Raw genomic sequence first — 144,179 nt, forward strand, 5'->3', positions numbered from 1 at the left:
CTGATATCCAATCACAGAGAAATAGCTGCATACTAGGAGAGTTTCTAAAGAAGGCCTCACTTCACAGTTGGTCACATACACTGCAGAGGACCATGTGAAGTCATAATAATGAGCATGTGTGTTAAATTGAGCAGTAGAGAGGGAGGGCAGGGAGTGTGCAGGATCCTTTCCAAAATTATTTTTAAAGACAGAAAAGAGAAGTTTTTCTACTATTTTGATCCAATCCTTTAAAAAAAAAAAAAGATTTAGTACTTGGACTAATGGCTGTAATGTCTTACTGAGACACTGGAAAATCAGTACCACACAACAAAGGCTGAATATTTTCACTTGATTGTGCCCAACAGCTGTGCAGGAAAAGAGCACATGTAGTTTGAGGAAGAGAGGGGATTTACTTGAGGCTATTTGGAACCCTATTATGGACTTTTTAGGTAACACAGTTGTTGATCCTGAGACATGTTTTTGTTTATTGCCACCACGTTCTTGGCTATAAATTGGCACTAACCTCATGCTGTTTTACACATGAGGGCTCATGCAGGGTTGATTGTGACTTGATACCACAATTGTAGAAGTGTTAAACCTCAATTATGCTTGGTTCTAAGTGGCATTTAAAATTGTTAGCTAGTGCTGTTTAATAAAAATAACCATACCTTTTTTCCAAATCTAGACTGGTTATGCAGAGGGATTTTCTACTCTCTGACATTTAGGGCCACTATTAATCACTGCTCCCATAATTAAAGGTTTGCACACCGAATTAAAAAAACATTTAATTTTCTGTGGCTAGCATATTTATGCGGTTTGGTAGGCTTTTTTAATTCTTCTTCCAATCTTTATTAACATCTTGCTGGGATAGTTGTAACTACAGAACATCTACATTAGTGACCATAACAGGTCTACTGTGGGAGATTATAGGTTTACTGCAGATGGAGGTGGCAATGGATTGCACAGGTCATGGTCACGTTTCAAACGGCAAGCCATTTCCCTGCTATATCAACCAATTTCAAAGATTAATAAAGATGTGTAGCAAGTTACAAAGTAAATAAAACCCACCAGCTTTTGGAAATATATTTATTTTAAAGTTTGAGGCAAACCAGGTAGGACTTCTGGAAGAGAACAGTTTGTAGGGGTTGCATAAATCACAGGCAACTGAATGCTACAAAAAATAAAAATGTCCACATACTTTATAAATCCAAGCCTATATATATATAAAATAAAAGTTTGATAGCATAGAATAGCCGCAGTTCAGAAAAGCAATATTTTAACTAAAACCGTATGAAAGACCCAGCTAAACTTAAGCCACTTTTTGAGTCTAGTTGACTTAGTGTTATGAGTTAAGGAACTTCCACTTATTGTACCTTTTTTCTGCTTTAGTCCCTTCCACTATGACATGAAATAACACCTCCACAGGGCTTCAGATCTTTTGCCTTCATGCAGCCCTATATCATAAAATTCCTTTATTGGAAGGTGTTTTAAGGTACTTCTTGTGGTGTAGTGGTGAAGTGCAGCTTGATTTAGCTACAGTCTTCTATACATTTTGGTACTGAAGTGTTCGTATTTACTAAACTGCTATTAAATTTTGGGTAGGCTGTGTGTATGTACACAATTTTAAATTCAGTTAAACCACGGCCCTTATGAATCTAAAGAGAAGCGCTGTATTTAAAATGTCAGCTTGCATCTCCTGTTCTCCTGGAGTGGTTGCTAACTTTTTCTAAAAGCAAGAATCGCTTCCAAGTCTATTCAGTGGCGATCAGGGCAAAGCCATACTGTTTGAATACATTAATCTAAAACTAGCCAACCACTGGCCATTCGCTCCATTTACATTCTTCTTCCACATTTAATGCTGCTCTCAAATTTAAAAAAAGCAGTGGCCAACAGGAAAGAGTGATGGCTCTACTTCTTATAAATTATCTAAGAAAAAGGCCCCCAGGCCATGCTTTCAGTTCTAAATGCAACAGTATAATGTGTAGGTTGGCACATTCATAATATGGCGGGGGGGAGCGTAGGAGGAGTCAAGGTCTAGCAGCATTACCCATTTATTTATTTATTTATTTTTTAAACCACAATCACAGCTGAACTTCTAGCAGCTTATTGGTGCAATCTGTAATACTTTTTAGTAGCCTGGAAGTCACAGCAGCAGCAGACACCCTTAACTATTAATGGTTAAGAACATGACTATTCTTGTGTACTAATGCAAGATACATAGAAGACAAATAACAGTGGAGCTTAGCTTAGCATCAGAAATGTATGGCCATTGTATCAGTGTATTTTATGGTCACTTGAATATTAATACTCAGCACTTTCCATAATACACTTCAAACACTAATTAGTCCTCACAACATCCCTGTGAGGTAGGCAGACATTATTGTTGCACTTTTACAGATGGGGGAGCTGAGGCAAGGTGGATAAGTGACTTGCCCAAGAGGGGAATCCATGTCAGGTGCGATATTGATTCAGGAGCATGTGGCTCCCAGTTGTGTGCTCACTTCCCTAGTTGAAGCATAGCCAAGCAGAATTTTTAGTAACACTTCAGTCACATTTTTGGTATGAAACACAAAAGAAAAAAGTTACCGGTAGTTCTCTGAAGAATTCCAATAGGTAAAACAAGTCTTAACAAGGAAAGCTGTCTGTGTACGGAGAAGACGGATTACGTCAAGTAGCAAGGACAAAAAGTGTTATAAAATTTCAACATTTAACAATTAAGAGCAGTCACAAGGGAAACACACACATGTAACCTTATCTAGGTTTATGGTTTCTGTGCATGTTAGTTCCCAAGGGCATCTATTCAGAGAGCCTGACATGTTAGTCAGCAGGACACTTCCACTGAATCCATGCCAGTTTTAAAGTGCAGCTTCATGGCAGCGTCAGGCCCTACATCATTTCCAGCCGTTTTGGTTTTGGCTAACCACCCACTTAGCCAGCTTAATTCTTTCTGATCACTTCTAATTTCCTGCTACCTTCCCTCTGGATTTGCCCTCCTCAGCAACTTCTTCCTTTGGCTGCCCAATTACCCAGGAGAACACAATATTGAGCATTGATAGGCTGGAGAGTGAAGCTTTAATACAGTGGTTCTCAAACTTTTGTACTGGTGAACCCTTTCAAATAGCAAGCCTCCGAATGCAACTCCCCTTATAAATTAAAACACTTGTTTATATATTTAACACCTTTATAAATGCTGGAGGCAAAGCAGGGTTTGGGGTGGAGGCTGACAGCTTGCAACCCCCTGAGGGGTCCGACCTCAGTTTGAGGACCCCTGCTTTAATACTAGATTGGCAGCTTCTTCCCCACATGAGGCCTCCTCAACCCTGCTGCACACACGTGCATGCTTTTTTATCCCCCCCTTAATAGTAGTATTTACACTAACCCCAATTCCTGACCACTGTGGAGCTGGTTCTGTCCCTGCAGCAGAATTGCTCTCTTGCATCTGCTACACCCTACATGGCATGCATAAAATAGAATCCCTTACTTGAAGCGTGGGAGACCAGCAGGGATTGCAGATGCCATGAGGGGAACCTACCCTATCTCCAGCCATGTGAGCATCCCCTGAGTGACGTTTCCAAAACGGAGGAGTGAAGTACTGAGGCTGAACCCTGAGTGACACAACACTGACACTGTAGCACGTGCTAATTTTTGGAAAGTAAACAAAAGCCATATAAACAGGAGTTCTTGTTTTTGTACTCGTCATACTAACCACCTGGATCACAGATCTGTAGCTGTGGGTTCAGACTAGCCAGTAATTTCTAATCTTAAATTATTTACATTAAGTGAGTCCCTGGGATATTCAATAGTAGGTATTTTACGCCAGTGCAGAAAGGCACAACACACTTTTTGGTCAAATCTTTACCTTTGTGTAAATTTTTTTGCATCTCTGACATGGTTTTGCCATAAATTATTTCTAACAATGCACCGCACTCATATTAATCCTAATAACTCATGCAATAATGGTACAAGCACTGTAGCACTGAAGCCAACAGAAGAATATGTTATAAATTTGTAGGGCACTTCTATTTCCAGTCGTCGTCTGGCTTCTAGATCGTTGACAGAAACCTGGTACCTAGAACACAACACATGGAGGGCCATGCCTTTGATGAAATAACGTGTAATCAAAAGAATAAAAATCCCTACTAAGAACTTTGCCAGCACCACCACCATCATCTCACTGATTGGAGGAAAGCTGAGGAGAAGACTTTTGTTGGGATAGTTTGGTGCTGCATATAGGTTATTTAACCAGAATCCTATGGTTGCTCCAGCTCCTGCTCCAAGGACAGTAGTTGTGTCTGCTCGGGTAGGGCTGTAATCCTCTAGTTTGGGATAGTTGTAACATAGGAGAAGGGGCACAATTATAGAAAGTATAGGGCAGAATGGACTAGTTAACATCAAGTGGTCTATGATATCCCATGCAGGATATGTGAGTGCAATTAACGCAGCTGAAATCAGAGCTCCACCAATCACATCCTGTAAACATGGGAATTTAAAAAAAAAACAAAAAAAAAAACTTGTTAAAACATGGAAGTATAAACAGGTTATCAGACTATAAAGCCAATTTTTCAGTTCAAAAGTGGGGAGTAAATTAGGAAGATGCAGTCTTTTTACATTTAAATTTCTTTTTTTATTTTTTCAATGTATACTCTAAGATTGAACACGCTATGGTTTTTTTCCCCAAAAATACAGTTAACTACGAAGTAAAGCATTAATATAGTGAGAAACAGGAACATTAATAGCATCAAGTATCTTATTTTTTCAAATGAACACGTATCCTGTCCTTCCTCCTCCTTCCCCTCCCTCCCACCAGTCCAGTGCACTAATAATGAATTACTTGCCAAAAAGAGAGGTAACAGAGTGTTCAGCTAAAAATGTGATTCAACTGGCTGCAATTCCCTCAGTGCTTCATAAGATGTTATACAGCAAAACAGACCTTTTATCTTGGCCACATAAAGATTCTATCTACCCAAATTCCCTCTGCAGTGTCAGTTGGCTAGTGTTTTTCATTTATTGCCCAAAGATAAACTGCAGCCTTTCAGTACTGGCTGAAGTCAAAACTGCTGACTTCCAAATTCATACCCTAAGTACTGAGCTAACCTGCCATCCTATATGTTTTTAATAGACATTTCTGGTCTCCACTGTGTAACAGGCCATCATCTTAACTTCTGACAGTCATCAGCAATTATTTTCTGAGTTTACTTTCTGTTAATTACAATTTTTCAGTTACTCCATGATTTAACAACACTGCATTTAACTTTGTTATTCTGGACTCTTTTAGCACACTTCAGACATTGACACAACCCTGCAAAAGCCTGTTGGTTTGCACACTGCTTTTTAAACAAGGGAGGTAGGAGAAGCGCTGTACAGGGCCAATGTACTCAGTGGGCAGAGCTTTGCAGGTCCTACATTCTAGAACACTGCTACAGGTGATCAGGATGAACCAGGTTGGCCACATTCAATGCACATTTGAAGCCCCATTTCTTTAGATACGAAAGAAACCTTTCCCTGAGCAAAGGAATATATTAGCTAAACAAGTGTCCCTCTTTCAGGCTTAATTCATTGTTAAATGTAGTGTTTTGTAGCCAGAGTCAAGATCCTATCCTGAAGAGTGGATGTATAAACACAGATTAGATACACAGATTTATGAGAGACAAAACAAAGTATACATTGGCCCTGATCCTTCTTGTCTCACACATGTGAGTATTCCTCTTGACTTCAGAGAGGATTTTTTCCTCCTGAGTAGGATAAGCAAGATTTTACCCATTGTCAGGGTGGATAAAAATCAATGATTTTTAAAAAATAAAAAATAAAAAAAAATCAGGTTTTTTTATTGCTTTTTTTTCCCTCAAAAAGCATTTTATCTAAAGATAGTTTTAATTAAGATATAGCTCAAAGATATCTCATCAGGGAATTAATTATAGATTTTATATTATAGTTATAATTATAGTTTTAATTATAGATTATAGCTCAAAGATATCTCATCAGGGAATAGGGATCATAAATTCTAATTCTATAGTATAAGACAATATATTCATGTAATGTTTAAGAAAAGTTTTGTAAATGAGTTCCAATAGTTCATGGATTAGGGGACCCAATCTTATGGGGTTCCACAGGCTTCTGTATAGATTATTTAGGTTAATCTTTCTATCTACCCAATGGGATTCAGTGCTCAGTCTAGAAGATACCGTCAGAAATGCTTAGTTTTGCAGTTCTCAAACTATGGATTTGTGTCTCCAGAGGTAACATGCTTGTTAACAGCAAAAATGTTTCTAAATAAATAAATAATATAGAGAGGTGAGAAATAATAGACCTATTGCCCCTCTGCAAATTTGTGTACGCAGAGTCAATCCCTTACCTCTTTCTAAAAGTGCAAAGTTTCAAAAAGTCCAATGAAGAGAAGATTGTTGGGGCGGAATAGATCTGGACAAGGAGAAGTCTGGATATAGAGGTGAGAAGCAAGGGACGTATGCTTGTTTTGTTAAAATATTATATGTTTGCCATTGAAGGAAAAAATTCAGAATACTTAACGTTATTTTAGTTAAATAAAACAATTTAAATATCCGTTTCATGATGTTTTCCTCCTAATATAGCATGGCAAGAAAATCCTCCAAATATTAATGATTAACCTGTTGTAGAAAACCATGATTAAATCGAGTCTTCCTGATTAGTGATTTAAACCATGATTTAAATCAATTTGATCTAAATCAAATCCATCCTGCCCCTTGTAGACTGTTTTTTTGAGAGCCAGTTAACTTCTGATAATTAATTAAATGGGAGAAACTATTTGCATGACTTAGTTTCAGGATCTCTATTAAAACAAGTTTAAACAGCAGATTTCTATTAATTCAAACCTTTCCCCACCCATAATCCCAAAGCTAATTTCATTCCATGGCAACAGGATTATGATTTCTTCTTTTGCACAAGCAGGAGAAAGGTTATATGGTTCCTTTAACAAAAGAAACTTTATATTAAATTTGAAGGGGGAAACAACTGCAGAGATATGAGACAATGTAAAATATTTAAATGATGCATTTCTCTAGTTTGGCTGGGCACAGGCTCCTTTAGGCAATAACAATGCATAAGAACTCTTCTTATAGCAGTAATTGAAGTCTGGATTGTTAGTTAATTGCCTGAGGCAAGACCATGGAGGTTAAAACCTAATTTATTAACTGAAATAAATAAGCTGCTTTGAGGACTTTTATAAAACTGTTGTCAACAGTGATACTGGGAAAGGAGACACATGCTACCCTGTGACAAACACTCTTACTTTTGCAGCCCGCTGCAGGTAGGAAGGTCAAAAGCAATACAGAGATTATTTTCCTCATAAATACTGTTCTATTATCATTATCTAGCTGAAGAACCTGCATAAATAGCAGACTCAGTGTAATACTGCAAAAGTGCGAGTCAAGTAAATACTAAAAATTCCCTGGTTTCACAAGATCATAACTTTCTGAAAAGTTCTTTACAATCGAAAATTTCTATGCTTGGTCATAGCCCATAGGTGAATTGTTTTTGAGCAAACTCCATTTAGAATCATCAAGGCTGGATTTTTTTTTTCCAGAAATATTTTGTGACAAGCACATAACTCAAACATGGGTGAATGTTAGAGGCTGAGAATTTTCACGTGCTAGGTTCCAAGCAAATTTGAAATTAAAAAAAAATTTATTCAAAGAATCATTTTTGCATATGCTCAGTACCAGTTTCCATTAAGTTTAGTATTACAATTACAAGAAAATTATGTAAATACATAATATTGATGTTGCTTACCAAGATGCAACTTGGTATTGCTATTTTACTATCAAGGATCCACAGTAACTGTAAACTGTTATCAATAAAGGGATTATTAACACTTAATATGCTAACGCTCTACTTGATCTAGCATAGAAGGTCCTGGCCTGAGAATCAGGAGGCCTGGGTTATATACCCAAGCTAGACTTACTGGGTGATTTTCCTCAAGATCACTTCACCTCTTCATGCCTCTTTCCCCTCCAATCCTTTGTCTGTCTTATGTATGTAGGATGTAAGCTGTTTGGGGCAGGGACTCTCTCTCATGTTTGTAAAGTACCCAGCACAACGTGGCCCCAATTTCTGTTGCTCAAAATATAGAATCTGATCCTGAAATCGCAGCATTGTCTACTCTTGCAATTTTAGTCATCAGTTGTGCGACATTTAATGCTTTTCTAAAAACTCCAGCTCCTGGAGTCTTGGGATTGTTTTAGAATCTCAGCTTTCATTTAAAAAAAAATGTTTAGGAAAACAAAGCTTGGAAAAACCAGAAAGCAAATAAAAAGAATCCAACATTTGCTTTTAAAAAAAAAACAAAACAAACAAAAAAAACTACTCATGACTTTTAAACCAATCATGATTTTTGGGGCATGACTCTTTTTTTTTTTTTTAATACTTGGGGTTGGCAATACCGAAGCAACCAGAAAGTCACCAAAACCTCTCAGTAAATTCAGTGTTGTTGTTTTTAAATAGTTGTAGTTTAATGAATAGCCAAAAAGAGAATCAAGCATCAAAAGCAAACCCAAATTCCACTTCACTTCAGTGGCATGCATCTCACTCCCTGTCCTCAAGTGAATTACATAAAGCTCATGTTTCAGAGTAACAGCCGTGTTAGTCTGTATTCGTAAAAAGAAAAAAGAAAAGGAGTACTTGTGGCACCTTAGAGACTAACCAGTTTATTTGAGCATGAGCTTTCGTGAGCTACAGCTCACTTCATCGGATGCATACCACGATATGCTATGCATCCGATGAAGTGAGCTGTAGCTCACGAAAGCTCATGCTCAAATAAACTGGTTAGTCTCTAAGGTGCCACAAGTACTCCTTTTCTTTTTTCTTTTTATAAAGCTCATGATGATGATCACTTATTGCTGTCAAAGCTCCAAAACTGAATGTACACAAATCCAAGTAAGTGGAGAGAAAATCACCAGAGGACCCCTTACAAACAGATCTTTTTATTAAACAACAATAACAAGTTAGACTTAAAGGTCTGAGTGAATCTAGCTTGCCCAGGCTTAGAGAGTCTCAGTCGTGTCTGCACAGGGAATGATTAGTCACAGTACTTGTCTGGTAAACATGCAATGACTTTCGGCATGGTAATAAACACACCTCTTTCTGAGCCATTCAATCACATTAGGGGTGCAAGTCTCTGCTCTAAAGCTGGTGCTTTGGACTGCTAGTAGAAGGTGGTTGATAAACTCAGAAATATTGGCTGATGTTGCATTGTCTAATTAATCAAACTCATAAACCTAACCAAGAGAATATTATTTACTCATTTGGAACACGGGGTTATTTCAGACAGAGCTTTCCTATTCAGATAACTATGTATGCACCAACCGCAACCTACAGTGGTGCAAGCCTAATCTGAACAATAGATGCATGGGAAGTGGGGAAGGGCCTAATGTGGTATTGACTTTGGTAGCATTCATACCATACAAAAATCTGTAAAACATTTGCAGTGACTAAACTTCACTTCCCTCCATCCCCCACCAAAAAGAGAGGCTATGATGTGGCTTTAAAGGATGGCTATAGAAATCTTAATTCTCCTTCACCTTTTCCTCCTACATTCATTTTACTTGTAGTTTTTCTTTTATGAGTAAATGCAATTTATTTTTGTCTCTATTTGTCAACAGTTAACACTTCATAGAAAGAAGAGGAGTACTTGTGGCACCTTAGAGACTAACCAATTTATCTGAGCATAAGCTTTCGTGAGCTACAGCTCACTTCATCTGATGGGAGCTGTAGCTCACGAAAGCTTATGCTCAAATAAATTGGTTCGTCTCTAAGGTGCCACAAGTACTCCTTTTCTTTTTGCGAATACAGACTAACATGGCTGCTACTCTGAAACTACATAGCAAGCGATCCCAGATACTAGATTTCAGGGGCTGAGAGGAAGGAAAGGAAGGTGCTGATGAAAAAGGGTTTAATTGGTTGCTTTAAAAAAACTGAGGAAATACTGAATTCAATTTCTGCATTCAGGTGCTGGTCATTCTGTTCAGAGCACTCTTTTATTTAGAAATGTGCCTATACCAATGCCATATTTGATCAGCATCAAGCTGGGTGAAACACCATGGAAAAGAAATCTAAGTTTAAAGATCAATGAGATGCAAGGAGAAAAGTTATGCACCTGTTTATGGCTCTTCATTAACCCAGACTGCCTTTAATTAGCTACCTAAACTGCAAATATTAAGCCTTATTAGCACACTTAAATCCAAAAAGCTTCTTATACTTTCCAAGGTACATTTCTCCCCCAAATCCTTAGTGGTGACTTCAAGGAATACCTTTGTAAATCTGAATGTGGATTTCATTGCTGCTATGTGAAGTCAGAGATTCATTAATTCTTAAAGAATACAATGTAAAAAGGAAGGACTCAGCCTTAGTGGAAATAAGCATATGGTAAAATTCATCCATTTTGCATATGAATAGCTTCTCTTTCCAGTTAATACCTATTTTGCTACCTACACTATATGATCACTAAAGACTACTTACATTTGGATAATAACTCCTGAACAGAGAACCTCTATTTACTGTGTTGATTAGTTAAAGTTTTCCTTTGTGCACACTTTTATTCTGTCAGTCATTTCATAATGGAATAAAAGTTTTGTTTTGTATGGGAAACTGGATTAAAAAAATTTGGACTGAAATAATTTGATATGCTGTACGATAGTGCATATACCAGATGTATTTTCTTCCAGTATACTTTTTTGGTGGGTTTAATTTTGTATGACTAACCTGAGATTTACCTACGCGCGCGCACACACACACACACACACACACAATTACGGCATGACAGACAAGACTGAACTCCCTCTACAATGATTATAGAGATCTTAACTTGTACATGATTTTTCTGGTTAACAGAGACAGTTTTAAATCTTGATCCCAAAGGCTAATAATACTGAGTAAAAAAAATTTTAAGCACCTGAGTAACTTAGAAGCCCAAGACTCATTGAAAGGTTCCTGAGTCCTTAAGTCATTTTTGAAAATGGACCTTATGCTCCTAAATCATGTAGGTGCTTTTGAAAATATTACCTACAGTCAACAGGAATTTCTTCTAAATATGAGCAATAAACAAGTGAAGCTTATCATTCAAATACATTCTCTAAAAGCTCAACATTGTATATAAAAAGATGTTTATTACTATTTAGATTTTTTTTATTGGGCCAACTTCTATTGGGGGGGAGCGAGACTAGCTGTTGAGCTTACACAGAGCTCTTTTTCAGGTCTATCTTGGGGGGAGACCCATGTCTCAAGAAAGCTAATCCTATTTCATCTTGGGTATTCTTTTGCTTACTTTAATTCCTCTGATTGTTTTGTTTGGATATGATATTCTACCACACTGCTTGTCCCAAACTGTTGAATAATATTTGCTACATACAAATATTGGACTGCCTTTCCACGGTGGGTGAAATGACCCATAGTTTGTATGTCAGTTTGTAAACCATTGAAAATCCCTTCAGGACTAATGGTGCTATTGGGGGGGAAAAAACCAAGATGTAACAGAGAATATAGGTGCATATTGTGGGATGCGTATTACAGAACATAATCTGCTTCTTTTCTATGTCTTTGTAATTGTATAATCAGCAATAAATGCATCAATCTTAGATCTATATTTCTTACACAAATTATTTACTTTGTTTTCAGAGGAAACTTTTTCAGAATTAAATAACAAATTACCTTTAGACTTTTCCTTATATACTGGCCAATATTTAGAATAGTATAAGATATTATTGCTTTTTAAATCATGACTGTATACATTGTGAACTGCAGTACCTGATAACCTGTTGCAAGATTAAATGTGGCTCTCAAGTGACTGTCTGCTTCTACCATCTCATGTAGCTCCAGTGGCGCAACTGGTTAGCGCACAGTACTTATAAAGCAGTACTTGACTGAGCAATGCTGAGGTTGTGAGTTTGAGCCTCACCTGGAGCAGGTGTTTTATGGGTATGGAATTCTCTGGCCTGTTTTGAGGAAGTCCAATGAATCCAAACAGGCAAGAGGGTCCCTCTGGCCTCAAAAATCAATGGACACTCACAAGGGGTGTGTGAGCTTTAAGCAATTAATGACTGTAAAAAGCTTCCCTAGTGGGGTGTTTTGGGGGGGAGGGATAACTCAGTGGTTTGAGCATTAGCCTGCTAAACCCAGGGTTGTGAGTTCAATCCCTGAGGGGGCCATTTGGGATCTGGGGCAAAAATTGGGGATTGGTCCTGCTTTGAGCAGGGGGTTGGACTAGATAACCTCCTGCGGTCCCTTCCAACCCTGATATTCTATGATTCTTGGAGACAGGAATGTATGCATTATGGTCAAGGGGAAACTGGGCTCTGCTGTGATCACTAATGCAAAATGGGTTAGTTTGATGCATTAGAAAATTCCCAATGCTGGCATTGAAGGGTTAAAAGGATGAAAGTCTTCCCACTGTGTATGTTTAGTGTTGTCTGTGATGTGATTCCTTTTGCCTCTGTGTTATACTGTCCCACAAATGAAAGTCAGCATGCATAGTTTTCAAATCCTAGTAAATGTAGATGAATTTTGTCCCCTCCCCCACACCCATTCTACTGATCTTTAGACAGTGCACCAAGTCCTATTTGCCTCACTCCCAAGTAAGTGATCAAGGATATCAGGAGTTGGCTCAGTTTTCAGGCACAGAATCTGGGGGAGATTTTCATAGATACCATTGGAGGTAGGCCCCAGACTCCCATTGACTCTTGATTGGAGCACCTAATTGCCCTTTATGCCTTTTAAAACTTCCTCCTAATTACGGAATCTCTGCAGAAAAGTTAATCAAGAGTTTGGTTGTGCCTTTGAGTGACAGTTTCTCTGATTTACATACAGAACATCACTAATTCCCACTTTGCTAGTTCTTCACACCCTATAATTTGCAATCCCCCAAAAGAGTGGCATCTCCCCACTTCTCAACCAAGGTTCATTATTAGCAGATGTTGTAGAAGGTTCTCATAATAGTAGGGGCGCTGGAACAATTTGTATAGTGAGGGTGCTGAGGGCCATTGAACCAAACTTAAACCCTGTATATGATGGAAACCACTTCAAGCCAGGAGGTGCAGCAGCACCTCCAGCACCCCTAATTCCAGCACCTATGCATATTAGTTAGGGCTTCTCTACACTAACAAGCTACTCTAGTTACCTATACTAGTTAAAGCAGTACAACCCCCTAGAGTGTAAATTCAGTTATTAGTAAAAAGATGCTTTTACACCAGTATAGCTATTCCCATCCTGTATGGGGAATAACTATAATGGCGTAAGTCACCATCATGGAATCCACATTAGTCCTTTTACAGGTATAACTATTTCAATAAAATAAACACACACACAAACCACCATGCTCCTAACCAAAATAGTTCTACCAGAAAAACTGCAAGTATACATCAGACTTTAGATTTCCTTACTTTTACAGCCTATAGTCCAATGCACTTATTACATTGTGTGCTATTATTAAAACTCAAAGAAACCAAGTAAATCTCAGTGGTTTGAGCATTAGCCTGCTAAACCCAGGGTTGTGAGTTCAATCCTTGAGGGGGCCATTTAGGGATCTGGGGCAAAAATTGGGGATTGGTCCTGCTTTGAGCAGGGGGTTGGACTAGATGACCTCTTGAGGTCCCTTCCAACCCTGATATTCTATGATTCTATGAAATGCTGTGTTGCAATATTCTTGCTAATTTTTGTAAATTACATGTGTTCATTCACTTGCTAAATTTGAGAAATTCAGTAAACCTCAGTGAATCAGCATGTTTTGTATGAATATTTGCTTGAAGAAAATATTCATTTCCCTACAGATCTGTTCATGTACCTTCAGTGTTAGTTTTCCATCAATAGTCTAGTGAGAAATTTAGGTGGACAAAACCTTTGAGGGGAGTAAACTGAGCTCAAATGTGATCATTTGTACCAGAAACCCGATTCTAAGAATTATTGTTTCTGCTTCCTGATGAACATAAAATGAGACCTGTGTCCAAACTTGGATGTCGAATACTGAATAATTGCACTGAGCCACTTGAGGAGCAGTTTTCAGACAAAGTTATTCATAGAAATTTGACAAATTGTTCTCAATATTTTACTCATTATCCCAGAAGAATCTTAAATTGCACATGGCCAGTTTGTGAACAGAAAGAGGTTATATTTATGAAATAATTATTCTATGTGAATTATTTCCTCAACTCCACTCACTACCATGCCATTTTTTAAGACGAAGACTCTACGGAAATATGTTTCTCGCTGTTAAACTAAGGAGTTGGGGGTTAGAGGCAATCTGAGATAGGCACAAAGGGCTTTTTCTTCTTTACCCCAATTTAGAAAAGTCTCTTTCATTATCATGGAACACCAACGGAAATATGCTAAGAATTTTTACTGATTGACTTAGGGTCATCAGTTAAATCTAGACTGGAGACATCCTCTCTTTTTTTAAGACATTGTTTTGACCCAGTAAGGTTGGAAGGAAAGGTCAGGCCATATCTCATGGACAACCACCATTTTATTAGGAATTTTATTTATTTATTTATTTACAATGTATCAAATTTATGTCTTCATTACAACTAATATAACTACTTTATTCATAATTCAGAATATACTTCATTACTACTAATACAATATTTCTTCATATACTACGAATGATGTATTATGTAAGTTGAAAATGTTTTTCATTCACTGAATTTCATATTTAGGAAAGTGCTGCACATCTCTGCTAACTACATACCAATTATCATAAAGCTTCCTGTTATTAAGGAGGCCACTAGTGACTCCCTAATTAAGGTTTACATTGAGATGTGTACTTAACAGAAAAGTGCTATTCCCCATATATCATAAGCTAACTTAGCTCCACATACACAAACAGATTTAACTGAGTTCGGCCTGCACTGGAGGAACAGAAGTAAGTGTCCAGCATGCCTCACTGATTTGGCACTTCAGCACATTACATTTACCTCCTGACTAAATCAATCCCTACTTAGTAGTTCTGGAATGCAATAGTGAAACTACCACACACACAATACTGTTACCTTGCTTAAGTACATTTCCGATCAATGCAATCACTGAATGGCCAGGACATCAACAATTAAATGGAGATTCACATTCACACCAACCTCCTCTCACCTGCCTTTTTACCCAAACACTGTAATACCCAACGCTCCACCAGGCTCCTCAGCTGCATGACACATTCTTTTTCAGTTACATATTTATCAGCCAACGTGCAAACATCCAGTTTCTCAAATGAACTCAAATACACAAGTTTAACCCCAAATTCAGCTACATTCAGATATCTCCCTGGAAGAAAATGTATAATGAGTCATTTGTACATGAAAAAGCATGTGGTCAGAATTCAGGTTGTGCATTTGTGTGTGGTTATGAGAAACTGGATGTGTGTATTATGGTTGGTTAGGTATTGGAATTCAAAGGGAGTTTCTTGTGGTGCTGGAGAGTGTGTTTTGGGGGAAGGTATGCACAGTGAGGTTGGTTTGGGTGGAAATATTGCTTAACTAACAATTTCCTGGATTTTTAATGATTGTGTTTGAGAAATGCATTTAGGAAAGTTTTTAAGTTGAAGTTCACAATGCTTTGTGCATGGGATAACCACAGTGACTAGCGCTGGCACTCCTCCAGAAGTACTAGCTATTGGCCTAGCCTACAGCCACCTTCTACTTAGTCAAACTGTTAATCAACAGAAAGTAGCTTATGGCCATGGGAGACAGAGCTTCATGGGAGCAGGACCAACAATATGGAAATCGCTAGCAGTTAAAATACCACTTGCCTTTCCACATTCAGAGAGAAATGCCAATCCACCTTTTTGTCCTACTGTTCCTAGAAGTATCATTTATGCACTGTCACTGCAATACTATTTCACACACCTAGATCTGTGTGTATGTAAAACATACCTTTTAAAATATATTTTTACATAAAAAATTCCAACTTTCCCTCTAGTTGGTAGGGAAGGAAGCCAGAAATTGGCTTTTTTTTACTCATAAGATGGGCTTAGATACTAAGGGGATGGCTGCCAGTAAAATGACACAGACAGAAGGACAGTATATCTTTATCCTTACCAGTACAGTGTGCATTCCAGTGTAAAGTCTGCTGAGACACACCAGAGTAGAAAATACAAATGCTGCCATTAGTCCTAGCACAAGTGAGTACTGTAGAAAGAAAGAGAAATGTTACCAGCATTCAGATTAAGTACATATATTGTCTGTCAGTACCTCAAATAAATTATCCAATGGCCATCACCCACATGGTAATCTAGAATCAGCTCTCGAGTTCTAACGTTCCAGAGAGCTAATGTGTGTCAGAGTTATGCATTCAGGTACTCTCAGGCTGAATGTTGGCAGCACTGTATCATGCTGAAAGCTACTTTATTACCTGTAGCCTGTGGAAGGTCTTAAGAGTCCATTTTCCCCCACTGGAAGCTAGGCCTAATGATGGCATGAATGATAAGGCACCTGTAGTTTTTTTTTTTTTTTTCCTTAAGGGGGGGGGGGGGATGGCTAGCCTAAAACTGTAATCCAGTTATTATAGCAGTCTAACCGTAATATCAAACTTTCTTTTGTCATCTAGGGTTTATATAAGGTTTATTCATTTTATTCTTTCTCAGAATGGCCTTACCAACATGGAATCAACTATTTTAAATGATTTGGTAACGTATTTTCAGATTACAGAGCGGGGAGAAATGCTTGGTAGAGAACTAGGTTAATGTATTAGCCTTTCACGCCTTCATTCAAATCCTGGCTTAGGTCATCCATGAAAATGAGTCTGATGGCCTCATCTTAGCTCCAAGGGGACATTTGTCTGTATAACAAAAATCATCACTCGATTGGCACAATTGACTCAGGAGAGTGCCATGACTGGATGGATGGTATGGGGGATTGTAGGTCAGGTCAGAAATGCTTTTGCAGAGCTGTACGTTTGACAATCTATTTATGTGGCCCCATAGTAAATGTAGTATCCAAGACCCTCCTCTGGAAAGCTTGATCTGCACACACTGATCTGACTCCCTTTAATGCTGTTTTCCCTTCACTTTCCTGAGCCTCGGATTTATCTCCTAAATAGAGTATTCCCAATTTATTCTCTCTTCCTCACACAGTTTAGGGGCTGGTACAGATAAATAATCTATTATTGATGAAGGATTACTAATGATCAATTGCAGCTCTAGATGACATCAAAGGAATGTACCAGCAGATATTTTCTAATAGAAACCATTTAAAAAGTTGCTTTATGGGTGGTCTGTATTTTACAGCAAGTACAATACAGCTCTTCAGAAAAATGTAGGTTGCAATATTAGTGCACAAATTTATATATGGGTGAAAATAAAGTACTGTAATGAATAAGGTAGTATGGATGTGTACTGCTGTCCTCTGCTAGGCAGGGTCAGAACTACCTAACTGGGTGCCTTGGCCTGGTACTGCTAACAGATAAAGAAGTTTTTCTTTAGTTCCAGAAGTAGGGCTTAGCACAAGGGTGGGCAAAATACGGCCCCTGGGCTGGATCCAGCCCGTCTAACATTTCTGTCCGGCCTGCCATGACTAACATTTCTGTTCAGCCTCTTCTGCCTCCTCGCGATCTCAGAGTCCAGGCCACTAAAAGTCCCACGGCGCAGCGGGGCGCTCAGGCAGGCTGCCTGCCTGCCACGGCCCCACGCCGCTCCTGGAAGTGGCCAGCTGCTGCTGGCACAACTCTGCGTGCCCCTGACAGGGTGGGAGGCAACTCTGCACGCTGCCCCCGCCCCCAGCACTGTCCTCACAGCTCCCATTGCCCAGAAACTGGCCAATGGGAGCTGCGGGGGTGGTGCTTGCGGGCATGGGCAGTGCACGGAGACCCGCTGCCCCCTCCCCTCCAAGGGGTGCACAGAGACATTTGAGCAGCAGCCGGCCGCAGCCGCTTCTGGGAGTGGCATGAGGCCATAGCATGCAGGCAGCCAGCCTGAGCCCTGCTGTGCCGCCAGCCAGGAGCCGCATGTGGTAAGTGCCACCTGGTTAGAACCTGCACCTTGCACCCCCTCCTGCCCCCCCTCCCCTGCCCCAGGTCAGAACCCCCTCCTGCACCCGAACTCCCTCCCAGACCCTGCACCCCAATCCCCTGCCCCAGCTCGGTGCCCCTTCCTGCACCAAACTCCCTCCCAGAGCCCATACCCCGCACCCTCCACCCTCTCCTGCACCCCAACACTCTGTAGCAGCCCGGAGCTCCCTCCTGCACCCAGACTCCACACCCTCTCCATTAATATAGTAGAAATGTGCGGCCCGTGACGACTTACCACAATTCATAGAGTGGCCCCCCTGTGAAAATTATTGCCCAACCCTGGTTTAGCAGGAGTAAGACCAAAGCTCTAGGCATGCTGTCATTATGAACTCCTTATAGCCATGTGGTATACTATAGTGGCAAATGTGAAGTTCTAAGTGGTCCTAAATTTGTGACAGTTTCTTCATTTTTAAAGAACAGTAGCACATGGTCTGCTTTTCTAAGGTGCTGAGCTCGCACACCCCCTGGAAATTAATGGAATCTGCAGGTGTTCTGCAGCTTTGCCAATTGGGTCACTATATTAAGATTATGTCCTCAATAGAGCAAGAAGAAAGACATGTTGTGCCTCACGCTCACATTGATTGTACACCCTCACTAGGCACTATTCAAGTGAGTTTCTCTAGTTCTTGTCAATACATGGTAACAAGGAGAGGAAAATCTACACACAGCCTGACTCTTCAAACCTGAATTTCCCAATGAGTCTTTTTGATGAGGATTCTCTGAGTAGCCCACAATAATAGTGAGTGTGCAGTGAACTGGACAGTGTGACTTGCCCATCAGGTCTTGGTAATATTTTCCAATAGTACATTATAAAATATTTTAATATCTATTAATGTGAAAAGTGCAACAGGACTATTAAAGAGATTAAATTTTTAGAGGACTTTCACAAAAATATTTCTTCTGCATCCGCCATTATCATTGTCAATGGCAGTAGAGAGCCCCTCTGCTGTCCATGGGACTTTGCAGTTCCTCATGTGCAATGTTGAGCTCTCTTAAAACACTGCTCTGCAACTGCTCCAGTGTAACTATTTCACTGTAACTGTACAATACAAGGCATACTTCATACTATGACTGTTGTGAAGAGTTCCTTCTGTTTGATGCAGTGGTCAGTACCTAGTGAAAACACAGAACATTTCCCTGCAGCTTAACACAGTAACAAAATCCAACAATGACACTGAACTAGTGCCATCCCAGATGAGCTGGGAAATTTTCTACAATAGTTCTTGTCATATCTAGTATTAACCCACTACAACAATGGAAGGTAGGAGTGAGTGATGATGGAAGTACTGGTGGGTAAAAGCATTGGACCTTTTCATGCTTGCTGCAGTTCAGTGGGATCAGACACATGCTTGTTCCTCCCTACCTTGTTCTGGTTTATTGTTGCAATACAAAATGTGAAGGAAATGGATGTAGCTGCCATGGCATGGGTGGATGGCATTCCATATTCTGCTCTCATTTCCAGCTTCACAACAGGAGGTGAATGAGGACGAGGCCACTTCAGGACGTCCTTAGTGACTTGGCCTGTGTACATAGCAATCTGGGGGAAAACAGAGCACACAATTAGCTAAACCTGTTAAGGCGTGGGGATTCTCACTCCACTCACCCAAAGGCCTAATTTCAGTCTCAGCTATGTGGACAATTATTACAGCATATAGTGTAAAATCCATTAGTTTGAGATCAGAATTTATCCCCTGAATAACTAAAGAGTACTTCATTATACTGGCACGTGAGAGGAGCAGCAGTTTTACTGCACAGCGTTGTCACTGGATCAGATCTGGGATCAGAAGGATGTTACTCAGAAGAGGTACAGCATGGATAAGCAAATCACAGTTTGAGACAAGTGGTTCCCATCCTCCGGCATTTGTTTCCTCACCACTAACACATTATTAAACATTTATTGTAAATGTAAAGGTTTCTCCTCCTCCATTCACAACTACTCGACTCTGAGCAAACAGGCAGATTAGAGACTTCCTTATTACTTATTTTTCAGGCCCATGAAATTATCAGGTTTCATCTTTGAAATGTACACTGTAAAAAAAAAAAAAATTAAACACTGGTTCTCCGCAAGGATTAATTCCACCCTGATGTTTGGCATTTCTCAATTCTGCCAGCCCCACAACGTGGCATTTGAGGCACCCATAGGCATTGGTGGATATACTGTTTTAACATCCTTGGGTGGACGCAGTGGAGACAGCAGGATAGGCAGCACCATGTTTTCAAAGTTCCTCCTCCTGCCAGACTTCCCGGTAACAAACTGCTTTCATGCACTGCTTGGACAATTCCAAGTAACTGAGCCACTTTCTAATACCAGAAGGAGTTAGGTCAGGGAACTATTAATATGTTATTAACCACTGAAACACAGATGTTGTTTGAAAGATTTTTATTTATCAAAGGGAAGAAAAAAGTTATCCTCTCAAGCAGTTATTGCTTGTAAGCAGGTAGAGAGACTAAAAGAAAAGACATAGCTGTTGTCAGTGAAGTCCCCCATCTCCCCAGATGGATAGTATTTGTGATCAGAAAATAAAATAAGTTAACCTAGCAGAAGACAAACATAGACTCCAACTTTGGGCTTCCACTCAGCCCATGGTCCTGGGTGCAATATGTGCCCTTCCCAAAAACAGGATTATAAGCTGCCACTCTTCAAGCCACCTGAGCATTTGTGTAAGAGGGAGAAGCTAAGCAGAAGTTAGTTCTTTATTCATTAAGGATCAGGTAGTGCTGCAACACCCTTTCCCAATTACAGTGAGGGAAACCTGAAGGCCCTGTGCTCTCTGCACCTCTGACTATGAGGTTACTATATAAAACATTGCTTTTGAAACAAGTCTGCTTAGAATGTTGGTATGTCCTTTGCTGCCAAGTGTCAGCATTTTTAAAGAATGGAAAACAAGCTTTCTTTAGCCTTTTGCCATGAGGATGGTGCAGCTAGAGATATGCAAAGTAAGTCTCATAAAACAAAATAAAAACTCTCTACATAAAAATTAGATTCAGCTGTGACTGTCTATCATGGAAACTATTCAATTACCGTCTAAGATGATTCTTTGTTCTGCTCTAGCACTGTGTGATGAGAAGTTTTCTTAAAAGCATAATTTTTTAAAACTGGCCTTGGTCATGAAATATTTATAATAGTGCTAAGGTTGTTTTTATTTCATTTTCTATTTCAGAAGTGATTTCTCCTTATAAGGAGAGGCCTTGAGACTCAGGAATCTGCACTCAATCTACTTTTGAAAACAAAATCTGGCCTATACAAGGTAGCAATGAGACCAGACCATTATGTGACCAAAATGTCATAACCAAACATCCCCTGAACTTCGGGGAAACAAAGGTCTGGGTCCTATCTCTGTTGGAGGGGACAGACCCTAGTAAAAATGATTCCCTTGAGGTTTTATATCATTTAACCCCTTTGTTGTCTCATGAATTTGTATATGTGGCCAATTTAACACCAGCAATATGGCCCTACTGATCTTTTCCATTTCTCAGTAGCATTCTGGGAGTGGGTTTTAAACTGCAGTGTCCCAGACTGTTCACAGCATACTGTGGGTCAAAGGGAGAAAAAATCCTAGTGGATTTCTGTGGTTTAAAATTCTGTACCATTTCCAAGCAGAGATGCATTTCCATAAACCAATTAAATTCCAGAACTAAAAGCAAAAATTATCTCTGATGGGTCGAGAAATATATTCCACTATTATTATGAAGCCTACTGTTTTTGGCATTAGCCTAGAGATAAGGCAGGGCAAGCCAGGCTGAGCTGGATTATTGTTGACATGAAAGTGGAGGTTGGAAGTCCCATGCAAATGCTATATAATGAATGGAAGTAATTAAGTTTCATCGCTAATGTTTTTTAAATGGCAGCGTAGACTAGAAAACAAGTCATGTTAAAATTTAAAAGCTCATGCTGCTACCACTATATATTAGGCAGTGGAAGGCTCACACTGAGCCTTTGGGTTTGTGCCCAAGAAGTCAATGTGCCTGTACTTCCTAGAAAAGTGTAATGAGGACAACACTGTATTGAGGGCAAAGATACTGCAAGTCTCCTTTAATCCAAGCTTTCTTTAGGAAGGTTGAGGGTGATGTGGGTAAATCAAGATGGGGCAGAAGGGAACCTGGAGGCATGGGAGTGGTAGTACCAAGATAAAGATCTAGACAGTAGGGCACTTCATCTTCAATCCTTGACTTGAATCACTCGTTTTCAAAGTGTCTCAGAACCTGTGATGGCTGTGGAACAAGTTTAGCATAGCTAGAGATGGCCACGACCATAGACCAAGTAATTCTGAGACTGGTTATGGTTACAAGGTCACAGGAAAGTTAAACAGGTTCCTTTGTGATTGGCTCACATCTAGAGAAGGCTGGGAATTGGTATTTCTGTGGCGGCTCTACAGTTGTTGATCTTTTTTCACTCTAAATAGAACATGTTTGCTCACACTTCCAGAGGCATCTCAGACTCCACACAAGGACAACTCTTGTAAGAACTGTAGGTCAGGTTCTGTTCTTGGTTATACTGATATACGTCAGCAAAAGAACTTGACCAAGAGACAGTCAAATCTGAAAAATATTCTACAGCAATGACCAGCAAATATAGATGAATGCAGCAAGATAGACACGTACAGTTGGTTTTACAGTTAGAAAGTATACATCATAAGAGTAAGCTCTTTATATATTTTCTTAGGGCCTTCTTATGAATTTTCAACATCTCCCAGTTGTCTTCACAGGAGTGTAGACAAAATTAGGATGTTAGTGGGGCTGACTATAAAACGTTCCTACTGTTCCTGATCTTGCCTATGGCAAAACTTTGCCAATCTCACAAGAATCTTTAGAATTTCTGTAAGTAAAATTCATTCCAGCAGACCCCACATGCCTGCAAAACTTTCCATCCAACAATCTCTCACGGAAAATCTGCCTACAGGCCCACACCTAAAAGTTTAGAAAGGAAAAAGGAGCAGGCTTTGAAAAGTTGGGTGAGAAGACAGAATTTGTCGTCATACAAATATACAGGAAAAGCATTAGCCAGAGCCACACAGAAAGAAACCTTTCCCCAAGCGAAGTATCGTTTCCCTGCTTTGGTGCTCAATTTTCATAGAATCATGGAATATCAGGGTTGGAAGGGACCTCAAGAGGTTATCTAGTCCAACCCCCTGCTCAAAGCAGGACCAATCCCCAATTTTTGCCCCATATCCCTAAATGGCCCCCTCAAGGATTGAACTCACAACACTGGGTTTAGCAGGCCAAAGCTCAAACCACTGAGCTATCCCTCCCCCCAAACTGTTTCTGCCCGGTTTCGACCCGGGGATCTTTCACGTGTTAGGCGAACATGATAACCACTACGCTATGGAAACTTGGCTAAACACTTTTGCTTCTTTCCTGTGTGGCTAGTGTTCAACACGTAGCTAGCGAACTATGGTTTTGGCTTTAACTGCTTTGCTCCTAAGTTTATTTCTAGGATGCACTCTGTTCCGTTCAATTTCTGAGTGATGCAGATCAAATGCTTTTTTTTTCTTTTTTTTTTTTGCAGTTCTGGTGGAAAACATACAGGCAATTTCAGCATAAATTACTTTAATTTGCACATTAATAAATGTATTTTGTTTGTCTTGGCATGTGGAATTTGTCTGAACCTAAAGACTCCTCTTTTCCATTACTGAAGTAAGAAAATCAAGAAACATAATGGATTGTGCAAGACATAATTAACTTGAGGAGACAGTTACAAAGCAATGCATGGGGATTTAAGTTGAGTGATTCATGAAATGTGGTGGGAGGAGCATGGCTAATTCCCTTTAGGTTGTTTTGAAAACTTAAGGAAGTGTATCTAAATGCAAGGTACCTCACAGTATGGAGCTGTTTTGCTTTTACAGCATAGTGTTTTTAACTCTTTCATGCCTGAATTATTTGCAAGCCAGGTTGGGATGCAAATTCCTAAGGAAAAATGGGACTGCTGAGGTTAGTATAGAAACAATAGAGACTGGATGAGGAGCAGAAGGGAGGGATGAGGAGCAGAAGGAACTCTGAGGTATCTGGGAAGTGAGAAGGTAGGATGGAGTCATGTCCAAGATCACAGTGGAAGGGCTAAGGCAGCTAAGAGTTGGGCCAGGTGCATATTCAGAGGCAGACGGGGAGGGTTGAGTGAGAGTCAGGCTTTTTTTCCTCCTCTTTCCATAGTAAGGCACACACAGTACAACTTCTCAGCGGTGTCCTTAATTGCCTCCCTCGCAGGGGTGTCATGGAGCCTCATTAATGCTTGTCATGTACTTGAGAGGAAGGATGAGCTTGTGGTGGAGGCACTGGACTGAGACTCAGGAGATCTGAGATCATGTCTCCTGTCTGGCACAGATTCCCAACATGACCTTAGCCAGATCACTTAATCTCATCATGCCTCTGTTCCTTATCTGTACAATGGGGATAACATCTTTTCTGTATGAGTTTAAATTGTACACTCTTCCAGGCCGGGGCCAACTCTTACTCTATGTTGTACAGTGAGTAGCACAAGGCCCCAGTCTATTATAATACCCCTCAAACTCCTAACCCTCCTTCTCCCAAATAGATCAGTTACAGCAGTGGTTCTCAAACTCCTGTATTGGTGACCCCTTTCACACAGCAGTCCTCTGAGTGTGCCCCACCTCCTTATATTTCAAAACACTTTTTTAATATATTTAATGCTATTATAAATGCTGGAGGTGAAGCAGGGTTTGGGGGTGGAGGCTGACAGCCGTGACCTCCTGTGTAATAACCTCACAACCCCCCTGAGGGGTCACGACCCTCAGTTTGAGAACCCCTAAGTTGCAGAATAGTAAAGAGCTGGGTTGAAGAAGAATATGTTGCAGTTAGAAGCCAAAGAAAGTAGATGGTCTAGCACACCTTGCAGGACTACTGTATTATAGGTAGCTTGTTCCATAGTCAAAGTCCGAAGGGATCATAACAATACCCTAGTTCTAGCTTTCAACAAGGGGCATCATGACTAGACATGTACTTAGCACAGTTGGTGAAATGTCAAATGGTCTGGCGTAGATCTTCACCGAAGCCTGTGATTTAGCTTATGACTCCCATAATTGACAGAATGCCCTTCTACAGCTGCAATATTATAGCGTTTTATACTATGAGCACTGCATTTGTACATACTGCTGAGAAGGGGGCTGCTGAGGGTTACAGGAAAGAGGATGGTTTTCTCCCTCCCCCCGCACCCCCAAGTCAAAGTTTTTCATGTCCTTCTGTGAAAAGGAGTGCTCTGCTCACTCCAAGCTGCAATGCAGGTGTGAAGACACTGAGCATCACATTGCAATCATTTTATTTTCGTGAAGTCAAAGCATGTTCAGAGTGTTCTTACTGAACATTCATCTCTATTTCAAAGCCAAATTTCTTCAAACTAGCTCACGCTCACGCTCTCTCTCTCTCACCCCTCCCCCCCCCAATTCAGGACTATGCATGTATTAGGTCTGCACTTTTTTAAAATGAAAGCTGTTTGAACTGCTTGCAAGAAGTATGAAAAATTACTTAAGTGAAAGTTGTCCCCTTCACTTCCATTCCACACTGAGAATTCAAATAGCTGAACTAATTTAATCAAATGGTTTACTTCTGCATTGAGACAAGTATGTAAAATTTCAGCCCCAAAGGCAATTTTTAAAGTAAGTTATAAGCAGCTGAAAACAAGACTTCAGAATGGAGAAGCTTCTCACTGGTAACATTAGTCATTGGTGACAGTTGACAGCCCTGTGTTGTGTGACACCTTTTATAACCCTGATGCATCAGGTGATTGAGATCAGGAAATAAAGTTTAGTTTCTTGTCAACACCTTTATTACATCAACCATAATTACAGTGTTACTACAGGGACATGACAAATCATTAAGAATCAACTAACTGCAGCTGACTTTCTTGATCTGCATCGTGAGTTTGTCTTCATGTCAAAAGGTGGTCAGCCTCCAAACCTACATTCTCTTGTGTGAGTTTGCAGCAAGGTCAGTGAGGGGAACCCAACCTGTGTGAGAGGAATACTTGAGAACTTCCCCTGGGGCCCAGAATTTCTGTTGGCGGGCCTGCTTGACAATGAGCAGCAACAACAAAAGGATAGTAACAGCAAGTCATGCGTCACCTCCAGCAGTCCCAGCCCCTTCATCTGAAACAGCCACCTGACCAGCGTCAAGAACAGAATGCAACTCCACAGCAATTTGCATTTTTAAATAGTGATACAAAGAGTAAATCAGCCTGGATTTGAAATTTGCTTTGTTGTAGTCACATTAAGGTACTCTCCCCATCTATATCTGGGGACTTTCTTATCTGTGGATGTCCCATTCCTCCACCATTTGTTGGATCTCCCAACTATGGAGTGACCTAGTGGTCTACTCAACCCTTATGTGATATGATGAGACCCCAGGAAATGGTCTGCAGAATCATGCTCTTAGGCTTTTCAGATGGTGGTTTAAACACTGGCCTAATTCTGTCCCATTTGAAATCAATCAAACTCCCATTCACTTCAATGGAAGCAGAGTAGGACAATGATTAGCACTCTTGAAATTCCCTACCCTTAGAATTTAGCAGTGCTCTAGGCTTTCCATTAATGCCATTCCACACAAACAAACCTTGGCACTCACAAGATCCTCTGCTCTTTTAAGAATTGCTACTTTAAAAAAAAAAAAAAAAAGACTAGTACTAGTTCTAACTAGTAACTGTGAGGTCTGTTGCAAAATACTCCCTATCTTTCAAAATTCAGTAATCAAAACTAGTTCAAACATGGATAACGTAACCCACAATATACTATTTACTTTGACAGCTCTTGTTTTAATTCACAGGGCCTCAGTGCAATAGAAATGGTATTTTGTCTTCTGTAGAGATTATAAAGCCCCTGGAACTCCCTTTATTACATTGCTGCTAAAATGGGAGACATCACTGTATTTGCTTGTGAATTGCTGAGTGTGGGTTGTCAAGGCTTAACTCTGTTTTTATAAATGTATGTTACTCAAAAAGGCACTTATTTTGAATTTCTGTATAACACCCAACATATTTTCTAGACTGCATTAAATATGCATTTTTTGGGAAAATGCTGTCTTGAGATTACCCAACCCCACCCCACCACCACCACCACCTTGATCTAGTGGAGTAGGTACATTGTGTGGGAAGATAGGATGGACCCTTTGTGCATTGCAAGAAAGGAGGCCTGAAGAAGGCTGAGGGATCCATTACTATGCAGAAGCACTGGTCAGTGCCACATTTTAAAGGGGGAAACGTAGTGGCTGAGGGAGCCATTGCAGCACCTTAATTTGCAGGAGCAGCTCTGTAGCATCTCCATAGCTTGAAAGGCAGAGGGTTCCTCCCATCCATGGGTGCCAGAGTTCTCCATTGTGCAGCTGGCTGCTTGACCTTTTATCCGGGACTAGTTTTACCACTTCTTATAAAGACAATAATGAGTGCATGTCTTTCCATCAATATTTACTTGTAGGTTTTTTTGTGTTTTCAGCATGTATATCAGTGTTGATTATCATTTCAGTCCTGCTTTATATAACCAAAAAAGGATTTTCATGTATCTTAAATTCATACTCAACTAAATGATCCTGCATTTTAAATAGTTCTCTCTCATATGTCACCGTATCAGCCATTGCCTTTAACTGTTCTTCCTCTGCAGGATGCAAGCAAATTGTATCGACACACAAGATATCCGTTAAATACCTCAATGAGTGTGAAGTGCTTTTGAGATCTACTACTTTTAAAAAGAAGCTATATAAGAGCTAGGTATTATTATATACACACTCCTACACACATATACAAAGTGTGTGTGCGTGTGTATACACACACACATATGATATATGGTGTGGGAAGAGATAGGGAGTCTAAGCTGCTAAGCTGCTGTTACGATGGTTCCATAGAATCATCACAAAAGTCCCACTTGAGTAACTATTGAAGGGAAAAAGTCTGAGAATACAATAGAGAAAATAATTCATCTAGACAGTGGCTTGGTACCTTAATATAATAAGTGGTACTATTTTTGCTGCAGTTTCTTCTGTGAGAATATGTAATTTCCCATTTTTACAATATTTGCACAGTAGTGCCAGGTTTCTGAAGTTGGTTGTTACATTTGCGAACTCTGGGGTGACTACATCTAATCCTAATCATTCTGTTGTGCAGGACATTATCCTGATATAAAAACAGCAACCTACTTCTAATTTGAGGTCTCCAAGAAAATCTACTGTGAGAGCTTCAGTATGTGAGCTAGAAAGGTCCATTGTTCCTCAGATGTCTGAAGACTTGGCAGAGCACTTTGATCTATTTTTATACTCTGAAATATTTTTTTGCTGTCTAACAAAGAAGCCAGAATGCATCCATTATATTTTATTTATTTTCAGCTTTCTATTTTGAGTTCTTATTATCTGAACTATTGATCCATTAATGAAAGTCAAGAGAATATCTGTGGGGTCAATGACATTGGTGAATTTTTCCTTGAGGCTTCTACTTACTCTGACTGCCTGACTTTGAACCTGTGGGTTTGCTTTTCTTTCTACAGCATTTGTGTAGACTGGCACCAGAAATCCTGCATATCCACTTTCTTTCCTAGATTAACACACTGCTATTAGCAATCAGGCTGCTTTTGTTTTAACCTGGCTGCTGTATCTGGACAGAGGTAACTTTAGAGCATCAAACACATTGGAGAGTGAAAATGTAAGGACTGGTGTCATTTGCAAGTGATATTTGCTACAAATAAGCTGGTTAAGAGAAGGAAAGGTAGAAAGACAAAACCTGTGAAAGCAGTCTTTATTTTTCAGATTTATAAAATGGATGTCTGACTCTAGGTGCACGTACAGAGATTAAAACAAAAATCTAGGATGCATTGCTTTACAGATCACCCTATCTAGCCTCCTCTGGCAAAAGCCTGAGTGAGTAGATGAACAGTGTAACCCATACATTTAACTGCTTGATTCATTGAGAGGGAGACCTGAAATTGTGAAGAGACTAAGGGAGTATATTCTCTCAGGGGTATATCTGATTCCTTGTGCCAAGCCCACGAACGAGGAGGGGTTGGCCTAAGGAGAAAGCCTAAGGTTGTAGACCTGTTCTGTTTTGTGGGTACACAGCTATTAGTCTCTGCACTGGCTACCGCCTACCTCCTCAGAAAGGGAATTGCTGGTGGATCCACTTAGGAGTAGATCCACTAAATCCCCAATTATCCGCCTTTCCATCAGTTTACCCCCTACAGATCTCTAAAGAAACAAGCAAGGTGTCCTCGTGGACATGTTATCCATGATGCCTGCATAAACCCTGGCATTCTCAGCCCCACCCCAGAGCCCTCACCCCCAGCCAGAGCCCTCACCCCCTCTAACACCCCAGCCCCCTGAGCCAGCCCGGTGAAAATGAGCAAGTGATGATGGGGAGAGCAAACAACGTGGGGGGGAGGCCCTTGGAGAAGGGGCAGGGCATGGGCGGGGCTGCAGAGGAGGGGTGAGGCAGGGGATGGGGCAAAAGTGTTCAGTTTTGTGTGAGTAGAAAGCTGGCAACCCTACTTGGCATGAGGGTTTCCTGGTACAGTGATTTCCACAGACTGGCTACTGGATAAAGTAGTGCTTTCTTTTACATCAGTTCTAAATGAAATGCTTATTATTTTCATCAGCGTGCCACAGTCGCCTCCACAAAGTTAATTATTATTCACTATTCCCCCTTATTGATCGTACCAATTTTACGCACAACTCCCACTTATTACTTCATTCCTCTCTCCCCATCTCACCTCTTCCTTGTTGCCCAAAGCTTTACCTCCTTTTTAAAGGATGATCAGAAACCAACGGTATTACTGAAACAAGGAGCAGCCTCAGACAACTGTGTACTGGTGTGCCATTTCCTCTAGCTCTTTTTAAACACGTGCCCTGTTACCTGCTTTTTACATGGGTGATTTGCAACAAAGAAACAGAGTGCCTGGCAGTTGCTACAACTGCTGAGACTGCTGGAGCCACATTTCTGCATCTCACCCTTATTCATTATCCAAGTTAAAATAAAAAGGCCTGGGAAAAAAATCAAAGTAGAAAAGAAGGGAAAGCACCATTAACTCTTCCAGTACCCTAACCTTTGTAATAAGCATGGAGTTATGAAATACGATTATTTCATAAGAGGGCTATTTGTCACACATAGTAGTCACCGTCTAGAGAGGCAGAGCAGCAACCTTTCCATGACCTTTTTGCAAAGAATCTTTTACCACAGCTAGCCAAGGGCTTCAGGGCAGTTAACCAGTTCAAATGGTGCAACTATTGCTCACGGTGTCTCTCTAGTTTCCCTATCCCTCTGTGAAAGGGTGAACTGCTTTAGGCATAACATTACAGCTTCTGATGAACAGAAGATAAAAAAGCAACCACCTTTTTAAGCTACATTCTTTCTTAGATTCCTTTATTTGTGAATCAGAGGTAATAGTTTAAGCAAACACTCTCAAGGGAGTGCAATATATAATCTGCTTCCTGTACACATTTATTATGTGCAGCACAGATAGCGAAGCCTATATAAAAGGTTAGCTGACACTGTCCATTATACAACCCTGTTTTCAGTTGCTTTTTTTTAATTTTAAGAGGAGTAATTAAAGCTGCAAACTGTGGGCTGCTCATAAAATGGGAGATTTTTGTCTCAGAATACTCTCCCAGATGCAGTGTCCATTCAGTACTTGGCCTTGTGGTAGAGCTGGAAACCTTAAATGGACACCCAATGCTGCATTGCAAAGGTAGACCCCCTTTAGTCTTTGAATAAGGCAAAAGTTCCTCTATGGCCCTCCAGCTCTAGTTCAGACACCCTATTTTTCCTCCAGACAAAGGAGATGTGATTCCGTGGACTGATTACTTCCATGCTGGACAGGGCTGTTCTGTCTTCAAGGTGAGCTTGGAGAATTAGCTCCCTAAATAAGATGCATTTTCAATGAACTGGGATTATATATATTCCAAATATGCAGTATAGGAAATATTGCAATAGAGACAATATTGGCACCTAGAGGCCCTGGTTAAGAAAGGTGCCCCCACTGTCTTGTGTGCTGTACGCAGGTGTAATTAAAAGTCCTTGTCCCCAAAGCAGCTTACACACTAGGCAAACATGAGAATATAGTGGACAACTCAGAAATTCACATTATTGAAAATGAGTTAATTTGTTAATGCTCAGAGAAAAGTGCCAAGGTTTTCTAAACAGAGCTAAGATTTAACTATATACAAATGCTCCTAGCAAGAGATCTTGACCTTTGCCTAAGAAGTTCCTAGACAGGCTGAATACTGAGGGTCTGATTCTCTTGCTTACACTGGTTTTATTCTGATGTGGCTGCACTGACTTCAGTGATTACACAAATGTAAGTGAGAGGAGATAGAGTTGAAGGTGTGCTGGAAGAAGACCCCATCCCTGACTCAAGCTTACGTTCTAACTTAGACCAATGATAGAGTTCAGATGCATTAGATCTTGGGTTTACCAGAAGACCTAAACTCAAAGTAGGTGAGATAACCGGTTTTTATATAAAAATAGTACTTTTTAACAATCTAAAAGAAAAATATTTTTTTTAAAAAAATATTTTTTTTAAAATACCCACTCTGAATACCTTTTTATTCCTTAGCTGAGAAAGAAGAAAAAGCAGGAGCTATTTTGTGATTGTGTGAAGGAAAGACAAAAATAGAACCCTTCTGCTAAGGAGACGCTTGTAGCTGTTACACCCAAAGAGAAAGTACTGTCTTGGGAACAACTATTTCCCAGCTGTATATTAGGGTCGAAGCCTAATCCCACTACAGACTATGAAAGCATTAACATTGTCTGCAAAAGGGCCAAGATTTCACCATAATGTCATAAACAAGCAGCCATTACTTTCTGTCCTTGACTTTCCCCAGGGTGTGCGTGGGGAACAGACTTTGGAAGATAAGAGAAAAATACACCTTTGCAATATTGCACTTCTAAATAATGTGTGCAAGGTCGGTCCATGACAAACAAAAAGAATAACCAACCCATTTAGAATCGAATATTTTCCCTCAGGTGCTTGGCTGGCTGGTTCTTGCTCATGGTCTACCTGATTGCCGTATGTGGAATTTTCCCTCAGGTTAGATTGGCAGGAATGTTGGGGTTTTTCCCTTTCTTCTGAAGCATGTGGGTATGGGTCACTTGCTGGGATTATTTTGGTATATCACTACTGATGCACCTTGGTCCCTCCTATTATCTGCCCATAGCACATAATAGGCTCCTGTAGGCTAGGGTGACCAGATGTCCTGATTTTATAGGGACAGTCCCAATTTTTGGGTCTTTTTCTTATATAGGCTCCTATTACCCCCGTCCCAATTTTTCACATTTGCGGTCTGGTCACCCTACTGTGGGCAGAGGTGACAGTAAGCCAGTCTGGTCTGGTACGATGCACCGGTAAGAAAGTGCCAACTGTAGCAACAGGGCCGCTGATGAGGTAGGGGGAGGAAGGGGCAACTGCCCCAGGGCCCGGCGATATAAAAGGGCCCCGGGCTCCGGCAGCAATTTAAACGGCCAGAGCCCTGGGTCCTTTAAATCGCTGCCGAAGCCCCAGGTGGCATGGGCTGGACAGTGCTGAAGGGCTGGCTGGGGAATTTTGGCCCCAGCCCTGCCCCTTCCACCCAAGGCCCTGCCCCTTCCAGGGACCCAGAGATACCCTCCCTCCCCCCCGCACCTTGCCCAGGACCCTGGCCACCCTGCGTAGTAAGTCATTTAAATTACTTTCACCCTTGCCTGTGGGCTGTAATACTTTTGGTCTCATTTCAGTTGTTGGGTTTAGTGTGCACTGTGCAGGTGGTGGCCGCCTGTGATATACAGAAGGTCAAACTAGATGATCTGGTGCTCCCTTCTGGCCTTAAATAAGTGACTCTAATTATTACTACATGTAATAAAGCAGGACAAAAGCCATTGTGAGAAGAGAATAAAAAAGCAGGATACCTTCCTGGTGTACTTTGTACAATTCCGAAGCTATATCTTACTAAATAACCCTCTAAAGGAAATTTGGTTCTTTTGAGTTTTGCACCATTCAGTTGTTTCACTTTAAGAAAAAACATCTTAGTTGTGAATATGAAAGAGTAACTTATCCAGACAATGTTCTCTAACACAATTTACTCAAAATGAAGAATGTTTTTTAAAAATACAGTCAAACACTAACAAGCCTTGTGTTAAAAATAACTAAGTTTCAGATTTGGATATGCTAGTTTTCTTTAGGACACACACAAGCCATTCAAAACAAAAATGCAAGGAAACTACTGAAATCTGTTTAAACTCTGCAAGGAGTTTTAGTCTTTAATATGATTTCCGACCTGTCTGATCCAGCAGCGTTATTAAGCTACCTTGTCTTTGGGACCTCTGCATTTCAAACAAATTCCTCATTTAAACAAGCTTTTCTTAAACAGAAAAACCCCACCTCTTTTCATAGCCACTCAGATGAGAAATTTAAACAAAGATGAGGAGGGCTGGCCTGTAACTAGGTGGATTTGTTTGATCAAAGGGACAGACAGCTGAGACTAGGTTCTGTGGAAATGTGCATGTGCAAGTTTCTAGTCATCAAGACAGAGAGCCATTTTTCAGATTATAGTGGTAATTCCAAAGAACCAAAATTTATTTTCTGTGTGTGTGTGTCGAGGAGGGCAAAAATGGGAAACATCCCTTATTGTTTCACAGTGATTCTAAAAAGGCCAAACATTTTTGTTTGCAGCATATCCCCTTGGGATTCTAAATTTAATGTTTAACTAGATCCAAAGTAGAGTCTACTTGGAATCAGGAAAAAATCAAAAGAGGAAAGAGTGGCTCTGGCATGCTACTGTATAGCGAGAGCTTGTGAACGTTCCTATTTTTCTGTTCTTTGTTAATTTTAAGGCAGCATAGATCCAAAGTGAGAACTCACTTAAGTGCTTTGCAAGCAGAAGAATAATCTGGTTCAAGGGAGACTTTTCAGCAGAATTTTTAAAAGGGCTTTCTGTAGAGGATGCCCAAAATCAGACACTCAGACGACAAGCTGAATTTTCATAGGAGGATGTGGATGCTGCTGCTTTTTGAAAAATACTCGCAGTAGTAGATACCCAAGTTGTCTATCCACTCATGCTTAGCTGGGTGCTCAGACATTGGGCTTTTCACAGCCTCACTGGTATATGATTTCATTTGCAAATGAAATTTAATGTGGATAAATGTAAAGTAATGCACATTGGAAAAAATAACCCCAACTATACATACAACATGATGGGGGCTAATTTAGCTACAACTAATCAGGAGAAAGATCTTGGATACTTCTTTGAAGATGTCCGCGCAGTGTGCAGCGGCAGTCAAAAAAGCAAACGGGATGTTAGGAATCATTAAAAAAGGGATAGAGAATAAGACGGAGAATATCTTATTGACCTTATATAAATCCATGGTACGCCCACATCTTGAATACTGCACACAGATTCGGGGAGGAGGGATAGCTCAGTGGTTTGAGCATTGGCCTGCTACACCCAGGGTTGTGAGTTCAATCCTTGAGGGGGCCATTTAGGGGTCTGGGGCAAAAATTGGGGATTGGTCCTGCTTTGAGCAGGGGATCGGACTAGATGATCTCCTGAGGTCCCTTCCAACCCTGATATTCTATGTGGTCCCCTCATCTCAAAAAAGATATACTGGCATTAGAAAAGGTTCAGAAAAGGGCAACTAAAATGATTAGGGGTTTGGAACAGGTCCCATATGAGGAGAGATTAAAGAGGCTAGGACTTTTCAGCTTGGAAAAGAGGAGACTAAGAGGGTATATGATAGAGGTTTCTAAAATCATGAGTGCTGTGGAGAAATTGAATAAGGAAAAGTTATTTACTTATTCCCATATAAGAACTAGGGGCCACCAAATGAAATTAAATAGGTAGCAGGTTTAAAACAAATAAAAGGAAGTTCTTCTTCACTCAGTGCATGGTCAACCTGTGAAACTCCTTGCCTGAAGAGGTTGTGAAGGTGAGGACTGTAACATGGTTTAAAAGAGAACTGGATAAATTCATGGAGGTTAAGTCCATTAATGGCTAAGGAATGGTGTCCCTAGCCCCTGTTTGTCAGAGGGTGGAGATGGATGGCAGGAGAGAGATCACTAGATCATTACCTGTTAGATTCACTCCATCTGGGGCACCTCGCATTGGCCACTGTTGGTAGACAGGATACTGGGCTGGATGGCCATTTGGTCTGACCCAGTGTGTCCATTCTTATGATATGTTCTCAAGGTACAAGTATTCTCCCCCACGTACCACGGTCTTCCTGTGGTACAAGCTCACCCATTGCTCCTATCGGGTGTCTGCACAATGCTACAACAGTCTCTCCAGCATCAGAATGGATAGAAAAGTGTCAGGGGGTGTGCATGTTTAAATGACATTAAGGCTGTGTCTACACTATGAGCCATGGGTGTGAGCTCCCCTGCTTGTGTACACATGCTCGTGCTCATCTTGTAGCCACAGGAGCATGGCCAGTGGCAGCAGAGACAGAGCTTAGCTGTGCTGAGCACAAACCCTCTGAAACCAGTGGGTATGTACTCGGCCCAGCTAAATTATGTCTCCACTGCTACTGTCTGTGCTTCTGTGGCCATGCTGCTATTTATACTCCTGCTGGCTCGATGAGAGCTAGGGCGAGTACATATATATGAGCAAGACAATCACACGCAAACTCATAGTGTAGACCTGGCATAAAACGATTTCAGCCATTTGCTGTGCTGGAACATGACTGAGACTGAACATGAAGCAGATAAGGGTGGGGGGAGTTTCTGCACACTGATGCCAACATTTTCAAAAGCTTTGGCAGGATCAGAGAGTCACTTAGGAGGCTAAGTAAGAGTTGGATTCCCAAAAGACTTACAAACTAGCGCTTGACCACACTTAAGTTGCCTGAGCACATACTGTTCACTGGGATTTTCAAAATTACTCCTACATTTTTTATACAATAATGAGGCCTAGACACCCCCGTGTAGTGTGCATTTTAAAAAAGCAGGCTATTTTCAGACACTGCCAAACAGATGATGTCAGAAAGAATGAGGAGGAGCAGTACCTGGAAGAGCCCATGAGCAACCTTGGGATTTCCTGAAAATACTGTTTGGGCACCCATTTCTTAGACCACACCTCCACCCTGCCCCAGTGCTCAAGCCACTGGGTTCTTAGATTTGGACATGACCAATACCAGCTTTGAAAATTCCCTGGATTGCCACAAAGCCACTTCCCACACTTTTGAAAACTTCAAATTCTTCCAGCTTACAGACCTAGAAATAAACTAGAGGGAAAATTCGGAAATAGGGAAGAGAATAGACAAAAGTCTTACTCTATAGATTATTAGATCGGTCTTTCCTTGGGTCCTCTTGAGAACAAACTGGGGTCTTACAAAGTCTTTAAAATTCAGTGTCAAAAAGTGATGTGCTACATTCATCCCTGGTGTATTTTGACTGGATTCAGTGGAGTTACACCCAACAATGAATCAAGCTCAACTTCAGGAGAAAGGCTATGTAAGTTATTGTAACACTGGGTTTGTATATTATCTGATCTCTCCCTCAAACTGAAAAACACCAGCAGTTTGCAGCTCTGGTGAAACAGTGACTTTGTTCCAAGAAACTCTTTTTTCTTTCTTAAAGAAAAACATAGCAGGAGCCTGTTCACCAAGGTCTGAATCTCTAGCAAACAGCTTGCTGCACCTTAACACGCTGGAAATGCAACATCAGGCACCTGTTGTATGAAGACAGATAAAGCATTACTTGCTTTAAGTGTGGGAACTTTCGTTGCACCTTCTATTGTGAGCAGATAGTTAATTCCCAGCACTTGCAGAATCATTTCAAAGTAATACAAAGCCGGGGTTGGAAGATAATACTACTTCGATCTATGGATCACTTATTTTGGTCCCCAAGTACTATGGAAATTTAGTAGGTAACCCGAGCTTGGTATTACTTTATTTTCTTAGACTCTTCACTTCTTTGGGAAGCTCAAATTTCAAATATGGGCACCAAGGTGGATGCCCAAATATCCGAGCGGGATGCTCAATACTGCCTTTAAGTATGCAAATGACTATTTACATGTGGTGTGAAGCACAGTTTTACACATCTAAATACAGGATTTGGATGTCCTGTCTGGGGACCTACATTTGAAAATCGGGCCCACAGTGTGAAGTGGCAGTGTTCATCAGTAACAAACATAGTTGCGTTTATCCGCTTGTGAAAGAGTCTTCCCCTGGAATGCTGAGGACACATTAATACACAATAAAATGTGTTGGCTTGGCAGAATCCAATTTTAATTTTTATAATTTTGCCAGATAATTCTGGTTTGTTTTAGAGGTTTTTTTTAAATGCATCAATTTTACACTTTCACAGTTGTACAAAATTATGGGTTTAAGCATTTTTTCTGATTTGTACCTTTTTCACAGTTGTGGGAAATTAACGGGGTGTGCGTGTGTGAAAATTATTATTTAATGATAGCAGATGGTGAGATTCAAAAACTTTAAACTTTAACTGTTCAAACACAAATGTCAGCATCACGTGTCAAAATATACAAAGTAAACATCCTTAAATCAAACTACGTTCTCAAGCAGCGTTTTTCTTGCTTTTCCTATCTGTAAATCATCGTCAATGGAAATATATATTTTTGTCTGTGTATGGTGAAATTGGCATTTACTGACCAAAACTCTAATCCTTCCAAGCCAAAACATACCACAATGAAATCACAACTGATCAATAAATAAGTTTTCAAAGTGGTGCCCAAGAATCCAACAGCAGTAATGTCAATTGGAACCACGAATACAGTTAAAGTCCAGTTTGTTAATAAATATTTACCCTTAAAGTCAAAACACATCATTTACAAGTCTTGTAAATACCAACAGCTTTCAACTACTGTTCCATTGCAAGGCAACGTGTCATGCAACTGTCTCATTAATTGAGAGAGGGAATCTTCTCCTACCCACCCACAAACCAGTGGGACCATGTCCTCTGATAGCATAAATCAGCACAGCCTCACGAACTTAAGCATACAACTTGATTTCATCTGCACTGATCAGGCTGTTATGATTAGCTAATCATGGTAGCTATCTCAATTGTTCAAGAATTGAATTGAGAGAGCTTCTTAATGTAGGCAAGGTCCTAGTGGGATATTTTTTACTAATTTCACAAGACTTGTACAAAATTCCCCAGATAAAAGCGCTGTAAAACTAGAAGTAAGATTGAATACTTATCTCTAACTTAAAGGTAAAACATTACAGGGATGGTTTAATTACTGCAAGCCCAAGCTTTACACACCCAAGCAATTCAGAGTTAACGTTAAAGCTAAAAGGAACATAAACAAGCTAAGGTATGGAAATGCACAATTAAGGCACCCGAACTTTAATTCTGTTTTCCACCTTCCTCCTCCCCTCTACCACTTTCTTTGGCACCCCAACATTCTCCTATCCCCACGTTCCATGATGCACATACTGATTCCCCTCTCTCTCTCTTTCCTGTCTCCTGTATTCCTCTGTAGTTCTGGTGCAACAGGTGCTTTTTAAAAAGAAACGTTTCGGATTAATGGTTACTTTTTGCTTTCAGTTATGAAGACTGACAGAAAAAAGCTTTTTCAACGAGTGCTCACAAATATTCTACAGAGAACTTCACAAAGACTTGACTTCACTCCCACTGAGAGCAATAGGAGACAGTAGCGGACTGAAAGAGGGCAATTCTGAATGAAATTCTTGCAACAAACGAACATTAATCTTAATTTCCCTCTTCATCCCCCACTCACCCCTCTGAAATGTAGCCTAGGCACAGGAGTTTAGTATACTGATCTGTATTGCTAGTCATGTTGCTTAATGCACTGCTTGAAAGTGCTCAGATACTAGTGATGAGGGCAGTATAAGAACCTACATACAGTAGAGATTAGGTTTGGCCGAGGGTTCAGAATCTGGGTTTGAAGTCAAACCGGGACTAATGGCTCAAGTGTCACATCTCTAAAATCTCATTAACTATTTAAACATTATTTGAGACCCAAATTGTGGAAATATCTTGCAAGAAATACTCATCTTATGATATCTACATTGTTTTGGCCCACATCCAAATCAGATATAAAAAAACAAGACCACCTGGTTTCAGGCATGTTCAGATGAGGATTTTGAATCCAAACCCTCCTACATTTACCTAAGGATATAGTGGGATTTTCCATCACTTGAACTCTAAATCAAGACTGGATAGCTTTCTAAGAGATGTATGCTCAAGTTCAAATAGAATTTATGGGCTTGATGCAGAAATTCTGGGTGAGGTTCTATGGCTTGTGTTTTGCAGGAAGCCAGACTAAACAATCACAGTGGTGCATCCTGACCTTAGAAGAAAATCTATTTTTTTCTATTAAATTAAATCTATTAAACTAAAGATTTTATCAGGAATTCAGATTTGAAGTCTCAATCACAACCTCTTATTCTATGAAAAATAAGTAAGTTTGTTTTTAATGTGATTTTTGTGGATATTTTTGTTCCAATTTGACATTAATGGTCTTTATTTAATTATCAGTTTATATAAATATGACGCAGGATTTTCATTTTTGGCAAGTCTGGTCCCAGTCTGCACTCCCAAGCCCCCCAGTCTCACACCGAACTGTGCCCCTTCTGAAACCTGATTCCATTTCTCCAGTTCTACTCATCAGAATACATACTGTATACTGATCAGGAAGGCCAGCTTGTTCCTCAAATGCCAGCTCTTCAGTAAATACCAGCTTATCTCTGTGACACAAAGGCAACCTCAAATACTCCCCTGGCAAAGTCCACATTGCTCATATATTCTGTGTACTGCCGTAGGTGTCAACATACTACAGGGTCAGAAAGCGAATGTAGTACGTGCACACACACATATATATGCATTGTGTACGTATTATACACCCACACGGGTGCACACACAACACAACAATAAAAAGTACTGGGGTAACTGTTAATCTTCCTTTGTTTTTTGTTTTGTTTAAATGTAATCTTAAGCATATTGAATGACAAGCAGGAGGGGAAAAGTGTACAAAGTAGTTTCTTGATCTGTCTCTGAATATGTACCAATATGCAGTATTCGGTTGAGATAAATCAGTTGAGATAAAATAACTGTCCCAAACTTTCCCCTTATGAACTCAAACCTGTTGTGAGACTCAAAGACGTTTAAGCAGGTTTGTTTCACATGTCTGCTTCAGCCAGGAATTTAATCTCATGACAAATGCTGGTCAGATTTCCAGCCCAAACTGTGCGGATTCAAGAGAATTTGGATGAATCAGAGAAGGATTTTCAGGTTCTTAGAGCTTAAGGATGGGAGTCAAGACACCTGGATTGTTTTCACAGCTCTTCCAGCCTCTTGCTAGGTAACTTTGAGCAAATAATTATCCCCATTTTAAAGAGAGAGGTAACACCTATGTATCTGATAGGATGCTGGTGATTAATGTTTGTCAAGTCTTTTGAGATCCTCTGGTGGGTGGTATTATAGCAGTGCAATGTATTGGTTTACCCTCCTAATGAATGATGGATTATTCAGATGGATGGGTGTTCAGCACAGTATCTAAACCTTACTGTCCTAGAGCATATTGCAGAACTCTTATTTTTTCCCACAACCCACCATCAGCCTCATTGTTAACTGACTGACTGAAAGAGGAGAATTTATATGGCTGCCCAATAACAATTGGTGGAGCTGCCAGGAAGATTTTATCCCTCACTGGCATTCAACTATGATAAGTACTGTATGCTGTGAACGAGGATGACTTGTGATTAAAGCTGGTCAAAAAAAATAGGATGTGTGAGGAAATGTTCCAAATATGTCAGTCACTGTTGTTCTGCAGGTCTCAAAAAGGGACAATTTTTCATTTATTCAAAATTTTTCATGAGAATTGTTGTTGAACATTTTTAGTTTCAAAAAATGTGTGGGTGTTCTTTCCTTCTCCCTTTATCATCGCCGAAAAAGGGAGGGAAAAGAAAAAAGAAAACCTGGGGCCCAATTTTTTGTTTTTCCAATTTTGCTGAAAAAAAAAAAAAGGAAATCTCTTTAAAAATTTAACTTCTTTACAAAAAGATTCCATTTTTTATAAAAGGCTGTTTTTGATCACATAATATTCAGTTGTAAAATGTCAATCAGCTCCACTCTTGTGTAAAATGCAAGCTGTGTGGTTTCATCAACAGGGAGGCACTACATTGACAAAAGAAACTGATGATGGTTTTGCAAGAACTTGACACTGTAGAGGCCAATAACACTACTGTTGCACTCTTCATTGGAAATCATGTACAATCTAATTAACTGAGACCTGGAACCGTCCAAGGGCAAAACTGAAAAATGATTCAGAGAAGCTACAGATCATTTCAATTTCTTAGCTAATGACTGATCCTGAATGTAACAAGCATAGGTTGGGCATAGAAGAGAAGATGAACGGATGGAACACAATTCTCAGGGCCGTCCATCTCCTCTCGCATTCAGAATTGAAGATGCCAACTTCTGCCCCATGACTGTATTTGGGAAGGAGGTTTCACCACAGATTGTTGCATCAAAATAGTGGGAAGTTTTGACAGTAAAATCATGAAAGACAAGACAATGGGATTTGAAACTGTCAGTTTTTAAAAGATCTGCACTCCTTCCCAGTCAGCTCAACACCAATCGAGTCTGTTTGCTGCTCAGTCAGAATGGTTTGGTTAAAACTTTATAACAGGACAAGTGCTGATGGGGATAGTAAGTAGGTAAAAATGTACCATTATCCAAGAGCAGATAGAAAAGACTGATAATCCTAACTAGTTAATAGGGCTGGAGTCTCAATTAGCATGTCTGTGTTTTACTTACAGAATTGAAAGTGTTTCATTTTGGCAACATATACATTGTTTTTGTTGAACAAACAGGTGGACAAAGTGAATCACATAGTATGTGTATTCTGCATTTCATTTAATAAAACATTCCTGTGCTTTTTTTCCCTACAACCGGGAATTTTTTTTTCTTTGGTCCAGTTGGGAAAAAAGTAACAACCCTTGTATATCCCATTCCTCTAGGCTACTGTATGCTACAGGAACAAGGACCCCTAGGACAGGTTATAAAGGCCATGGGTAGTGCAGTGAATGCTCTTTATTGTTCAAAGGCTGTATGGCTTCACAACAAACCATCCAGTTGCATTTGCCAAATGGAATATATAATAATGCTTAGTATTCATAGTCTTCAACTAAATATAATGAAAATGTTTAAAAATAAAAACCTGTGCAAATCCATATTTTAAGTGTAAGCTTCCTTTTTCCTTTCATTGCCAAAGCCACAATGTATCACTTAGAAGTCAGAAACAAGCAATAATGGTAGCCATACAACCTAGTATTCTGACCTTGAATTATCTCTTGAATTCCACAGGGCTAGACCTGATCAGTACTTGGATAGGACCTGCTTTTCCTTAAAAGTGTCCCATGAGGAGATGTTAGCAGTTCAGTAGGAATCACTCTTCCCTCTGAATATCAAACCAGTGCCTATGTGTGGTGTTAGAAAGTATTGTGATGCTGGAAGTGTCATCTTCCAAGGGGAGCAGTGGGGACAAAAAAAAAAAACTTAACTGGCTTCAAGACTGAGCTTGATAAATGTATGGAGGGGATGGTAAGACAGGACTGTCTACAACTGCATGTGGCCCACTGGCAACTTCCAGGAGCAAAAATCTCCAACTGCCAGAGATGGGCCACTATATGGGGAAGGCTCTGGGTTACTACAACGTGCAGGAGGTCAGACTAGATGATCATGATGGTCCCTTCTGACCTTAAAGTCTGAGTCTATCTTTTGACTGAGATGTAAAAAAGAGGCACTAATTACTTATTACAAGATTCTATGGCACTTTTCCAAAAAGAGTGGGAGTATTCCTGACCAGAGCCCAACTCTAATTATATGCTGTCCACCTACTCCTAGTTCCAGTTGAAGAATTTATTGTCTATAATTATAGGCAAAGAATGGCTGTTATCTTCCACTCCCGAAATGGTTGCATTTTAGTGGAAGACATACATAAGGCATATTACTTCAGAAGATATTTTTTGGTGCCTTTCATTCAAAAAATATCAGACAGCCATGATAAAGACATGGAGAATTCCCATCAGAAAGGGCTTAAATTATATCAGTAGTGCCCAAACTTTTCAGGGTTGCATCCTCCTTACTCCTGTCCACACACCCATCAGCCAAGGCCAGGAGCAGGGCCGCGGCTCCTGGGCAGTGGGGTGGGGAAACATGGATAGGGTAAGGGGGCCGAGGCTGGGGGCAGGTTTGGGGCCAGGAGCAGTCTGCAGCTGGGGGCCAAGGCTGCAGCCAGGGCCAGGCGCATGGCTGGGACCGCGGCTGGGGGCGGAGACAAAGCAGAGCTGGGAGCAGAACGAGGCTGGGTGATGCTCCCTCTCTTCCCCCTTTGGGGGCTGGCCTGGGCCCTGCTGCACCATCCCCCCCTCCCTGAATGTCCTTCTGTGTCCTTTTAGGGGGGTGCCCCCTAAAGTTTGGGGACCACTGCTATACATCACAGACAAGTTTTCACTGACACTAAATTTCTCCCAGGCTAGTCTGGATGAGTGGCCGGATCCACTAATCTGTCTGTAGGAGATACTACAGAAAATAGCTGGATTAAAAAAAAAAAAAAAATCCTCACCTGCAATTAACCAAACCATTCACAATGGTGAAATGTGAATTTCAGACCTGGTTCAGCATCACACCCAATCCAGATAATACATTTCTCTAAAGCTACTAACCAAATTCTTAAATGCCCCACTTTCGTGTTTAAAATGAAAAGATGTCCCTCCCTCCACCCTGATCAGATTACTGCTGTACAAATAGGATTGTATTTTTACAAAAAAAGAATTAATATCAACAAAACTGCAGTTATTAATGGGTAACCAGGCACGTTGTTATTCTTGTATTAACTCTTGTTAGCACTAGCCTGCAATTGTACCACTGTGTTTTGTGTTTTTCAAACATCTTCAGAAGTTATCAGACTGAAAATGGAGTTAAAGCCTGCTCATTTGGGGGTCTGATCTTATACTGACCCTGCATCACTGGTCACTTAACTCTTTACCACTGACTTCAATGGACACAGAATCAGGGCCCTTATTCTTTGTCTGAAATGAGATTATGGATATTTCTTTATTCAAATCCAGGCTCTGAATTCCCATTTTTCATGCCTACACATTGGCTTCTGCTAGCATGAGGAGTTGGATATGAAGAAGGTTAAGTGAAAGAGATAAGGGTAACAGAGAGAAAATACTGCTGTATAAACTGGAAGGTTCTTAGACAAATCTGTCATACTGAAAAAGGAATGTTTTCTAGCTAGTGCTGCTGGAGAGCCTGTAAAAAGGAAGCAAACTGGTTATCAAATGGGGGGAAAATAAACATTAAAAATGTAATACCTTTAATAAGTGGGTGTTGAAACCTTCAAGATGGTGACATTTCTCCCTCATAATGATATCTACCTCTCTCAAACTTCCCACTACCGTTGCTTCATAAACCTATTGTAATGACTTATTCCGTTTTACATACCATGGTATTTAACCACCTAGATGACACATGTAGTGTCAATTAGAAACAATACATTTCTCGGAATTTTTTCTTCATCTGGCTCTCTTGAGAGAACTGTCACCCCGGTCTGCTTGCTCCAGCAGAGGTCACAACTACACAGCTCTGCTCTCTATGTGCACTCAGTCATATCTGATCTACTGTACTGACTAAAACATGTTAAAATAGGTATGAACTGGAATCCTTCCCCTCCTGTACATCAGTAGAATTGCTTACCAGGTTTCCATTAGGGTCAGTAATTTATACCTGTGCAAAGCTTCTGATGACAATGTGACTGCATGGATATAATAAACTTAATTTGGCCTCAAGAATCTTTATGATTAGTGATGATGGAAGAAGGAAAGAACCCATCTTGACTCTCAGATCCCAGGCTTAGTTTGATGTACTGGCAGTTTGAAAACAACACCAGGTTTTTGCTTGTTGACTGAGTACCCAAGACACAGAATCACTGAGTGTGAAAATAGACCTGGAGTGCCAAAATGCTATTTTTACAGCCACTTTTACTCATAGACCCCCACTTCTAGAGTGGATAAAACAGCAAAGAGAAGTATGCCAAGTATGAACATGGCAATAAGTAGGTCTTCACTCTTTGTGGTCTTTGATTAAAATTTGTAGCCATATATGATTACAGAAGTATTTATCACGGTCGCTCTGGACAAAACACAAATAATTTGCAATGGGCTGTTGGTGACTGTGGTGACCACTAACTTAAAATCAAGATATCAGATAAGGCTTTATCCATAGCTAGAATCAGAACAAATTCAAAAGAGCAACATTAAAATGAAATCCAAATGATAATTTCAAGTTTTAAATTAACATCAGTAGCATACTGGGGGCTTGGGGTAGAGAGAAATAGCCAAATATTTTAGATCTCTCATTGCCACTTTGGGGATAGGGAGAGTGGATGCACTCTATCTTTTTCATAGCTTGTGGTCACCTCTCTTCCCAGCTGCAAGTGCAACCATACCAAAAAGGAGTGATACAAGGTTGATTATGTGTCTTTGAAACAGTGTAAAGAAAATCCCTTTGTAAAATTAGTTTGAAAAATTATACTTGTGCTTCTGGAAGCATAATTCATTTTACTTTAGTTTTTGATAAAAACAAGACAATCAAAAGCCAGAAGAAGTTGATTATTATGGTGTTACAGTAATGGAATTAATAAATGTATTAATAATCACATCCGTACTTACACACCACATCATTATCAGCCTCCTCGACACATCATGATTGATGTTCCAGTAGGTGAATGGAAGGAATGTGATGTAAAAAATCTCTTCACCCAAGGTAGATGAAAACTTGAACAGGTAGTAGTAGAAATAATTCTTCACAACATATTTCTGTGCACAATCCTGAAAGTGAAATGTTTTTAGCATGTTTCAGTAAACTTATTGAATTAAATTGTTAGCAGTGCAATTGTCAAGGTTCCTTCCCCACTCTGAACTCTAGGGTACAGATGTGGGGACCTGCATGAAAGACCCCCTAAAATTATTCTTACCAGCTTAGATTAAAAACTTCCCCAAGGTACAAACTTTGCCTTGTCCTTGAACCCTATGCTGCCACCACCAAGCGCGTTAAACAAAGAACAGGGAAAGAGCCCACTTGGAGACATCTTCCCCTAAAATATCCCCCCAAACCCTACACCCCCTTTCCTGGGGAAGGCTTGATAAAAATCCTTACCAATTTGTACAGGTGAACACAGACCCAAACCCTTGGATATTAAGAACAATGAAAAATCAATCAGATTCTTAAAAGAAGAATTTTAATTAAAGAAAAGGTAAAAGAATCACCTCTGTAAAATCAGGATGGTAAATACTTTACAGGGTAATCAGATTTAAAACATAGAGAATCCCTCTAGGCAAAACCTTAAGTTACAAAAAGGCACAAAAACAGGAATATACATTCCATTCAGCACAGCTTATTTTACCAGCCATTTAACAAAAGGAAATCTAATGCATTTCTAGCTAGATTACTTACTGACAGAGTTTTTGAGACTGCATTCCTGATCTGTTCCTGGCAAAAGCATCACACAGACAGACAGACCCTTTGTTTCCCCCACTCCAGCTTTGAAAGTATCTTGTTTCCTCATTGGTCATTTTGGTCAGGTGCCAGGGAGGTTATTTTAGTTTCTTAACCCCTTACAGGTGAAAGGGGTTTGCCTCTGGTCAGGAGGGATTTTATAGCACTGTATACAGAAAGGTGGTTACCCTTTCCTTTATTTTTATGACAGCAATTTAAACAACTAGGGCTACAAACCAGTTTGCAATTCAAACAGCAATTTGGTGCAGTGAGACTCCAGAACTGTAGGTTTAGTTTTTCATATTAAAGTGAATTTTATAACTAACTGATGCATAGATGAAATGTGTTTTCCCTCCTCCCCCAATCAGTTATGACAAGTGATATACAGGAAGACAATTAGACACACGCACGCGCAAAGGTTCAGACCTGGACTAGTCTCTGTTTGTGGAGGGTCAGACATGGAACCCTCCTGGCCCTAAATTTAGGGAGCTTATGCAGCTTTAGATAAAAGGAAGAACTATTGCTCTTGACAGAAGAATGTGATGAGAAAGCAAAACCCAAAAATCAAATAGAATAGTAAATAAAGCAACTTGTGTTTTTGCGCTTTGCCTCACTGCCTAAGGAGACTGGATTAACAGTTGCCTTTATACATCCTGAAATTTGCCCTAGGATAGCAAGTGGCATCCCTCCTTTATAAACCATTTTTTTACTTTCAACCTTCATTTTTCTCCAACTCTCTTATCCAGAGGGCCACAAACTCTGCCTCTATCTCAACAGGGGATTAAGCAACTGTGGAAACAGCATATCCTCTCCACCATGTGAGGTCCTGACAAGACGCTGCAGTGGGACAAGAAGATTGACGTAACTTTTTAAAAACTCAATAAATGCTGTGCTTCGTGACAGAGGTAATTTATAAGCTAAATTGCTTAAACTTAACTTGATTCAACTTTTAAAAGGGCTGCATGAGCAGATTGCAAAATGAGGTGGGTATCTGTGAACCAAGGGTAAGAAATAGTTCTCCTATTGTTATGTGCTTTAATACTCCCTGTTTTTCATCCCTCTCCTATTTTTTGTATGTCAATACACAACATGATTCTACAGAACAAAACCTTCCAGAGCACCCATCTCTTATAATAGGTTATTACCTGTAATTGCCCTTTGAAGATGTACATCTTTAATGTTTGTTTATTGTGGTAGTGCCTAAGGACCAACCAAGAATGGGCCCCATTGTGCTAGGCACTATACGAACATGGAGTTGCAGATGGTCTCTGCCCTGAAGAGTTTACAATCTAACTATAACAGAGTGAGCAGGGGGAGGAAATAGAACAGACAAGCAGAGTGAACAATGGGATGGTAAGTGTCCTATTAGTTCTACCATTTTTTTGGTAGGGAGATCAGCTAATGGAAAGAAAAGTGAAGGGAGAGGGGATGCTGAAGGGAAGTGAGCTGAGGGGGTGGCAGGGTAGTGTAGCTGAAATGAAGAGACTTTGGGGGGACAGGTGGGAGAGTTGGAGTAAACAGCCAATCAGCGCAGGGCAGAGAACACCCAATCAAAACTGAAATGCTCTGAATGTCCAAAGGTTTCTGCTTTGGCTGCTCGTGCAGCTGCTCCTACCTGCTGAAGGAAGAACAGGAGTACTTGTGGCACCTTACAGACTAACAAATTTATTTGACCATAAGCTTTCGTGGGCTACAGCCCACTTCATCAGATGCATTCAGTGGAAAATACAGTAAGACTATTTTATATACACAGAGAACATGAAACAATGGGTGTTACCATGCACACTATAACGAGAGTGATCAGTTAAGGTGAGCTATTACCAGCAGAAGAGAGAAGGAAAAACAAAAACAAAAAAAATTCTTTTGTAGTGATGATCAAGATGGGCCATTTCCACAAGTACTCCTGTTCTTTTTGCGGATACAGACTAACACGGCTGCTACTCTGAAACCTGTCCTACTTGCTGGAGTCTCTGCCTAGCTCCTCTCTGCATTTTTCCCCCCTAAGGCCATGTGGTGAGGGAGGAGGGGAGAGAGGGTTAGGCCCCACCTGACTGCTAGTTTCCCCAGAATGGGGGGATCCTCCACTGTACAGTTCTGGGTCCGGAGGGTGTTGGCTGAGGTGTGGCTGCTCAAGGCGATCTACTGCCCCAGGCAAAACATCAGTGTGCCACTCCCCTCCCACAGGCCTAGGGCAGCAGAAATTGGCCCAGCCACCTCTCCATTATGATGGTGGGACAGCTGAGCCAAATTTGAGTAAGCGGCATTGTGTCCTGACACACTGGGTCACATCGGGTCACACCACCATTCAAATTGTGCCCAGATGCCCCTCTGTCATGACAGAGAAAACCTATAATAAACAGCTTACATGTATGTCTAACTTATCAGGCCATCACCCGTCTTCCAAATGGAGACCCTGATGGGACTTCTAGTACTACAGGCTCTGTCACAGGGCCTGTCACTTCGTCACAATCTTATGTCAGTTCTTACATTAAGTGTAAGTGACTCCCTCCCTAGGTCAGGGCAGTCGCTTTACATAGTTTCTAGTCCTTTGTCTGCTTGACCTCTTGACCCAGGTCACACTAGTATATGATATTCTCCCTAAGCATAAAGCTCCCACAGGTGTATTACCTGTATTTTTTTCCATAGTTGGGATTTGCATTAATTATTCCTTGTTGTCTTTAGCTCCTACAGAAGCATTGTTTAGCTTTAGCTCACCCACTAACAATACAATCACAGACAAGCCCATAAAGATACACATAACTTATAAATTTGATACAGTAGTCTTTAAATGTAACATCTGTCATATCTCTCCACATAATCACTGAATATTTCATATTCCCAAAGCATTACATCTGTCACACATAGCATACAAAGCCCCTGACATTTGTCACCAAAACTAGCTTCCAAAAAAACTGAGGACTAAATTGATGATCTATTAGTGGATCTGAAATAGTCATGCTATTCCCACTGCATGAAGATACAAGCCACTGGAAGGGAGAGGTCCACTAGGGGAAGCCCCTGATACTTCCTCAAACTCAGTCCACTGATGTCTCTCACTCCTAACTCTGTGGGAAACTGACAAACTAGTCACACTGCAAAACTCTGGAAATAAGATTGTGGACAGTGTAGTCTGGAGACTTATAACTTGTAAAAGAGACAATTAGCATAAAAAACAGATGGATGCACAGATTCATTTCAGAATAACGGTCAAGTGTCAGATGTACCTTTTTAAAAAAATATCACCCACATCAGGGAAATGACACAGACTGAGCAGGCAAAGATGTGAAGAGCTGGGTTAAAAATCTCGTTCCTGACTGGAGGGAAATTAGATTTCAGAAGAGAGATAGTACATAAAAGGCACACAGACACTAAGGTTGAGTCAAGTCACTACACATTGTGTAAATGGAGTTGGGCAAGGGAGTAGATGCTATATCTGTGCAGCTGAACTCCGCTTATGTTAAAGGATTAATCAATTATGTCTGAGCAGCCATCACCCACCTACACAAAGTAGGCTTAAACATCCATGTGGTTGTGAAATGGTATGAGGAGCAGTTTTCTGACAGTGACAAAAGCTAAATAATTTTTCAGTAGTAGAATTAGTTGGGAGGTTTCCAATGAAATTATTTTTCATCAGAAAATGCTGATTTGTCGAAACCAAAGATTTTGAAGAAACATACTAGTTTCAATGAACCTTTCATTGGGAAAGGTTTCTCAGAACCATGGTGGGGGTTGAGGGGGAAATGACAAAGACCAACCCCAGAATAGTCTATAGCCCAGTGGTAAAGCACTCACTTGAGGTGTGGCCTGTTGGCTTTTCTGTGGTAGGTCTCTCTCAATCTCTCCTGTTTGAAGCTGTTCCACTTTCTAATCATTTATTAAATCTGGGTCTCCCACACTCCACATAAGTGTCTTAATCACTGGGCTAGAGTCAGCCTCTCTTTGGCTCAATGAATAATTTACACAAAGTGGAACAGCTCAAACCTCGAATCTGTCAGCCACCCAAGCACTCTCCTCATGGCTATGCCAACCCCTGCTTTGCCTTGAAGGTTAATAATAGGTGCACTCCAGTCCCCAAGTTCGTTTGAAGCATACTTCTGTAGTATTCTGTTTCTTAGCTACTGAATACTCACAGAATTACCAAGTCAGCTGTCCTCAGGGGAACTATGTACCCACCGGCTTGAATGATCCAATTCAGGGTCAGCTCCTTATACAATACCACCACACTGAGTCATATTTATAAGTTTATTATCAAAGATTAAGATTTAAGACATAGTGAGTAAGGATAATGGAAACAGAAGGGGTTACATATAAAGTAAAATCATTGTATGATTCTTAAAGCTTTACTTTAACAGGCAAATCATTTGTCTAAAGAAGCATATCTCATCCCAAATGTCCTTTGCAGCATTTGCAACCAAGGCTGGTTGGGATCCCATTTTCATGAATGTACAGGCACTGTCCATTTACTTCCTTGGTGCAGAATTAAGGGGTGTCTCCTTGCCTTCTACTTTTATCACCAGAGTTCACAGTCTGCCCTCAGAGACAGCAGAGCCCATCACTTATTTTTCCTGCTGATTGCATATCCTCCTGTTGCTTAAGTCCCCACAGACTAAACAACTAGGAAGCAGTTCAAAATTCAACTCTGGCAAAGATGCACCTTCTCAATAGTGTTTAGGCTGAGATTTTCAAAGCTCCTATGGAATCTGGACACCCAAATTCCCATTAATTTTAAAAGGGAATTAGGCAGCCAAATCCCTTAGTCTGCTTTGAAAATATCAGCAGGCCTTAAACAGGGGAGTGCGTGTTTACCTCAATTTACTGCGACAAAGTTCCTCCGCCGCTTTGGTGGATCCTGTGCTTTTTGGCAGATTTGCTCGCCTCAGAGGTTCACAGCAGCCCTCAGTTTGGCCACTTCTGCTGGAGGCTCAAACCCACCATTCACTCAGCTAACCTCATCACTGGCCAGCATGGGGGAAAATGGAAAACAATCTCTGCCGTATTCCAAAACCTGCAGTCTCTGTTGTCCCACCTAGTGGGTCAGGGGCAGGCCAGATCCCTTTCCAAATTAGACCTTCCTTTCTGGTGTTTCTCACAGACCAGGTCAACTCCTCCTACATCCAATCAGGAACTGGGGGGGATGGAGGGAACCCAGGCCCACCCTCTACACTGGGTTCCAGCCCAGGGCCCTGTGGATAGCAGCTGTCTACAATGTTCCCTGTATCAGCTGCATGACAGTTACAACTCCCTGGGCTACTTCCCCAAGGCCTTCCCCTAGCACCTTCTTTATTCTCACTGCAGAATCTTCCACCTGATCATGCTTGTACTCTTCAGTCCTCTAGAAGCACACCCCCACGCTAGCTGATGGGAGGTCCTTTTTAAACCAGGTGTTCTGATTAGCCTGCCTGCAATAATTGATTCGAGTAAATTCTTAATTGGCTCCAGGTGTCTTAATTAGCTTGCCTGTCTTAATTGGTTCTAGCAGGTTCCTGCCTTGGTCATTCAGGGAGCAAAAAACTATTCAACCAATAGCCAGTACATTTACCTTCTACCAGACTCCTGTACCTCCCTGGTCTAGGTCTGTCACATTACATAAAGTTGCAAACAGCCCTTGGACAGTGAGGGGGGAAGATAAGAAACAAGGAAAATCTGCATTTCAGCAAACAGAGGTAAGAAGAAACAGTATGCATCCTCTTTCACTACTAGGAGCCATGTTGCCTTCTTTTCTGTTTGAATAAACTTTGCTTTGAGGGGTAACCTTCAGGAAAATGCATCTTGAAGGGGGACTGGACTAGAAAAGTGAGAGGCAAAACCATGCCAAGTTCTCTCTCCCTATTCATAGCTCTCTTTTCTCCTAAAAAGACAAAAGAAACAGCCATTAGACTTTGGGAGCAGATCCTAGCCTGAGAGTTTGGTCAGCAGTGTTACTGGAAATGTGGTAAGCGACTTCTCCTTGAACCAAGTCTAGAGTGTTATGTTTAGAAAGAGTTTAATCTTTATTTTCCTTGTAACCATTTCTGACTTTAATGCTTCATTTCGTCTACTCACTTGAAATCTCTCTCTGTAAATAAATGCACTTATTTTATTCTTTCATTAAAATTTAATCCAGTGTTGTGACTTGTTTGGATAACTTCATTTAAGGTAAAAGCGGCAAAGAGTCCTGTGGCACCTTATAGACTAACAGACGTATTGGAACGTAAGCTTTCGTGGGTGAAGACCCACTTTGTCGGATGCATGTATTAAGCATGCATTTAAGGTAGCAGACTGTTGTATGTTGACCCCCCCCCCCCTTAAAGGGGCAAGGGACTTAATACAACTGGACTGTCCAGAAGAGGGTTGGACAGTGCAAAGCACACTGTTTTGAGGGGAAATCTGGGAGTGTGCTGGGGGTCACCTGCACCTAGTAACCAACGCTGATGGAAGCCAGACTGTGACTGGTGTTTACTGACAGGCGGCTAGAGTCAGAGCTTCTGGACCAGAGCTGTGGCTATATGCAGACACTCAGGGTGTGACCTGCATGTAGGTTGGGAACTACAACAGCAAAGCAGTGGGAGGCATCTCAGATTGCAGGGCAAGTGGGGAATCAGCCCCTCACTGGTCTGGATTACATCCTGGAATGTCATGCAGCTGTAATTCTTTTAGTAATTGCCTGAGGATGATAATAGCAAGAAACCTAAAGGAGCTGCATCCATTCAACTAACTCGTCTAAGAAAAGATCACTTATTTAAATTCATTTTAGATAGACAAGAGACAGAAAAGAAGTCAGTGTTCTTGAAACACCAATTTGATGGGCTTATTCCCCCATGTATTAGTATTAGAAGTCATATATTAGTAACAGACATCTCCGTAAGTAAACTTAGCAGTTCTGCAGCACTGAATGAATTAAGGAAGAATCATGCTAAATATCTTGAGTCTAGTATGCCAATTAGAACATAACATGGACTAATTAGCGACTATAGTGCTTTGTGTCTAATATCATTAAACTGTATTTGGACATACTTATGCTTATCCCAAAAGAATCCTCACTCCTTAGTGTGCTCATTCTCCATTAAGCAACAATCTTTGTGTTAGGAATTATGTGCTCATGTGTCTTAAATTGAAAATGAGCAGCACACTCCCAAGGTCAGTTATTCAATTCTTAAGAAATCAGATAAAGACTGTTGTAACTAGAAGTTATTTAAAAATAGAACTGGCCCAAAAATGGAAACAGTTCTGTGAAAAATGTTAGTTTTATTGACTTTTCAGGATTTGAAATGGATCCATTTGGGGAATTTTTTTCATTATTCTTTCCTCATCCCCAGTAGAATCTGCTTGAGGTATTTATTATGTCATTATCTTTCTCTCTCTCTCTCACTAACACTATAGAGTAGCATAGGGTGTGGGAACTTGTTACTCTGGTCTGCACTGTTTGTTACTTTCCTTCATTTAGATAAACATTTTAAGAAAAAAGTGTGTGTGATAGTTCTGGCATTCACACCTGTTTGTTTCCTAGGGAAATGGTATCTTACAGTAACATGGTCTGTCATGAGTAGTAGTAGACTTGAACAAGCTTTGAGATTTATCACTTCATTAATACTTAATCTGCATTTCTCTGGTGGCCCCAGCAGTTTCAGCATAAATTAAGCTTTTAAAAAAAATAGTTTCTAACCCTTATGGTTATGAAATACTCTGAGCATGGGAGGCCCATAAGCAAAATTAGATCAGTCCCTTTAAGAGGTGGAACCTCCTCACATTCATTTCCATAGGGTGCTAACTATGGTAACATTTACTATTTCTTGACAATCATTTCAGAATAAAGCTGGGATCGTGGTAGGAGCTTTGGGTAGAGCACAGTCCCCTTCTTTACCCCCTGTCTAACCCTGGCATGGGATTTCTGTGGGAGCTAATCCCATTTTAAGACCGCTGAAGCACTTGAATCACTACTTTATACAGAAAGTTATTGCAATTAATTTCAACGAACATTTGACATTATCTCATGTTCATAGCAGTTTATCCCTCCAACCTCTTCTTAAGAATAGCTCATTTAAATAATTTGTGAGTCTCCTGAGACAGTCTAAAAATTGTTTGTACTTAACCTACTGAAGTGATTTGATGTCTTTAATATTCTATGAGGTATGTTTTTAATAATTTAGCCCACAGCCCACTTGGCTCAGGGAGGGAGAGGCATCCAGCTGAGTTGCAATCGGTTTTGCACAAATACCATGCACAAAAGTGTAGTGGAAATGGGAATTTTAAGAACACTTTTGGAAAGGGTTTGAGTATAATACCCCAGGACATAGTTCCATTTGAAAAACATCAACTCGGAAAACAAAATTGCACATGCATAAGATGCAGTGCTACCTGAATATGTAGCTCTGATTTAGTTAACCACATTCGTAGGAACCAGTTAACCACTTGAGTCCTTCCTAATGCACTGGCAGGTAGGAGTGGAGAAAATGTACATTTATTTCTGGCTTCAATGCAACACCAGGTAGTTACACTGATATGCTGATGTTCCAGTGGAACATCTTACCCTTCAGTATAATGTTACTAAATTCTGCTTCTAGCAAGAAGCCATGGCAGAAGTCTGCCAGGAAAGGATAAGAGACCAAACAAATTCCAGCAGAGCCACACTCAAACTATTATTATAGGCTATCAGGACACAGTTTTGTGTGCAAATGGTAAAATATATCCATCGTTCATAATTATAGACCAAATGTTGTTTTTGTCCCTGTTCATTCAATATTTTCTCCCTAAGTTAAAGGATTATAAATGAAATGAAGGCAGCTATTGGTAATGACAATTCGATAGTTTTCACCCCCCTCAAAATAAAGTCTGTCTTTTTCCATGGGAGTGAGGAGAAAATCTCTGCTATCCACGACTGTAACCCACCTGAAATGTATTATAGATGTAGTTTATTAAGGTGTGTCATGACTTGGGGAATCTATGTACAACTTATGAGTTCCTGTTTAGGATTCTGAACTCTGCATATATATCTTTGTCTATAAACTCCATTTTGAATAATGAGCTTATCTGCCTTCTCCCTTGTCTTCTCATCTCCATGTTGGACTGAAATTCCAAGAGAGTAGTGACACAGGACTAACAATGAGGGTTGCTAAACCTTGATGATCCTCAATTCACGTAGAAGCCTCTTTGGACAAAAAGTTGACTACCACCCAGAAAAACCAGTCAGCTCAGGTGTGCTGATAACTAAGCAACAAATTGCCTGATGGGGACTGGCCACCTGAAAAGGTTGATCAGCAGGTCACCTGACAAAGGGGACAAACAGTTATAAGAGAAGAAAGGGGTCTCTGACTAGCCATTTTAGAAAGAGAGGGAGAAGAGACCAGAAAGCTGGCTACAGGAGTAAGAGGAGGGTCGCATTATTCCCTCCTGCATATAGCTTCTCCTTTGGAAGGGTGAGAGGAAAGATGCTGGACAATTTAAAAGACTCTGAGCTGAGCCCCCCAGATGCTCAAGGGTGGTGAGGAAATAGAGACAAATGCATACAGGTGTTTTGTCTAGCTCTGTATATTTATTGTGATAGGGCCTTTACAAAGCCTGTGTGTTATGTGCTTCAACTATCCCTGGAAAGGTAACTGGTAAACCCAAAACCTTGGAGCACTAGGGAAGGGTATACTTATGCTGCTGGGGAATCCAGCACTAGTGTCAGGGCCTAGGCAGCTGAACTGTGGTGTCTCAGCTCTGTGAAAGGGTGCTAGATGGAAAATCTGTCCCCTGAGTATGTGCCTAGAAACCCAGTGTCACAGGCAGTTCCTGGATTCTGCTTGGGCTCAGGAAGCCTAAAAGTGCAAGAGTCCAATGTGGTAGGACCCAAACACAGCAGCCTAGTGAGTGTCCACCAGGCAAAGATTTACCAAGGCTGTGACAAGATGTAATGTAGCTGCCTACTAAAATACTTCTGATCCAGGTGTCAGGGATATGGGTAAATTCTACATTTGGGGGGGAGAACAGAGCATAGTCTGATCTCCAGATGAGGTTGCACTAATGGAAAGAAACATTTTTATTTGTCAGTTGAGCAAGTCTGATTCAGACTCATTGATGCCTTTGTGAATAAGACTCCCTTTTCAGCCTAGAATAGAGCTTTATGTTCCATGTGACTGAGATTCAATCAGCACAAATGAAGTGCACATACCCATCATTCAGGGTTAACCACATGGTTCAGAAAAAAATCCAAGTTGTGCTGTAGGCTCTCTCACCTTGTGGTCTGGCCAACCCCCTAAAGTCGTGAACTCTACTGCCCCCTACTTTGTTTTGGGTTTAGATATGCCCAAGATGTCAAAGCATTGTTCTATCTGTAACAATTGAAAAGTTCTTTTCAAATTAAAAATTCAACTGTTTCCTGAATGTTTAGGACTTAAAAGCTAGACAAATGTGTAAAATCAGTTTCTCCTTTGCTTACCAGCCAATGCTAAAGTTTTGTGTGCGCAAGTGGTAGCCTAGCCTGGGGCGGAGAAATACTGAACACTAAATGCAGCTCATAATGCTGTTTTATGCAATTGACTTCAAATTCTTAGGCAGCATAAAGATCCCCATTTACACTTGCTGTGAGATGTATTATCAAACTGAGCGAATAACTGATTTTTCAGTTCAGAGGGGGAGTGCACCCAGCCCCCCCAAAATCAGTTCAGTTAAACCATATATATCTTTATTTTTCTCACTAATATGAAAACAAATAAGTTTAGGGTTGAATGAAACATTTTGCTCAAACCCAAAAAGAAAATTCAGTTTTTCATTTGGGGTATTTTTTTTTTAACTTTTTTAACTGACCATTTTAGTAAGTTAAAACTATTTTGACTTAGAAAAAAATCATTTTTCAGCCATATCTATTTGACAAATTCACAACTACCTTTGGTGCTCAAGGAAAAAAATGTATTTTTCAGCAAATGTATTATTCCCACCTTCCACCCCAAATCATCAGGTTCTAATTGTCAACAGTTGTAGCAGAAACGCACTATACTGAACTTAGATCTTGGCAGATAAATACCTTTCAGAGTTCATCCTGGCTTCTATACATGTTAGTTAAAACGATTTTTAGTAGGGGGTAGAGAACGTTAAATTTACAAAGGTTTTTCTTGTTTAACAGTGAGTTGAGGAGGGAAAACAAGTATGGAAACACAGACACCTATCTGAAATCCTGGAAATATGATAGAAATATAGTTTTAAGTGACCTAGCTGGAGTCTGCTAAGTACTTTGGATGATTAAAATTTAGGATGGCTGGTCTAAGGGTCAACAACATTGAAGGACAACTTACTCTTTACACTGAAGCCTCAGCCCTGGTCTACACTACGGGGTTAGGTTGAATTTAGCCATGTTAGGTCTATTTTAAAATTAATGCAACCACACAACCAACCCTGTTCCGTCGACCTAAAAGGCTCTTAAAATCGACTTCTGTACTGCTCCCCGGAGAGGGGAGTACTGCTAAAAATTGACTTTTCTGGGTCGAATTTGGGGTAGTGCAGATGCAATTGGCCTCCGAGAGCTATCCCAGAGTGTTCCAGTGTGACCACTCTGGACAGCACTTTCAACTCCGATGCACTAGCCAGGTACAAAGGAAAAGCCCTGGGAAATTTTGAATTTCATTTCCTGTTTGGTCAGCATGGCGAGCTCAGCAGCACAGGTGACCATGCAGTCCCTCCAGAATTGCAAACAAGTTCCAGCATGGACCGAAAGGGAGACACTGGATCTGATTGCTGTATGGGGAGAAGAATCTGTGCAGGCTGAACTCCGATCAAGAAGAAGAAATGCTAATATATATATGCCAAAATCGCACAGGGCATGGTGGGGAGAGGCTACAACAGGGACACACAGCAGTACCACGTGAAAGTCAAGGAGCACTCAGGCAAGCCTACCAAAAGACAAAGGAGGCAAACGGTCACTCCGGGTCAGAGCCCCATATATGCCGCTTCTATGATCAGCTGCATGGCATTCTAGGGGGGGACCCTACCACTACCCCACCACTGTCTGTGGACACCTGCAAGGAGGGAGTCTCACACCACAGGGAGGAGGATTTTGTGGAGGAGGAGGAGAATGCACAGCAGGCAAGCGGTGAATCCGTTCTCCTTGGCAGCCAAGGCCTTTTCATCACCCTGGAGCCAATACCCTCCCAAGGCGGGATCCCTGACCCTGAAGCAGGAGAGAGGCAGCTCTGGTAAGTGCACATTTGTAACTACAGTACAGGGATTAAAAGCAATAGTGTTTTGCCCTGAAGAATCAGGATGCATTTGCACCCACTACAGCTACTGGAAAAGTCTGTTAACATGTCTGGGGATGGAGCAGGAATCCTCCAGGGACATCTCCATGAAGCTCTCCTGGAGGTACTCTGAAAGTCTTTGCAGAAGGTTTCAGGGGAGGGTGTAGCCAGACAGCCAGCCCCCCCCCTCAGACCAGCATTGCTGGAAACACACGGGAGCCAAAACACCAGGGCACTCCAGCACAGCCTTTGAAGCTGAGAGAAGCACAGGTGTGCTGCGACAATGTGCCTCTGGGAACGTATACAACAATTGGGCTCACAGCAGGCAGAGGCGCTGTGACAGACATGGCTCTTAGCCCCTACTAAAACAGCATGATGCACACACACCAACATCCTAGGTGGGAAAATATTTACCCTGATAAAAGAAGTGTCCAGTAGTCGAAACTTATTGTTTCTCCCTTGCAAGTGTGAACTACTCTTGCGAGAGCTGGCGTCACCCCGACAGACCAGCCCCAATTTGGCATAGAAAGGAGAAAGAGAATAAAGGAGTACAGAGGTATAAGTAGGGGACCTACAGCACCATGATTTTTGAGTGCTTTTCACTATCTATCTGCTGGTCAGATAAGTGACAGCCTCCCAAGGCTTCTGCAGCTAAGAGGGTCCCTAAGCCTTGTCCCTTATTCGTCTTTCTGCGGAATTGAGTGACCGATCCTGGCTTGGCACCGCTGGAATCGAGAGATGCAAGGAGGGTAAGAAGCACCCACACCTGATCTCCTATCTTTAGTGTACACATATTTTGAAATAGAGCTCTATACTTTGTTTTCTTTCTTTGGGATTGTAGCTTCAGTTTTGTAACTTGTTTGTGTGTGTAACATCTCTACACTTAAATAAGTAGACACTAGCAATTTTGTAACCACATGATTAGAATCTAGTTTAATAAATTTTGGTAACCATTTATGCATAAGCCTGACTTGTTTCTCTGGTTTACTGTAAAGCAGCCAACACAATTAAAAGAACCTCAGCCGTTTTGGCTATAAAGCCTGGCCATTAGGTGAGAGTACTAAGAGCCTAGCGTTGAGTTGTGCCGCCTCCACGGGGCAAACTCTTGGGGCACCTGTCAGTCAATCCTGACTGCCCGCTGCGAAGGAGCTCTGAGCTCTAGCAGTTAAAGTCACGGGTGGTTAGGACCTTGGGGCATCCGTCAGCCTAGCCCAGGCTGCCCGCCGCGAAGGGACAGTGCGTCTTAGCGGTTAAAGTCACGGATGGTATAAACGGGCATAGCTGGCACCTCACCAAACATCCCTGGCCATCGGCTAACAGAGGGCTGCCTTATTTCATCCTTCACAGTAGGACACTTTACCACGCCAAGACAGTAGCAAGTAGTCTGGAAACACTGCAGCACAAAGCATGGCAGCGAATGGTCCTGGGTTTTGGTCAGATTCAAGAAACATTTGGTATTTATCTTTCTGTGTTAGCCTCAGGAGAGTGATATCATTCCTGGTCACCTGGTTGAAATAGGGGAATTTTTGTAAGGAAGAGTAAAAGGACCCCACTCATGCTGGGTTGTTTGTGCTTGGCTAAAAGGGATCGTCCCAGAGAATAGCCAGGCAGTGGGGTTGGGGGGAAGTGTGTGCTGCACATCTACCTGGAAATCACAGCCCCTCTTTTTTTTTTTTTTTTTTTTTTTTTTTTAAATGTAAAACCCAACCAGCATTGTTTGCTATAGAAAAGGATGGCGCTGCAGTTTGAAACCATTCCCACATGTTATGAAGGTGGAAGAAGCCAACCCTGCATATCAAAAGGCTTACCATGGCTGCCTGGAAACTGAATCCTGTTGCCCAGCCATGTGTGATGTGTCACCATACTGACAGGTGCTCAATATAAAAGGCAAAATGCGACCTGTACCTAAAGCACATGTGCTGTCTCACTGTGAATCAAGCAATTCACAGCAAAGTTTCCCTTTTGGTCTCAAATGGATCCTCTTAAATTTTATTCTCCCTTTATCTCCCCCCGGGTGCAAATGTTTCTATGCTCCCCCTATCATCTCCATCCCTGAGGTTATTGTAGATTAGAAGGAGAAAAAAATGCACTTGTGATGACATTTTCTGAGCTCATGCAGTCCTCCCACACTGATAGGACACAGCTTAATGCATGGAGGCATTCAGTGGCAGAGGCTAGGAAAGCATTAAGTGAGCACAAAGAGCAGAGGCAGGCTGTGATGCTGAGCCTAATGGGGGAGCAAATGAACATGAAGTGTCTGTTGGAGCTGCAGGAAAGCCAACAAGAGCACAGACCCTCGCTGCATCTATTGTATAACTGCCTGCCCTCCTCCCCAAGTTTCATATCCTCCTCACCCAGAGACCCCAGAATGTGTGGTGGGGGAGGGGAGAGGCTCTGGGCACCCAGCCCCTGCACTCCAGAGGATGGCCCAAGCAACAGAAGGCTGTCATTCAAACAGTTTTGATTTGTACTGTGGCTACAATAAGCAATGTGGCCTTGTCCTTCCCTCTTCCAGCACCTTACCCCACCTGGGCTACCTTGTCAGTTATCTCTACTTAATTAATTAATAAAGAAAGAATGCATGGTTTCAAAACAATAGTGACTTTATTTCCTTTGCCAGCTGTGATTGAAGGGGGGAGGGTGGTTGTCTTACAGGGAATTAAAATCAACAAAGGGGATGGGTTTGCAGCAGGGAGAAACACACACACACACACACACACACACACACACACACACACACACACAGCTGTCAGACGGAAGCCTGGCCAGTCATGAAACTGGTTTTTAAAGCCTATCTGATGTGCAGCATGCCTACCTGTGCTCTTCTAATCACCCTGGTGTCTGGCTGCTCAAAATCAGCCACCAGGTGATTTGCCTCAACCTCCCACCCCACCATAAATATCTTCCCCCTTACTCTCACAGATATTATGGAGCACACAGCAAGCAGCAACAACAATGAGAATGTTGATTGTGCTGAGGTCTAACCTAGTCAGCAAACAGCGCCAGTGAGCTTTTAAACATCCAAAGGCACATTCTATCACCATTCTGCACTTGCCCAGCCTACAGTTGAACTGCTCCTTGCTACCGTCCAGGCTGCCTCTGTACAGCTTCATGAGCCATGGGGTAGGCTGGGTCCCCAAGGATAACTAGTGGCATTTCACCATCTCCAATGGTAATTTTCTGGTCTGGGAAGTAAGTCCCTTCTTGCATCTGCTCGAACAGCCCAGAGTTCCTAAGCATGCACCTTTCCCAGCCATCCCACACTGATATCGGTGATCCACCAGTGCTTGCAGCACCATTGAGAAGTACCCCTTGCGGTTTACATACTGATTGGCAAGGTGGTCTGGTGCCAAGTTAGGGATATGTGTTCCATCTGTTGCCCCACCACAGTTAGGGAACCCCATTGCAGCAAAGTCATCCAGTATGACTGGCACATTTCCCACAGTTGGCATTCCACTGTATCAACCAGCCCCACTGCTGCCAGGATGTCCCAATTGCCACAGCCCATGCTTTCGGGAACATCTGCGTCCATGTCCTCATCACAATCATCCTTGTGCTGGCGTCTCTTAGCTCAGTTCTGCACATACTCCAGGATAACATGTGAGGAGTTTACAATGCTCACAACGGCAGCAGTGAGCTGAGCAGGTTCCATGCTTGCTGTGGTATGGTATCTGCACAGGTAACCCAGGAAAAAAGGTCCAAAACGATTGTCTGCCATTGCTTTCATGGAAGGGAGGGAGGAGCGACTGATACCATATACCCAAAACCACCCTTGACAATGTTCTTGCTCCATCAGGCATTAGGAGCTTAATCCAGAATTCCAATGGGCAATGGAGACTGCAGGAAAGCTACCCACAGTGACTGACCCATAAGTCAATGCTAGCCACAGTATCAAGGACACACTCCACCAACTTAACGTACTTAGTGAGGACATACACAATCAACTGTACAAAACTGATTTCTAAAAATCAACTTCTATAAAATTGCCTTAATTTTGTAGTGTAGACATACCCTTCGGGAGACACTACTAGGAATTTGTGCAAAGGATTTTCAGATGCTTAGTTAACATTTGCCACTTCTTCATTCTTTGACTAGCAACAACATTAAGTTAAGTTTGAACCTAGCTTATAGTAAACCATTGCTTTGTGCTTACTACAAGAAGGCTGCTGCCATTTATCAACTTCATCCTATTATACAGTGTTTGGAGGCAGAAATCAATTGTATCCTCTCCCCTACAATATGAGACTCAAGTCACTGTGATGACCATGCAAAAGTAATGAGATGACCCATCTGCAGCTGGGCTCAGATCTCTGAGAGAGAGACTCTATTACTAGAGCTAAGAAAACCAGGACTTTCAGCTCAAAAGCATAAATCATTATGTAGATTACAAGACAATTTGCTGTTTAGCAGTGAGACCAAATATTGAATGCCAAGAAAGATGCTGGACAGCTGAAAGTCTTACTATAGTCGGAGCTGGTATCATAATTTATAGTTATGTTTACTTAACAGTTCCCAAAGTAAGACCCCATTACAGTTACTTATACATTTTCCAGACTTTAACTATTCAGGCTGAAGTTTCCCAGGCTGAGTGTCTGCCTTATGTAAGCGGGGGAATAGTCCCGCTATTGTGGGGAACTTTCCTGGCTTCTGTACTACCCTGGTGAAGTGGGCTAGCGAAAGGATCTGGGTCCTCGCTCCCACTTCTTTTACCCAGTGGCCTCCCTGCCCTTGAGAATTCCCCTTCCACTCTCCTGTCTGGCAGAGTCCTCGTAACCCCAACAAGGCTGGGCCCAGGATTCCTGGGGGCTTGACCCCCAACCCTGCTGTGGTCACCTAGGACAGGGGCTAGGGTGTCCCCACTCCGGGGTACTCTCTCTGCACTGGGCACTTCTCTGACCCACTGACCATTACATACACGTTAAAGCAAATGCAAGTTATTTCATCAACAATTAATTTTAAAAAGAATAAGGGGAAATGGGAAAGCTTAAAGGAAACACATCAACCGACTCTGTGGCAGGGAACATCACAAACAGTGTCTCTGGAATGTCAGGGCACTTCACAGTCTGTTCCTTGTAAGTCCCAGGCCGCCTTCTCAGGCCCTGGCTGTGCTGCAGGGATGCTGGGGGTTGGACACTTGCTCTGGTGGTGGCCTCACGCTCTCAGGCTCTAAGTGGTAGGACCCTTCTTCCCAGTGTTGCCCCTGCCCTGTCGGGGTTACGATCCAAGCCTGGCCTGCAGAGCCTCTTGGCTGAGGTGTCTCCCTGTGCTGGGCCCGCTGCCCAGGGCCCCCCCTCGATCTCCCCAGCTGCTCACCGCACCCAGCTCTGGACTGCTCCTGCTCCACCACTCTGTCTCAGCACTGCTGCTGCTCTGCCTCCAGCTCCCTGGGCTGCTGCTTTGGCCCCTCTGGCTCTGGTTGCTGCAGCTCTGCTCCCAGAACAGGTCTGCTCTGCAGGCTGCTTCTGTGACTCTGCTCCCAGCACGGACCTGTTTCATGGGCTGCTTCTCTGGCCCCTCTGGCTCTGGTTGTTGCAGCTCTGTTCCCAGGGCAAGTCTGCTCTCTGGGCTGTGCCTCTGGCTTTGGGGCTGCAGCTCTGCTCCCAGGACAGGGTCTGCTCTCTCTGGATCTGGCACAAGCTCTGCTCCCCAGCTCAGCTTGGGCCCCTGCTTTCTCCTTAGCTCGGCCCCGCTCTGTCTGACCCAGGCAATTCCAGCTCACATGGAGGACGGGACCTTCCTGGCCTCCTGACTCCCTGATTAGCCTGCTTGCTCTGTCATTCAGGCTGACTTGGACCATTGGCCTCTCCCCATTGTTCCTGGGGGCTGTCAGTCTCAGGGTCCTGATTCCCCATCAACCCTTCCCCCTTTTTAATACTGGGAGCTAGAAACTAAAACACCCCCACTGAATGTTAGTAAGGGGGCAACAGTCCCCTGACACTTAAGCTGAATGTTTTTGGAAAGTTTCTGCTAAAATGGTTCAGCTGTTTCAGAGAATGAGTCTAGGGAAATTGTTATGCCCAGGTGAAATTCTTACACAACCATTTCTTTGGACAGGGTTCCAAAACTCCACACACTAGAACAAGAACTCAAAATGTGGTGATGGGGAGGGTGTCAGGGAATATATCTTTTCATGTCCCATGAAAATCTGCCCAAATTTAGCCAAGTTAGAAGCCCTTGAAAGAACTCTGTTCATACATCGTCAGTAAAGGCTTGTTAGAGAGTTTGGCAAAAAAATTTGAGAGATTCCATCTGCTTAAGTGTGGGCTGAGCAAGCTTTCCCTGAAATTGATCTTCCTGGCTACCACAGGTTGCTATGGTGCTAGCCACAGCAACTGAGAGCAGGCAGACTCTCCCTTGTACTTTGTGCTGTCGGGTGAGGGGGGAGAGAGAGCGTGAGGGTGGCTAGGAGACAGGAAGAGGGGAAAACAGAAGCACAAATATTAACACCTAGAGCACACTCCCTAGCAAAACCTGGAAATTCACCCAAGGCCCAGCATTTCTATGTTCCTCTGCTGTGTCAGCAAATAATCTTGAACCCCCCTGGTAGTATGTGTGAGTGCTGACCAGAAAACAAAAATGCAGTTTTGTGAAAAACTCTTAAGGTTTTAACACTTTTTTTTTAAATGAAAAATTAAACTAGACTACTTTGTCTAAACTGAAACTTTTCACATAAATAATCTGTTTCAACAGGAAGGCTTCTCAGGTCCAAATTGGAATGTGTGGTCACACAGACACAGCCTCCAAGAACAGCCAATAGCCCCGTGGCTAGGTAATTCACCTAGGTTCAAGTCCCTGCTCTGTAAGGGTGGGTGTCTCTCTCTTTCTCTGAAATGCCATGTTGGACCAGAGAAGCCTTCCTGACACAAATTTTGTCCAAACGTAAGTGTCTGAAAAAAGTTTGTTTTGACAAATCAATATTTTCTAATGAAAAAAAAGCTGAAGAGTTCCCAACCAGCTTTAGTGCCTGATCTACCCCACAGTCAGCCTACTACTTCTCCCACATGGCAGAGGTCGGTGCTGTGGAGGTAAAGATCCAAACGCTGTTAGTGACCCAGGTTCGGATTCTAGGCAATGGAATTCCTATTTTACTGTTTTTAAAGATTAGGAAATTAAATAAATAAACCCTAAATTAAAACATTTGGGTTGCAAAGAGAGGCACTCAAGATAGGAAATGCTAGAACTCAGGTTACCTGAATTCCGTCCTCCCTCTTTCAGTAGTAAAGAGTGAAGCAGAATACAGGTTAAGTTGAATACATGGAACTTTATTAAACCTTGTGGGCTATTCTGATCATGGTATTGAGTTAATTCCAGCCTAACTCCTTGCGTTCCCTGTTCCACTGGTCCCCTCAATATCAGTCCCTCTTGGCTGATACTGTGATACTAGCAGTGTGGCCAGCAGACAAACGCCATCTACCCGTAGGAGCAGAACTATATTTTCAAACTAAAGATGAGCTGAGCGTACAGAATGGAAACCATATTTTGAGGACAGAGCTCTTGTCCCAGACTCTTATATAAGGAGATAATGCAAAAAATACGTGCCTTGCCCCTGGGCATTGACAGTGGTCTTATGTGGGCTCAAGAGTATGTTTACAGGCCAGGAATGAATACACAGCTCCACTTCATGATAGAAGGGTTTGAACCTGCCAGTTGTGTGATAACCACCAGCAGAAAGACTTACCACATAGGCTGTTCACTTGGCTATGGGAAAATGAGAATGGACTTATTTACCATGATTACAGTGGACTATTATTCAAAATTTTGGGAGGCTGATGCCCTACCTGATACAGGAAGCAAGTCTGTGTTTGGGAAACTGAAGGCCCACAGAGAGATGACATTCTGGGCACAATATTCACCCACAATGGACCCTAATTTGCCTTGGAGGAATTCAAGGAATTTGCATGAAAATGGGAGTTTGACCACCACATCTCCTCCCCAGCATATTCAGAGTAATGGCAAGGTGGAATCAGCTGTGAAAGCTGCTAAGAGTGTTACACAAGGCTGTTTCTTCTGATTCAGATCCCTTGCGAGCATCTTTGGCACACAGGAATACCCCCTCACAGGAGTTCTAAAATAGTCCGTTGCTGTGACGAAGCCCCAAAACCCTGCTATGAATGAGGAGGCCTGTTGCAGCCAGAAGGATGGTGATAACACAGAGGAGATAGAGAACAATCGGAGGAAGCATGCGCTAAAGTACAACAGGTTAGCCAATGACCTACTGGTAAGGCTAAGATTTTGTCATAGATATTTTTAGTAAAAGTCATGGACAGGTCATGGGGAATCCACGAAATATTCATGGAAGCCTGTGACCTGTCTCTGACTTTTTCTAAAAATATCCATAATAAAAGGAGGAGCCTGGACAGCTGTGGGTGGGCTTGGAGCTCCAGGGTCCCCCTTCGCTGCTGGCTCCCCTCCGGGGGTCCCCCTGCCCCCCGCAGCAGCCAGGAGCTCCAGGAGTTCCCACTGCCAGGAGCAGCAGCAGGGGGCAGAGGGGGTTCCCCCTTCGCCCCACAGCAGCCAGACACTCTGGGGGTCCCCCCACCAGACAGCAGCAGGGTTACCCCGCTGGGAGCAACAGCGGGGTTCCCCTTGCTGCCCAAGGAGTCATGAGGGGTGCAGTGGCAGCCAGCTCTCACGGGGTGACTGTACAAGAGGGACAAGTGATCTAAAGGAACAGAAGACACTTACAAAACAGCAGACAACACCCAGAGAAAGCCTACAGAGATAATCACAGAACAGAGATGGAGAATCATCTGGAGGTCACCTCCACAGAGAGGGAAGAGACTCCACCAAGAGTTTGCTAGTCTGGGAGAGGTCACTCCCAGTTTGTTCTCCTCAACAGGAAACCAGACCATCTGAAAGACTATTTAACCAGCTGTGTTGTGGTGAAGACTAGACTCCAGCTCAGCTATGTGCTAGCAGCCTCTGGCCAAAGGGACAAGGGTGGGATCTGGGCAAAAATTATTTGTTTTAATGTTGATATTAAACTGTCTAAAATAGGGAAGATGTATCATGAGTGGAACTGGAGTCAGAAGGCCCATGTTCCCTAAGGGACTGACACTTTTGCTGCTGGGCTTATGCCCATCAACATGCGCAGCCATTTGTAATGACCAAATGTTGTTGCAAAGGTTGTCAGCATACTGGATTCTTTATCCACTCCTATATGCCAAAACCCATTCCTCACATCACAGACTGCAAAGACTCTGGCTTTGGAAAGTTCTATCAAAATGCCATCAATTGTGCGCAGTGGAAAATAGTATCTTTTCAAAATCCATTCAATGGCTTTGTGTCTACACAGATGTGTAACCTACCTGATGGCCTCTTTATCACCATGCTACTCACCCAGGCTGTACTCTCCTATACAGATACTACAATACCCCAGCTCTGCAGACTTTCACATCCTGGACTACATAGTGTTGCTTGAATTTTATTCTGTAATAAGCATACAGTTTCTACTCTGGGGTCTACGTCAAGTCACAGCTTTCCTTCAAGGCAACCGTCACCTTTGAAAACATCCCCATATGCATTTAAAATTGTCTCCATTGTCCATTGGGACTCCCCTTTTCTCTACTTGCACTGCAGCTATAAAATTTGGACACTGCACCCTGATCAGATCCACGGCTTGTATGGCTATATTCCCCAAGAAGGGTCCATGGTGCTTATCATCCACCACCACAAACTTAAGTAGGTACTGTCTTATTTTTCAGGTTATTTACTATGAGGTCACATTTTCCCCAAATTTGTACGTAGCAGTCACTGTGTTCATAAGGCTCTTGCATAAGGCTTCATCCCTTCCCCTTTGGACTGGTATCTAGTGAAAAAACCTGTGTCCTTCCATAGATTTGTTTTGCTTTGGAGAGCAATAGGTCCTCAGGGCTTTTAGGACTGAGGCAGTGGTGAGTTTCAGAGTGGTGCAGACCTCTCTGTCTTGTTCCCCAATAAGGCAAAGTAACAATTTTAGGTTCCTGGTATTATCTTGCAGCCTGGCCATGTCTACTTACAGCTCTAACTCCTCTTTCTACTGGGGTCCACTGCTGGGCTAGGTTTGTGTCTGCAAAATCCAGGGATCTAGAGGGCTTCAGACCAAGTTTCATAGCTCATGCTGCTGCACTTCAGGGAATGAACAGTGTGACCATGTTTCGCTCAGAGTAAGGCTGAATACAGGTTAAGCTGAACAAGTGGAACTTTTTTAAACCCCGTGTACTGCTCTGTCCCGGTAGCTGACTTGCTTCCAGCCTAACTCCCACAGCCCCGACATTTTCTACTTTTCAATATTTTCTCCTCTTAATCAGTTCCGAGATTTTCCTTCATTTCTGGTTCTACCAGAACCACCACCCCCCCCTCAAAACTCAGGACTTCAATGACAAATTCATCCCTGAGCATAGTTCTTTTAGATAGAAAATTGCCCATTGAACCAACATAAAAGCTAAATTTGGAGAAGTCTATAATAATATCTACTATCTCTTCTATCAGGTCATGTGGCAGGCCAAGGACACAGCCTGTGCAGCTAAGAACATCCTCCAGTGTGAAAACAAAGCTATTCAACAGCTTCTTTTTTTAATTGGTGATTAACTCAAACCAAAAGATTGCTATTAAGGAAGCCCTGCATATAAATAAATAAATAAAGCGGTGTATATTTTTGATAAGTGTGGAAGGTGCATCCCTCAGCCTCTTCAGAGGTATCCAATGTGGTGTTTGGGGTCACAAAATTTGAACAACCTTGTCATAGACTGTAGGAAATAGCATTGCAAAGAGGGGGATTTCCACATTCTTAAGCACCAACTGGAAGGCAGATGCTTGTTTTGGAAGGAACAAGAAAGGAAGGGAAAGGAATTGAATGATTTATTTTCTCCCTACTTGCATTGTTACTTCCTTATTGCACAAAAGAACTGTTCCTCTGTATTTTCATTAGAGAGGAAAACCAGGTTTGTCCCACGGTCTGAGGGGTACCAAGGAGCCTACATTTGAAATGTTTTAGCAAGTCCTGTTTTCCTCATTCCTCACACTACTTCTGTTAAAGCCAAAACATCTGAGGAATGGAAAAAATCCTGTTTTAAGAAAAAATTAGATGGTGAAAATTTAAGCTATATGGAGAGAGATTACAGAATTAGACTAAAATCCCCATCCTCCCGATTTCAAGATATAGCCATCAGAAGAAATTTGTGAACTCAGTTGTGCTCTAGACATCTAAAATGAAAAGATCACCAGCTGCATATTTGGACAGGAAAACTACTTGCCTCAGACCAGTGGTTCTCAATCTATTCTCTAGCAAGTTCCCCCCCGCACCCACCCCCCCGGCGGGCCACCTTTAGGATTTATGGTGTCCCAGGCGGGATTATTAAACTGATGCCCCTATGCCTGACTTGCTCTTAGCAACACAAACACAAGCTTACAGTATTGGAAAACTTGCCACATGCACTTTATTAAAAACAGTTTAACTTAATTAAGCACACTGTAATGCTGATGGACTAGCACTAAAGAAGTAGTGCTATAGAAAAAATTCTGATTTATTGACAGAATGATGCAAATAATATAATTTTTTTAATTTGTCAACATTTTATTGGAAATTTCTATGAAGAGGTATTGAAACAAGGATTTGTTTTTAATTAAAAGCGATCTTTCTGGCTTTTTTGGCTGCAAAAATCAGTAATAATGTCATCGTATGACAAAGACAAAGTGATGTCTTGTTCGATTGCAAGAATAGCAAGACCAGTCAATCATTCCTGACTCATTGTAGAACGGAGATAGTTTTTAATGAGCTTTAGTTTTGAGAAACTCTGTTCTCCTGATGCTACTGTTATAGGAATTGTGAGTAGAATACAAGTGGCAATGTACACATTAGGATATATGTCAACAAGTTTGCTGATATGAATAAACTGTACAATGTCCATCACCGATTTTGCATGCGGCAACGTTGATGACAATGTACTCAATTCTTCGTACAGTTCAAGTCCATTTAAATCAAAACTATCACTGTGCTTCAGGAGGCTCTCTAGGTTCTTGCACGTCATCATTTGCTGCTCTTGTCTTCCTATTTCGTTGAATTTAGTTGTCATACAAAAATCCAAACTGTTCATGGTGTGCTCATAAGGTATTAAACCTTTCATCAACGGCAGATATTGCTTTAAAAATCACAACATTAAAAAATTCAACCTCAGATTTCTTTTCTGGATCATCTATGGGCTCATCTGCTTCTTCATATTCTGCTTGCCATTTTTTCCTTGAAACTCGTGTCACGTTTGGACATGGAAATTTTGGTTCTACACAGAGTGCCTGTGCAAGCTCTCTTACTGTAACCTGTGCTTCTTTGAATCCATTTTCTCTGTATTTCACTAAAAAGTCTCATGTGTTGTTTAGTAAGGTAAGTGTTGAATCAAGCTGCATCGTTGGACTCTGCATTATTTTGCTTACACTTGAGATTTTAACAAGAATGTCATACCAGATTACGACAGATGTTAGAAACTTGAAGCTGGATATTTCAGGGGCCAATGCCTATGCTTCACTTTTAGCTTTTGGATCTCTGGCTTCTTCCGAAATAGCAACCAGTGCTTCATAAACTTCCTCAGATTGATATCTCAATGTTTTTGCACTTTCTACTCTGCTTTCCCAGTGTGTCTCAGATAGAGGTTTAATGGTAATACCATTGACATGTGCTTTGAATATTTGCCATTGTCGACTGGAAGCTGAAAAGAGCACGTAAATGCGTTGCAGCAAACCAAAAAAAGAAATAGCTTCTACAGAAGACTTGGCCATATCACACAAAATCAAATTAAGGCTGTGGCATATACACAGAACAAAAAAGGCTCGTGGATTTTTTGCCAGCAATCTAGCTTGCACGTCAGAAATGCATCCTCTCATATTGGCACCATCATCATAACCTTATCCTCTAATGTTCATTATGGACAATCCCATTCATTTTAGTTCATCAAGGAGGGCTTGAAGAAGTCCAAAACCTATAGTTTCTTCTACTTCTAAAAATGTGGTAAGATTCCTTGACTGTAATCTGTGATGAATCACTAATGTCGACAAAACTCACTACTAACGACATCTGTTCTTGATGACTTCTGTCCAGAGTGCAATCTAGAATTATGGCAAAATATTTTGCCAAAGTAACCAATAAAAGAATTTTGTCTCTCTCTTTATCACTCATTAGCATGATCAGTTCATTTTGAATTCTTGGTCCCAAATAGTGGTCATGTATTTCATTTTCAGTTACTCTTCGGAGATGTTCACTCATCACCATGTCAAATTTTCCAGCAGTTGTACAAGGCCCAAAAAATTGCCATTTTTGGGCTGGAATAATTTCTCAATGCTTCCTCTAAAAGCAAGATTATTTGTCGATAGATATTCAACAATAGATAATAGACATTCAAGAACATGACACCAATGCTGCTTCTCTGACTCCAGCAATCTTTGATTTTGGGCATCAAGAGTTGTCTGATTTTTTTAACCTTACACTCAGCTTAAACCATCTGTGCAACTTTCATTGTGGTGTTGTGCCTTTTCATGTTGCGGTAATACGTGACTAAGATTTTTCCAATCATTAATACCCATGGTTGCTATCTTAAAATTACAACTATTGAAAAGCTTGCATGGGAAACAAAATATAGCATCCTTGCATTTAGAGTACACAAGCCACCATCTGTTGACAATTTCACCATTAGAAAGTCTTTTGTAGTAATTGTTTTCTGTGAATTTCCTATTAAAGACCTTTTATTCTCCAGGGCCTCTCTCAAGTATAATGGCACGGAATTCGTTGTTTAAAGATTGCGGCCATGTGCCAGTGTTATCTATATCCCATGCTAGTACAGTTTCAACTGTTGTAATTTCTTGTTTTGTTTCTGCATCTGTTTCAAATGATTGTTCTGTGTGATGTTGCATTTCATGAGCTTCGTCTGCATAAAAATTGTCTTCAGCAGTTACTTGATGATCTTGATCAACTTCGTTGTTTTCATGATGTACAAACTTAAGTATAGAACCCTTCTGTGCTTGTACAGCTAATCCTATTTCATTGGCTTTCCATTTTCTTTTTTGTGACCTGGAAAGTTGTTTTTGATACAACATAACTTATAAGGGTGTTTTTTAAAGAAATAACTGTTTAAATTATCAGATTTAAAATAACTAAATATAGGATAGTCGTGAGTCCGTGACCTTGAGCTAGTGTGAAGACACCTCACAAGGTGCTCCACCCTGACTGCGACACAGTAGAGTTGGAAACCCATGTCATTTTCACAAAACCACTTTTTAGTTTTAAATGTATAGTGGGCATCAGTCTTAATGTTAGTTACAACTCTATATCCACCTTATACTGTAAATAGATCAATGGCATTATCCAGTTAAATAAGCTGGGTTTCCAAACAGTGGCAAAATATAACCCTAGTTTTACTCCCAGGTAAAGCACAAAGTGACCAAAATGAAGTCAGCACAGAATCATCTCATCTAGATTAAGGTAGCACAGAAGTGTTACAGGAGTCCTATTGTGCCTTATTTTTGTTTGGAAAGACATTTGCAATAGCAGCACGTTTTGGGCACGGCCACAAATACATGATAAATCACTGCCTCTAAAGTTCCATCAAAAACTGACATTTCCACAGCTCTAGCATGATCTGCTGCACCGATTCTTCACAAGGAAGTGTCCCTGGCCTTCTTAAACTCATATTAACCGTGTATTTACTTTATGAAAGTTGGACAAACATTGTGAAAACGTAAGACATTGGCTGCCCAACCTCACTGACTCACTGGGAAAAAAAAAAGCAAGAGAATCTTAGTACAACATACGGTCACTCTATACACTAGTAAGGAAATGAGCATATTACAGTTGTTGGAGGGCTCTATTTAGCAGTAACGGGGCTACAGGAAAGCCAGTCAACATTTTTTGTTTCTCTGATGAAAACTGGCCCACTCCCTGCCCCAAACCAAACTTGTCACAAATAATTGTCAACAACTTAATTTTCTGTTTTTGGCTAAGATATTGATTTAAAAAAAAATATTGAAATTGGATTCAGGATTGTTAGCAAGCATTTTTGGCAAACAAAGTTGTTAAATGAATCTAAATGGCAACACAGTACTGCTTTCATGCTTGGCTCACTCACCCCCCAGCCTGCTGGTCCAACAGCTGCAGTAGAGGAGGAGATAGGTGGGAAGCTGCAGTACCCCAAAATCCACCCCTTGGGGTGCAGCAGCAAACCCTCAGGTCCGATCACATGCCAGTGGGCACCACCGCCAGCCCATGGTGAAGTTAGCACAGCATCTGATCTCAGGGACAGGGCACCCACGGAGCCACAGAAGCTCATCCTGCCCTGCGCAGCTCCCCTCCCCCCGCATGAGATGGGTCACTGCCAGCCCAGGGGAGAGATGCGCTTCCCAGCTAGGGTGACCAGATGTCCTAATTTTATAGGGCCAGTCCCAATATTTGGGGCTTTGTCTTATATAGGTACCAATTACCCCCACCTCGGGTGATCAGACAGCAAGTGTGAAAAATCAGGACAGGCGGAGGGGGGTAATAGGAGCCTATATCAGAAAAAGACCCCAAAATTGGGATTGTCCCTATAAGAGTGGGACATCTGGTCACCCTACCCCAACCCCCATCCTGATTTTTCACACACGCTATCTGGCCCAGCCAGCTGCGTGTGACCATTCCAATCCTGGCCGAGGAGGTGAGTTACTGTCACTTTCATTCCTCAGCACGCAGCCAGTCAGCCCCCCCCTCCCCTCACCCAACCCAGCCCTGCCGGAGGGGAGGGAGGAGAGAGGGGTGCTCCGTGGGGGGGTGGGGGGGAGAGAGAAGAATGGACGTTATGGGGGGCAACAAAGGATACTGCAGCCGCCGAGCCTGCCTCACCTCATGACAGGGGAGAGAGTCACAGTCACAGGTGAGTTCCTCCTTTCCCCACCCCTATCCCCTCCCCTTCCCAGAGACCCCAGCAGCCAATCTCCTCCCTCAGACTGTACTGCATTCAGCTCTCTCTAGGACCCAGCAGCCCTGCTCTTACATGCTCCACTGCTTCCCATCTGTCCGGACTCCCAGCACAGTGGTGCCCTAGGCAGAGTGGTGCCCTACGCGGCTGCCTATTCTGCCTATGGCTAAGGACGGCCCTGCCCCCCGCCCACATACATTCTTCAATTCCTCTCATCTCATCACCCCTTTGTTTTTATTTTGGTAGGGATTGAGAGGAAAGTTGACTGGTCTATTGTGGAGAGCTGTAAGGCTGCAAGTTACTTCAGGAGAGCCTGAGGAGGAATGCATATGTTTGCCTTTTCTAATATGTCCAGGTGTTTGCTATTTCTCAGTTTGTTGGCTTTTTGTGGATGACACAGTGCAACTGTGTAAGGGGATCATCATCATTCACTGGTAGAAAAACTAGCATGGAAGGCAAAGGTTCTGGGGTTGTTGGGGTTTTTTATTTTTTTTAAATACAGAAAGTTTTCTTAATGTTTGGCTTTAGAAGTCAATTCTAAGCTTGAAATTTCACTATGAAAGTTTGTCATTTGCTACCAACTGTGATGTATATTTAGCCTATGGCTCAATTAATATTGCTCATTGCCTATAGAACAAGGTTTCTATTTTCATGACAATTTGACGAGTGGCACAAGGCAGCAAGATTTCAGAGAAACCAACAAGACAAAATTTGATAGTGTCACAGTTCCACTTTCAGGTAGGTAGCTAATTTATTTCCTCCAGTGTAGTGCAACAAATTTTGTAAGTTCATTGATATGGGTGAGGGGAAAATTGGTTTCCTTTGCAGCTGAATTTAAAATCCTAAATCAAAATTTTCTAAACTTGGACTAAGTAAAACTTTAACATGGTTTAAGAAGATGGTTATGGTCCCAGGTAGACTCTCCTCTACAAGGCAAAGCCATGTTATAACCAGCTTAGTGGACAGTGCTCTAATTTTAGCTGTGACAGTAGCATTGATGTGCATTAACTTCATTTACACTAAGAGAGTGATCCATTGTTGATGATGGTTGTAGATAGCAACATAGGTGCTGGAACTAGGGATGCTGCAGCTTGAACTGCAGTGGCTTGAAGTGGTTTCCATCATATACAGGATTTATACTTTGGTTCAATGGCTCTCAGCACCCCACTATAAAAATTGTTCCAGCACCACTGGAAGCAAGTCCTTCCTTCACTCTTCTCAACATCATTAGTTGCTAGTGTAGACCAGGACAAACTGATTCAAAAAGTTATAGGAAGTGTTACTGAAGCCAGGAGAGCAGTAGTTTGAACCCACTGTCAGCACTGAGTCATCTTCCTACGATCTAGAGACCCTAATGATCTATCAACACTGAAGAGAAGCTATTAGAACCACAAATTCAGGCACCTGAAAAGGTGAGTAGACCCTTCAAATCCAGGAGTGCTCCTAACTACACAATTCTGCCAATAACATTGAGTGCACCTTCTTCATCAAGGCTTAACAATACATCAATTCACTATACATCAGCATGCTGCCAGACTTGAGGAAAACTGGCACTGCAGGTGGACTGTTGTCACTGAACCTCCCAGTTCCCTCCCACAATGCTTAGAGCATTGTATCCTCTTCTCCATACAGCAGCTCCTTTCCCCTTTTAAACAGGCTAATCCTAACCAAGGAACTCTGTCATCACTGAACAGTGCTTATTGGAAACACACCACTGAATGCAATACAAATGTTTAATACATCTTTTAATACAATATAACTGGACTGGTGAAAGCCATGGTATGGTCTTCTCCTGTAAAATAAAAGATGACACTGATTAGACTCCTCTTACATACGACATAGAAGAGGGCAGGGAAGGAGAGAATGTAGTTTTATATTGCAATATTAAAAACTTATCTTAATATGAATCAGGATTGGTAGACATCAGGGGACTGACTGCAGCAATTTACACATCCCAGACACCTTTGAGAAAAACAACGGAAGAAACATAGCTGACCTCCAGTAAGACAAACAACAAAACTGTCACTAAACAATGACCTACACATGGTTGCTCCAGATAAACTAAACCATTTTTAAACCAGTGCAAATCCCTATAGGTAACTTTTATTTAGGTTTAAAACTGGATTTAAATTTAGTTAGTGTAGGTAAATTTAAATATGCAAGCTACACAGAACCATTTTAAACAGGTGTTTCCCACAAAGAGTTTTGCACCAGTTTAAGCTTAATTGTCCTTCACAGATTTTAATTAAGCCTGGTGCAACTTGTGCATGTGTAAACAAGGCTTAAGCAAAGCTACCCACCCAACCTTAAGAAATCCTAAACCTCAGTCTTACCAGCAGGTGAGACTCTAGCACTCAGCAATCCTTCCCCATGCCCAAGATGAGTAGTAAGTGTCTTGTAGGAACCATCACCACATCTGGCAAGGAGAAGAGTAACTTGTTGGGGGTCAGATGACTTTCCTAGGAAGGTCCTTTTTCCTCTAGACCTGTCCTGTATAATCCACTTCTGTGAATCTCTGAAGTATGGGGGGAGAATGAGAAAACAATAACTCAGCTACAAGACAGAAAACATAAGCATAAAAAATTAAGATATTCAGTAAAATTACATAAAAATCAAGCAACTTACCTCCTCCACTAGCAATGCCTACTGTAATCGTTGCCAGGATTCCAGGACTGCAGATTTGGCGTTAAGATGAGAAGACAATGGCCTCCAAGGACAGGAAAGAAGATGGGACTAGAACAGTGGCCCTGACAGTGGTGGACTGTGATGAGTCCACCCTTCAGTAAGGTTTTAGATTACCAAACACTGGTAACAATGGCAAGCGTATGTCTGACTTTGTGGCTAGTCCACATAGGATAGCCACCTGTGGCTGGTCCCAACTAACAAATTTAGTCTTTTAGCTCAAGTCCTAGAGGTCTGTGCTTTGGAACTAGAGGTCCTGTGTTCAGTGCCCACTGACAACCCGTCCGGGGGATTGTTACACATATACTCCCCTTGAAGAATCTTAGATGAAATTCAAGACTTCAATCTTCATGTTCAAAGTCCTCCATAGGACTGGCCCAAGTTACCTAAGGGACCCTCCCCCCTCATTCTGCATGATTAAAACTTCCCATAACAGCTGCTTTCCACAGAAACAATGGAACCCCCAACCTTGATGAGAGCAAAAATTGGGTACATATCAAAGGGACGAGTTTCCTAAGCAAACGTAGTGGGTTGACAATAGCTAAGAAAGGAAAGGATGAACAGACAGCTTGGGCCCCCCTTTTTCAGCTGTGCTGATCTGCAGGTGCTCAGCAGCCCCTCTGAAAAAATATCAGGCACCAAGTCTCTCCAGCAGCACACTCATATCTGAGGCTGGTTTTTAAAAATGTGGACTAAATTACAGCAGCTGTATCTCCTTGCCCTTTTGGCTGAAAAGGTCTTAGTTCTAGCTTTCAGTGAGGCTCCTCGGTTTTACTTTATAGTAAAGGTCTCTTATTCAGCTCTTGACAAACCAATCCTGAATTACCAAGTAAAATGAATTAAACAGAAGATGCGTCTTATCAATGGAATTTTTCTTACCTAATAATAAATCTCCATTTTTTCATTTCTGAAGCTGGTGCAGAAGCTCCAGAAGTGAGGGGTCTTGTTTCAGAGTTTAGGTCAGAGGTCTCAAACTCCTGGCCTGCGGGCGATCTGCGGCCCGAGAACCTCCCCAATGTGGCCTGCAGGGCTCCAGCAATTTTGGGGCCAGGTCTCTCCCTTGGCCCCACCTACCACCCCAGGGTGCTCCCCCCCTCCCCCACACGTCCCCCAGGCGATTTAAAATGGCCCGGAGCCCCACCCACCATTGTCAGTGCAGCGGAGCCGAGCAGCTTCCTGTGCGATCACTCCATGTGGCTGCTGGCCCCTCCCTGCAGCCCGGCGGGGCTGTGTCTCCGCGTGCTGCCCCTGCAGCCAATGGGAAGCTATGGGGGCGGTGCCTGGGGCAGCAGCATGTGGAGGCCCCCCAGCCTGCCACACCTTGGAGCCCCAGGTAAGCATCGCACCCCCCACTCCCTCCTGTCCCCAAACTCCCTCCCAGAGCCTGCACCCCATCCTCCTTCCCAGAGCCTGCAACCCCACCCCCAGTCCAGAGCCTGCACCCAGCACCCAAACTCCCTCTGAGAGCCTTAGGCAGGTGGGGGGCAGAGTTTTGGGGGGGTGGGTTCTGGGTGGCATGAATGACATTATTGGCCCGCTGGGAGGATTTGAGGACTGGAACTGGCCCTGGCCCTGGCCCTAAGGTAAATTGAGTTTGAGACCCCTGGTTTAGGTCAAGCTCAAAGTACACAAGGCCTTGGAAATAATGATGTTTCTAATAATAGAATCCATAGGGGTGTATTGCTTCCTGGCACCGTAATAATAGGTACACTGTCCAGCTAGGAGAGTTGAGTTTTTCTTTGCTCTTGTTTTGCAGATGGAGCTAGAAAAAGTGCCACATTTGAGGCCTGAAAACCCATTATGAAATAAGACCTTATATAGCAAAGCATCTATGTTTGAATTTCAAAAGGGTAAGGAAATATATTGGGGGAGGACAGAGGCTAAAAATCTATTGTAAAAAAAAAAAAAAAATCAAAGCATTTCAGATTCCAAAACATGATCCAACCACCTTTACATTAAACAATATCTTAGTCTGCAAGTAGTCATTGATTACTGCATTTATGTGACTGCAATGCATCTAGAATTAACAGATGTGCAATTTCTCCTAGCCCATTCCAGCTATGGACAGATTTCATCTATACAAAGGTCAACTTACAAGACCCCTACCAAGAGTACATCTTTATCAGAGGTCAGCACTATATTCACTTTAAAAAAAAAAAAAAAAAAAGAAGAAGAAAGAGAGAGGCTGATACCAATATGGAAACATTATACCAGTCAGGAGTCCTTTAGACAATTAATGTATCTACAGAGTAAATATAGATATCCTTCCATAGTTCAATGAGATGCCCTTGAGCATCTGTTGAAATGTTAAGACATCAAAGCTCAGACAACATTTATTCAAACCATTTATTTGGGGAAATGTATATTTCTCACCTATCCCTAAATTATTGTTATAACTTAAAAGAAATGTAGGAAGAAAATTTTATCTGATCTTATCGACAGAAGAAAGAATCATCCAGAAATTAGGACACTAGTGGTAAGCAAAGGAAACCTTGTTTTAAAATGCAGTTATAGTTTGTCTAGAGCCTCCATTTGATTAGGAATCTGAACACTTGCCAAAATAACATGGGGCAAGTTTTTTCAGTAATGGTTTTGTGTTCAGCTGCCAAGGACTTCAGAAACTCTCATGACTAAACTCCCTAAAAGCAAAAAAATTCAGAAATGAAACCCCAGTTAGTCTGTTACACTAAAACCACAAAGATGTTCAGGAAATCAGGAAGTATTAAAGGATGGTTGGCCCCAGGTATAATCAAGACTAGGGGCAAGTCTACACTACAGCGCTACATTGGCACTGCGATAGCACATCTGGTGAAGATGCGCTATGCCAACGAGAGAGCGTTCTCCCGTCGGATAATTACTCCACCTTGGCAAGAAGCAGAAGCTATGGCATTGGGAGAGCATCTCCCGCCCCCAATAGTGCCGGCATGAACAGTGCAAAACTTGTGTAGCTTGGGGGAGGAACTTTTTCACATCCCTGAGCAACATAAGTTAGATCGACTTACTCAGTAGCGTAGACCTGTCCCTAGGAAATATTTAAGCACCTCTATTACTAAAGGTCCTCATCTTTTCCAATCCCTTCCAAAGAGCACCTCGATCTTTAGGTGTTTATCCTCATAAGGCTGGGAAGTACTATTAGTCTCATTTTACAGATGGTGAGCTGATGTACCCCCCCCCGCCCAAAAGTGACACTTGCGCAAAGTCTCACACAGACTGTAGCAAAGCAGGAAATTGAACCCTGGTCTTCTAAATTTCAGGATAGCATCGTAACCACCATGTTATTCTTCCTCTGCCTATGTCTGCAGAATCTGAAATAATAAGTCCAGAGGTGTGAACTGATCCATTCATCTCAGTGTGTATTAACTCAGAAAACCAATTATTTTAAATGTCAACATTGTTATAACAACTTTCTCTGACAGTTAAAGGATTAACTATTTCTCTGTATTAACTATTTCTGGAAGGGAGGATTCTATTATGAAGATTTGCGTAATTTACTGTGACTGCAGACCATTTTGACACTACAAGCAAGAGGACTTGGAACAGTACCATGAGTGAGTCTTCCTGACCCTCCAATCAAGAAAGAGCCAAGCAGAGACCAATGGGGCATCTGAGGCCCTCCAAAGGGGAGCAGAGTTCAAGAAGCCTCTAGGAAGAAAAGCCATGTAGGGAGAAACAGCAGAACCCATGTATTTAGACCCCAATGAAAGGAAGCTGATCCCAAGAACTAAGAGCATAAGTGAGCATACTTGGAACACTTGCACAATTTCATGTGGGTGAGTTTATTTTGTGAGCTGAGCTTGAAAGATTACAACTCCAAGTACACACCCTGCCCTTTCCTGAATGATCTGTAACAAATCCAATTTGATGCAATGGGAGACAACTGTACAATGCACACTGCACCAGGCCCTTCTTGCACTTTTTCTGTGTGTAATACAAATGCATAAGACTAAATATGTGCATTGTAAATTTCAATCCTTCAGCGCTTTCCTTGCTTGGTCAAGACCAGAGAAAGCAAGGAAAGCACTACCTGTATACAGCCACACTCGCAATGGACAGAGCTGACTAAGGTAGAGTAGTATCAGAGGGGTAGCCAAGTTAGTCTGTATCCACAGATGTAGTGGCTGGCTCACTACAAAAGCAATTTTCCCTCTCTTGGTATTGACACCTCCTCATCAATTAGGGTGGATGTGGCCCACTCCCAATGACTGAATTGGCCTTGTCAACACTGGCTTTCCACTTGTAAAATTCCCTTCTCTTCATGTGCCAGTATATTTTTGTCTGTATCTGTAATTTTCACTCCATGCATCTGAAGAAGTGGGGTTTTTTACCCATAAAAGTTTATGCCCAAATAAATCTGTTAGTCTTTAAGGTGCCACCGGACTCCTCGTTGTTTTTAAGGTAGACTAATTACACTTTGGGGTTAGCAGCATTGGTGTAGCTACTTCAATGGAGACCTCTAGTGAATTATCAGTCTGGCTTAGTGACCTTAGGACGTTCTTGCTGGCTGCAATCTAGAAGGGGGTCTAGAAGCGATGAGGGTGTCAACATCTCTCTATCATAATAATAGTTGGAGGGAGAGAACAGCCTTCTTAAAAATTAAGGTAATTCAGGCAACATCTCACCTCAGAATGCTTCTTTTACATTTAGAATTGGAATAAGAACTTACAAATAATTTCTTGAATTAGTATCCCTAGTTAGTGCTGTGCACCTCATTGACCCAGGCTTTGTTTTTAGTCAAGAAGACTTCACTCTGATTTTCACTTTAAAAATTCTCCTCTATATTTTGTCATCTGTCCCCACTCTAGCTCTTTAGTTCCCTTTTCTGGCTATAACTATTAGGGATTGTATACACACAAATTTGTACCAGTTTAATTCAACCAATTTAGTTGAAGCAAACCCCTGTGCTGAGACACTTTTAACCAATTTTAAAATCAATATCAACTGAAGGTTGCCCTTATGAATTTACAGGAGCAAGCAAAACAAATATAAACCAGGTTTAGGCTGATGTGTCTACACAAAGTTGTGTTGATTTAGCTAAGTGTTTAAAAATCACACTTTTAGTTAAACTGGTGCAACTTTGTGTTTGAACCAAGTCTTTATTTACTTTCTGTTCTGTTCTCCCCATCCCTCAGCTGATTAACACTTATCGTATATCCATATATCATATATCAACACCTGTGGCTTTTTGACCTGTTAGACAACCTTTTAGTTATGGGGTCAGATCCTCTGCCATGTCAATGGAGTGATGCAAATTTACTTCAATGAAGTTATGCCAGTTCACAGCGACTGAGGATCTGAACCATGTTATCTTTCTATCTCCTATGCAGAAACCAGCTATATTTATCTCCTTTCCCAACACCACTTTTTCTCTACAACATCCCCAGTACTTTGCCTTGTCATCCACCTTTCTCTCTTCTGACATGGTCTTATAAACTGACAAACTTGGCCATGCTCCTCAGATCAGATTTTCTTCATAGCCTTAAAAAAAAAAAAAGATAAAATGAAAACCAGACAAGTTTTATAAACCACAGTATCCCTAGGTGATTTGAAGTTTCAGATTAATCAATAACCCAGTGATCTAAGCATGGACACTATTTCCCCTAGCACCCCTCCTCGACTTGTGCTACATTGATGACATCTTCATAATATGGACCCATGGAAAGGAGGCCCTTGAAGAATTCCACCTGGATTTCAACAATCTGTAGACCACCATCAACCTCAGCCTGGACCAGTCCACACAAGAGACCCACTTCCTGGACATTACAGTGCAAATAAGTGATGGCCACATAAACACTACCCTATACTGGAAACCTATTGACTGCTATACTTCCCTGCATGGATCCATTGATTACAGCCAAGCCCTAAGATACAACCGAATTTGCTCCAATCCCTCAGACAGAGACAAACACTGACAAAATCTTCATCAAGCATTCTTAAAACTACAATACCCACCTGGGGAAGTGAGGAAACAGATTTATAGAGCAAGACAGGTACCCAGAAGTCACCTACTACAGGACAGGCCCAACAGGGAAAATAACAGACCACCACTAGCTATCACATGCAGCCCCCAGCTAAAACCTCTCCAGCACATCAATGATCTACAGCCTATCCTGGAAAATGATCCCTCACTCTCACACACCATGGGAGGCAATCCAGTCCTTGCTTAAGACAGCCCCCCAACCTGAAGCAAATACTCACCAGCAACTACACAACAGAAACACTAACCCAGGAACCAATCCCTGTAACAAACCGCATTGCCTACTCTGTCCCCATATGTACTCTAGCATCATCAGAGGACCCAACCATATGAGGCACATCATCGGGGTTCATTCATCTGCACATCTACTAATGAGATATATGCTATCATGTGCCAGCAATGCCCCTCTGCCATGTACGTTGGCCAAATCGGACAGTCTCTATGTAAAAGAATAAATGGACACAAATCAGACATCAGGAATGGTAACATACAAAAGCCAGTAGGAGAACACTTCAATCTCCCTGGACATTCTATAACAGATTTAAAGTAGGTTTCAGAGTAGCAGCCGTGTTAGTCCGTATTCGCAAAAAGAAAAGGAGTACTTGGGGCACCTTTGAGACTACAAATTTATTTGAGCATAAGCTTTTGTGAGCTACAGCTCACTTCATCGGATGCATTCAGTGGATTTAAAGTAGCCATCCTTCAACAAAAAAACTTCAAAAACAGACTTCAAAGAGAAACTGCAGAGCTACAATTCATTTGCAAATGTAACACCATTAATTTGGGCTTGAATAGGGATTGGGAGTGGCTGGCTCACTACAAAAGCAATTTTCCCTCTCTTGGTATTGACACAGCCTCATCAATTATTGGGAGTGGACCACATCCACCCTGACTGAACTGGCCTTGTCAACACTGGTTCTCCACTTGTATGGTAACTTCCTACTCTTCATGTGTCAGTATATTTATGCCTGCATCTGTAGTTTTCACTCCATGCATGTGAAGTGGGGATTTTACCCACGAAAGCTTATGCCCAAATAAATCTGTTTGTCTTTAAGGTGCCACCAGACTCCTCACTATTTCCACCTTAATTTCAGGAAACATTCATAATAGTAAGTGGCACTTCAGGGAAAGTTTTTACATTTTAGTACATCTTTCAACTTTTCCACATTTGAGGTTTATTCAGGAGGTTATCCTACCATCAGCAAGTGCCACAATCTTTCTATTTGTTCAGACATAGCCAGTCAGCATTCCATCTGTTTTGCAGTTTGTACACAGACAGCAATGGTCTCATTTTCTAGTTTCAACTGTACAAAAAGTCACTGCTATATATACTCCAACATTAGCCCTGTCCATGGCAACAAACAGCATAGACACAAAAAAGCAAATTATGAAAGCAAATCTAAACTCTAGGTAGCAATCAACAAAGAATCTGACTGTACAACTTCAAATGTAAAATTCAGTTACTCATGCTTGTTTTTGAAAGTCACTACCATAAACAGACCTAGCAAACAGAAATTCTAAGTATAAAGTTTATTTTAATTTAGAAAATAGTGTGCAACAATTATACAAGTATATATATAAATTATACAATTTAATATGTACTTATGGCAGGGTAACTACTGACTACAAGAGTCAAGAAATGACACTGTATACCTTGTACCTACAAGAATAAGTCACTGAGAGAAACATTAAAAAGAAAGTTCAATTGTTGAAACAAAAGGACAGATCCTGCAAGGCTAGGCTGGGCATAACTCCCATTGACTTTGCTTAGATAAAGGCTGCAGGTTCTTCCTAAGGATGTCTTGTATTGGGAAATTAAAAATCTTCCCATGTGACTTGCCTTGATTTACTCAAACTTGAATAGTTGTGATTTTTTCCTCACATTGTTTCCCATCCACTTGCAAATGCGCCACCTGTTTCTCCAGGTAAGTTTATAGGAAGGGTACAAAAAGTTCTGATTTTTTTTCATGTAACAATTGCAATCTTAGGTCCTGATCCAATAACTGGAGCCACATGGACAGCTTTTATGCCCACACAGAGCCCCACTGAGTTCAAGGGCGCTGCCAAAATGAAAGTGACTGCAAGATTTAAAGAGGTTACACCCTTTGGTATCAGCGCAAAGTAGAACTGATCCGATAATGGAAACACAACCAGAGCCTCTTTCGCTTTCATCTGAAATGTCATTTTCTAACTTTCTGACTCGCTCTTGCTTTAAGTGACCCCACCACTCCCAACAGTCCCTCAGTGCCTCTTTCCAAAGTTCCCAGGCTCCCAGTAAAGCTTCACACTTTTAAATCATGATGAATTTCTGCATCCACCTACAAGAGAGTAAAGTACCCTCTAACAGCAAAAGGTTATTAAGGAATTCCCCGAGGGGTACACGCCCTCCCACTTTGGCCTGCGGAATAAAGGAGGGGGGAAGGAAGGCAGAGAACAAGATCATTGAAAACACCCCTCCTTCCCCAAGATTGCAAGAGAAATGAGGCAGGGAGGACATGGAAATCAATAAATATCCCAAAGCCAGTGATGCACCAGGAAAAGGAGGGGAGGGAAATGGGAACTCCCCCCCCGGGAAGTGGGGGCATAGGCGCGACGAGAAGACGCCGCCACCCCTCGCTGCTGAGGCTGGGGTGGGGGCTTCCCTAGTCCTGGCTGGCGAGTTACCTGCGGCGGAGGGCTGCTCTTCACACCGTTGGCCTCTGGCAGCCGCTGTCTGGCGGGGCGGCCCCCGGCGCAGGTGTCCCGGGCCGGGAGATGGTCCCCACCGCCCCCGGTCCCCGCCAGCCCATCGCCAGGTCCTTCCCCGGCGGCGGGGAAGAGCCCGCAGCAGCGCTGGAAGCGGGCGACAAGCTGGGAGCTGTGGAGGCTGCGGAGCACCCGGGCCATGCTTCAAGGAAGCGAGCGCCCGAGCCGCCTGCGCGCTGCGGGAGCCCCGGCACAGGCAGCGCCCCAGGCCGGCGGCCGCGGGTCACTGAACAGGTGCAGCCGCCTGCCCCGGCCCCAGCTCCGCCCCGCGCAGGTGGGCCTCCCCCGCCTGGCTCCGTGGCTGCTTGCGGCGTGCCCGCGCCGTCCGGCTCCCCGCACCGCACTCCGGCACCAGGCGCCCCTCTGAGCCCCTGTCCGCGGCACCATGGGGTGTGCGCGCCCCTCTGAGCCCCTGTCCCCGGCACCATGGGGTGTGCGCGCCCTTCTGAGCCCGTCTCCCCCCCCCCCGAATCCCCTCCCCCGGCACCATGGGGTGTATGCTCCCCTCTGAGCTCCTGTCCCCGGCACCATGGGGTGTGCGCGCCCCTCTGAGCCCGTCTCCCCCCCCCGAAACCTCTCCCCCGGCACCATGGGGTGTGTGCGCCCCTTTGAGCCCATCTCCCCCCCGAAAACTTCCCCCCCCGGCACCATGGGGTGTATGCTCCCCTCTGAGCCCGTCTCCCCCCCCCCCGAGTCCCCTCTCCTGGCATCATGGGGTGTGTGTGCCCCTCTGAGCCCATCTCCCCACCAAGACACACACCCCCTGGCACCAGGTTGTGCGCACCCCTCTGAGCCCATCCCCCCCCCCCCGAGTCACCTCCCTCCACCACCATGGGGTGTGTGCCTCTCTGAGCCCCTGTCCCTGACACCATGGGGTGTGTGCGCCCCTCTGAGTCCCTCCCCCCTGGCACTGGGGTGTGTGTGCCCCTGTAAGCCCATCTCCCCCCTCCCGGAGTCCCCTCCCCCTGGCACCATGGGTTGTGTGTGCCCCGCCAAGCCCATCTCACCCCCCACCCTGGCACTGGGGTGTGTGCGCCCCTCTAAGCCCATCTCCCCACCAAGACACACACCCCCTGGCACTGGGGTGTGTGCACCCCTCTGAGCTCTTCTCCCAATGGGACACCCCACCCCCCAGCACTGAGAAGATATGGGGAGTGGTTATAGGCAATTGTGCTAAAATTGAAGTCTTGTGTCCTGGTTGATTCATCCTTACACCTAGATGATTAGGTAGCATCAATAATGGGGGGAAGCTGCCTTCTGGCTGTAACTTGCTAGATGTAACTCTTCCTGGATGAGGACTTGGCCACAGCTATCCATGCTTTTGTCATGTCCAGACTAGATTATTGACACTCGCTCTATCTGGGACTGAACAAGGATGCAATGCAGAGGCTCTAGCTTGTGTGGGAAGTAGTGTCTGCATTATTAATGGTACAAGCTGCTGTGAGCACACCACCCCGCTGTCCCTTTTGAACTCCCAGACTGTTTCCATTGTTCAGCAAAACCTTTGGTCCTGATTTTCAAAGCTAACTACAGGTTGAAGACTGAGATACACGAGTGTCCATGCTTCTAATCATAACCTGCCAAGACAGCTGTGCTGTTCTGGGACTGTGCAGTTTACAAAGCTCCAGCTTGTTAGCTGGAGATAAAATATTTTTGTTCAAGGGGTTTGGCTGTAGAACAATCTTCTAGAGGGGATCAGACTAATCTAGATCCTGACCACTTCCAGAGCACTCTCAAAATCTTCGTATTTGACAAAGCATTTCTACCACAACAGTGATTTAATATACAATACCCAAGCAGGGAGAAAAGAAGAGCATGAACCCCTTGCATTTCACGGAGGAATTTACCTGAAATACACTTACTGATGGATGTTATAGAAAAAACATAGATAGCTGTGTGTGAAAGAGTCCCATGCCACACTCTGACCCAGTATGTCTGCCTCACAAAGATATATCTGTACTCCACTTCTCAGCAGTCCTAGCACCTCTTCACCCCCACCACCAGATGTGCACTCTGCAACAGTTCTGACACTGGCTGGCAGCACTCTGGCCCCATTCTGACCTAGAGCAATCCCATCCCCATACAGGTATGTTAACCCCATCTTCCTCTGATACCCTAGTATCTCCCTCTCCCTGTACAGGCATGTGGATGTTGCAACTTGCACCCCACTCTGGGCCCAGCATTCACCCTTCTCTGCACATGTATATGCAACACATTCCAGCCTCGGCATCTCCTCCCTCAAACAGCTGTATGCAGGTCAGTATCCCTGTGCTCTGCACCAGTATAACATCACCTACATTACACCTAGGTCTGTCTATTCCCCACACTAGCCCAGGGAAATATTGAGGAGAGGGGTGTAGCCTAAAGCTAACCGGCAATTAGGCACTAAATCCCTTTGTGGATATTTGCAGCCTTGCTCAAATATTGTAGGTATAAATTTTCAGAAGAGGCCACTAATTTTGTGTGCTTCAGTTTCTGGGTTCCCAAAACAGAGACACTCAGGGTCTGATGTTTAGAGGCGCTGAGCCACCACAAATCCATCTGCAGTCACTTTTCAGGTAGAACTGCATTTTGAATAGTTTGTGTGTACTCATCTGCTCTCATGATTAAACAGTTCAGCTTATCTGTCAGCATGATTTCCCCTGGGACAACAGCATGGAGTTTCCCTTGCATCATGCAGAAGCAGTTCACGCGAGCTTTAGGGTGCGGGACATCCATTCAGGCATTATTATGTGTAAAAGCAGGTGTTATGCAAATGATTTTTATGAAATGATCTTTGAGGCTGCATAATACTTTGGGTGCATTCATAAATACCTGGGAAAACTGTTTCCCACTGCCTTTTCTCTCTTTAGGACTCAGGAAACCTCTGTGGGGTGGAATATTTAACAAAAGAAATACATCTGTATTTCTCAATTCCAGATATAGGGCCAAATTCATCCCTGGAGTGACTTCAATAAAGTTGCAACAGAGATGAATTTGCCCCATATATTCTTTGACTGTTTCTTCATATTACAGGAAATATCCCCCAGGACATTCCATTCCCATTTTATCCATCAATATGAAAAACTATGTGAAAAGTTGTAAACATATTGGTTGCAAAGGGTGAAATCTCAGCCCCACTAAAGTCAGTGGAAATTTTGCCATTGACATCAATGAGGTCAGGATATCACCCAAACCTTGCAACAACAACAAGAACAAAAAAGAAATTTTTTTTATGACAGATAGATACAGAATAGTTTTCGGTATTGACAGAATGTGACTGGTGGGACAGTTTGGAACAGCTATTTCTTTTTAAAGATCTATTTTGCAGGCACAAAGCCTATATCTATCTGATCAGCCTAGCTAAGTATTTAAATTGTCCTTATCATAATATGTAAATGCCTCCCAATTATTTTCAAATAGAAATAATAATCCTGACATCCTTACCTGATTTTTGTTCAGTCTTTATTCAGCCAAAATGCCCCCTGAAATCAATGAGAGGCTTTCCTGAAGACAGCCAGCAGGATTTGACCCATGAAATTAAAGTTGAGTGAATGAGCTCGTATAAGAATTGCCTCCAAACTTGTATCTTACCTTTGAACCTAAACTTTGTTTGGGCTAAAAAGTATTGGGCTAATATTTATTTATTTTTTAAAAATATTATTTTGCACTTCTGGTTTTAGCTAAAATACTGCAAGGAAGGCTATTGTTATGGTAGTTCAAGCTAGAAGAAACCCAAGAGTTGCTGGATGTTTGTGCTTATGGGAATCCCCGCATTATTTTGCTGCTGTTTTGTTTAGAAGCTTTTCATTTCAGTTCTTCTCTGGTTGGTTGTGTTTGGCTAAGTAGCAGTAGGACTAATTAGGCCACCTGAAAAGTGGCTCAGTAACTCCAGTGCAAACAGGCGGTCTTCAAGAAATATAACTGGAGAACTATTAAAAAGAAAAAGAGAAAAATACATTTATGGGGCAACTACAGAAAGCACAAGCCATTGAAGACCCTGGTAGGCACTGGAGAAAACAAACTGAAGATCCCCTCAGGAAAATGCCTTGGGCGGGAGGGGACAAGCTGCATTTATTTCCTTCCTACCTTTTCAGCATAAACTTTACTCAGAGTCTTTGCCAGCTACTCACTACATTTTCCCAAGAAAGTTTGTGCCAAAGCTCTGCTTTGTTTTAGGAAATTTCAAGGTCAAGTTTACTATTGGTGTAAGTAAATGAACGTCTACCTTCCTCAGTTTCACCTACTTATGCAAGCAGTGAATTTGGTCTATCTGATCTTTGTCTATTTCAAAACAAGACATCATGCATCTTCTTTCCTTTGGGTGTTGGCTACAATTTAAAATAGAGGTGTAGTTAACTGCAGCCATAATTTTACACCCAAGTGCAACTGCAGGTGTAAAATTGTGCTTGCAGTGCTGGAGGCCATTGCTGAAAATGGAGGCTGAAGGTGAAGGGCATAAGGGGAGACTAGCAACTAAAATCAGGCCTAAAATTTAGGTGTGTGTGTGTGTGGGGGGGTGTTTTCAAAAACTCTGTTAAAAATAATGTTTCCATTATTTTAGAATCATAGTGGATGCAATGTTTTGTTGCTAGTCAGTATTCTACTCTATTGTTTGTGACTGACACAAACATTGCAGGGGAATGCATGCATGCACACAAAGTCATGGGCCTGTGGTCCACAGCAGGAGCACCTCTGGCACTGGACTACAAAGGGGAGAGGAACTGATGCTGCCAGGAGATGTTCTCCCCTTTGAGTGGATGCAAAGAGGCACCATTGCTTTGCTCCCTCTCCAGAAAGTGGCTGGGTGGGTAGGAGGGGAACAGGAGCTTCTCTGGGAGTGGCCTCCCTTCCCAAGGGGTAGTGAAGAGGCATCACTACAGAAACCATAGTGACGTGAGCACCATATAAGACTCCGGATAGATAGATACAAGCTGGGCCTTCCCCTGGGTGAGGTGGGGGGAATGAAGAGAAGTGCATCCTCCTTCAAGTCAGTGCAGTATTGGAGTAATGGGGGAAATAACATGTGGGGTTGGGTATTAGGACTTGCAAGTGGTATGTCTTTATGGGTATCTCTGTATGTGTTTTATGTTGTGTGCAGGCAGAGAGGGAGGGGAAAGGCTGCTGTATGAGTGCTGTGCATGTTGTGGTATGGAGTCTGTGTGAGTGTTATGTTGTGTGTCTGTGTGAGTGTTATGTTGTGTTGTACTGCCTGCATACAAGGGGTGGCATTTGTGTGTGGTGTGGAGAGGCTTACCAGCGTGTAGGATGTGCTGTGTTTGGAGAGGAGTGCTGCTGAGGGTATGGTCAGAAACATAGTGTGGCATGGGTTATAAACTTATACAGAAACAGGAAGTACAATTTAGAAAAAAAATTGAGTGGTACAATTCATTTACCAATAAGCATTTTCTCCCATTCCTAACCCTAATGCACAGCTCTGAACAGCTAATCACCGAGTGCTCTAATAGATGGAGGGGAAGGTGTATGGCTTCCAGAGCAGGGCATGAACATCGACACTGGAAATTTTCAGCATTTTTTCTACCATTGGTGTGACACCACTGCAGTTCTACTTGTGGTAATGACAGTGGAAGTGCTAGTAAATACACTGGTCTCGTGCAGTTTTGCTACTATGTTTTCTTTCGATAGACCAACAGTGGCAAAAATGCTAGCTAAAACCAGTCCCATGATGTCACTGTGCTGTTGTATGAGACAGAAATCACTACAGTGAGTAAATAAACTCTTTCCATTTGCACAGAACTCAGCATATAAATAATTAATATTATGAACAAGGAGAAAGACAAATCCAGAATTTCAGTCTAAGTAGTAAGATAGGTAGGGAAAACTGGTTTTTAAAAATATGTCAGATTTTCAGAACTTTAGAGCACCCCCAACCTCCATTGAAATCAATGGGAGCTGCAGATATTCACACCTCCGACAAACAAGTCCTATGTGTAGGACTATCGGCCACCATCTCCAGTTTAAGCACTGTGTTCATTAGACCTGATCTAAACAGGGTTAAAAACGTGGTCAGATTTACAAAGTTATTTAGGTACTTAAAGATGTCTAGTGGGAATTACAAAAGTGTCTAAGCAGACTATGCTGTCATATCCTATGTGCTAGACCATACACTAAGTAAATGTATTTTAGAGAAAAGCCTTGATAATGAAAACCTCACCAGTGCTGATTTTTCTGATGACGTAGCTCCGGTTTGTCAAATCAACAGCTGAGCTAGCTCATTGGCAAAATTTGGCCTGCATATTAATTGGGGTAAATTCTTCCTATCAGTGATTTTGAACATCCTGCAGGCTCTAGCCTCTTAGTGGGTGATCATCCAGTCGAGATGGTCAGTGATTTCGCCTCCCTCAGCTCTGCTGTTTATAAGATGGGCTGCACTGAGAAAGAACCTGAAGCCTGCATTGCAAAAGTGCCATCAGTAATGGGGTGCCTCATCAAGAATGTTTTTTGTAAATCAAACACCTTGATAAATAGAGGAAGCTGAGGATATATAATGCATCAGTGGTCAGTATCTGACTGAAAAATGCCCCCTTGCTGTCAAGATGAATGAAGAGATTCACTTTCTAAATAAACAGGTCCCACTCTCTCAGATGGTTGCCCAGTGCTCTCCAAGGGGGTATGGTCGTCTGCTCCAAATGCCTACCAACTTCCCTGTGAGAATCATCTTTGACTTTGACCCAAGGAGAAAGCAGGATAGAAGACACACATCCTGGAAGACCTAAAACATGATAGCTGTGGACAGCATCAACAGACACCTGTCCCTCACAGGAATTTTACTCTGTAACACACCAGATTTGGCTTAGAACAGGACATCATGGAGTCACATAATTAGGGCCCTATCAAATTCAGGGTCCATTTTGGTCAATTTCATGGTCACAGGATTTTTAAAATAGTATATTTCATGATTTCAGCTACTTAAATCTGAAATTTCAGGGTGTTGTAATTGTAGGGATCCTGACCCAAAAAGAAGTGTGTGTGTGTGTGTGTGGGGGGGGGGGGGGGTGACAAGGTTATTGTAGGGGGTGGGTTGTGATACTGCTACCCGTACTTCTGTGCTGCTGCTGATGGTGGTGCTGCCTTCAGAGCTGGGCAGCTGGAGAGTGGTCGCTGCTGGCCAGGAGCCCAGCTTTGAAGGCAGAGCCACCACCATCAGCAGCGCAGAAGTAAGGTTGGCATGGTCTGGTATTGCCACCCTTACTTCTGCACTGCTGTCTGCAGAACTGGGCCCTCAGTCAGCAGCCACCACTCTCCGGCCGCCCAGCTCTGAAAGCAGCGCAGAAGTAAGGGTGATAATACTGCGACCCTCCTAAAATAACCTTGAGATCCCTCCCCCCCCCGCAACTCCCTTTTGGGTCAGGACCCCCAATTTGAGAAATTCTGACCTCCCCCATGAAATCTGTATATATAAGGTAAAAGTACACAAAAGACCAAATTTCATGGGGGAGGCCAGATTTCATAGACCGTGACAGGGTTTTCATGGCCATGAATTAGGTAGGGCCCTACACATAATGTATTCAGTGGCCTCTACACTGTCCAAGAGACAGTAGTAGAACTAACATAAGCCAGTTATGCGCCTTACCAGCTTAGACACTTTTGAAGATTCCATTATGCACCTATCTGCATCTTTGAGCACCTAAGTACCTTTATAAATTTGGCCCATGCTGGTTAAACTGGTGGTGGAAAGCAGTAGCCTGTACACACAATGGCCCCCAATGTTGCTTACACCAGAGAATTTTAAAAAAAATATTTCTAATATAGACAGGACTGGAGATTTGTACACAGAACTCTTTTGCTGGAGCTCTGAAAGTTGTTGTTTCATCACTGTAAGATTTGCTCTTGTTTTTATTCTTTTTATTTATTCTTGTTCAAAGCAAGAGTAGGGATACTTTGTCCTTATTTTGGAAAAATCCTGTTTGGTGCTAAGTTCCTGCTAAGTCCCTCCAATTCCAACTGTCATCAATGGAATCTGAAGATGGGAAGCATTGAATAAATTGAGGGGGAAAAAACTTCGAGATTTGGTCCAGACTTCTCATGCATAGTACAAGATTGTCCATTATTTAGAAATGAAACTGTCTTCAAATGTATTAAAAACAATATCATGATGGAGAACTAAATCCATGGCACGTCTGAAGTATTAAAAAGAAGTTAATGATATATTACCCAGATGCAAAGAAAACTTTTAAAACTGGAGAAACTACCTCTTTTTAGTACCTCAGTATTACATAAATGGCCAGGCAGAGTTCAACTAAATATTCACAAGGAAAAATCACCTTTGGGCTGATAATAAGCATAAAAGATTAGAACTCAGTGGCTTACAAGAAACTACTTCCTTAACTATAGCTAGTGTCATTAGTGTGATGCGATACAATTTTGCCTCCAGCATCAACAAAGCTAACAGCTTAGTACAAATTCCAGAACTGGGGCAGATAATGATGATGTAAGAACTCAGCTCAGTTTTCAAATACCAGCTTCAGCTTGCAGTCCTGGCAGTCAGACAAGTCTTGTTTTGACTTGTAAACTAAAAAACCCACAATATTTCAAGGAGAATAAATATGGATGCCAAGATGCTGTTTGCAGAGTCACATTTCAGACAGTAACCGTTTTATCAGAGACGATAGTCCTTTCTTATAAATATCAGCCAATATCCAATCCAACCAGCACCATGTTCTCCGGATTCAGTAGCAAGTCTATAGTTTTCGGTTGGGTGAAACCTCACTGAAGCTGTTGGCCATAACAGCCCTCCATTTAAGATAGTCATAAGACATGATTAAGCTACTTTATGGAAATAGGTAGCTGAAACAATAGGAGCACTGCCAAAAACACAGGCATGCGGCATGGCTTGAGTAGAAGCTGAACCATGTAGGCAAAGAAGTTTCCTTAGGGACTGATATGGCAACTGCAGAGGCTAGGGCATTGATTAGTAGTGGTGTGGGTGTGAGAGAGGGAGAGAAAAGCAGGGCAGAAGCACAAGAAAAAGTAGAAAGCCAAGGACAACAGCCAGAACAAGCACTGGGAACATGGTCCTGAGGAAAGCCTAAAAAGAGAAAGCTTCTTGGGCTAAATGCTGGCTGGAAAGGGGCTTGGAACCGTGAACGAAGAAAGGGTCTCCTGCTGTTTTATTTCTGCTGTGTTCAGTGAAACAGGACTTTGTAAATAAGCAGGGTTGCATCAAAGAAATACTTGACTCCAACATCAGCTTCTTCTCCTAACTAAACAGCCCATTAGACCCTGAATTATGGCTCGCTGCTTGGATCAAAAAAGGGTAACACTATCAATTGTGCACAGAAGCAGTAGAATTGTAGATTTCCAAAATAAATAGTATAAACTAAAATATCTGGGGGTTCATCTGGACATGGACATGTGTGCTACAAATAGAGCAACAATCAGCTGATGTGCTTGACAGCAGGCCCGGATGAACAATGTACATCAGATGCCTTTGTTTAGCACTAGAGAAGAGGGCTCTTTTATATCTTTCCTGTCAGACACAGCATGTTGTGGAAAATTTGGCACTGTGGAGCTAGAGTGCACTAGTCTGGGCACCACAGACCTACTTCTGAGGGGTTTTGGCCTTGACCAAAGATCATCCATTCATTCTTATCCTGAGTCAAAGGTCCAGATTCAAAAAGGAAGCAGCCTCACCAGCCCACATCTGCAATGTCCTGTTATCATAGGGCTGCTAGTTGGAATTCACTTCATGCTTTTGTGACTACGTCAAGCTTGCTAGTTTTGGGAAGGCAGTGCCGCAAGCACTGTTCAGCTAGCAACTCCACTGCTTCGTCATCTGATGAAACTTATTCCCAATGTTGAATTTAAGGCAATATTTTGAAAGAGCAGAATGTTCTTTTTCCTTACTCTGGAGAAATAGTCTGGTCCCTTTATGAACAAGCATTTTGAGGGATGTATACACACCTTCACAACATGGTTAAAACAAATTTTCTCTCTGAGCTTTGTATCATATCTTTTCTTTCTCCTCAACTCTTCTGTATTTCAGAGCCCCACTGTTCATTTTTGAATCTTTCTTCCCACAGCTTGATAGTTTGTATCTTAAAAGTATTTACATGTAAAAAGAACATAAGATTTTATTATATACTTTTATGACCACAAACCCTGAACACAGTTTTTATATGCCTATTATAGATTTCTTTGGTTTATATACCTGTTAGGCTATTAAGCACATACATTTTAGGTCTGCCAAATCTCCAACTAAAGTCAGCGCCAATACTCCCATTGAATTCAATGGGAATGGCATGGGGTCTTTAGTAGTTTATGCAGAAGAATTGTAGAGTTTATAAGATGAAAGATGGTGTTTAAAGTAGTGTGAAATTTAGTGGCTGCCATTCACATGGGAGTGTGAACCTCTGTATTTTCATCCTCATGTATTCACACTTCTTAAATATAACTTTGAGCTTCTGATTTAAAGAAATCCAAATCTGAACAGAAAAAGTTGATGAAAAACAATTTTCTATGAAAAATATTTTCCATTTTTTGCCCAGCTCTGTCCAAATCTCAAAAACTAAACACAACCAGAACAGTTCAGTTTTTCATGTGTACGATGCAAAAACCATAAATAGGTCCAATTCTTGGTGAATCTCTTAACAAGTTTGATCTCTGTTTTCAGCAGGTAATGACACAAAACCAGGTTGGTTTAGTAACAAAAGTCTTGCACAACTCTAATGGGTCTCAAACCTGCATACTCTGTGTTATGCTTTTTCTTAATAACAATAAGCAAATCCTTTCTGTCACAATGTCCTCTCTTTTAGATTAAGAGAAGAACAAAACAAGATAGGAATAAACTAAAATCATCATGATCGAGCAACAGAGTTTATGTCTCTCCTAAAACTGAACTGAACACAATGTGGCTGCCTGTCTCTGCAAAAAGTAGAGTCCTTAAAAGTTTTAAAGGTAAACAGGAAGTAAATGTGTATTATATACATCAAACCTAAACCTTGCCTTGCAGGTAATATTCAGTGAACCTGAGTTCCTGAGTTCCCCGGAGACATCTTTTGCAGTATCTAGCCCCTATCACTGGACACTCACAGAAATTACCAAGTCCACTGCCTCCAAAGGGACAGAGCACACACCAGTCTGTTAATTTAGCTGAAGACCCCACTTTACTTTAATTCACAGCACTGAGATGGTCTATAGCACTGTTTATCAACCTTTTTGATACCAGGGACCAGCTTGCTGCTTTCCTAAACTGTTTCAGGGAGATCTCAGGGACTTGTGCAGTCCATGGACTGGTCATTGAGAAACACTGGTCTATAATAAAACTAAGAATAAGTTTATTAATAAAGAACATAGATTTAAGTAATACTGAGCAAGAGAAAAAAGAGGCAGATATGGTTACAAACAAAACAAAAATAACATGCTTTCTAGTGTCTAATACTTAATGCCAAAAATCTGCAATCTTTGCCTAAGAACCTTTCTCACTTACATCAAGCTATCAGCATCTCCAGTCCTTTAGGCTGGAGGATCCACCATTCACAGAATCAGAGGGCACTGATCCCTTTGTTCCCTCAGTGGTGGATAACAAAGGAGTCCCCTTTCTTCCCTCTTAAAGCCTTTGAAATGTATCCATTGGAAAGTAAGCCCAGACAATGTTCCTCTCCCCTGCTGCTTGTTTTTCAAGGTGTAGGTGCCAAACCCCTTCTTCATCCTCTGGTCAAATTGCTTCCTTTTTTGCCTTGATCACTTTGTTTACCTTAGATGCAAATGTACTTTCATTGTTCTTTGCTTGTAATCAAGCCATACCCTTTTCTCATCTGTCTGTTAGCTTGATCCGTGCCAGCAGGTAAATCCATATTCCTTTATCTAGAGCAGGCTTCTTTGTCAACTGCCTTCAGAACATATTTTAAGAATATATTTCCAGCACACAACCCATACATACATCACACAATGATATTCATGACCAGCATGTTGCCAGATATCATATGATCCCTTACAAGACACTCTTTGCCTAAATATTCTGACAGTAGTTTGTTGGGTGCATCCTTTGCCATTGGGCATAAAGGGGCTCTTCAGGTCACACCTCCCCACTGCCTGTTCAGGCTTGGCCCTGCCACCTCTCCATCATGACTCAAATTTGAGTGAGTGGTGTTGAGACCCAGGCACGTGCCTACGTTGCCTGTGCCTTAATCTGACCCTGAGTATAATAATTCTTGATATAATTTTATTATAAATACACATTATGTATTTGGTTCCAAATTTTATTTTTAGGTAACATTGGTCCAAAAGCAGAGTGAATTGTAGAACACAGCGAGATGAAAGCATCTTCATGAATTGCTAACAGAGCATGCGTCAAAGCTTCTGCCTGCTGCAAATTTATCTGTCTTGGGTAGAAGTAATTAACTTTTCTGTTTGTAGTGTAAGTAACCAGATAATGCTATGTAATTGCTTATGATTTGCATTGCTTAAAATGGGATTGCTAATTTCCATTGATGATTAGCATAGCATTTAAATAATTACTCTTCACCAAATGATTTTAATTTTACAAGAAAGTTGGGATGGTTCAGTTTCACATAACTCTAATACAGAAATTCCTACACATTTTCTAAGAGTGTACAGCTATCCATAGGATGTTCTCAGTGTTTGTGGGAAATAACATATGAATTTAATGACAGTGTCATAAGTAATTATTGTCTTATCCTCGAAGAGAAATACAGATAATTTTATGCTTTTAGAAATGTCTCTAATAACTACACCATCTGATTTGTTTCCAGTTTCTGTCCAATCCCACATCTTAACCTGTATCTCAGAACTCTCTTCCTGGATGTCTCAATCACATTCTAAGCTCAACCTGAGCTAAAACTGAGCTCCTTCTTGTTCCACCTTAGTCCTTTCCTCTTCCTCCTTTCTCCCTGATTTATAACCAGAGGATCATTTCCAACCTTCCTCTTTCATTCTCCCCACACATTCAAGTTGGAGCCAAATCATGCTCCTTCTCCCTCCACAACATCTTTCTCAATAGCTAAAACTCTCATTCATTTCCTGATCATTTCCTGCACTGACTATTGCAACCTCCTCCTGGCTGCCTGTCTTGGCACCCATATTGCCCCTCTCTAGGCAGCAGCCAGCGGCGACTTTTGTCTTGATGTGCTTGGAACCATGTGAAGTGATTCCTAAACTCTTTCTTTTAGTGGCTGTGATGTTGTCATTTAGGCAACTTGTCAGCACTCAAACTGCAGGGGAATACCACAGAAATGCTGTCTTGGTCAAGGCTAATCTCCTGGAATAACTCCTTTAATAGTTCTAGGACTTGGATTACACTCTCTGTGAGACTCTTGTGAGATGGAAGCAGGAGGATGGTATAAAGACAGTGGGAATTCAACCAGATCACAAACAGCTTGGACTAATTGCTTTTGTTTGCTGTGCAGTTAGGGGATATTGGAGAAGGAATTCTTGAAACGGGTGATCAGCTTCCAGCTAATCATAATCAAGTTCCCCATGAATGGTGGTTCTGATACTGCACCATTAACACAGAATTGCAGTGTGTGAGTGAAGGAGCTCAAGATGTACCCACGTGTTTGTTCTGTTGGCTCCATTCTCTCTGAGCACCACATGGATGCTAATAAACTGCCATTTATTCAGCATGCTGAGAAATGCCTACAAAGTGACAGATCCTGGGCAGCTGCTATTGAAAGACACACAATGCAGCACCTCTTGTCTTCTTATGAGCTCTTGTCTTCCCAGAATGCCGTTAAATGCTGGAAAGGCCAGTGTTGCTTTGTGTCCATATGCCAACAGTAAAGAAATAGCATTTTATGTGTGAAAGATATCAAAGATAAAACATTGCTGGCAAAAATTTGTGGGAGGGGAGCTGCTAATGAAGATCCGCTACTTTCACAAGCTCCACAAAAGTGTATGACTTCCACAATGGAAATAGGTTGGTCATCTACAGACATTAACTCACCTGGAGCAGTGTGGATTTATTTTGTTCTGGGGAAGTCAGTTTCCTAAGGCCTCCACTGGGTTGCAGAATCTTCCATAGTTCTTTAAACTGGGTAAACCTCGGGTTTGATTACTATTCTGAAGATACGTTTCGAAGATACCTGCTTGTCTATGTCTCCCTCAGGCAACTCCATGTTTTCTCTTGTGTTGCCCCTTATACTTGGGAAAATCATTCTGTCAGCATTATATAGCTGTAACATTACCTGTTTTAAAATCCCTCCTTAAAATCTATTTCTGCTGTGAGTCACTGTTGTCAAGCATTTGTTATCTGACACTTCTATTTCTCTGTTTAATTATGTCACCCTCCTTCCTTCTTCAACCTGTTTGTCTGTTTGACCACCAGATATATCCTGTTGGATACCTAGACTGTTAGCTCTCTGGGGCAGACACTGTCTTCTTTGTATGTGGCCTAGCACAATAGGGCCATGAACCTTGATTGAGTTTCCTAGGTGCTACCATAATACACATAAAAACTGTAATAAATAATAATGAATAATGCTGGATTTTTGCAAAGTATCTTGACAAACCTCAGGGTGCCTGATTTCTACATGGCTAATGTGGTACAGCCTGACACCAGGTTGCCCGGGGAGATTGTAGATATAAATGCTGTGCAGTCAACTTTTGCTGAAGAAGGCCCTGGAACTGCAAAAAATTCTACATGAAGCCACGTTGACTTACTGGGACACCGTGTGTGTGGGGGGGCATTCATCCATGCAGAGCTCTTTGCAGGATTGAAGACAGGCTCACAGGGCCTGATCTTTACTCTCTGCCAGAGTAATGTAAAGGGTTCTTTGTGTACATGAGAGTCAGACCCACAAAGAAGATCTCCCAAGCAATACTCTGCTTTTTTTTCTTTCACTGTGTACCAAGCAAAGTAGAAGTAGAGAGCCTCACACAAAAAAACTACCTCGTTGACTTCTTTTGAATAGTGATTGACCAATCACAGGACTTGACAGGTATCACTGACATATCATTGACTTATTTGTATTGCAGGTGAGCCCAGAGCTTAGACAAGATTTGGGTCCCACTTTGCAAGGTAGTATACAAACATAAAATAAAAAGAGTCATTGCTCCCAACAACTGATTTAATTAGGAAAAAGATGTAACAAGATATAATTTTTTTCAAGATTGGGACCTACTAGCCTGCAAATATGCCCTTTGACCCTTGTATAAGCCACACAAAGGCAGGACTAAGTCCATAAACCAATTGGGCTGTTGAATTATTTTTTTACTCCAACTTTTGTTCCTACTGTACATATTACTTATCCTGATTTTGGAATGCAAAAGACATGTTTTTATTTTTATTTATAACTAATATTTTTTAAATGTTCGTGACTAATATTTTCATTTGTTCTGAAAATCTTTTACCAGCAATACTGTAATTCAGAGATTTTATTTTTTGTTTGCACACACAAGATTAGTGTAACTAATATTTTTAAACCAACCCCAAAAAACGTTCAGTTGATTCATTTAAATGAGAGAGCATCGCAACGCTCTCTTTACTTTTCATTCTCAGAAAAACAGGCAGCTCTGAAGCCGCCCACATTACAGATGTCATCTTAAAACAGCCCATAGCTAGTGACTTTCAGCTTTCTGTTATTTGCAACATTTGGACTTTCTTTGAAAAAAATTAAAATCCTCTTCAATGTCACTGATCCTGTTAAAAAAAATCCCACATGTCAAATATTTTTTTGAACACTGATAGACTATTTGGCAGTAAAAAAATTTTTTCATATATATGTAAGGAAGGTACTGTAGGAAGAACTGGTCATTAGCAAGTCTAAAAATGTCAATCTTCGTCTATTAGGAACAACGTAGATCATCCAATTTGATTGTTCATAATAAAATATCAAATGAACCATACAACAGAGTAAACCTTGTCTACGTTGGGAATTTGCCCTGATTCCAGCAAATGATAGCCAGCTAGCACTGTAGCTGGACTGATGCAGCCCACATATGTAGACAAGGAAAGCTGTGATTTTCATTGGTGTCAAGAATGAAACCAGGGTAAGTGCCAATGTTGCAAACTGCAGCTTTTCTTTTCTTTTCTACACTGGGGCTGCACCAGTGCACCTCTTTCAGTGGCTAACCATTGATTGCTGGAATTAGGGAAAATTCTCAATGTAGGCAAGGCCCGATATATTGCCTTCCTTTTCTAAACACAGTTTTGCATAAAATGACATTACTCATACCTCTGTAATTAGTGGTTGAAGTAAAATAGAGGGAGGTAGGGGATTTCCTTGCCTCTTCCATCCCCCTCTCTGATAACTGGTCCTATGAGAGTTGTCTGTTATCCTTGGTTCATAAAGATACTTCCAAGGAGCAAATGTTTTGCCTTTGGAATGCATTTGCTTTCACCAAATGGCAGGTATTTTTAGGTTTCAGAGTAACAGCCGTGTTAGTCTGTATTCACAAAAAGAAAAGGAGTACTTGTGGCACCTTAGAGACTAACCAATTTATTTGAGCGTAAGCTTTCGTGAGCTACAGCTCACTTCATCGGATGCATACTGTGGAAAGTGTAGAAGATCTTTTTATACACACAAAGCATGAAAAAATACCTCCCCCCACCCCACTCTCCTGCTGGTAATAGCTTATCTAAAGTGATCACTCTCCTTACAATGTGTATGATAATCAAGTTGGGCCATTTCCAGCACAAATCCAGGTTTTCTCACCCCCCCCCCAAAAACCCACTCTCCTGCTGGTAATAGCTTATCTAAAGTGACCACTCTCCTTACAATGTGCATGATAATCAAGCTGGGCCATTTCCAGCACAAATCCAGGGTTTAACAAGAACGTCGGGGGGGGGGGGGAGTAGGAAAAAACAAGGGGAAATAGGTTAGCTTGCATAATGACTTAGCCACTCCCAGTCTCTATTCAAGCCTAAGGTATTTTTAGGGTATTTGCTGGATAAAAAATACTACCAGATTCCACTTGCTGGAGCGTATCACCTCTCTAATGTGTAAATTCTATCTAAAATTAAATAATGTCAGCAGTTCAGTAACAATCCTTATTTTTGATCATCATAGCAAAACTATTTTCTCTGTATCAAAATTTGGCATATCAGGTCTCTGCCAAGAGGCAATTTACTTTACTAAATCTGGGGTGATGGGAGCTGTTTCATCCTTTTTTAAAGAAGGATGAATGGTCACCATCCTGCTTGCACCAGAGGGGAAGTGAGTACGCTGGGCCAGTATGTATAGTATTGCATCCTGGCTTGTGACCCAGACAAGTCGACCCCGCACACAAGCTGAAGAAGTGGGATTGCTCAATATCATGCTAGCACCACTAAACTTACAGAGCTATTGTCTATTCACAGCTGTACTTCCAATAGTGCACACCAGGTAAGTGGGCTTGCTACCTATGTGATTTGCATTACATACCTGATATGTTGATATGACATGAAAACAAAGGGCTTGGAGTGTCAGTTGGCTGGTATATGGAAGACATTTATTGTATTATTCCCATTTATTTGTATACAACTTTAAAATAATTACAGGCACACATTCTTTGCAAAGACAGTGGCAGCAGCTGGAAAGGAGCAAGGCTTTGAACCATGATTGCTCATCAGTCACCAGGTGAGCAGGGCTTTGATGGAAGTGGCCCCTTCCATCCTTTTGGTTCCTTTTAGTGGCTGGAGAGCAGCCACAGTGCCCCCAGGCAGATGGGCCCTGATGAAAGAAGCACCCCCCAGCTGTTTCTTGCATTGACATCTACAAATTCAAGCCATGATTGAGACTCAAGGTCCAGATTCCTATTATAATGAATCTAGAAAGCCCCTTTGAATTTCAAACCGTTTTTGACAAGTTTCTGGTATCTTACTTGAAGTTTTAGATGTTCAAATAGATAAGACAAGTTTGTAAAAATAAATAAACACTGAAATGCATTGGATCAATATTTTTGTGTAAAACAATATCTCTTGTTGAGATGTTAGAGGAGAAATGGCTCTAGGTTTAGAGTGCTATATAGGGCCTTGTGGCAGAGGGATGAGAAAGGGCAGATTGGAAGGGGCTGAGAGGAAGGATAGCTTCCAACACATTATGATAATCCTAAGGAATAATTTCCACACATTTGGTAATTTCCTCTTAGTCTGAAGGTCAGTCAATACAGACACATTAGAGTCACCAGGTGGCCAACTGAGGCAGGAGCACATGCAAGCTCAAACAGGCATGGGCTAGAGTAAGAGCAGAAGCAATAGGCATATTCCCAACAAGATAATGGTGTTGAAGAAACTAGAGAGACTGTTTCCCTTAGGACCCTATATATCTGCTTTGGAATCACCTGGATGGGTTCTCACCTGGATTGGCTGAGCCCTGGTTGGATTGCATGGGGCCTAACACAAGACATGCAGGTAATTGCCTCTGATGACTCATCACACTCTCTGGTTCAGGGATGACTCATCAGGCTTAAGCAGGTTCAGATGCAGAGGTAACTCAGGGCTGGTCTACACTATAGTGGGAAATCGATCTAAGTTACGCAACTTCAGCTACATGAGTAACGTAGCTGAAGTTGACGTACTTAGATCTACTTACTGCGGTGTCTTCACGCGCTCTCCCATCGATTCCCCTTGTGCTTCTCGTTGAGGTGGAGTACCAGAGTCGACGCTAGAGCGATCGGCGGTCGATTTATCTCATCTATATTAGACACGATAAATCAACCCCCACTGGATTGATTGCTGCCCCTCGATCTGGCCGGTAGTGTAGACATGTCCTCAGGTTTAAACAGGTTTGGGCTCAGAGGCATTACAAGACTACAAAAGAGTCACATGCTGTGTCTCACAGTTTGGTATATGTGCTAATCCCTAAGAGGTTATCTGTGAGCTAACATGAACAATTAATTACCTCTTTCTTTTGTTGTGGTTGAGAAAATTGTTTAAAGGTTGTTTTTAAATCATTGCCATGCCAGATTTGTTTTCTGCTGGTTTCACTATCTGCCTATTAATCTTAACCTTAATGCTGAATGGTACTTTAACCTGACCTCCCATTGTTTTCCTGAAGTTCTGCAAGTGAAAAAAACACTGAGTGCATGGCCAGATCCTATACTCTACATTTACACCTGTGTGAGTAACTCTAGTGACTTCAATGAATTTTTTGTGGGCCCAACTTGATGTCATTAGTGGCATAATTATCTCATATGCCCTTGCAGTTATTTGCACCCCCAAAATGCCAGGTGCTATGTGGGAGGATGTATATAAAACTCATGGACTAAATACTCTTCAAAGAAAATAATCTATCATTCAAGTCTAGGGTGTAGGAGACTCTCCCTGACTCTGCTGGGGCTACATCTTTTGCTAATTATTGGAGAATTTTTCTTTGTAACCTTAGAAACCTTAGTTTTCACTCCCATAAGAAAGTCATTCCAATTGTTAATTTGGTTTGTATTGGGGTATTTAATATCAAATCAAGCCTTTAGAAATAAGTTCCTGTTCTTCATTTCAGATATGAAATTTAGTAGGCTATTATAGCAGAGTATGCAAGGAATGTACACCAAGTCTCTGATCAGATGTCCTTCTCCATCCAGAATTATAGTCATTCTTGGTGGGGGAAGGTTGAAAAGTTGTTCTGACATTTATTCTGGCAATTTGCTGCCCCTTATAATGTTGGGGTTTTGTTAGCTATGTCAGAATTGCTAGGCTTGTCTAACAGAATCAGAAGCACATTGTTACTCTTGCTGAACATGTGTTGGTTTTATAAAGGGTTAAAAAAGGTTAAATTAGTAACTTCCATAAAAAAGTCATACACTTTTATAAGGGTATGATAGGGTGTACCAGGCATTCACTGCCCCCTCCAGAAACCCAACTGCCTTCGTGCATCCTGGCCCCAGGAAGTGTCCCTTTAAGGAGAAGGGCAGCAAGTCTGGACCTCCAGGGATTACCTAGCAAGGCCTCCCAGGGTCAGTTGCTGGTGGAACTAGTGGCACTTGGTCCTCCAGAGACTAGAAGGGCTGGGAGGAGACAGACAGGGCCGTCCTTACCCACAAGCAAAGTACGCAGCTGCTTAGGGCACCAGAAAATTTGGGGCACCAAATTTCTTGGTGCTCTGCGCAGCTGCGTGCTGCTCCAGCCCCTGCTACGGCTCTTCCTCAGGGCCCCCACCCCTGCTCCGCCCCCACCTCTTCCCTGCCCCAGCCCTGCCCCCACTCTCTGAGCTCTGCAGCAGCACCGGGCCTGCACTTTCCAGTGGTGGGAAGTGCAGTGACCTGGGCCCAGCCGCGCTACTGGTGAGTGCTGGGGGGTGGTTCCCCCCTGCCCGCCAAGCCAGTCCCCCCACTCCCCTCCCCACAGAGGCCTGGGGCCCAGCCCCACCCTACCTCAGCCCTCCCCTCCCCCCCCGGGGGGGGGCTGCGTAGGGCCCCAGAATATCTGGGGACGGCCCTGGAGACAGGGGCCAATCAGGGCCCAGCAGACTAGATAAAAAGGTGGGGCGGCTTCTATCAAGTGGCAGTTCTGGATGAAGCCAAGAGGAAGGACCTTCCCACTGCCTTAGCTCAGGGAGCCAGGTCTGGTCAAAGACTGAGTGCACTTTGCATTTAGGTCAGTGAGAGACTTTTGATTCATTTTGTGAACTGTAAGGCTGAGATGGGCAGTCCTGAGTTAAACATTAATTGGACTTCTGAAAATTGGGAGAGCCAGTGACAAAGGGGTGAAGCAGTGTTTTGTTAATAGTTATGTTTTATGGGGAGCAGCATGGTCTGGTGAATTGCCCAGTGGATTGGGAGACAGGCGATATGGGTTCTAGTCACAGCTCTGACACTGACCAGCAGTCTGAACTTGGGTCCATCATTTCACCTCTCTGAGCCTCTGTTTCCACTCCCACCCTTTGTCTCTTTCTGTTAGAGCTCTCAAGGCAGGGATTGTCTCTTATTATGTTTGTACCATGCCTAGCACCATGGGCCTCTGATCTCAGTTGGGGCCTTTTTCATTATCATAATAATAATTTAAGATCAGTCACTGGAGAATATTTCCACAGTAAATGGTTTATATATATCTTCTCCTGCTGGTCTTTTGTGATGTTTTGGGAGTGGCGATCAGGGGATTAATAAAGTTATATCAAGCCATTATCCTCTACTGATGAAAAGCACAATATAGGGGGTATTGGTAGTAGTAGCAGCAGTTTGATCCAGATCAAGGTGGTAGTGGCTGAGGGTATGTCTTTGCTGCATGGTTAACTCAGGCTTTTACCTGCGTTTTAGCCCAAGCCTCCCTACCGTGCACACAGAAATACCTCTCAGGCAGGTTTGGAGAGGCTTTAAGCCTGAGCCAGCCTACCTGGTTGAGGGTGTGTGGGTTAGAACATGAGTTCTGGTTTAATTTGGGATGCAACCTGCCCTCTTCGCAGTACAGATGCAGGTTAAATCATGTGGGTGCTGTTATTCCTCCAATGCCATTTCCACAGTTCCTGCACAAAGGACAGACAAGTTCTCCCACAACTGACTGGGAAAGAAGCCAAGGGTACATCTACCCCGCAAAAGAAGACCCGGGCCAACTGATTTGGGCTCGTGCTCTGCAGCTAAAAAAAGTCTGTGTAGATATTCGGGCTCAAGGTGGAGCCTGGGCTCTGAAACCCAGTGAGGAGGAGGGTCTTGGAACCCTGGTTGCAGCCTGATCCCGAACATCTACATTGCTATTTTTAGCCCCACAAGCCAGAGTCAGTTGACTCAGGTTCTGAGACTTGCTGCTTCAAGGGGGGAGAGGGTTGCTGAGTAGAAATAACTCTAGAGTGTTTCAGCATGAAGAACTATGGGATACACCCACAGACGTACGAGTGAGTGTAGAAACCATGAACACACAGTAATGTTGGTAGGGTTTTGGTGTGGGGACGCTTACCTCTGGGCTAGGCTAACCCAGGTGCTCAGGCCTATCACTCAGATTCACTGTGCAGTGAAGACATACCCGAAAGGTTATCACTGTCTGATGATTGCTTAAAGGCAGAGGTGAAACCTTAGTGGTGAAGTTTCCACACCAGCATCATCACTGATACTTACTGGCACTCTTGTTGGCCAGCTCAGCAAAGGCTAAGGACGCCATGGGCACAGAGCATGAATCCTCTATTATGTCAGATTCTTCCAGGTCAGAGTATAGGGAGCCCAGCACTGTCACTCCCTGTGACCCTTCTCTTCTTTGGATAGACAGGATTTTAGTCTTCATGGTTGACCATCTTTTACTTTCTGTGGTCACTAAAAATGTGTTAAAAATAAAGCATTTCAGACATAGGCCTCAATTAACTAACCTCCCCATAATTATTTTGTGAGATATTTTCTAAAGACCCTGTGCTCCCCTTTATGTGTGCGAATAGAAGGGAGTCAGCCCTTGTGGAGGACAATGCATTATAAGTAACTGCAGACAGTGTCAAAAGACATTTGAATGGCTTCCCCACAGGGTAATCCAGGAACAGCCACAGTGAGACAGGAGGGGCTGACAACATAGCTGGTGCAAGGAGCTGTACTGTCACTGGGCTGCAGGGACCTGGCATGGCAGTGCAGAGACTTCAACACTTGCCTTTGGAAGGTCCTGTAAGACCTGCAGACTTGCGGGAGAGGGACACACTCCCTAACCTTTTGGAGGTGGGGCAAATCCTGTGTCTTCATCCGACCTCACAACTGAAGTATCAGAAAAAACGCAGCCAGGTCAAACTTCTGTGTGTGTATGGGGGAATGGGGGGGGGGGGGGGGTTCTCTATGCAGACGCTTGTAGAGTACAAAGATAGTGAACTTCTACAGTATAAAATAGGTTCTCAGAGGCTGATCCAAAGTCCATTACAGTCAAAGGAAAGACTCCCATAAACTTCAATACGCTTTAGATCAGGCACTCAGTGCTTAATCCATTTAAAATAATTTTTTAATCTGGTATTTTTTAACACATTGGTTTTTTGGTGGGTGGACACGAAATTTTAAAAAACACAAACTGTCGTTTCAGGTCAAAACACAGCAATTGTAATTGTAATCCCTGACTAGATATGATAGTATGAGTGCAAAACCCCCTGAACCCTTCAATATTTTCTCTCTTTTGGACAAAATCTGGTTGAACATGTGTACATAATATTGTGGTCTGACTGGACAAAACATGTTTAAAAGAACTGTTTAAAAAAAACCCTCTGAATAAATATCTTGGGTGAAATCCTGGCCACACTGAAGTCAATGGCAAGACTCCCACTGACTTCAATGGGGCCAGGATTTCACCCCAAATATAATTCCTATCTTAGTTCAACATTGCTAATGGTGGGCAGTGATGATAATAATAACTGACATTTATGCAGGGCCTTTCAAGCAAATCCCCCACAGTGCTGAACAAACTGCTCACAGTGATTACATATAGAACAGCCTCATGCAGCTGAGAAATGTAGGGAGTAGAGACTTTGATGGTGCCTGTGTGAAGAGCACTGAGACTCTGATCCTGCACCATCAAAGTCGATGAGACTTTGCCATTGGCTTCAGTGAGTGCCTTTTCTAGCCCCTGAAGGATCAGGCCTAAATCAGTGCCAAAGTAGACACTTAAATGCCTAAAAATTCAGGCACCTAAGTTTGAAAATGGGCGTTATAATGATACCTAGCTCTTATCTAGCCCTTCTCATCAGTAGATCCCAACACGCTTTACAAAGGAGGTCAATATCTTGATCTTCATTTTACAGACAGGAAAACTGAGGCACGGGCAGGTGAAGTGACTTGCCAAAACTTACCCAGTAGGCCAGTGGCAGAGCCAGTAATTAGACCCTGGGTCTCCTAAGTCCCAGTCCAGTGCTCTATCCACGAAGCCACACTGACTTATTATTTTAGTGCTGACAGCTTCCTTGGTGCTATACAAAACAAAGGGCTGGTCTACACTCAAATTTTGCACCTGTTTAACTAAATTGTTTGAAATAACTTAATTAAATCAATGCAACCCCCAAGCATGTGGACTCAGTTATACTGATACAAAGGTGTTTTGATCCGTATAGTTTGTTTCAGTAAAAGCTATACTGACATAAATGCATTTATGTGAGTATAACTGCATCCATGTTAGAGAGTTATACCAATGTAACTAAATTGTTTTTTCTACAGTTTTAGTTAAATCAGTACAAAAATTGAGTAGACCAACCCTAAGACAAACACATGGTCCCTTGCCTCAAGGAACTATTACTAAAAATGTATAGGCAAAACAATGCTTAGGGTCATATTAACTCCTTGCATTGTGTAGCTTAAGACAGTGCAACCCAGATTGAAGGTCTTCCTCCCCTGCCCCTCTTGCAAATTCTTCCAGTGATGGCTGCAGTCCACTTGAAACAATGGTTCTGAGAGGTGAATATTGCTCTGTAGCTCATTGGGATGTTAATTCCTAAATCTAAAGATGACAATCTAAATATCAGCATTGTTAACTATTCCACTGCCGACCAGTGTAGGAGAAATACTCAATTTATATGCTTATTCCACGGTTCCAGACTGCCCCTTGTGACATCTTGGGTGCCATAAACCAAAGCTTCCAAACCTTCCAGCGTCTTCCTCACAACTTTTGCAGTATAGTTGATATAAAAGCTGTGGCACACCGAACACTGTAAATGTAGGACAGTGTAAAAGAAATGGAACTGAATATAAAAAATGCCAAGGGTTACTGTAGTGACTGTGTTTATTGATTTCCATATTTAAATCAATAAACCTCGCCCTCCCCCATTTTAATGAAAGTGCTGCAGAATTTCCAGATTGATGTAGAAATAGGATGGCAGGGGTTGTCACTGAATTTAGGACCCACTTGCCGGGGAGCACATGGGGCACTGGGTATGTTGATAGTGAAGAGGAAAAGCTCAAATTTAATGCAGAAGAAAAGGGGAAACCAGTGTTGAAACCTTCAACAATGGAGGAGTGGAATGGTCAGAGTGGTGGGAAGAGTATGTCTCGGACTGGAGTGGAGCATTAAAGTTAATTGTGGATGTAATGGCTCAGCTGTTTAAAGGCTGTCTACACTATATGTTAGGAGTGTGATTCCCCTGCTTGTGTATGCTTACTCACGCTAGCACTCATTGAACTCGTGTGAGTATAAATAACAATGTAGCCATGGTAGCAGCATTGGAGGCACAGCTGAGCCGTGCCCGAAAGTGGCAGGTATGTACTCAGCACAGCTCAGCCATGCCTCCACTGCTGCTACTCATGCTACCGCAGTTACACGCTATTTGTGCTAGGGCTAGCTCAGTGAGACCTAGTCCAAGTATGTGTACACAAGCAGGGAATCACACTCCGAGACCGTAGTGTAGGTCTACTCTAGACAGCTTGGAAGGTTCCTAGTTTTAACACTAAGAGGGGAAAAAAGGTAATATTTTAAAGTTCATGAATGTGATGACTCTTCAGCTAGAGACAGGCCCAAGCCAAAACTTTTGTATCTTTAAGAATCGTCCAGTTTTGAGGAAATTGAGATTTGGATCCAATTCTGAACTCTGCAGCTCAGGTCTGTCTCTATCCTTAAAACAGTCTGTCGTGACTGAAACACTGGAGCCAACCATATTTTGTATCAAAGAGCCAAGAGGTCAAACTTTGATACCGAGGTTTTACCTGAACCTGTTGCACTGGCAAAATCCACATTTGCACGTCTAACCCAGTTACTGCATGTGCAAATGGGTACTTATCTGGATGCGTGCACAAATTCTGGGGGGAATAACTTGCTTCTAAAAACACCCAGTTTAGCTTTAAGTAGCATTTGGATCTTTTAATCTGTTTGTGAGACAACTGATACAGAGCCATATTCAGCAGCTACAGTACAATACGCAGCTGTGGGGTAAGGATCAGGTTTATACTTATATAAGCATCATCTGTACTTGAATATCACAGTATTTCTCCTATTCAATTGAAGGAACCATAATGTTAATTTTTTTCAGAAATCTTGGAAAACTTGGGGAAATTCCAAAAGATTGGAGGACTGCCAGTGTAGTTCCAATATTTAAAAAGGATAAAAGGGATGAGCCAGGGAACTATAAACTGGTTACCCTTATGCTAGTCCCAGGTAAAATAATAGAACAGTTATTTCAGGACTCTAGCAACAAAGAATTAGAGGATAATATATGATATAATAATAAAAATATAATTAATGCCAGTCGGCATGGTCTCATGGTCTTGTCAAACTAATCTGTTCTCTTTTATTTTGAGAAGTTTACAGGTGAGGTTGATAAAGATAACAGTGCTGATATAATATACTTGGATTTCTCCAAGGCATTAGTACCACATGGTATTTTGATTTTAAAATGTGCGTTATAATAGCCCCTTCTGGCCTTAGATTCTGTAAAAGAAGGTTGACTATAATGGGGCTATTTGTATGTCTCAAAAGTAAGGCATGAAGTTAGTCTGAACTACTGCTAAATTAGGCCCCTAGACACTTGCCTTCCACTGATTGTAATAAAGGAAGTGTCTAAATCCCTTACACTGCAATTAAAATCTCAACCTCAGACTTTAAATGTCAAAGGGGGTAACTGGGTAAAAATTAATGGAGGTCAGACTAGATGATCTAATTGTTCCTTCTGGCCTTAAACTCTGATATCTATGACTGACACATGGGATTGGGTATAAATGTAATCTTTTTTTTTCTTTACCTTCCCACCATAGAGTGCAAACATTATTGGAAATTAAAATTCTTTTCTGGCATACTGCATTCAGTATGCAGCATTTGCACTAGTTTTTGCAACAGCTCCAAAAGGGAAAAGGTAAGAAGGCACTTTAACAATAAATTATTCAGAACTACAATGTATTAAGTAAAATGTTAACGTGAAGAAGAAAGCAGAAGCTGATCTCTTAAAACTTGTGATATAATGACATGTCATGAAAAACAATACACAGTTTTGGTCAATCCTCAAAAGAGAGAAGAAACTGGATAGGAAGGGGAAATTCAGGTCTTCTTGCTTATGTAAATGAATTAGTTGTGTGAAAAGATGGAAGAGAAGAAGAGTTCTTTGTTAAATATTTACCATGTGAGCCATGGGTTTACTTACTTAATGCAGCCTAGAAATGTAGAGAAAGGAATACAGTAAAAAATGTTTTTCCTTGATACTAAAATGTCATCTGTGCACTTTTGATATCACTGGAAAGAATTTTTAATCCTTAAGGGTCTTATCCAAAGCAGACTGAAGTTAGTGGAAAAGCTCCCATTGGGCTTTGCATCCGGCCCTAACTAAACTACTTAATTATTAAAATATTCTTTCATTTTTTATGAATTTTAATCGTTAAGAAGTTCAATTTATGAGACTGCCTGCTTTGTTAAAGTGAATGAAAATAGTTGTTGATTTTTTTCTGTTTTTTTTGTTAGCATTTGTGTCATTTATGTGTCTGAAATAACAGATGTTACAGCACTTATTTTTACTACTGGCCCTCATACTGAATTGTTGAGACACCATACTGGATCTGATGCTACAGTCCTAATTCAGGATCAGTACACATGGATTTATCTCAGTGGAGATTTACCTGTGTCTGGGCTGGATCAGGTCCATTCCTGGGTCACGTGTTCATCAGCTAGCATTTGCTTCTTTCATATATAAAATAAGCCAGATATCAAACCTAATCTATTTTAATATGTCTATAATACAACAACATGGAGACTGTGTATAGCTAAAACAATTTAATGATAGATGATTGCTATGGGGATTTATGCCAACACAGGCTGGGTGGAAAACGTGACTTCTTTTATTACATTTTGGGACTGATTCACCAACTGCATTACTTCATTTTACACCAGTGTAACTCCACTGAGATCAATGGAGTTACCCAGCATAAAATTGGAGCAATGCACTAGTGAATCAGGCCCAACATTATAATTCAGTTCATCCAAGCTGCAGGATGAAAAATATTAAAGATTATTGCAAAGTGAACAATCTGTATTTCATTAAAAGTTGTTTGCCACTTTTGCTCAGAATTGATAACAAGATTTATGCTGAATAGCATCCAAAGCCTTAGACACTGGTTCAGCCAAATGTCAACTCGTCCTTTCCTGTAGATACTTAAATTTTTATTTTTTTCTTCAATTAATATATTTTGCCCCTAAGAACTGGTCTTAACAATCTGAAAGCCCAAATAAAAAATAATTAATACTATAACTGAAACAGGGAAAGAGTGGGGAGCAAATCCAACTCTTTAGAAGGAAGAGAGGTTCTTGTAGTGCAAAATCTGAAACATTTTCACTATTGTTCAGAAAGAACACTATGGGGATGCAAGGTATGTATGGATCTTTACGATTTTGTGAGAGAGGTTACTCATGATTGCTTTGACTCCAACAACACCCTTTCCTTTGATAGCATCAATGGAGCAGCAATAGGTGCATCTGGAAAAGCTATGCTCAAAAATGTAGAGAAATACTAACCTAGAAAAAGTAATAACATTCATTGGTGGATACAGGGATACAGTCACTCTTTGGATAGTCATGAGACATAAGAAATGATAATTTCCCATGGGTTGTCCTGTACCAGAGTATCCTTATACATACAAGGCAGGGAAGTAGAATTGGACTCGAGATACCCAGAGTGAAATTTTGACTACGTCGAAGTCAATGAGAGTTTTGCCATTGACTTCAGTGGAGTCAGGATTTCACCCCTCGGCTCAATTCCTGGCTCAGCCTCACAATTCTTGTTTAATCTTGGGCAAATTACTTAATCCATCCTGTCTCAGTTCCCTATTGGTAAACCGGGACTAGCACTTCTCTACCTCATAGAGGTGTTGTGAGGATAAAATCCATTAATGTCTGTGAGGTGCTAAGATGTTAGGGCGATAAAGACTAGATAAGTAAGCAAGCAGATAGATAAATATCTGAATTGCAGTATTTCTGTGTACCATGTTTTTTCTGAGCCCCGTAGCTCAGGGATGACTGCATTTCAATGGTGTTGTGTGCATATAGTCCTTAATCTTGCAAACATTTGCACACACATGTGTCTTTACATATGCGTATCGCCTCACTGACTTCAGTGGGGCTCTCATTTGTGTAACATTAAAACATGTGAGTGTCTGCAGGACTGGAGTCATAATTTGTAAAGTATTTTGGGATTATATATATATATATATATATATATATATATAAGATGTTTACTTTGTACCCATGAGTACTAATCTTAGAACCAGCCAAAATAAATTGAAGCAAAAGAACAAGGTAAGTGGAAGTTTGGCAATCATCTACATTAATTGCTTACTGTCACAGGGTGACTGAACCCCTTTAAGGAAGAGTGACTGTGTGACTGAACAGGTGCACCCTGATTATGGGTCAGGGTAGCACCTGGGGCTAGGAGAGTACATAAGGAGTCTTGGTCAGTAGAAAGGAGAGACAAGTCAGAAGCAAGAAGGCTTGGATGGTGGAGACTCTGGAGCCAGAAGAAGGGCCAGGGAGTGGCCCTGTGGCCACTGTCCTGTATAAGCGGTAGAGAACTAGGAGAGAACCAGAGCTGAAGTAAGCCAAGGGGCTACAGAACAGTAAAGAGGAAGTTTCCTGCAAGTCTCTGAGTGTGGGGAGAAGGGATGCCCAGGGGAGCAGCCTTGTGACTAGTGTCCTGGCCAAGGGCAGGCAGCTGGGAAAGGATCCAGGAGAGATCAAGGCTGGGGTGGGTAGACACTGTATGTGTAATTCATTTGTGTGTCTGAACTGTATTGCAGTGCACAGGGATACTTCCCTTCAGACTCAGACTGAAGAAGAGTTAAGCGTGATAAAAGACAAGAGAGCCAGAAGGGTTTGAGTTAAGACAGTTGTTCTCAACCAGGGATGCAGGTACTCCTGTGGGTATGGAGAGGTCTTCCAGTGGGTACATCAACTCATCTAGATATTTTCTTAGTTTTATAACAAGCTACATAAAAAGCACTAGCGAAGTCAGTGCAAACTAAAATTTCATACAACTTGTTTATACTGCTCTATATACTATACACTGAAATGTAAGTACAAGATTTATATTCCAATTGATTTATTTTATAATTATATGGTAAAAATGAGAAAGTAAGCAATTTTTCAGTAATAGTGTACTCTGACACTTTTCAGAGTAGCAGCCGTGTTAGTCTGTATCCGTAAAAAGAAAAGGAGTACTTGTGGCACCTTAGAGACTAACAAATTTGTTAGTCTCTAAAGTGCCACAAGTACTCCTTTTCTTGTGACACTTTTGTATTTTTTGTCTGATTTTGTAAGCAAGTAGTTTTTAAGTGAGGTGAAACTTGGGGGTACACAAGACAAATCAGCCTATTGAAAGGGGTACAGGAGTCTGGAAAGGTTGAGAGCCACTGAGTTAAGATATGCAGGGCCATCCTTAGGATTTATGAGGTCTTACGCAGTATTATTAAACTGGTGCTCCTGTGCCCGACTTGCTCTTAGCAACACAAACATAAGCTTACAATATTGGAAAACTTACTACATGCACTTTATTAAAACCAGTTTAAACAAATTAAGCACACTATAATGCTGATGGACTATGTCGTAACCCCCCACACGCCCATTGCTGACACACACCGAGCTTTGAATGGAGCAGATGCTGCAGCAGCCCGGGAGGGGAGGGACGAGGCAGCAAAGGATACCGAGCTGCCCTGTTGGTGGGGGGGATGGGGCAGGGGGAACTGGGTCTTCAGTTGCTCGGTGGGGCCCCGGCCAAGGGGGCTTATCTGGAACAAGAAGCACCCACTGGTCAGGGTGTTCGTCCACTGGGTGCCGGTGCCGCCTCCTGCCCAGCGTGGTCCGGGAACCCCGTGTTCCCAGCCTCAGCATTCAAGTAATGGCAGGGCGGGGCAGGCGCACGGCAGGGAGCTGCATGCGCAGCACCCTCCCACCAGTGCTGCCCCAGGCCTGGCAGGGGCCTGAGAGTGCAGGGAGGAGGCGGGAGCCGCACCAAGGGAGAGCCCAGCTGTGTGCAGTGGCACGGCAACCAGAAAACCCCAGGCCTGCCGCAAAACCTCCCCTCCCACCCCTCGCACCCCCAAGCAGTACGAGCCTCTGGGGGGAGGAGGTGGGGCCAGAGCGGAGCCACAGAGGCTGAGAGCTCCCCTCCGCCCCTGTCACTGGCAGAAGCCCTCAGCTGGCAGCTTGCTGGCTGAGAGGAGCAAGTGGGCTGGGTGAGGAAAGGGGAGGAGAAGACAGCCCTGGGCCCACCAGCCGAGAGCAGTGGGGAGAGGGGCTGGGCCGGAGAGGAACCAGCACCTTGGCTGCGGTGCGCATGGAACATCGGGCCAGGCCAGCGCATGGCGCCCTCTTTGGCAGGCCACCCCGGGCACACACCCCGGGCACCCACCCCAACTGCCCACCCCAAAAAGGCCATCCCTGGTCCCAGTGGTGCCCTACGCAGCTGTGTATGCCTAAGGACAGTCCTGAAGATATGGGACTTTAGTTTATTCCTTTGAGATGTGTATAATAAATTACCCTGTGACAAGGGTTCACAGCCCAAGACAGTGTTTGGAGGGACTCTGAGAAGGGAGAAAACTGAGGTTGGATGCTTTGGGGCACTTTCCTGCTATCAGGGGCCCTTGAGGAGGGCTGGCATGTTATGCTTACCAATATCCTTGTTTAGATTAACGTATGTACTAGTTATTGTGACGCTGGCAGCTCATGCCAAGGTCCTCATATTTCTACTGAACACTGACAGATGCATAGCTGGAATCAGACTTCTTCACTTGTGGGTTAATATTGATAAAGTAGGTATCAGATTTATAAGAAAGTGTTTTGACTCTATTAAATGCTTGTGAGTTGCTGCATGCATTAATCTGACTTATAATATTTGTGTTCCATATGGTAATGTAATATTTGAGCAGTTGTATTGTGAGCCTCTGTGACTGTATGAATCACCATACAGGAGAGGGACATTAACTAGTGTGAAAAGCTGCTCTTCTACAGAAATTGTTATGCCCCACCACAAAAAGGAGACCCATCAATACCAGATGGGCTCTGGTTGGATTTCACAACTGTAAACTCCCTACATCTGGATTGAGAAATAGTCAACAAAAGAACTGAAGACTCTTATTGTTCTGCTCTTCTCCACTTAAGATGAGTCATGCAAGTGGACTTCTCCCATCAGCTGAGTTTGCAGCTGAGAGCACCTGGTAGGAGGGGAATAAAAACCCCAAACCAAAGGAACTGAGCATGTCCATGCTGCTTGGACTCGGGAGAGGTAGGGGCAAGGTATTTCTAGGCATAAGCAAGAGATCCCCAGCTGCTTAGCCTGGGCTAGCCCTAAAAGTCAAATAATGCTTGCTGATTATAGAAGCCTATATTACTTTTTGACACCTAAGACTGTAACTCATTAGTGTGTCTATGTTTGCTTGCTTCAACCTTGTAAATAACTCTAATTCCCTTTTTCTATTTAATAAATCTTCCTATAGTTTACTATAGAATTAGTTATGAGTGTTGGCTTTGGTGTGAGACCTAAAGCACAATTGACCTGGAGTAAGTGACTGGTCCTTTGAAATCAGGAATAACCTGAATACTGCTGTGATTCTTGATGTAAGGAGTCATCTACCACAAAGATATACTCAATTGGGCGACAAGACAGACCAGAAAACCCAGGGGGACTGTCTGTGACTCCATGTTAAGGCTGCTAAAGATGACTGCTAGCAATTTGCATCCCTACATAGATGAATATCCCATAGCTCGTACACAGAGAGATATCAATAGCTAATGTGATTCTTCATGTTGCTTACATTTTTAACGCACTAATGGTCTGTGAGACTGCATGTCACAATAAGCATTGCTTAGACAGAATGTGTCTATACATCATCATAGCGTTCACACTAGCAATCATTATAGCTAAGGTGAAGCTTTTACCCAGTGAATGCCTCTTTTCACTTGTTTTATCAAGATGTGAATTTTACATATTGCCCATTAGCTAATTAGCATTTATTTCTGTTGATCTTATAATTATGCCCAAACTTCTCAATTTGTTCCATGTGTTTTTCAAGCCAGAGTTATAACAGGCTTTCCCAAGTTTTAGAGCGTGCATATCCTTATTAGGTGTAGCTTCAGTTGACCTCAAAGCAGATAAAAATCAGATATGAGAAATCAGGACATATAGATGAAGGCCAAGCAGTTAAATCAAGAGAATGCAGAAGATAGATCTGGACTTCATTAAAACGTTTGATACAGTGCTTCAAAAACATCTGATGTGAAAAATTAATTCAAAGTGACTTGGGTTTGAGCACTTTCAGATGGCTTGAAAATTAACTGAAAGAGAGTAATGCAAAATGACGATAATATCAAGCTGGTGGTGTCAAGGATGATTTTATTTACAACTGTATTACAGTTCTGGAAGAATGAAACAGTGCATTACTTGAATGTGCAGATAATACTAAACTGGGAGGTGTCAAAAACCACAGTGAGGAAGAAAACGGTATATGAGGAAACCATAAGAATAAAGATATTACAGGAAATAAAATGAGATTCACTGTAGGAAAAAATGTAGACCAATGCATCTGAGGGGAAATAATCCAAAACACAGATATTCATTAGGAGAGAGATGCAGCACTGGAAAAAACAGTAATATTGAAAAAGACCTGAGGGTGATTGTGGATGGCAGATTAGCTCTGGGCCTGCAAATCAATATGGCATTTTAGAAAAGTGTGATTGTTGGGACACACATGGAAACAGCACACTATGGACTATGAAAGCAACAATCTCTCTCTGTATTGCAGAAGGGAGACTGAACCTACAAGTCTGTAGAATTCAGTAGAGTGATTTTGAATTTACATTTTGAGGTAAGTAAGCAAAGAATAGAGCTACTGTTTGGAGAATAATAATATGTAGCTGTTATAGAGCTCCTTTCATCAGTAGAACTCCAAGTGTTTTACAAAGGTCAGTATCATTATTCCCATTTTACCAGTGGAGACACTGAGGCACAGAGGCACAAAATGACTTGTCCAAGATCACTCAACCAGCCAGAGCCAGCAACAGAAACAGAGAGAATGAGAAAGGTTAAAGGTTTAGAAAACACGCCTTTCATAGTGAAGGACTCAAGGAGCTCAAATCAAATGAAGGGGTAACTTGATTACAGACTATAAATACCTACATGAGAAACTAATACTTGATAATGGGCTCTTCAATCTAGCCGACAAAGATATAGCAAGATCTAATGGCTGGAAGTTGAAAATAGGAGAACTCAGACTGGCAATAAGGTGTAAATTTTTTTAAGTGAGGGTTATTAACCATTGGAACAATTTACCAAGTGTATAGTGGCTTCTTCATCACTGGCAATTTTTAAATCAAGGCTGGATGTTTATTTAAAAGATATGCTCTACTTCAAAAGGAATTATTTTGGCAGACTTCTATGGCCTGTATTATACAGCAGTTCAGGCAAGATGATCTCAGTGGTCCCTTCTGGCCTGGAATCTTTAAGCCCAGATGTCCTGAGTACCAGTACAGTGTTACACTGCTTTATTCTTTATATTCAGCCTACTCTTTCCTCTACTAAATTTTATCCCATTACGCTATGACCACCTACTTTAAATAAGTTTCTCTCTCTTGGTTTCACCATTCAGATATGTGTAGAGAGTTTTCTAATCTGCCCTTATCATTTAGCAAATAATATCCACCTTTTGTTTTAATCTTCTCTGATAAATCAGTCCCTCTGTAACAATGTATTTATCTCCCTCCGTTGCCCCCATTTTGTATAAATCTTTCTGGTACTAAAATGTCCAGAACTACCAGCAGTATTGTGCATTCTAGAGAAACTAATTTGCCTATCATAATATAATAATTGAAGCCAGGGGAGTTAATCCAGGTTTACACAAAAGTAACAGGGCAAAATTTTGTTTAGTGAGACCTGTTAGACTGTGGAATATAACCTCATTGGAAGTGGTGAAAGCATCATCATTTCGGGTCATTTTAAATGAGACCAGACAAAGCACTTGATGCTGTAATGCAATGGTAGAATGTGAAGAAGGAAACCTTCAAAGCTACTTTCATCTCCAGATTCCATGATGCATGAAATATCTTGCATTTCCAGCATTCATAAGGAAGGTGAATCATATTGCTCTGTATGTTCCTTGCAGCTCACCAAAAAGAAAACACTGTGTACTGGTAACCAAACGTTATTTAACAGAACAAAGCTGTATCTGCAACTGTACTCAACATCATACTAGCACTAGTTAGCCTTAGTCAGAGCATAATGAATGATTTTCTAGAAAGCCAGATCAAACCTACTAATCCTAAATTGTACTTCTCACTGGAGTACCTTTGACAGAATCAATGCAACATCTTTTATCACAATTAAAGATTGTGAGAACTTATCCAGGATTCTCCATCATGAACATTCTTTTAGATTACTGGAGGGTCAAAGAACCACTGATGATTCTTCACATAATGCTAGGCAGTTAGTAAAATGGGTATTGCTAGTAAAGAATAAACCATCTGGCAGTCCATTTGGAATTTCGAAAGCGATGGGAGGTACATTGGAGGAACAACAAAGATAAATAAAAGTATATAAAAAGGCAAAATTATGGGTAAAAAGGATATTTATTGTAGTAAATTTGCTACATGGCTCTTGTTAGTTGCATGAAATCCACACATATTTAAAAATGTAAATATCCATGATAGCTCCACAAAATATTTGATTTTTTTTTTAAATCAATACAAACCACAAATTGTAAAAAGTAATAGCACTGCTTCCTCTGTATGAACATGGGCCAAATCACACTCCACTCACTCACACAAGTAGTGCCATTTAAGTCTATAATATTACATTCAAATGAGCATGGCAAAGAGGATTTGGTCCCATATTTGGTCCTGGCAGAAAATTATGTGAAGAGTGAGAAAATATATCCAGATCCAAATCTACTGACAGTGAGCTGAAGAAAAAAAATTTGGGCAACATAAGCTGAAACTGTCCTTGAACCAGACCCACACCCACAAACAAATCACACTTCCGTAGAGGATCCTGAGTAAAGGCACCTATATTAAGTCAAAAGATTGAAGTAAATGAAAGGCTAGTAATGTGCTATGGGGAAAAAATCCTATATAGGGGGTCTGAATATGCTCTTAGTTTAATGAATAACAAAAATCCCACTGACTTCAGTGGGATTGGCCTCATAATTGCATTTCTAAAACATAAAAGAGTACAGCGAGAGAGCACAATTGTTTAAATACATGTCTCTAATCTGGTAGTCAGCTCCTGTTCTGACTCTGAAACAGTCCCATATCAGGGCTCAGTGCTGGTCTATTCATTAGATCTCAGTTCAATTCTAACAAAGAAAAACCTCCTTCAGAATCATCAGCAGTAGGGCATTTGTAAGAGATCATTATTTTCAAGAAGAAAGAAAACCCCACTCTCTCTTACTGCTCCAGCCTGGCGCTGGGCTTCCTAATTACAATCAAAAGGTTAAGCTGGCCTTGTGATCAGTGGGCTTTCGTCCTTGAACACAGAAATGAGCTCACAGCTGATCATGCAGAGGCAACCGCTGGTGTATGAGTCTGTCTCTCCCCTGCCGCCCGAGCCTGTTCGGAGCAGGAACCCCGCATTACATCACCGGCTCGCTCGCTCGCTTCTCGGGAGGGAAGGAGCAAAGCGGCGACTCCGGGGGGCTGCTGCTGATGGTGAGAAGGGAGAGACTCAGGAGCCAGGGGGCGAGGAGGCTACTGCGGAGGGGCGGCCGCGCACGCAGGAGAGGCTGGAATCCCGCAGCTAGAGGAGGATGCAAGAGTTACGAGACATGCATTAAAGAAGAGGTCTAAGGGGGAGACTAACCCCCACCCGGTCTAGCCGCCTCTCCCTTCGGCATCCTCCCATGCGACGGTGCCTGCACCCCAAGGGCAGCCGGGCAGCGAGCCGGGGGCTCCAGCTCCCCGGCTGAGCAGAGACAGGCCGGTGGGGGAGGGTCGAGCTTTTCTTTTTCGGTGGCGCTCCCTCCCTCCCCCGGCTGAGAAGATGTTATGGCCGAGCTGGCGGAGAAGGGCAGCGGCAGCCTAGGGGCGGCGGGCGGGCGACAGCAGCAGGATGGGGGGGCGGCGGATGGAGGGGGGTCGGAGGAGGAGGCCCGGGCCGCCAACCCCCCTAACTACGAGGACTACGAGTGCAAGATTTGCTACAATTACTTCGACCTGGAGCGGCGCGCGCCCAAGCTGCTGGAGTGCCTGCACACCTTCTGCCAGGAGTGCCTGAGCCAGCTGCACCTGCGGGCCGCCCAGCGCCCCCCGCCCGCGCAGCCCGGTCCGCCGGGCGCTGCGCCATGGCGGGCCGGGGCCAGCGGCACCATCTGCTGCCCGGTGTGCCGCCACCGCACCGCCCTGCCCGACCAGCGCGTGCACAGCCTGCCCGTCAACACCAAGCTGGCCGAGGCCTTCCCCCTGCAGCTGCGGGCCCGCGACCCGCTGCCCCAGGACAGCCTGCCGCCCGCGCCGCGCCCCGCCGCCGGCCCCCAGCCGCGCGCCGCGCCCCACGAGGCGGGCCCAGCCCCGCGGCCGCAGCGCCCCGGCCCGCGCTCCTCGGGCGGGGGCTACGAGAGCTGCCAGAGCTGCAAGCGGGCGGCGCTGAGCGCGGGCTGCGTGTGCGTGGTGTTCTCCTTCCTCTCCATGGTGGTGCTGCTCTTCACCGGCCTCATCTTCGTCAACCAGTACGGGGGGGAGCCGGGGCCCGGCAGCCCGGCCTCGCCCTCCCCCGTGGGGCCCATCTGCCTCTCGGTCGCCAGCATCCTCGCTCTCTTCTCCGTCGTGGTCACCTGGCTCATCTGCTGGCTAAAGTACCGACCCGAGGCGGGGGCCGGGGCGGCCCCCGGGAGCGGGACCCCCAGGGGGCGGGCTGCTGCTGCTGCTGCAGGCGGCAGGAGGAGCCACACGTAGCGTTGGGGCCGCGGCCGCCTGTTGCTGCTCCTGCAGCTGCCGCCGCCGCCTGAGGTTGGGTGCCCCCCCCCCCCCCCAGGGTGCGGGAAAGCGGGAGGCCTGGCGGGGTACTCGGCCCGGGCGTTTCCACCCACCTACGCGCTCGCCGGGCCTGGTCCCCCCTCGTCCCGGGAGGTAATGGGTGGGCGGGTGTGAGAGGAACGGGGACCACAGAGCCTCGGTGCATTGGCCTGGTCTCGTCCCTTCCACACACCCTGCACTCCTTATCGCCTCTCTGCCTCCACGGGGGAATACATGGAGCCCCTGGGGGTGGGGGGACCTGCTGGCCCTCCCTGTACTTGGCCTCTTCTGTGCACGTGGAGGACGCACCTTACCTTGTCTGTGCTCCACACTTGAGGAGTCGGGACCCTGCAAGAGACTTGAAGGAAGTGGGACCATTGCACCTCAGTGCACTTGCCTTCTTTCCTACGTGCACGGGGCACTTATCTGTGCTTCAGATTTGAGGGTGCAGGGCCGGGGTCTTGAGGAAGTGGGACCATTGTACCTCAATGCACTTGTCCTGCTACTTCCTCCACAAAAGTCATGAACACAGTTCTTGATCCCAGTCTGTGGGTGTAAGGAAAGTCCTAGTCATGGAGAGAGGTGAAACCATTTTTCCAAATTCACTTGAACTGTTACCTGTTACTCACCACACATGCAAACTTCTTATGGCTCTCTCCCTTATGTTCCCAGCCTAAGGGGAAAGACCATGGGTGGGAGAATTGGAGGAGATGGGTCAGTTATTTTCGACTCAATCCTGATATGCAAATCCTTCCTTGGGAGAGTAGGATCTTGTTAGTGGATAAGGATGCAGGGCCATCATTTTGAGTGGCAGTGTTGTCTACTCTGAAAAGTGTTGTCTAGTGCATAGAGCACAGACCGGGAGCCAGGCACTTCTGAATTCTAATCCTGGCCTTGCTGCTGATCTGCTAGGGGCCTTTGGGAAAGTGATTTAGCATCTCTGTATTGTGGTTTTCTCCTCTGTAAAATGGGAATAATAATTCTTATTTACCTATTTCAAAGGGAGTTGTGATGACTAATTAGTTAATGTTTGTAAAGCACTTTGAAAATATCAAGTGCTATATAAGTGCTAAGTATTATTTATTTTTCACTACATCAAGGAAGGGAGGATAATAGAAGGAATGCTGTCTCAGCTCTATCATGGACAATTAATGAGTTTGAGATGAATGCATTGTGTACATGTATAGAGGGATGGGAGGGATGTATGATGGAGGGAGCAAACAAGGTGGGAGAATTAAGGCGTAAGATCTATCAGCTATCTTCTTGCCAACTGGAGGGTAAGATATACGTCTCTAACAGATATACAATGGCTTGGCATCTTGGGAAATTAGGAAAAGTCAAGGGGTAGGAAAGGGTCACACACCATTTCCCCACTTTTATGATTTATCAGCATACTCTTGTTTCTGTGCTTGCTAGTGCAGAGGGGATGAAGCCGTTTATCAAAGAAAACTGGCTTACTGTTGCCCCCACCTGGAAGATAATTGAAGAGATGCATTGTTGTTGTTATGATCAGAATGAGATGACTGTGTTCATTGTATTTTGTACTTTCCCCTTTTTAACCGTAAAAAAAGGAACTACAGTACATGTACAAAAGAGCTGTCTTAAACTCCTGTCTTAAAGAGACTGCGCCAAAGTATCCCCACGTGTATCGAATAGACCTCTGTTCCCCCTATATAAGAAAACAGCCTCTATAAAGCAAATGAGTTTTTGCCAGGCTCCTGAGTGGTTGTTTAAAATAGGCTTTACTATTTCTTTTTTAGAGATTGTTGTTGTGAGTAACTGAAACACTGTTTTGTGCATTTTAAACAATTTACAGAAGGTGGTTTAATTAATAGAATATAGCTCTAAAACTGGGATGAGAGATTTCTGAGGCACAGAATAATGTTTGATTGGCCATTCATTAAACTTTTATATGGTGAAAGGAATCCCACATTAAAATATTGATTTTTTTCAACAGCACAGTAAAAGTGGAATATGATAGTATCATTTGCGTATTGATAATTAACCTTCAGTTATGATAGTTACAACTAGACAGTGTTTTTTCCCCCTTCTTGATATGTTTCACTTCTGTATTATGAATTTCTCTAGAAGGCCAGGAGAACACTTTGTATATGTCAGGTTGGGGCTTTAATGCATTTCATATATGGTGAGATATTCATAATGAGAGATGAAAAATAATGCCATATAATTTCTTTTGTAATGTACAAAGGAGAGCACTCTATGTACGTACTATTGTATGTTGCAGGATAATTCATATTTGGTGCCTGAATTTTTAAAAAAACTTAATTAGCTGTTATTTCTTATATCTGGAATGAGAAACTGCTTCTTCTTCCATATTTCTACATAGTACTGTATTGGAATGAAATGATAATTTTTGTGCTTAACAATTGGAGAATTTAAAGGTGGTTGTATATTATTCCCTGTGTATTTATGCAAGCTTTCTGCATGCTATCCTGACAAGTATTCTATTAATAGATCCTTACTTGACCACTTCTATTTATGACAAGTGAAAAGAAATGTATTGACTATTTAGGAGCAGAAAGCAGCAACTGAAGATTTATTTTAAGTGTGATGTGTTTTATGACTGCACAAGTGATGTTTAGTGTGCATTGTCTTGATTATCACAAACCTGTAAAAATGTAGTATTTGTACAAAGATCTATTATAATGAAAGTATTTGATGAAAACCATACGTGATCTTTGTGTCACTTATATTCATAAACACATAAATCTGCGCCAGCCTTTTCACACAACAGAAAATAAAAATGTTATGGGGAGATAAATTACTGGATTCTGTTCTGGCGCTGCTCTAACTTTCTGCATGACCTTGGTCAAGTTATTTAAGCCGGTATTTTCAAACTTGGATTAATAAATTAGGCAGCTAAATAAAAATATACCTTTGAAAACTGAGCGTAGCGTAGCGTACCTTTGACTTGAGTAGTAGATAAGAAATCAGACTACTTTTATTTAAGTTTCTGTATGATAATTGGGATGCCCAACTTCGGACACAAACATTTGAAAATTTTGGTTCTAACCTCTCTGTCCCTCAGTTAATCCATGTAAAATTGGATAGCAATACTTACCTCCCTAACTGGTGGGTTCTAAGGCTTTATTCATTACAAAGTTTAAAGTAATTTGAGATCCTGAGATAGAAGGTGTTATAGGAGTGTGTAAAGCATTATAAATAATTTTAAAAATAAATGTATGTAAATTAGATGACATTTTCCCCAGTAATGTTTACTGAGGAAAAAATAAACAAGAATTTAAAATATGTACATTCTTATGGATATCATATCCACTAATTTATAATTTAATTGTACATGTTTCTAATGCAAATATAGCATTAGTTCATCAGTATTTTTATTAGTGAAGAACCAATAATGTTCACAGTTTTAAACAGTGTCATATTCTCCCAGTTGGAAGCATATGCTTCATCTCTGTATTTTCTATTCCTTCCACAAAATTATACACCTTCATGATTTTTCTGAGTCAAATTAAAATGGTATTGAAACACAGACAGTAGACCAGATCTATGTGAATTTAGAGTAACTTTGCTGATTTCAATAGTGTTACTCTGGATTTACACTATAGTAGCGAAGAACAGAATTCATCTATACAGTGATTGGATTCTGCTTGTTTTCTGGATTCTCTTGAAACTACAGATTACTTATGCTAAATCTAGCCTTGATCATATATCAGTTTAAAAAAATCAGGTAAAATTGTTGCTAAAGAAAATCCATGTAACTGAACTGAGGTATATTTGTTACTATAACCATCTCAGTTCCACAACTCTTAAGTTTTTTCAGTGTTTTTAAAATGTTAAATACATGGGGATGGGGGATTTGAAGGGGAATTGCCTCTGTGACACTGTCTCCACAAATCTCAGACTCCTGATAGTTTTCCTATGGCTGAGCTTCCTTTTAATGATTTTTACCATGACAGGGAGTGATCCAAACCCAAAAGATGGTGGGTCAGATTTTTACACAGAAGATTTGGAATAAATCAGTTGACTTCAGTTCAGTTTAGTTTAGTTTACTCCAGAGTAAAACCAGTGTGTCTGAGAGCAGAATCCAGCCCATAGATGTAGAAGGCAGGGAGTTGATATACCATCTTAGGTATATTAGGCCTCAGCTGGAGTATTGTGTCCAGTTCTGGTTGCCACATTTCAGGAAAGATGTGGACAAATTGGAGACGGTCCAGAGAAGAGCAACAAAAATGATTAAAGGTCTATGAAGCATGACCTATGAGGAAAGATTGAAAAAATTGGGTTTCTTTAGTTTGGAGAAGAGAAGACTGAGGGGGGACAAGATAACAGCTTTCGAGTATATAAAAGGTTGTTACAAGGAAGAGGGAGAAAAATTGTTCTCATTAACCTCTGAGGCTAGAACAAGAAGCAATGGGCTTACATTGCAGCAAGGGTGGTTTAGACTGGACATTAGGAAAAACTTCCTAAATGTCACGGTAGTTAAGACTGGAATAAATTGCCTAGGGAGGTTGTAGAATCTCCATCGTTGGGGATTTTTAAGAGCAAGTTAGACAAATACTTGTCAGGGATGGTCTAGATCATACTTAATCCTGCCTTGAGTGCAGGGGACTGGACTAAAAAACCTCTCAAGGTCCCTTCCAGTTCAATGATTCTATGAGCTTTTGTTTTGGTCAACACAGCCAGAGGCCAGTGCTGTGGAAGATTTTCCTCTGAGTTGATAAAGTGTTGTAAAAGGTCTTGATTTTGCCTTCTTTCCTATCTAGGGTTTATGTTTGTAGTCATTACTTATGGAAAACTCTCACTGAAGTCGATGGGGATGCAGGATTGTGTCCTCAAATAAACGGCACTTTTTTTTTAAAATTGGAAATGGATACTTTACATGTTAAATTTACAAGCTATAACGTTGTGTATGCTGTTTCCCTAGGTGTATGGGACTCTGTTTTGTAAGTTTTGGGGGCAGGATTAACCCTGACACTCTATCATGTCATAGAGTTGCTTCTTTTTATTTGAACCTTTCAAAATAACTCCATTCTAGCATCCCTCTTTATTTAAAGCACCATAACATTTGTAGCAAGTATTTGTTGTGCTGGGTTGGACCCCTTGGGAAGTCACCTCATGTGCTGAGATAACCAATGAGTGTACCTGTTCTGTGAGTGTGGGCCCCCTTTAACCTGTCTTGCTGAGCCATGCTCTTAAAACCTCCTCTAATACACACATATAGGCAGGGCCACACCCAGCTGCAGATCAGCTCCGGGAAGACTCATCTTAAAGGACTTGCTCCAGCACTCGGATGTCTACCTCTCTTGGAGTACGGACCCAAAAATATATTATATTTGCCTCTTCTCTCAATGTGGAAAAGGGTATGCACAATTTCCCCCCCCCCCCCAGTTAGAAATCACATAAACTGGGTTGTATTATAAACCAGAAATAAATTTATTAACTATAACAGGTGTATTTTAAGTAGTTGAGGAGGTAACAGACAGAACAAGGCAGATTACTAAGAAAATAAAACAGAGCATGCAATCTAAGCTTAACTAAAGAAACTGGTTACATGTCAGTTCTCATGCTAAATGTGGTTCTAATAATCTTCACAGGCCAGACCCCTTCCAGCCTGGGCCCAGTTCTTTCCCCCGTTCAGTCTTAGTTGTTCCAGCAGTCATCTTGGGTGGGGTAGCTGAGGAGAATTGAGGACCTGGATTACCTCACTCCTCACCCTCAAATAGGATTTGCATAAGGCAGGAGTCCTTTGTTTCCTAGTTTGACCCCCCTTCCTTTCCAGTGGAAAGTTACAAGAAGTCCCAGGTAATGTTTTAGTATCAGGTGACAAGACCACCTGACTCTGTAGGGCCCCTGTAGCCATTCTTCACAGGCTGACCCACATGTTCACAGGAAGACTAAACACTTTTACAGTCCATTATCTCTGGCTGATGGACCATCAGCACTGTCAGGCTTTTTCATTATTGTATCTGAAGTGTTAGCAGCAGGTGTCACCCAAAGTAACATAGCTGAAATATAGATACATAGTCAATATTCCTAATTTCAGATTCAGAAATGATACATGCATAGAAATAGGATAATCATATTCAGTAAATCATAACCTTTCCACATGAGCCATCTTGCATAAAGTATATCTCAGTTATGTCATATTCATATCATAAGCATATTTTCATAAAGAATATAGAATGACACATCATACTTGTGCATGTTCAATGATATGTACAACAGCTAGAAACTTTTAATTGTCTTTGCTTTCTCCTTTGAAAGGGCCTGAAAATATTCTGACTAAACAAACATATTACAGGGGAGAAATTATGTTTTTAAATGTGATCTTCACATCAGTAGCCTGCCATCAGTATATAGTCACACAATGTTAATTACTTAATTGCAGATATGAATATTCTAAAAAACATGTTTGTCAGAAAACCATGGAAGATTTCATAAATGTATCTAATCTATTTCTAAACCTCTAAAGTCTACTTACCGAACTAATTTTCTATTCCTTTGATATTACTCAAAAATCAACCTGAGCAGGGATGTTAAGAATCCTTGGCAGTTACTTTTATATTCATATAAAATAAAAGGTAGCCACCTTTTAGATGTTTGACATCAAGCATGGGAGTGCTCTACCAAAATACACTTATGTACAAAGGTACCAATATTGCTTTAGTACTTAAATTGATGGCCTGCATTTCCAAAAGTCGTTAGTGATTTTGGGTGCTTCTATTTGCCCAGTTTGGGATACCTGAAAGGGGTCTGATTTTCAGAAAGTGATGGATCTACAAAGGTCCTTAGGTCTTGCAGTGCTCAGCACTGCAATGCATAATTTGTAGACCTAGCACTGCTCAGCATTGCAATGTATAACTTTTAGGTGCCTTGCTACCCACTGGAATCCACAGGCCTGAGTCAGGTCCCTAGACTCCATATACAATTAATGGGGAGAGTTAGAGGCATAAGAATAGGATCCACAAAGGGCAGCATGCTGAATGGGGAGCTGCATAAGCAGTGCTCCAATTACAGGGAAACCAGGCCCCTTACTACTTTCAGGGGTTAGCTCACTTCTGTCTTATGGCCTCCTTACTTCTCTCTACTGTTTAATTTAAAGCAAGCCACTTGACATTCAGGGCACATCTGCTTTTTCTCCATAAATGGAGCACTATTCACAATTTAGCCCATAAGAAATGCCAAGGAGAGGGGCTTAATTTGACTAATTGTCATTTTCACTCTCTTTGGCCTTATGCATGTTAATTATTTATATACAGTGGAACAGCTTCAGTAGGAGAGATCGAAACCCACACCAGCATATCCCATGCTCCTATAGTTAGGGCATTCACCTGAGAAATGGGAAACCAAAGTTCAGATCCCTATTCCACAGTAGGGGGAGGGAGACTGAACGTAGGTGTCCCACATCCTGGGTGAGAGCTCTAACCACTTGGCTAAGGGTTCTAAGAGAGGCTGCTTCCTCTTCCTTCCTTTAACCCTCTCTTCCCACACTATTTTATGTGGGTTTAGGCATGCTCTGAAAGTGTCTACAGGTTTGGGCCCTACAGACGAGAAAGGCAGGGGAACTCCTAGTTTGATGATCCCACTTAGATGTCTGGGTGTCTAGGCTAAGGCAACTGTGCGCATGCTCACTGGCAGAAACTTACTGTAGGTACCTAGGGAAAATTAACCATGGAAATTCCAGCATCTAGGGATTTTAGAGCCTCCAAGTTTAGGCAGCAGCTGAACAGAGGTTTTGAGAATCTCTGTGGTACCTAAACGTTGGACCTAAAGTGGCAGTTAGGATCTCAAGTACTTTTGTGATCTAACCCCAAAAGCTTCATTACCCGCCCTCTGAAAATCAGGCCTCTTCAGGAGCATAGGACATAGGAACTTCCTGGGTCACAAAATCTAGTCCCCTGCTATTGCATGCAACCCTGTCTTATAATCCTCATTTATACATTCATCAAACTCCATCTTAAAACTGGTTAATTGTTTTCCCCAATCTAACTCCTCTGATAGTTAGAACCCATCTAATTTTCAACCTGAATTTATTCATAGACAGGTTATACCCATTTGTACTTGGGCCAACATTGTCCTTCAGCTTCAATAGCTTTTTTCCCACCCTGGTGTTTACACCCTGATTTATAAAGAACGGTCATACCCCTTTTAGTCTGTGGCAAGGCTAAACAAGCCACACTCTTCCAGTTTCCTCTCATAAAGTAGGCTCTCAGTTTCCTTGATCATCCTAGTAGCTTTATCGGTACCAGTTCCAGTTTGAATTTATCTTTCCTGAACACGGGTACCCCCAAAATTGTACACAGATTTCCAGATGAGGTCTCATGAGTGCCTCGTACAGTAGCATTAATTCTTCCCTCTCTCTGTTGGAAATACCTTGCCTGATATGTCCTAGGCTTGCATTTGTCTTTTTCTTAGTTGCGTCATGTTGATGGCTCATAGCTATCCTGCCATCTACTAATACACCTAGGTCTCCCTCTTCCCCTGCCATTTCCAAGTGAACTCCCACCATATAGCAGGAGTTCTTCTCAATAGTCCCTAAATATGTGACCTTGCACTTCATAGTATTAAATTTCATCCTACTTCCATTATTCCTCTAAAAACCATCCAATTCTTGCTATATAACAGTCTGATTTTCCACTGTATTGATGATACCTCCCAACTTTGTGTCATCACCAAATTTCATTAACACACTCCTACTTTTTGTATCAACATCATTAATGAAAATAAGACCGATCTTGAGGAACTCCACTAGTAACCTCCCTCCAGACTGGTAGTTCACCTTTCAGCACAACCCATTTTCATCTCCTTTAGTTAGGTCCTTATACACCTTACTATTCTTGAACTAATCCCATCTTCTCCATCTTAAATAGTAACTTACTAAGTGGTACCATGTCAAATGCTTTACTGAAGTCCAAATAGATCAGATCTATTCATTTTTCCTGTCCAAAAAAATCTGTTATTTTATTAAAGAAAGATACAAAGTTAGTCTAACGTGCCCTATCTTTGTTAAACCCATGTTGCATTTTATCCTATTTTCTGTTGACCTTCATATCTTCAATTATTCCCTTCAAAATTTGTTCTAAAACTTTGTGTACTATTGAGATCAGCCTAATGGGTCTTTGGTTGCCCAAATCACCTTTTCCCCCTTTTCTTAAATATAGATATGGGGGGCATGGATCAGCGTTCATGTCACACTTCCTGTCAGTACCCGGCCTGGGCCGGGGAAGCTAATGATCCAACCAGCGGACCAAATTGAGTGACGAATCCTGGTCACATGCTACCCGAGGAACTTTGCGCATACACTAAGAAGAGGAATATAGGTATGATGTTAGCTATTCTCCAGTTATACAATACCACCCTCAAATTGATAATTTCCTAAAAATAATTGCTACCAGACTTGCAATTTCATGGACCAGTTCTTTTTGTATTCTGAGATTGAGATTATCCGGTCCCCCCCATCTCCCAATTTGAGCACATTAAACTCTTTGAATTTTGCTTGCACCTTGTTTCCATTTCTGTACATTCATTCCTGTTAACCATTCTCCTGCTGCCCCCTCCACTCCTCATTGTCATCCTGATTGAAAACTGAGATAAAGTATTCATTTAGTTTTGGGACCATACATAGATTATCCTTAATCTTCACCTCTTCCTCACTGCACAGCGGCTCCACTTCTTTTCTTGTCCTTTAAAGTGTCTCATCTTGGGCAACCAAAATCACAAGTCACTTCTGAAAAATTAGGTTATTGGTTACATCTATGCTTTGGGAAATTATTAAACAACTATTTCCTTCTACTGATACAACTTCTTGTTTATATATTTTGGGTCATATTGTGTATTGTAAATCCATTTGCCTCTCACATTGATGTTCTTTCTTATTTTAAGGTCCATGTTGTCCTTTGTCAGCAGGTAGCGCTGTTTTGTCCAAAGTCAAAATTCCCAATGGAAGCAGGATTTTGTCTAAAACAGTATAAAATCTCTGCAGATTGAAATTACTGTATCTGACAAGTGATCAAAAAGATACAGAGCCACTTTCACATATATGGCCACCTTAATTAAACTCTCAAAAATACAAATTAATGTGCTTTCCTAGTTCTCTTGACTTGACTGTCTTCTTACTGAAATCAATGAGAGCTTTGCCTATGTGCATACTGAAGAATATTGCCTGGATTCCTTCTGCTGACCTATAACAAATATATTCTAGATCACAGAAAGTCAATTTACATTGCTAAAATAATTGACTGCCATAAGACACCTAAATACGTATTTGTATTAACCCCAAGTCACTTTACCACATCAGACACATGAGCAGGTCCCTACAGGTGGTTACACTATTGCATAATAAAAGCACACAGACACACCAGCTGTATGCAGGTCCCTCTCATCCTACAAATATGAATGAGTCAGGAGATGTGGTTTCAGTGTACTTGTCCCTTCACCCAGTTACATCATGGTCACAATTTGTAGTGGTGCAGGGCCCTGAGCTGCCCAAAACAATAGTCTGGTTTTATAATACAACAGGGTTGCAAATAGGGTGACCATATGTCTCGTTTTGGCTGGGACAGTCCCTTTTTAAAGCCCTGTCCTGGTCATCCTGGCTTTTTTTTTTTTTTTTTTTCAAAAGTGGGCATTTGTCCCATTTGCTCTTACTGACTTAATCAGTTGGCAAGAGCAAATGGGAAAAATGCCCACTTTTGTCAAAAAAAGGGGGTGCAGTGCAGAGGAACATGCAGGGAGGAAGGGGTGATGCCAGCCCCATGCAGGGGGGTGAGGCGGGGCTTGAGTGAGCAATGACCCCAGCCTGGCATGGGGGGCAGGCAGGACTCGGATGAGCAGCTTAGCCCAACCCTGTGCAGGGAGCGGAGCTCTGGAGAGCGGCTTGGGCTAGCCCTGTGTGGGGAAGAGGGCTTGGACAAGCAGCTTACACCATCCCAGCTGGGGTGGGGGGGGGCACCTCAGGCCAGTCCCAGGGGGGAGGGAAAGGCTCAGGCCAGTCCCGCGTGGTGTCCCATTTTCCTTTTGGGAAATATGGTCACCCTAGTTGCAAATTGTAGTGCAGATTGGATCTTCATTATAACTGAGTTCCTTGACTTCCATGTTGTTATTTCAGCAGTCACACTGCAAATTCTCCTTCTCTCTGTTGTATTTGAGCCATTTAGAAATTGGCAATATTTGGAAGAGGTGGTCACAACAATGGCCATACAGCCCTCTGTATGTATCTAGGAAGATATATGTAGGCATGTATGACCTTTGATCCTTGATGCACAAATGATATTTATTGGTTTGCTTTAAAGAGATGGACAAAACCTGGGGCTCAGTTTGGTGGGTGTTTCCTGTTACAGTACCATGATATGAAACTGCCCCTGCAACTTTGGTGCAGAACTGGACCCAGGCTTATTTTTCAGATGTAGTTCAGATGCAGCGTCTCTTCAGCCCATCTGTCTCTCCTATTAACGTGTTGTGTCACAAAAACAAGAAAGATTTTATTTCTTTTCCCTTTAACTTTTTATATCCAGGAAAACCTCTGTACACCCATAGTACAATTTTTAAGTTTTATTTTCTTTGTTATTTACAATGGTTGACATTTGCAAAAAATGTTTATTTGTGGGAATCTCAAGCAAGCAAAACTCCACACTGCCATACAGGGAGATCTGTTTAAAGTTTGGAGGTATAATTAGGCCCTTTATGACTTACAAAATGTGAAGGGAAAAGTTAACTTAGCTTTAGCTCCACGTTTTAAATACAACGTTTTTGATTAGCTGGCAATATTTGTCCATGACAAATTATTTTTCTTGTATCAGTTGGAAACTCATTAAAAAAATTGGGTGGAATTACTTGAAATAATTATAATAAAAACCCTACTCTTACCTTTATTCAGGTAGTAAACATGGTTACATTTTCAATACCCATTTACATCCTCTCTTACTGCAATAGACAAATGAAATGGGAAATGTGTTCCATGCTAGTGATGCTTCAAATGATTTCTACTTCACTGCTGAAGGAGAGGGAAGAGTAGGAGAGTTTTTAAGGTTAAGATCTATATAGGTATTTTTAAGGATAGCAATTTAGTCGTGTTCCAACAGCAGTGGGTCAGGTGTGTATCTTTTATTTTCACTCTGCAATATTGTTTTAAAACTTATGTAGCACAATCATGAAGTTCTTACTCCATTTTTACTCAGGCAGTGAGAGTTTTCCTATTGATATCAGTGGAAATTTTGCTTGAGAAAGGATTAAGAATGTCAGAGTTTGACCCATATCCTGAGCGTCTGAATAATAGATTAATACATTTACCTGCCACCTTGGGAGTCTCCAGATTATATGCTGCTATCTGAAAATAAATCTGAAGGCGCTATCTTGAATAGACTCTCAATTCCTGGGGATAAGCATGGTGTTAAAATCTAAATGGAAGTATGCATCTCACAAAACCATGATGTGGTTCATCGTCACTGGCAGCCTTGGCGCAAGGAATAGCAAATGAGCCATCAGGATGGAAGGGCCTTTGCAGAGAGAGCTGTGTTAGGAATCTTGTACTACATCTGTTCATATTATTCTTGACTCACACAAGCAATATTGGGTCAAGAGTCAGCAAAATACTTAAGCACATGCTGAAATCAATCTCCACTCAACAAAGCACTTAAACACCTGCTTAAGTTCCATTGAAGTTACCTATGTAGTTGTGCTTAGCTATCTTGTAGGATCAAGTCCTTAATTCCTTATAAAATTCACAACTTTCTAACCCTAACCTCCAGAAAGAATAACTGAGGCGTATTATATAAGGATGAAAAGTCTTACTGCCTATATAGTAAATGAGGTGTTTAGTATGTTCAAAACAGAGGCCAAACATGACTTCTGAAAGCAAGCGCTTTGCATTGTTAGTGCCCCTCTTTCAGCTAAGAGGGAAAGGAGAGAGACAGGTGGGCACAGATTCTTCCAAAGTTACTAATGGAATGAATAGGGGAAGTAACCAGCACTGAATTCTGAATAAATGTTGCCGGTGCTCTCTGCTGGCCAATTAATAAATAAAACAATATTTCGTAGCATCTGGACCCAATCCTCCAGCCTCTGGGATTTTGCCACTTATTCTAATGGGTTCAGAATCAGCCCCCTTTTCTCAGAAAAATGTGGGTTATACCTACATTTACTAAAAAATATCCTGCTCTTTGAGTAACATGGATGAGAAGTGGGGGAAAATACTACATTTAAATTTCAGTCTGCTTCCAAAGGGAAAGAGGTGTGTTCTGAAATCTGATGCAAAAATGAGATCAGAAATGCAGGTGTAACTTGGGGGTTATTTTTTAAATTAGCTGAGGGGATTGTCTTCTATGAAAAGCTGAAATCACAAACGTGAGCAAACCTGATCTAATCAGCTCAGGAAATAGAAAGTCCAGCAACAAAATCCAGTTGTCTGGATTACAGAATTAAGCCTTTAAAACGTGTGCTGCTCACAAGAGAGAAGGACACTATATACACAAGAAAAAAATGCTCCCCATTAGCAAATACCTTGTGTTGTACTTTTAGGATGATCAAAACATTACTTGTTTTATATATTAATATTAAAACTATAAAATTCTCTCTGATGCTATTGCAATTATTTTGGGTGGGGAATGAGCTCCTATACTATGACATCTATGTAGCACATATTAAATATTCTGAAGTGAAGGTGTACTTATGGCACCTTAGAGACTAGCAAATTTATTTGAGCATAAACTTTCCTGAGCTACAGCTCACTTCATCGGATGCATTCAGTGCTGTATAGTCTTTAAGGTGCCACAAGTACTCCTTTTCTTTTTGCGAATACAGACTAACAGGGGGGCTACTCTGAAACCTGAAGTGAAGGTTTTACTCAACAGTGACGGTACCCCTTTTTATGGCTCTGAAAATATTCCTTGGCCATATAGTTTGTTTACATCTGTGATACCCATGCTAAATTAAGTATCTAAATAACCAGGAGAAGGGGCGAGAACAAAAGCTCTGTGATCATTCCTGGTTACTTCTGTTCGCTACCATTCCTGTTTTAAAAGGCAACTTGAATAAATCAGGTCTCCCTTACTACCAGCAAGCATTCTTTTCAGATGAACATAGAGGTTCCTTCAGTAGAGAAGACATCGGGCCCGATCCTGCTCCCATTAATATTAAGTGTGCCAAATACCCTCTCAGTGCGATGATGATCCGACCCTCAGTTCGTGTCTGAGAGCAACTCAGCCCAGACTGACTCTTCGGAGTAATTTTTGGCAGGAGGGGGTTTCTTCCTCATATCAGGAGGCCTTTTCCCTTTTGTTCGAGCTAAAACGGTCCGAGTCTGTTGCGGGGGGAATAGGTGTGATGACAATTCGGACGTGTTAGAAGAGTTAGAGCAAGAGGAGTGAGATCTGTTTAGCAGAGAAAGGGGTGTTTTCTACTTGGTCATTTCATCGCTGTCCATTTTGAAACAGGACGTCAGAAAGAATACCAGTGGGTGGCTTTCTTGTGAGTCAGACTTTTTCTTTAGTTTTAACTCCCTTCGTGATGACTGTCTATTACCTCTTCTTTTCTTGTGGTCTCCCATTTAATTGTACTAACGTAAACATTTTCAATTACTGATTGATTTAGGGCCGACGACCGCATTGTGGATTTTTTTAAATTTAGTTTTACCTATGTGGATTCCTACAGAAAGAGAGAGAGACTCAAACAACAAAGCTAACAGAAATTAATGAACAAATTACTTTCTTTGCTTTGGAGTATATATTCTGCATTTGGGTTATTAAATGCTGTCAATATGTGATCCAAGTATAGTCATATGAAAGGGTTCCTTGTATGTTTCCCCTTCCCATAAAAAAGAATCTGACTTTTAGCTGCTAGTCTGGGTAGTGATTTTGTAATATATCGCTGAAGAAATCTTGGTGCCAGCTGCAGTCAGGGAGTGACGTCCTGGGCCCACTGAAGTTAATGGCGAAACTGCCATTGACTTCATAGGACCAAGATTCCACGCAACAGGCCGAAAACTTTCAGTTACGCCTACTGCCAGTCCATACAGGGTCAGATTTTGATCTCAGTTATATCGCAGTGACTGCAAAAAAAATTAAAAGCGGTAGAAAAGAGATCAGCCGGTATCCTTCACATTTGCCAAACACCTATGGAACAACTGCAGCGGTAACACTCTGCTTTAGACTATATACTTGGCGTCTAGTCTAGACTATCTACTCTGTCCAAACTGTATACTGCATGCAGGGTGAATGAAGCACCTTTGTTTTCGCGGTGTAGAACTGCAGCAAGCCCGTATCAATCCTCCATATCGAAGTGGTCTTTTCTTTTTCCGTTCGAAATCGATTTTAATCCAGTTCACCTTTAAAAGAATAAGTGGTGAAAGCATATAGCTGTTGGCGACATACGGATTAATGAATTCAATGTCTGTGCTGGAAAGACCGCTTTCCTCTTAAAATTTCTGCCTGTGTCGTGTCATAGAAAAATCATTGCTGTACCAGTATAACATGGCAGCGACTCTTTCAAATGAAGAAAAGGAGGACTTGTGGCACCTTAGAGACTAACCAATTTATTTGAGCATAAGCTTTCGTGAGCTACAGCTCACTTAGCTCACGAAAGCTTCTGCTCAAATATATTGGTTAGTCTCGAAGGTGCCACAAGTCCTCCTTTTCTTTTTGCGGATACAGACTAACACGGCTGCTACTCTGAAACCTGTCTTTCAAATGAGGGGTTGCAAACTCTTTTAGTACCGATTACCTGTTGGAAGACCTGGAATGCTTAAACATGGATTTAAGCTAAATTAGGCATAGGTAAAAAGAGCCAGATGTATTCCTCGTGTTTCTTTCGCTATTATGAAAATCCCTTGTTCTGAATACAAACGCATTTGATCAAGCCTCGAGTTTATAATGCTTTGTTACAATAACAACCCCATTGAAGTCTATTGCGATACCGAAAGAATGAACCGTCATTCCTGGTGTTACAATTAATAGGGAAGTAACAAGGATTAGAACGTTCGTTTCAAAACGCCACTGTTACAGCTTCGGAGGGATGTTGATTAACATTTTTCGTCGATACATTTCTAGTTTGTATAGGTGAAATCCTATTCGCCAGATACAGATATTTAAGGCTGGTGCGGTAATCTACGACATACCTGCGGTATGAAATGAAAATGTCTTTGATTTCCCGATGGCTCACTCCCCCCCCCCCCCCAGACTAGTCAAAGTTCAGCTCAGCTCCATCTTTTTAAAATGCTAATTCCACCGATTTATTGGCAACTAACCAACCATTCCTCCTCCTATTTTCCTTGCTGGATTTACCTTGCAGTTTCACCTACATGAAGAATGCCATCAATACCAATAGACAGTAAGATTTTACAGTGCTTCTGCTGTTTGTCCAAAGGTTGCCTTTCCTCCCACCAATTACGACGCCAGTGCAGATGGAATAAATAGCAAAAACGCAACAGGTTTTTATTTCAACATCCTGCCCCTTTAATACTTGCTTGGGATAAAGTAGACTTCGTTGGACGTATTTTTCTGCAGAAATACGCGCAAATTATTAGATGAATTGGATCTCTTCGGAGACTGCTTTCTGGAGCAAATCTTTCCTCCACTCCAGGGTGCAAAAGCAGTAAAATAAGATCCTTTAAAACAGAGAGAGTTTGGACAGCAATTTCAGGGTTTCCAGCGCATGGATCCCATTACAGGCTAAGCAGAAACGTGCTCTCTCTTAACAGATTTTAAATGGAGGGGGAATATAACACTATTCTCTACCCGTATCTATCAGCAATAAGATAATAGGTGCACCTCTATACTCACCCGAAAAGGCATTTATTATTATGAAGTGGCAGCTGTAGTAACTTTTACTGGAGGATCTGGTAGTAATCAGAAAGGTGAGGCGTTAGTGAAATACATGTTGCATTTATTGCAGTTTTTAAAAAAGATTCTAGAAAGAGATTGGTCCTGTCATTTGTAGGGTTAAGTGTTTCAGGGCTCTTTCAATAATAATCCCTCTCCGCTACATGGAATCGGGTTTCACAATGAAGACAGAAATATTGACAAGGAATCGACTCCCAGATTCGTTTCAGTCATTGTTCCAATAGCTACCTCTGCCAGGCAGCCAACAATTACATGTCCCTTTTGCTGAAGAAAGGGGCCCTCAGAGAATTAGAGCTACAGTAAGTCTTCTTCTCACTACTCTTATTAACCTTTGTTTCTCAGTCCCTGTTTATTGGAAGCCGTGAAACCAGATTCAATGGAGTTACTTCGCAGTGTCACTGAGAACAGAATGTTGGCCATATCAGCATAAAGTGAAGACACACATTTATATTCTGATGAATCCAACTCTCTCCCAGTGACACCTGGCAATAACAATAGAGTCATATTAGATCAATTGAGAATTGAGACAATTATTCAGTCGGCTTTTATTTTATTTCCTCCTTTTCATGGTAAAAGTGTCAACCCTGGATTTTGTCCAAATGAGCTCCATTGATACCATATTGTACTGAGCTCTACAGATGAAAAAAATATACCTCCTTCCCCCACCATCCCAATGAATAAATAAATAAACCTAGCATTGCCTTCTGGAACCAGCTGCCTCTGATTCAGATGGACTCGATTTTAAATTAAATTCAAGGTGTTCTCAGCATAAATTCAGTCCTCACCTTCACCCCGCGCGCGCGCGCACAGATTCCATGGCCCAGTATGAAAACATTTCCTTTTACAAACAGCTGATTACTCTATGTCCATTGCTGAGTGTTCCTTTCACCTCACTCCATGTGCTGATCTCTTTTTACACCTGCCGCAGCCTCGCGCTCCCCCCGCCCCCAAAGGTAAGTGTTTTATAGCTCTCTATTCAAAAACTAACGTGCTATTTTACAAACACCTTTTAATTTTGTGAAACCAACTAACTGAAAAACTGGAGCAAAGACGGCGCTGAGACGTGTGGATGCGACATAAAAGCGATGGCATAAACTTCAAAGGTTTCAGTGGTGACTTTTCAACCTTTATTTATGTGCCTATTAATGCAATATCCATCACGTAGATATACATCTTTATCCTTTAAACTGATATGCTGGGAATCAATTAGATATGCAGATTACATTTCATAAGTTTCCAAATGTTAATCTTCCTGGCCCTTTGCTGTTAATTTTTTCTCCAAATAGTATTATGTTTCTGGGGGAAAATGTCCTTCAAACAATTAATCTTTAGGCTACTTGTCTCAAAATATTTACTAAGGCTGAAGGCAAGAAGGCTCTCTGGAGTTTGGGTCCGTTTTTGGTCACGTTTCTCCCAGACAGGACGAAGCAAAGGGGGGACAGTGTGTCCGCCAATGGATACCATAGAGGTAATCTTTATATGTTTGATATTTTACTAAGCTTTAGTGGAGCTGTTAACCCAGCACGGGGATTTTTAAAACCAGACCATACCCAACCACTCCAAAGGGAACATGTCACTTTGTAATTCTTTCACAGACATGTTGTCTCTTGCAACTTTCTCCCATTGCTTTGCACTGTCTTGAGCAGATATGAACAATACTTTAGAACATACACACACTTCACAGCTAGGGGCTTTCCAGTATAGCTCTTTGTATCCTGTAGAAAAACAACGATGTTGTTGTTGGTTGGTACTGTTGTGTTTTTTAAGATTTATTTTCTTCTCGAGAACGGGAAAATCTGTCAAGCCTTTGGTTTCTCTTCAGCCCAGTTGTAAATCTAAACGATGCTTCCTTGTTTAGTTTTTCGTGTCCATTGCTATAGATATTCCTTTGGTTAGCGTTATGGTGTTACTGTCTAAAGCCTATAAAATGCAGATACCCTGGTGCGCGTGTATTTGCTATGGCAATTGCCTAATTCTAGAACCAGAGGGAAGTCCTACATTTCCTATCTCATCCAATAGTCACTAATCATTACTTTTTGCATAGGATAGCATTCATCTTTCCCTGAGGACCTTTCATTTGTTATTTCTCACTAAGGACCAGATTCTGCCACATTTAACTACCTGGAATAATACTTTACTCCACAAGAAGATATCAATGAGCCCATTTGTAAAGTAAATTCCTACTCGCATGCTTCAAAATCTTGCTCTAAATTGCTTTCTCTTCTTATTTGTTAATAGCAACACTTGTTGCACACAATTTGCTGCCGCTTTTTTTTTAAGAGAAGAGATTGGATTATGAATAGTTTTAGCTGGTTTGTTAGTGAAATTTGCTAGTAGGTTGTAGAAGTTTTCACTCCACATTACACCATCTATCTATCTATGGATATTCTACATTTTATTTATATGTGATGGAAAAATATGTAGTCCAAAGTCTAAGCCTAAGACATTTTGAACATTCTTACAATACGAATCCCAAATTACTGGTCTCTCTTTGAAGTTTATCTTCAGTAAGGTTTTATAGCTTGCAGTAACGTATCCTTAATTCTGTTCCAAAATGGTCGATAGTTGTTCAACTGAGCTTGCATCTGATTTGTTACAGCACAAAAATACAATCCTATCGAGTTAAATGTATACCCTTTACCAATAAGCAAACATTTTCAGTCTGGGCTTCTACTTCTTAAAGTATCAGAATAATGTCCAAGATCAAAGTGCATCCTTTCCTCTGTGAACCTTTGCTTCTCCTTAGCTAACCACAGAAAATCCTCAACACCTGGTTTGGAACATCCTCAAATCAAGAAAACGGTGCATCCTTTGTCCAAGATATATGGTTACAAACTTCCAAAGCAGAAATTCCCTAGCTGGAAACAAAGCACCCTCTGTGCCCAGAATTATGCTTTCTTTTATTTTGTCTGTTATTTCTAGATACACAAAAAGAACAAAACAACAGGCATTGGGGGGGGGGGGGGCGGAAGGGGCACAGGACTCTTTCCCTACTAAAAAATCGACCGACAAAACCAGCAACAACAACAAAATCTTCAGGCACCAGGTAAGGTAGAAACCATCAAATTCCTTTTTGTGAAAAAAGTGGCCAGATTCAAAATCATCCGGACAGCAAGATGTCTTGCTCCTTTATGGGGAATTTAGAACTACAAGTCCACATGTGAATTTGTCTCTAGACACCATTGCCTGCTTTCCAATCGAATATATTGTCAAACGTATCAGCTAAACACAAAGTGAAGAATGAAATCTACCTAACGGACTTCTTTCTTTCTTTCTTTCTTTCTTTCTTTCTTTCTTTCTTTCTTTCTTTCTTTCTTTCTTTCTTTCTTTCTTTCTTTCTTTCTTTCTTTTTCTTTCTTTCTTTCTTTCTTTCTTTCTTTCTTTCTCCAAAACATGGTCCAAAATTAATTTACACTTAAGATAAATTTTGCCGTGGAAGTAGTTGTGTGGTGAATTCAGGCTAAACAATCTTCATGATAAATAAGAATAACAGCAATTCACACTGCATTTGGAGAGCCCCGAAAACATTATAATTGATTTTTTGTAATAGAAGAGAAAACAGTACTGTTATCATTCATAAATAATTGCCTCTGTTCCTAATAGCTCTAATTTTCACTGCCCATTTGATGTGCTGCAGGTTTAATATAGAGCATTTACTAATCCAATTAAAAGTGCACCTGGCCTGGAAGGGCTTTGTAATTAGCAGGAGTATTTTTAGCTA

General features: G+C 41.9%; 2 protein-coding genes and 1 non-coding gene across 3 annotated transcripts; 2 read left to right on the plus strand and 1 right to left on the minus strand.

Moving 5' to 3' along the window:
- Positions 1 to 1,175: 1,175 nt before the first annotated feature.
- On the minus strand, positions 1,176 to 86,068 carry SGPP2 (sphingosine-1-phosphate phosphatase 2). Its single transcript, XM_074963944.1, has 5 exons — positions 85,847 to 86,068; positions 45,599 to 45,757; positions 19,352 to 19,525; positions 16,023 to 16,112; positions 1,176 to 4,449 (listed from the first exon to the last, which is right to left on the minus strand). The coding sequence occupies exons 1-5, from the start codon at positions 86,066 to 86,068 to the stop codon at positions 3,907 to 3,909; spliced, it is 1,188 nt and encodes a 395-aa protein (XP_074820045.1). The 3' UTR covers positions 1,176 to 3,906.
- Positions 11,817 to 11,910, plus strand: TRNAI-UAU (transfer RNA isoleucine (anticodon UAU)). Its single transcript has 2 exons — positions 11,817 to 11,854; positions 11,875 to 11,910. It is a non-coding gene; the product is annotated as a tRNA-Ile (tRNA).
- A 36,068-nt stretch (positions 86,069 to 122,136) lies between the features above and the next one.
- On the plus strand, positions 122,137 to 125,114 carry RNF228 (ring finger protein 228). Its single transcript, XM_074963945.1, has one exon. It carries the CDS (start codon positions 122,676 to 122,678, stop codon positions 123,579 to 123,581), a length of 906 nt encoding a protein of 301 aa, XP_074820046.1. The 5' UTR covers positions 122,137 to 122,675; the 3' UTR covers positions 123,582 to 125,114.
- The last annotated feature ends 19,065 nt before the right edge of the window (positions 125,115 to 144,179 follow it).

This window comes from Natator depressus, chromosome 9 (genome assembly GCF_965152275.1).
Source record: "Natator depressus isolate rNatDep1 chromosome 9, rNatDep2.hap1, whole genome shotgun sequence".
NCBI lineage: Eukaryota > Metazoa > Chordata > Testudines > Cheloniidae > Natator > Natator depressus.

Coding starts and splice junctions, on each gene's coding strand:
- SGPP2 (XM_074963944.1), bottom strand. CDS start 86,068: ATGGCCCGGGTGCTCCGCAGCCTCCACAGCTCCCAGCTTGTCGCCCGC. Junction 19,526..45,598: donor GGCTGATAATGATGTGGTGT/GTAAGTACGGAT, acceptor GTTTTCCCCCAG/ATTGCTATGTACACAGGCCA. Junction 16,113..19,351: donor CAACAATAAACCAGAACAAG/GTAGGGAGGAAC, acceptor TTCTTTCTACAG/TACTCACTTGTGCTAGGACT.
- RNF228 (XM_074963945.1), top strand. CDS start 122,676: ATGGCCGAGCTGGCGGAGAAGGGCAGCGGCAGCCTAGGGGCGGCGGGC.